This window comes from Leptonotus elevatus, chromosome 7 (genome assembly GCF_054856555.1).
Source record: "Leptonotus elevatus isolate MCC_2025b chromosome 7, RoL_Lele_1.0, whole genome shotgun sequence".
Taxonomy (NCBI): Eukaryota; Metazoa; Chordata; class Actinopteri; order Syngnathiformes; family Syngnathidae; genus Leptonotus; species Leptonotus elevatus.
In genome coordinates, this window is record NC_141245.1 from 11,243,330 (window position 1) to 11,387,508 (window position 144,179).

At 39.2% G+C, this 144,179-nt stretch overlaps 6 protein-coding genes across 10 annotated transcripts; 4 read left to right on the top strand and 2 right to left on the bottom strand.

The window, feature by feature from the left end:
- The first annotated feature begins 725 nt into the window (after positions 1-725).
- On the top strand, positions 726-28,188 carry vps53 (VPS53 subunit of GARP complex). Of its 2 annotated transcripts, none has more exons than XM_086081442.1 (22): positions 726-857; positions 1,204-1,284; positions 3,369-3,418; positions 3,850-3,916; positions 10,030-10,116; positions 10,432-10,547; positions 10,901-11,020; positions 12,438-12,516; positions 12,612-12,755; positions 12,862-13,004; positions 15,104-15,245; positions 16,455-16,553; positions 17,109-17,203; positions 17,806-18,048; positions 19,983-20,130; positions 21,270-21,352; positions 21,452-21,530; positions 21,635-21,783; positions 21,870-21,939; positions 22,060-22,197; positions 25,655-25,759; positions 27,219-28,188. In XM_086081442.1, exons 1-22 carry the CDS (start codon positions 771-773, stop codon positions 27,387-27,389), a joined length of 2,496 nt encoding a protein of 831 aa, XP_085937568.1. In that variant the 5' UTR covers positions 726-770; the 3' UTR covers positions 27,390-28,188. The 2 variants fall into 2 exon arrangements, with proteins under 2 accessions (XP_085937568.1, XP_085937569.1); XM_086081443.1 differs by having other exon boundaries at positions 16,458-16,553.
- A 581-nt stretch (positions 28,189-28,769) lies between these two features.
- rflnb (refilin B) lies at positions 28,770-33,893 on the top strand. Of its 2 annotated transcripts, none has more exons than XM_086080796.1 (4): positions 28,770-28,860; positions 28,968-29,301; positions 31,692-31,777; positions 32,618-33,893. In XM_086080796.1, exons 2-4 carry the CDS (start codon positions 29,110-29,112, stop codon positions 32,964-32,966), a joined length of 627 nt encoding a protein of 208 aa, XP_085936922.1. In that variant the 5' UTR covers positions 28,770-28,860; positions 28,968-29,109; the 3' UTR covers positions 32,967-33,893. The 2 variants fall into 2 exon arrangements, with proteins under 2 accessions (XP_085936922.1, XP_085936923.1); XM_086080797.1 differs by having other exon boundaries at positions 28,776-29,301; positions 32,618-32,925; positions 33,234-33,893.
- Positions 33,894-35,214: 1,321 nt separating this feature from the next.
- dus4l (dihydrouridine synthase 4-like (S. cerevisiae)) lies at positions 35,215-38,318 on the top strand. The gene is made up of 6 exons (XM_086081408.1): positions 35,215-35,526; positions 35,640-35,761; positions 35,866-35,983; positions 36,615-36,734; positions 36,801-37,027; positions 37,112-38,318. The coding sequence occupies exons 1-6, from the start codon at positions 35,438-35,440 to the stop codon at positions 37,375-37,377; spliced, it is 942 nt and encodes a 313-aa protein (XP_085937534.1). The 5' UTR covers positions 35,215-35,437; the 3' UTR covers positions 37,378-38,318.
- An 845-nt stretch (positions 38,319-39,163) lies between these two features.
- bcap29 (B cell receptor associated protein 29) lies at positions 39,164-43,784 on the top strand. The gene is made up of 8 exons (XM_086081409.1): positions 39,164-39,308; positions 39,677-39,787; positions 40,698-40,798; positions 41,208-41,355; positions 41,430-41,565; positions 41,789-41,891; positions 42,943-43,043; positions 43,140-43,784. The coding sequence occupies exons 2-8, from the start codon at positions 39,696-39,698 to the stop codon at positions 43,173-43,175; spliced, it is 717 nt and encodes a 238-aa protein (XP_085937535.1). The 5' UTR covers positions 39,164-39,308; positions 39,677-39,695; the 3' UTR covers positions 43,176-43,784.
- Positions 43,785-45,325: 1,541 nt separating this feature from the next.
- slco1c1 (solute carrier organic anion transporter family, member 1C1) lies at positions 45,326-74,293 on the bottom strand. The gene is made up of 15 exons (XM_086081171.1): positions 74,071-74,293; positions 66,484-66,656; positions 61,898-62,039; positions 58,413-58,545; positions 58,194-58,315; positions 57,978-58,124; positions 56,504-56,602; positions 55,636-55,878; positions 54,934-55,098; positions 54,528-54,723; positions 54,137-54,302; positions 52,340-52,512; positions 48,402-48,466; positions 48,192-48,309; positions 45,326-48,092 (listed from the first exon to the last, which is right to left on the bottom strand). Exons 2-15 carry the CDS (start codon positions 66,577-66,579, stop codon positions 47,855-47,857), a joined length of 2,103 nt encoding a protein of 700 aa, XP_085937297.1. The 5' UTR covers positions 66,580-66,656; positions 74,071-74,293; the 3' UTR covers positions 45,326-47,854.
- An 11,885-nt stretch (positions 74,294-86,178) lies between these two features.
- On the bottom strand, positions 86,179-132,986 carry pde3a (phosphodiesterase 3A, cGMP-inhibited). Of its 3 annotated transcripts, none has more exons than XM_086080451.1 (15): positions 132,197-132,986; positions 106,546-106,791; positions 104,102-104,247; positions 103,909-104,024; positions 103,584-103,827; positions 101,912-101,988; positions 101,535-101,731; positions 100,036-100,173; positions 97,863-97,974; positions 97,089-97,196; positions 96,806-97,005; positions 96,525-96,728; positions 95,469-95,630; positions 90,366-90,606; positions 86,179-89,263 (listed from the first exon to the last, which is right to left on the bottom strand). In XM_086080451.1, the coding sequence occupies exons 1-15, from the start codon at positions 132,668-132,670 to the stop codon at positions 88,944-88,946; spliced, it is 2,985 nt and encodes a 994-aa protein (XP_085936577.1). In that variant the 5' UTR covers positions 132,671-132,986; the 3' UTR covers positions 86,179-88,943. The 3 variants fall into 3 exon arrangements, with proteins under 3 accessions (XP_085936577.1, XP_085936578.1, XP_085936579.1); XM_086080452.1 differs by having other exon boundaries at positions 101,604-101,731; positions 132,197-132,985; XM_086080453.1 differs by lacking the exon at positions 132,197-132,986 and adding an exon at positions 113,925-114,156.
- Between the last annotated feature and the right edge of the window lie 11,193 nt (positions 132,987-144,179).

Sequence of the window (144,179 nt, forward strand, 5' to 3'; positions counted from 1 at the left end):
TTGTGACATCACCAGACATAAAATATCAGACTCACAGCTGTCATATTGCAGTGGTGCTCTCATGTGGATGCCCAGAGGGTTGTATGAAACAGATTTGAACTTCAATGTTTTTCTTCATGAAGAGGATTTGCAGCTCAGACTAGATATAGATGCATCAGATTAATTGCCTATGAATCAGCTCCTGAACATGATATGGTTCTGCTTTTCACAAAGACAGGTTTATTAACTGAAATAAATCAATGAATGTGGCAGAGGAGGGGACTTTGGCCTTCTTGAATGTTATGGATTCAAATCCCACTCGTGGAAAAAAATAATATCAATCAATCAATCAATCTATCTATCTATCTATCTATCTATCTATCTATCTATCTATCTATCTATCTATCTATCTATCTATCTATCTATCTATCTATCTATCTATCCATCCATCTATCCATCTATTTTTTTTTTCAAATTCAACAAGCTTCTCAAAAAGCAATTAATTTGAGCAATTACATTTACAAACTCATGTTAATTAAGCAATTTCTTATAATTGTAATAGTCCTCCAACTGTAATAGTTCTGTGGACTAACAAACGGACTAATAAAATAACTTTCACACAAATAGGTGCAATACTGTATACTGTACTTACTGCAATCATGAACCGGCGATTGATTAATCTTTCTCCTTTCCCTGAGAGCTTTGAACGCACCACGAGCTGCGTCATAGATTATCCCAGAAGCCGTTTCACCAGGAAGTGGGAGGCTCTCGAGCTGTCTAATGTTTTGACAATGATGGAGGACGAAGAATTTGAATTTGCCGATGATTTGGAGGCAATTTTGCATCTCACACCAGAAGTACAACTGGCAATTGAACAGGTAGCTTTTGGGGTTTGGAAAAAAGTGCAGCTTGAGGCGCATTGTTAACGAATTTTCCTAGCAAACGACGAGGATGCATTTTACTGTTAATGTACCTGCTCGTTGTTGCACTAGTCCTCTGTTGTATATTTAACGTTTCCTTACACCAGCTGAAAAGTTCACCTTCCATATGTGTTAGCTCTACTTATACCCGTATTCAAACACAAAATGTAAACGTGCTAATTTAACAAGATGAAGACCGTTTAAATTGCTAACGTTACAAACTACAGTCGCTCTGTTTTATGAGTTGCATTATCTATGAATATTAAGTATGTCGCGTTGACTAAGTTTGTCTTGTGTTCTCAAGGTCTTTCCAAGTCAAGATCCGCTTGATAAAGCAGAGTTCAATGCGGTGGAATACATCAACACATTGTTTCCGACCGAGCAGGTAAAAGGGCAGAAAAGCAGTTTATGTATGTTTATCCATCTTAATTGAACGTCTAAATTACAAAACAGACCCTTATTAACACATACAGTACATAAGAAGAAAGAGGAGCCAGGGAGATTTCAAATACAAATGTTATAAAAACAGCATAAAGTAATCGCTTTAACCACTTTCTTGATTTTGTAATTGAATATGATATTTATTTACTGTATGGTTTTGATTAATACAAATAAGAAAATAGGTTTTAAATGACTACATTTGGATTAGTGTACTGTATATCGATTTTCACAAGAGTAAGTGTTAAATTTATAACAAAGACGTGTTTACGTTTTTATTTTACTGCCGTTATTGTATAAACCAAAAAATAAATTTTGCCCTTGAAGAGTGCAGTCAGAGTCTATATGATCAATAACAAATCTATTATATAAGTGAAATAAGTGAACCAATGTTTCAGGGGACATGTCACAAAATAAACATTTAAAAACAGTAAAGTAACTTTTCTCCTCTATATAGACCTTTTTACCTTAGTATCACGCATACTTGCGGTTGGCAAAAGCTCAAGCATTCCACGAGTAAACAAACCCTTGTATGTTAATTAATGAGTGACGTATAAATATTTATTGCTGAACAAAAGTGTGGCTTTGCTTTCTTCAAATCAATGACCATTCACTCTCTTTCAATAAGATTATACTCGTAGTGTGCAAACTAATACAATTAAACATCTCCGGATGTTATAAATGGTGTAGAAGTCAAGGAGTTCCCTGTCTTTCACGCGCTAGCGCCGGTGTTTTTTTAGCTAGCTCAACATCCCCATGAAGTCACAATCGGGTAAGACTAACAATGAGCCCGCTAACAAGTTAAAGTACAGTCGACTGTAAATCTTGCACTCCAATAGAGTATTATTTTTCTACACTTTCATGGTATGAATAACAAATGACAGTTAATGTAACTTTATCGATTAGGTATATTGTCTTCCGCAAATAAGCATTCACCGCAGTGCTTGAGCATGGATGTAAATAACATGACCTATTACACTACATTACAATGTTCACAAAAACATTGTATATTCCTTGAAAATTTGTTTTTTTAATCAGATATATTAATGGTATTTTTCTTCTGGATGGTTGCTTTATTAAAGTTAACCTTTAACTCATTTAATATGAGATGAGACTCGCTGTCACACTATTACTTGAACAGGAAATATGTAAAGCAATTTTGACTGAAACCGTGGACGTTATTTCATTCAAAAAGGATATCAATATGAAGCACAGACCAGAGGACTAAAATTGAAAATAATTGTAATTATTCATTTAGGCTTGAGAAAGCAGGGCTGACTGATGATCTTAGCCTTATTCTTTAATGCCCTAATTTGAATGTGTGATGTGTCAGTTGAAAACTGGATGCTATGTGAGATGAAGTGTTATGAATGGGGACCTAATACCAACATGTTTTTTAGATTATATTTAGATTTCATTAGGTAGATTGATTCAAAAATAGATGTGATTGAAATTCAGACATAGCATTATCATTGGAAGACTTGACCTTTCTGTCGCTTGGTTTGATGTGCTCTTTCGACATGTCTGTCCCTTTTGATGTGGCTACTCCGTGAGCAGGCATGCATGTAGTTTTACGATCTTCTCTATACAATTATTCATTCATTCACTTTGATTATTGTTGTTTTTTTCTGAAGGTAATAGAAAAAAAACATAACCTTTTGGAAAATATCTGGCAGTACAACTCCAAACACAGAAAATTATTGTAATATTAAATTCAGGTCAACGGTAGTCACTTGCGTCCTGCCACCCAAAAACTATCCTTGTGCCTATTGTTTGCAAACATTATGGAAATGTCTATAGAAAATGTTGTACCACTAACCAGTCTTCTGGTGTAGGTATCCTACATTTCCATGAGGGGGCTCTGTAAGCCATTACAGTAGAACAGTCTAGAGCGCAGCAAGATAAATCAAAAAGTCATTGAGGATTTCGGTCACATCAATATAGCATGAATCAGATGACATTTTTGAAGGCTAATATTGTAGTATTGCTTCAATAACGTCTTGTTTCCTTGACTTGTTTTCTTCCCCCCAGTCCCTTGCTAATATTGACGATGTGGTAAACAAGATTCGTCTGAAAATAAGGTTAGTAGGGCTCAGTGTTTTTGTGTTAATTTGCTAACTCTGTGATATATGCATATACATCCATGGAAAAAATAATAGACCACCATGTTTTTTTCAATTTCTTGTTCATTTAATGTCTGGTGCCACTTAAAGTGTATCAAGTGACTAACACAGAAGAAAGCGTGTAGCCGTTTTTGGCAGTACAATGAACTTAAAGTGATTTTGGTCATTATGAAGAATACCTTTGGGGAAAAAGGTCTCCAATCTCCATAGTCTCTTAAATTCAACTCTCATGAGCTGTTTTTGTTTTCATTAAAATATTGGTCCAAACAAATGTCCCTTTAGTTGCACTAGGGATTTAAAATAAACAATACATTGAAGAAACAAGAGTGGTCTCTCATTTCCCCCCCCCCCCACAGCTATACAGTATGATCATGTGTTACATTCTGCAGGCGCCTTGATGACAACATCAGGACAGTGGTGAGGGGTCAAACCAATGTGGGGCAAGATGGCAGGCAGGTGAGTTGACTCGTTAAATTTTGCACTGGTTCTTTTCAATCTAAAATAGGACTTATTCCTGACTATTAACGAGCTGTTGTATTGCTTGACACTTAAAAGCATATTTAGTGTTTTACACACTGCTGCCTCACTCAAAGTTAGGGGGAAAAGGTTGCAGCGCATCTGTGGCCCTAATTCGATAAGCAGCATTGCTAAAAATTTGTCGCATAATATACAGACATTTACAGATTCCTATGGGTTGTGAAAAAGGTGTACTATACTTTCATTCCAATATGATATATCCTGTCTAATGTTACAAGTTTGTATTATATAAATGTTATTTTTTACTGCTCACCAAGAATATTGACGTTTTGCAAGTCAACGAGTCTGGGCGAGTAACAAGGAAACAGCCATAAATATAAAAACAAACATGTCTTAACCGATGTTGTGTTTGGTACAAAAGTGGATTCACCAGACAGCAACAATTAATTAAGTATTTTTTTTGCCACAAGCACCGTTTCACATGTAATCTTCGGAGATGATTTGCGCAAATCCTGGACTTTTTCTTTCTTTCTTTTTTCCATTTTTTGTGACATTGCGTGAGAGCTTGGCCTCACCAAGGAGAAGCGACAGCTCCGAGATTCCGAACGTGGTGTTGACAACACATGGGAATTTGCGTTTGGAAATATGTTTAACATTTATTTTTATTTTCCAAGAAGATTGAAGAGTAGTAATGACTCAACAGACCCCACACCACATATTTCAGTATAGCCTTTCATAGACATCTGAGAATTGAGCGTTTGCTCAAATACTCAAATTTTGGACCGAATGCTGGTGTTTATACCCGTCTTAAGAAGTAAGACATAATAACAAAATGCCTCTGAAATGTAAAATATTTTACCGGATAATATACATAACTGATTCCAATGCAATAATTGGGCCGAGAAACATCCAGTTCAGTGTTAACACACACTAGTGACTTCATCGACAAAGTGTCCACAACATTATCCCCCTCCTGAAGTTAGAATGCAGCAAGTAGATGCTGTCATCTTTGGAAAAACAAGGTTCCTTCTTGCTTTCCCTTTCATTTGTCCCCACTGCAATCCATGGAAAAGGACATGACTCAGATTCATCCCCATTGCGCAAACTGTACCTTTTTACAAAAAAAAAAACGTCTGGGAAATATATCCTCTTGTGTATACTTCTTTTAGTAAAACCCAAAAAAACAGGCTTTATTGTAAGAGCATGATGGAAAAGAGAGCAGCCTGTGCATATTTAATTCAAGCCTTTTCCCAGTCAAGGGTTTGTGGTTTAAAGGAAACATGACACCTGAAGGTTGAGCCATGAAAGTTCCGAAAAGTAGACTTCATTTGGTGTGTGTTGTCTTCTGGGTGTCTGCTGTGGTGGCCATGTCTTTTCCAGTGTGCTACTGTTTGGAAGCGGAAACAACCCCAGACGAATAACATTATCAGGTTGCGCGCACACAATAACTTGAGGTTGTTTTTCCAAGGCCATGAAGCAATTCCAACATTACCAGGGGGAAAATGTCTTCTACAGATGGAAAGGAGGAGAGGTGCTCTTTTTCAGGATGAAGATTGAGACATAATAGACTCAGTAGAATAAAACCAACAGGATCCGCAATGTTGTCTGCCACACAGCGAAACGTGACCGTTGGTTGACACTGAAGAAGGTAACTCTTACGAATCACATGGTGTTCGCTGTGCTGTGCTGCAGGATTAATGAGAGTTGAGTGTCGTCGTGGAAGTCTGAGTAGTACCCTTTTAACCTGGGTTCAAACCTGGTCTATTAAGTTCAAATAAAACAAAACTGTAGGCTGCTGACCATAACAGACCGTGATGGATGGATGTAGTGCAAGGAACATTAAAATAGGGCATCCATTGTGGAATGGGGAAGTAATGTGATGGAGATTGCCATCACTAATTCACCTCATACACTACCGGTGTGCAAACAATGTTGCTGGGTTGAGGTCGGTGCACCTCGACAGTAGCCAGGGAGCAGATGAGTATCTCTACAAAAGTAGATGCCATTTTTTTACAAAGGTTTACAAGCAGGACTCAAACTGGGCAACTTTGGCTCTAAAGCCCAACTTGTTACAGATGCAATATAATATTTCCTCCCGCAATATATTTATTGAATTTTCCACACATTTTATTCAAATAGAAACATGCCGTGTCATCATACATTCCGCCAATTCATTATATACAAAGCATACTAATTGTCACATACAATTAAAACAAAAATACAGCTCAGTCAGATGAATAAAACCAATTGATAGAGTATCCAGGCCCATGCAATATCATAATTAAAATGCTATTCTTAGTTCAAGTGCAAATTCTGGCATATTGTCCTCAAACTGCTTACTCCTTGCATGTATTGGATTAATGTCCTATTGTCCTTTCTTTCTCAGTTTTCCTCTTCTATTGTCCTTTTTGTGTGTGTCAGACGTGGTTAAAACACACTGCATCTAAAATGTTGAGGGGCCTTTTTGTCAAAAAAGCTTCACGTTAATATTTAATGTAAAAGTTTAATATTTCATATTGTCAGAAAAGGCAGTTCAGAGGCTGTTTTTGTTTCCACACGTATCATCCCCTCGCTCTGTCTTTGACAGATACATTTATGTCTTCATTCTGACACTGAATCAGTTCTTTTAAACTTTTCTAACAATGCTGCTATCTGCACTTGTCATTTAAAGTAACATCTGGGACACAAGCAGCATAATGTTTTTCAGTTCAGAATCCTATTAACTGCAGCTGTGCTTAGATCACTTTTGCAGACACAGTATGGGGGGGCAGGGAGGTGTTTTTTTCAGTAATCCTTTTTTAGTGTAAAGTGTAGCACTTAATAATGTTTGTATGAAATGCTGTGCAATTGATAGGGAAATGTTTCTACTCTCAAAATAATTCCACGAGGTTGATTGATTTTATTGTGTTTAACTCAATTTCGAGACAAATCCTATACTCCTACTACTTTAAATTCATGTCAAGGAGAGTTGATGACTTCTTTTTTCTTGTTTAAGCATTTTGAAGGTCTTCTCTCTCCTTCAGAATACCTCAATACTGACTGTTTGAATGGGAGGTACTGCTTATTCCATGTTAAAGGCATACACTGTTGTGTTTGTGTGGAAAGGCAGATAACATCTCGGGCATGAAGGCGCCTGCTGGGCAGTGGTCTCCCTCTGCTTTCCTCTGGGCTAAATACAGGAAATGAGCACTAGGCAGCAAGCCAGATTGATTTGGCTGTGTCTGCATGAGTGACAATTGCAGCCTTGAAGGATTTTGGCTCTTCAGGATGTACAGATTTTCTTTAAGATCACTTACAGGGAAGTTCTTTAAAATTATGGGGAACTCCCATTCATCAAACTTCCAGATCAAATAGCAGACATGCAGTTTACAATATAATAAAGTTTACAAGAGTAAATCCTATTGCAAAGCTATACATTTGTCAGGTAATATCTTCAAATATTTCGACAAAACCTTTTCTGATTAGGTGATTGAACACGTACAACAAAATAAGTGATTGAAGTCTGTATAGTTCTTACTCAGGCACAACTGTTTGCACAATGAACTGGTCAGACTGATAATGTCGATTTGCCTGAACATTGCTTGTGAAACTTAAACTAAAGTGCCAATTGACAAGTTTTTCAACAGTCTTCATCAATGCGTATTTTCATGTTCATAGTAGTTTTTTTTTTCTTCCATTTAATAGAAATTTTCATTAAAAAAATTATTTTTATGTTAAGAGAATTATTTTCATATGATAACTATAGCTAGCTGTTTAATTTCTTACTCCATGTACATCATTTTATCTGCAGTGAAAGTTGTTTTTAAAGTGCTCTGGAAATAAAGTTGAGTTGAGTTGTAGTATATTACAGTATTTTGTTTCAATGTGGCCCTTTTAGTAAATGTAATGTAAATTCCTGGTCTTCCCAAAAGATTGCACCTTGCCTAATTCCAGCTCCCAACAGGTTTCTTGGAAAAATAGTCACAGAAAGATGTCATAGTACTTTGTGGGACAAAGAACATCTCTCCTTTTTCCGTGGTGATCTTGGATAGACTTTCTAAAAAATGATTCAAATATAGGTTTGAATTTGCCTTTACCAATGATACATAGGGGAAAAAATGAATAGAACAAAATAGAACAAGCTGTATTTACTGCATAGATGCAAATTTTTTCTTTTTGTGTGAAAATCTGCTGCCAGATGTTACTCACATGTATGTTGTTGGTACCTCTCTGTTTATGTTTATAAAAGAAAAATGCACATTAGTCTCAGAAATAACTTGAATCTGCCCAAAATAATAAATGGCAATTTAATGAAACTTAAACAATGAAAATCCGGCATTGCTTTTTTAAATTGTGGTTCAACCGAATTATTTAAATACAACAACAGTCATGAAACAAGCCTGGACAAAAATATGATATTGTACCCTTGACTTAATATTTTGTTGCACAACCTTTTGATTTTTTTTTTTAACTATCAATGAGACTTCTGCATCTCTCTAACTCATAAACCTCCACATTAGAGGGCAATATTTATTATGCTAAAATATTAGAACAACACCCCAACTTTTTTACTACTCTAACTTTATATCATTAAATTGGGTCTGTCGTTTATAGGCTATCAGAGCTGCGAATTATCTCTTTAACCTTGATAGTGACTGTCCTCATGTTGAGCTAATTCTCCTGGCCCTTTGCCTCGTTTGAGTTGCTGCCCATTTGGCCAATTAGACTGAGCCTGACATTACACACAGGATTAGCGGGATCATTTTTCACTTGGAGCCACAGCTTGTTGTGAGAGTGAATAAAAGCGATCCCTACAAATCAGTCCCAGGCTTTGATAGCATGACTATAGTTCAACCATCGCACAACCACCCACTCAATTTATGATCACAGAAAAATACCACATTTCAAGTGGTGTTTCATTTAAAACATAGATTTCGCTAGTCAAATCACTGCCAATTAGGCTCACAGTATCATGTACTTTAGGCCAATTATGTCTTAAAGTGATCCCTACAAATCAGACCCAGATTTTGATAGCAGGACCATAGTTCAACCAACCATTGCACAACCATCCATTTTTTTCTGCGTTTACATACAAGTGGAAAAAATGTTAAACTAATAGAAATATGGCTTCATCTTTTGGTCATCGATACAGTAATATCATAATAATTCATTAAATTTAGTTAAAATTAAAAAGATGTACTGTTCTGTAAAAAATGAGTGTGATATTGATTGGTGTTGAGGTCATTTTTCTGCCACTAGATGGCATAATTGCATTTGTAAGACATTGGCAACAGTTCAGTGCATTTTTCTTTTCATATTAAAAGCTGTCTAATCTTTAACACAAAGAAACTTGTGAAATTCTGCACATTTTTAAAATTGTAAAATACAACTTGACCCCAGTCTCCACAAATATATGCATTATTGTTAAATGTATTACTGCTAAACGTTAACGTGGACGTGTCTGCTGAGTTGCTACTCGAAATCCCCCAGTACAGGCTTTCCAAGTAAGGGGCAGTCATTAATCGCGTGTCCTTAAAGAAACTTATATTAACTCAAAATTAGCACACTAGTTTTTATATTATTATTAATTTGTGAAATGTGAATTGATTGACTTCCCAGTTCCTTTCTGTACTCATGCTCTCCTGATATTTTAACAGATCTGAGTGTTAGTTTTCAAAACCCCTGAATAACTTATCTTCTATTTTTAATAGTGTTGTTCCGATACCGTTTTTTGGCCCCCTATGCCGATTCCGATACCCAGCTTTGCAGTAACGGCCGATGCCAATACCATACTGATACCTAAGGTTTTTTTTTTCTCAACCTAAAAAAGCTGTCCTGCCATTGGTTCAGAGCATTCAAGGGCCAATAGGATATCTTTGCTCGGCATGCAGTGAACATGTCACACGTCAGTGAATGTTGTGCACGAGCAAGACACAAGATGCTGCATCCAAAGTCCTATATTAGCATCGGAATAATTGGTATCGGCATGTTACTTGTTAATACTCACTGATACCGATACCACCGTTTTAATGCAGTATCAAGGCCTCTGCTGATACCAGTATTGGTATCGAAACAACACACGTTTTTAATATTGACATATATGATTTATGCAGGCGTTGGAAGAGGCCCAGGTAGCAATCCAGCAGCTTTTTGGAAAAATCAAAGACATCAAGGACAAGGCAGAAAAGTCTGAACAAATGGTATGTTGGCACACACATCCAGACAACAATCTGCACCTTCCATCAATTATGATAAATAACAGTGGGCAGCCTTTGTGCAAGCGAGTTTATGTGTCAGGGGAAGTTTTAGAATGCAGAGAATAAAGAAAGGATTGGAAGTGGAGGGTAGACCCTCCCTCAAGATTTCTAAGCAATTAGTTCTCAGACCAGCATGTCTGTTGCTCTTTATCTTAGCTGTGTATCTCCATTTGAAAACACACCTGCCATGTTACTCATTACTGTTTCTCTTTGCTCTCCTTTTCCTGTCTTTGATTTGCACAACCTCTGTTTGCTTAGGTCAAGGAGATTACCAGAGACATAAAGCAGTTGGACCATGCCAAGCGCCACCTTACTACATCTATCACCACACTGAACCACCTCCATATGTTAGCAGGAGGTGTGGACTCTTTAGAGTGAGTACAGCTATAATGCACATAAAAACACATTTGATTTATTAGCAAATATGTCTACGGGGTTGGGGAATCCAGGTCCAAAAAATAAAAACCTTGAAACTATTTAGCTTTAGCTACAGCTGCTTCTACTCAACAGGTGGATACAAGCTCGTTTACCTAGAGTAAAAGCACCTGTGGCTAAAGCCATTCTGTGGCAGGGTTTTTACTTTCTGGTCCTGGATTGTGTCCATAAAAAAATTATGTGAGCAGATGTGATGCTTGATATTTTTCTTTTCCTTTCTTTTAAATACGGAAATGAAGACGTTGACAGTGACACACAAAAATAAACTCAGGCATGTATGCGTTTTTTTCAGGGCCATGACAAGAAAAAGGCAGTACGGTGAGGTGGCAAACCTCCTGCAAGGAGTTGTAAACGTACTTGAGCACTTCCACAAGTATATGGGCATACCACAGATAAGGCAGCTCTCTGAGAGGTAACTCATACGTAAGACATGCATGCACAGTTGCTCACATCAGTGCAAAATCCTTCTAGGTTATGCATCTTGTATGGCAAATTATGGCCTCATTTTACAGCAACTCTAGAATCAGATGGGACAAGGCTGAACTCCAGGTTCTGAGTAGTTTTCATCCGCCTAATCAGGAAATATGACCATCTGTTCAGTTTTGACTAAGGTGTGGCAGACAGTATTGAATACCAGACAACAGCTGCGTGGAAGAAGTTACTCTTCAGGAGAAACAGATGGGAATGTAAAGAAATATGAGAGGGGCGAGTAATGAATGCAGAGAAACTAAACAGAACAGGTTAACAGCATGAAGCACAAAGAAGACTGGACGAATGAAGCTTCTAAAATGTTTCAGTACAGACTCGGAGGCTGGACAAGCAACATTTTATAATTGTGCACTCCCGTCCAAACATGGAACAATGTGGCCAATTTTAAAAGAGCAAATACAAGTTTGAGTCTCGACAGAAATGTATTTTTTGCAATGCTGATTAATGTGCATTTTACCTAAAAAATATATATATATATATTTTTTTAAGATGTGGTATGGGTACGAGTTAGCCCCAAGGACAACATAAGTAGCCCACAGGTCCGATCTCAAAACAGCTCACCAGTGATGGGACATTGTGACTTACTAAGAAGAATTATAACAGGAAGTTTTTAAAATATTTTATTTACACTTAACATGGAATATGGCAGCATAAACATATATTGAACTCTGAGGTTGTTTTGTAAATTTGCATTGCAAGTGATTGTATGCTCAACATTATGCAGAAATTTTGTTGATCTTTTTGCTTCATTCTATTTATATTTGCATCAGCCTGACAACATGAATTTGTGTTTGAAATTGCTATTTAATTGCATTACTTCTATTGCAAGTTCCAATTCTCCCTCTGTGACACCCTTTTCCTTGGCCGGTGACCAGTTACAGTTATAACAAAGAAGCAAAAGATGTTTCTGGAGCCAAAATTTCACAAGACTTGCTGACGTCTCACATCATGTCAAGCATGATGATGGTTTTACGTTCAAATACTCAAGGGGCTCTTGAGACATTTTCCAGAAAATATTCAACTTTGGAGGTTGCACTGTTTAAACAGTTGAAGTGACACAACTAGGACTGCCTGCCTGACTTAAAAGCTATCTCGACATATTTTGGAAAATAACATCATTCAGTACACTATATTTCAGACTCTCAATGACCTCTACTTACCAGTCTGAGATATGACACCCACAAATTAACACAAGTTAGTTTCAGTCTTTCATTTGAGTTTAGAAATCTTGCATACAGCTTCATTCACACCAAATGGCAAGTTAATGGGAGCATAGAAAAATATTGTATACACATCTATACTGACATTTCCACTGTGGATTTGCTCTTTGACTTTTGTAGAGTAAAAGCGGCTCAAAGTGAGTTGGGCACTCAGATCCTGGCAGATTTTGAAGAAGCATTCCCATCCCAGGGCTCCAAGGTACATCACATGCCACATGTCATCCTTTCAAATGTGTTTTCAGACTCTCCTTTATAAAAATAAAAGCAAAAGTGTTCTTGATCTTTTCGCCGTAGAGGCCCGGTGGGCCAAGTAACGTGTTGAGGGATGCCTGTCTGGTTGCAAATGTTCTTGACCCACGCATCAAACACGAGATAATGAAAAAGTTCATCCGTCAGCATCTCTCAGAGTACCTTGTACTCTTTCAGGAAAACCAAGATGTGAGTAAGCACTCATTAACAAAGATTTATAGATTTCAATAAAGGTTTAATAATTCATGTGGTTTTGGATGATGGTGTGTATCAAGCACTTTACCATATGTTTTAGGTCGCATGGCTAGATAAGATTGATCGGCGCTATGCCTGGATTAAGCGGCAACTCGTCGACTATGAAGAAAAATATGGACGCATGTTTCCAGAGGAGTGGTGTATGACAGAACGTATTGCAGTGGAATTCTGCCACATCACCAGGTAGAATTATAAAAGCTTCTCATTGACCTTTGACTACAGAAAATCTATCTTCAACAACAGACTGATTAGATGAGTATGTATTTAAATACTCTCAATCACTGGCAGGAAGTGAAAAATGAATATGGGAAAGTGAAGCATAATGGTGTGGCAATTTTCAGTTCAGTTGTTGCAGGTGGCCAACTTAAGTGGTGGCCGAGCAGTGAATATAGTTCAAACTGTCTTTTCAGTTTAGAGAGACTGCTTCATTTCTACTATAAATTACGCTGAAGTATAAGTCTAGTAAAAAAAAATTGCATCATGGACTTGAACACAACACAAAAACCAAGAACAGTAAAGCTCAAATTCTCCCGTTTCCTAATCGTGTTGATGGCAGCAAATGAGTTCCTTGTGGATTTAAAACTACAGAAAAGTTTATTTTTTAGTTTAAAATGGATTACCTTAACTAGAATCCTGTGTCACTTCGTGGCCTTTTGATCCTGTAAATTGTAATAGTTCGGCGCAGGGTTTATCACAGTCTTAATTTACCCTAGACTTTTTAGAACTTGTTCTGACGTCTGAAGTTGACAACGATGAACACTGGTGGCAGCAACCAGGAGAGACTCGTTAAAATTTTTACCACAAGCTTCACTATTCTATCCATTGTTACATATGAAATTGTCAATATGGTTAATTATTGTTGTAAAACACAATATAACGGTACGCGTGCTGTAATTTTATGACTTGGCGGCAGGCGGCTCTGTCCCGTTTGTTTAACCATAAAATGGGTTTGAATTGAGAATGAGGCGGAACATACTTGCCGCATCTTTCGGCCAATCAGATAACAGTGATGTCGCGGCCCTGCTCAGCCTGCGCATTAGAACCACCTTTCTTCTGAAAAGCGGTTCCATAGTAACTGCATGGCTCTGCAAAAATGTAATGAAAAAATGACCACGCAAGACCATTCAATGTCAAACCAGTACAATAGAAAAGTGGCTCATGATCACACTTCTCCCCTACAACACCTACCTTGCTCCTTCTTGCAGAGCCAAAAGTACTCCAAAATGTCACTTTGCCAGGTGTAGTAAAATGGAATCCACTTAGCCAATAGCTGTGCTTTAGTATCAGCCGAGAGTTCTGTTTTTTCTTCTCCCCTGCGTGCCATTTGAAAGTAGCTGTGTTTTTTTTTTGTTTTTAAGCTGCGTCTGTATCAAACAAAACTTCACACATCACCACAGTTGGAAGAGTACGCTCCCTCCCAATTGAGTGCGGGCTTTTGCGCTCCACTGTTCTCAAAAAAATAAAACTCCACATGCTCTGTCATCAATTTTTCAAACTTTAACCAGTTTCGTTTGTGAACCACTTGAAGTGGACAGACTTAAATAGTTATCCATTATGCTGTAACTCAAAAGTAAGAGCTGAGTGCCGAGTGCATCGCCAGTCAAGCATCCAAGTGATGTCTGACAGATTTATGTGATATGTCATATCAGAGAATATTTTTGACCAATTGTGATTTAGACTTATGGCTCTGATAACATTGTATTTTAGCTGTGGTTACCATATGTAGTTCAGAGTAATGTAATTTATTTATTTTTGCTAAATAGTTGGGGAATAGTGGCAATAACTGATTAAGTTCTATGAATTCTTCCGATCGATTGCGAAAGCTGAGCATAGCCCCGGCAGGGCCCTGCGATCTGTTCACGGTCGATGATCAACGTTTCCTCCAATTCTCATTAGTTCTCGTCAGTGTATTTCTTAGGACATTGTCACATGGTTATGCAGCCAATCAGGTCTGTGTATACTTTAAGAACGAAGTGGAAATAGCGAGGTAGCAGCCATGCTAAATGACATTCTGACCCAAAAACGAAATTTTAAGTGTTTAGTGGCTCATTATTTTATACAGAGATAAGATCATAATGATGTCGAGGCACTTTCACTACCATATCATGACATTGTGACATGGGTTAGTTTGAAGTTTCACTACTCACGGCAGGGCTCTGTGCCAATCACCCCCAATTACAGGGAACCACTGTGCCTCAATAATAGTGCAAATTATTCATCCGCTTGAGTTTTTATGTGTCGAATTGTATATGCATCTTTTTTCTTCTTTTTTTCCCCAAAAGATCAGAGCTTTCCAAAGTAATGAGAACACGTGCCAAGGAGATTGAAGTGAAGCTGCTTCTGTTTGCCATTCAGAGGACTACAAACTTCGAAGGTCTGCTGGCAAAACGTTTCACGGGATGCACATTGACAGATGCCCCTGTGGTAAGAACAAGCACAGGCAGGCTTCTGTTGCACATTATGTCAGACAGCTTTTTCTATCTCCATTTAGGGCAGGGCGGTTTGGCATTGGAATAAAATCCACAATTCTTTCACGAATTCCCAATTTCTCCCCTTTCGCTTATAGAAAGAGCACATGACAATGATATTGACATGTCATGCTTTTTTTTTTTCCCACTTTCTGAGATTTATTTATTTTTCCTAATACAATTTTCCAGTTAGTTTTCCCAGCAATTAGTTGCATCAACAATCACAAGAATAATATAAGTCAATAATATGTAAATCTAAGTGGTTCCTCTTGACAAAAGGTCCCTTTTTCAAAACACAGTCCTTAGCAATGGCTCAGCTGTTCTATATGTCATATGGACAGTGTCAGTTGCACCACCTCAAGCTCTCTTGCAGCCTTTTCTCCTGTAAAGTTGCACAGGTGATGCAAGGTGACCTTGGCAATTTATTTGAGGCTGGAAAGCACATACGTCAGTTTAGATGTTTTCAACATGTCAATAAATCACTGCTTTTGCACCATATAAATGGGCACGGTCGCTTTGCTTTCCACCGGGCTTCTTTCTCGTCAGATGGAAAACAGTGTGGAAATGATTCCACTCATGTTGTCTGTTTCTAAGGAATTAAGGTTTGCGGGAAAAGTCGCTAGAGGGTTGGGAACAGGCAACCCTGTTGATAGCAGAAGCAGTGCACGTCAGCGGTGACAGACTTTGAACTATGGTAGTGACTAAAACAAACAATATAAGGAGTTTAATCGTCCTGACAAATAAATTAGTATTAATCGCTGAAATCAATTAGCCACCCATCCGTAACTGCATTATTAAAATGCTAATTTTGGTGCCTCATGGTCCTGGTTTTGATGCCTAAAATCTGGTATCCTCCGCAACCTGTGTTCTCTGTATATCTGTCATGGAACCTTTCGGTCATTTGGCATGTAGAGGTTATAAAATAAATGATGAGTATCACTGAAAATACAGTCCTGCATTTTGCCTCAGCAAAGATGCTTTTTCTCAGTTCATACCACTTTGGTTCTGTACACTTTACAGGATAGGATTTTATATTAAAAATGGGCTATGTTGAAGCATTGTCCTTTGGATGATTTCTATAAATTGAGCTAAGCAATTTCTTCAGTCACTAGAATTTCAACATAGATTGAGCTATGTAACCAGAATATTTATTTTTCTTGAACAGCAGAAGAGGCCAGAGAGCCCTTTAGACCCCTCTAATCCTTTCTTGGAAGATGATCAAGGTGAAGATGAGCGTAACGAAAAAGATGGGGATCTGGCAAAGGTGAGATATAAGCTTCGATAAAACCTTGTACTAGTATATACTTTCCTAATCAATAGCTTTTTTTAAAGTGGGTTACTGTTGTCTTATTTATGGTGCAAAAATGTTGTGTGCTATATAAATTCTGTTTTCAATAAGTGTGTGTTCTTGATGCTGTTTGTCGTTTATTAGCAGAGAGTTTAATCATGTGTGAATTTGGCATTGACTGGTGAATTTCTGATCTCAGCTGGCAGCTTATTTAATTTAATTTTTGTTTTGTTTTTTGTTTTGTTTGGGGTTTTTTTTTTGTGGGGGGGGGCACATTAATCAACAGCAAAATGCATCCGTAAGTATGCTGAAGTTAGCACAGTTGCCCTCTGGCATCTCCCCGAGTCCTTCCTCTCCACGTAACTGCTCACCCCTCCCCTCTCTGCTCAGCCGAGAAGGAGTTAAAAACAAAAAGTGGCTGGCCTCTTCTTGTCATTAACTTAACCTTGACTTTTTAAAACCACGGTCATCGAACCATGTCTGTCATTTCTGCTGTATACTGTAATGCCTATGTTTGTTTCATTCTTGCAGCCTCGAAAACCCAAGACTCCTGAGAATCCTTTCCATGGTATTGTCTCCAAGTGCTTTGAGCCTCATCTATATGTCTACATAGAATCCCAAGACAAGTGAGCAAGAAAAATGTTCATTCACATACAATTATATACGTATGCACAAGTCACATAATCAGAGGTAGATTGTGTTTAAAGTTTTCTTGTTATTCACTAACACGCACACACACACCCCTCTTGCTCTCCACCTCACTGGCTTGTCTGTCTTTCCATCTCTTGTTCCTGGACATGCCACTGACTTGGTTGTGGCAGAAATGTTTCCCATTAGCTACACGACCACAGACGCTGAGAGAGCGAGAGAGCTTGAAGAAATTGCTGCCTCAGCAACCACTTTTTTTTTTAATCCCCACCTCTTCATTTTTTTTATGCCCCCCTTTTTAGTCTGCTCTTGCCTTGTTTGTTGGCTTTCTTCATTTCTCTCCCTTTTCCTATATTTTTCCCTCTGTTACTGCCACCAGCCTCCACTTTTCCCCTAATAGGCCATCCTTTCCGCAGGCCGTAGTGGTTGCTCCAAAAATGAGTGCAGTTTCAGAAGAGCTGTGATTGCATGGTTGTTGTGCGCAATTTTAAATGGTGTCAATTAAATCCAGAAGGTCTGACTATAAAATTTTTACATGCTTGCCTGTTAACCCATCTGGTGTTCTGTGTGCTTGTTGCAGAAACCTAGGCGAACTGATAGACAGGTTTGTGGCTGACTTCCGAGCACAGGGCCCACCCAAGCTTGCCACAGACGAGGGTGGTGCTGTGCTGCCAAGCTGTGCTGACCTCTTTGTCTATTACAAGAAGTGCATGGTCCAGTGCTCCCAGCTGAGCACTGGGGAGCCCATGATTGCCCTCACAACCATCTTTCAGAAATTCCTGCGGGAGTATGCCTGGAAGATCCTCTCAGGCAATCTGCCTAAGTAAGATCACATTAGTTCTGTTCAACTAAAACATAATTTAATCCACATTTGTCACACCCATATGTGGTCTTTCTTCTTGCGTGGTGATATAACCACTAGAGACTAGAAAATTCATTTTGAAATAGAATAGCTTCAATACTTGCCGTGTTTTAATGGGTAGCGGTAACATGGCAATTGGAGTGGGTTATGCAATGGCAATAGTGCGCAGATTGTAATAAAATTATTTGGATCACTAAGCACACTAGACATAATCACTTACAGGACTACGTACACAATTATGCTCTTTGTGTTGCACATATGCAAACATGCTATTACACATGTGCGCTCGCTGACTAATGTATGCCATATTGTCGACCATATGTGATCACTTAAACATACTCTCAGTCCCACTTGTCTAATGCCATGAGTTATGACCTATTTTTTAAAATGTTGTCATGGTTGCTTCTTGAGAGCAGCTTGAAATAAATGGTCATTGATCACATCACTTTCTTCTGGCTGTTGACGATACGCTTGTTGCTGTCGTGTCTACATTTGTCTGCACACTATTCATCGTTCCACCATAGTCCAAACTTTTAAACTCACAAGACTCAAATGGCTAAGACTTAAAGTGGAAGTCAACCTTAAACATTTCTTGACAATAATATTTTATGTGTGACCTCACTGGTCTAAACATGACATTCTGATTTATATTACATTTGTGAAATAAGAGTTATGCAGCAAAATCCAGCCATTTTTATCCTTCTCTGGAGGGCGGCCATTTTGCCACTTGCTATTGGCTGAAGATGACATGTTGCTCAGGTCTCAGGTAACAACCAATCACAGCTCAGCTTCAGAAAACAGGTGAGCTGTAATTGATCGTTGCCTGAGCCCTGAGCAACATTGATGTCATCTTTAATCGACAGCAAGTGGCAAAATGGCTGCCCCCAGAGATGGATGAAAAATGCTGGATTTTGCTGCTTAACTCATATTCCACTAACGCAATATTAACCAGAATACCATATTTAGACTTATGGGGCTGCACACCATCCATCAATTTTCTTAACCACTTATTCCTCAAAAGGGTCATGGGGATGCTGGAGCCTATCCCAGCCGACTTTGTGCAGTAGGCGGGGTACACCCTGAACTAGTTGCCAGCCAATCGCAGGGCACACAGAGACGAACTGCATAGAACATATTATTGTCAACAACAAAAAAAGGGGGGGAGGGGTTGACTTCCCCTTTAAAGACTTAAAAATATCTAAATCTGGGATTCTTAACCTTGTTGGAGATACTGAACCCCACCAGTTTTCCTATGCACTGAACCCTTTTTATTAAAAAAAATATTACTTTCTTTTTCTTTTTGTTTGAGACCAAAATGAACAGGAAGACTGGCCTTTTCATCGAATCTGACTCTCTTCACCTTGAATTAAGAAAGCTTATGTTCTTGTATTCCCTATCTCCATGCAGCTTAAAGTGTTCCTTTAGTTTTGCTAGATAGCTAGCACTTAAAAACAACCACCACTTGTTTTCTTAAGATGGAACCTAGGGGCAGCAGGAACAATGAAAACAGCAGAGGCTGCAGAATTGAACCCTGTGGAACACCATATGTTCCGTTATACATGTGAATTCTTATTGCACATATTTGGCAATATTTTTTTACTCCACATAGTTAGTATGAAGGGAATAACGAAACCACAACACGTACCATCACAAGAGCCACAAGTCGATTACTGAGCGCACCAAATTCCCTGCAGCACAGATAGGCCAAGCAATGTAGCGTGATCACCTGCAGCCATTGATGGCCAAGCGGGGTGTATCATCACGAATCATTTGAGTCGGGTGTGTGTCGTGACCTCCACCGAACCCCTGGGGTCCGATCGAACCCAGGTTAAGAACCACTGATCGAAGTCATCTCTTCACTGATTTGTCACTCGGTCACTTTATGTCATCCACAGGTCGAGCAGTAACAGTGGGGTTCTGACCATCAGCAGTCTGCTGAAAGAAAAAGAAGGCCCAGAAACGGCCAAGTTCACTGTTGACGAGCTGTGCCTCATCTGTAGCATCCTTAGCACTGCCGAGTACTGCCTTGCTACCACGCAACAGGTATGTACATTTCAAATGTGGAAATGTATTTCTTTAAATGCTGTCTATTTCGCAAGCTGTAAGGAGGATTGCAAAGGATGTGGTGGATTTACGTAAAATGTTCAATTAAGCTGAAAGATTTTGTGAATATTCTGTGGACAGCTTCGACAGTTATTGTGGGAATTAATTTATTAATTGGAAATTTGGGCTGTTTACACTAAGATAATAATGAACATATATTGTTTTAATTATTTCCCTTAGCAGTAACGTAGGTTCAATAGATTTTAAAAATGATCTGTTAATCTCATGATTTTTCCAATTTACTCAGGTATAACTTTAGTGTCCACTGAGATGTTAGATTGTGTTTAGTTACACTTTGCCTTGTTTTACTATGTTTGCAGCTAGGTCATCTTTGCGAAAGATAATCTGTTCTCAATTCCCTCAATCTGGATAAATAACATACAAAATAGTGTCAGTACTAGGGGCAGATTTTATATATGTTCTAAATGTACAATATTTAAAAAAATATAAGTTGTGTTAGCATAAAAGTACAAAAAATAAATAAACTAATAGGAATATGGCTGCATCTTTTAGTCATTGATACAGTAATTTCTTAATAATTCATCAAATTAAGTTAAAATTAAAAAGATGTACTGTAAAAAGTGAGAGTGATATTGATTTATGTTGAGGTAATTATTCTGCCACGAGATGGCATAATTGCATTTGTAAGACATTGGTGACAGCTCAGTGCATTTTTATTTTCCTATTAAGAGCTATCTAACCTTTAACATGAAGTAACTTGTGAAGTTCTGCACAAAATTAAATAGTAAAATACCACTTGACCCCAATCTCCACCAGTATATGCATTATTATTACAATTATTACTGTTAAATGTTTGACGTGGACATGTCTGATGCGTTGCAACTGGAATTCCCTCAGTACAGGCTTTCCAAGTGAGGTGCGGTCATTAATCGTGCGTTAAAAAAAATTAGTGGCGTTAAAGGATCTTTAAATTAACTCAAAATGAATGCACAAATTTTGACACTCCTAGTCAGTACTGATCGCAACATTCCCAAGTATTTTTGTAGACAAGTTGGTCATATGAATGTCTCTGTTACATATTCCTGTAGTACTGTACTAAATCTTGTGCTGTTTTCCAGCTTGAAGAGAAGCTCAAAGAGAAAGTCGATAAAATCCTGGTGGAAAGAATTAATTTGACTGGGGAGATGGATACATTCAGCACGTATGTATCAAATAAAACTCCTCTATTCTTAAATAGCAGCCTGCCTTTGATTTGATAACTTGCCACATTTGCGTTTTCTCATTTTCACTATTTTACCAGCGTGATCTTGAATAGTATCCAGTTACTGGTTCAAGATCTTGATGCTGCCTGTGACCCTGCTCTCACTGCAATGAGCAAGGTCAGACGCACGAAAATACATTTTGAACACGATTTAATAAAACATGAAGTGCATATTATGAGGCGGCTTTGTGACTGCATGTGTGAATTCCGTTTTCCTCTCAGATGCCGTGGCAGAGTGTGGAGCATGTCGGTGACCAGAGTCCCTATGTGACTTCAATCATCATGCACATAAAGCAGAATGTGCCAATCATCAGAGACAATTTGGCCTCCACGCGCAAATACTTCACGCAATTTTGCATCAAATTCACAAAGTAATAGCCGTGAGACATCCTTAGTTTCTCGGTACATGAGTCTGAAGCGACGATGCATCAATTGAATGTTGTCATCTCTTTTCTAGCTCGTTCATCCCCAAATTTATCAATCACTTGTTCAGATGTAAGCCTATCAGCATGGTGGGAGCGGAACAAGTACGTGTGTGCTAATGACCAATATCACCTTCATTTTAGTAACCATCTGAAGTGCTTTGCTCGCTCTGCTCAGCCTTCATTTTTGACTAGCTTTTCATTTTGTGTATTCCCTCCAACCAGCTCCTCCTGGACACACACTCTTTAAAGACCGTCCTGCTAGATCTGCCCTCCATAGGTTCTCAGGTACTTCGCAAGGCACCTGCAAGCTACACCAAGATTGTGGTGAAGGGCATGACCCGTGCAGAGATGATACTTAAGGTGAGCAACTGCGGTAAGGCCTACTTAAGTGCAGTGGCGTTGGACTGACATCGTTCTATACGGAGTAACTTCAGATTTTAAACATGCCATGCCGAGCCTAACCTTTCTTGGATGAATTTGGAAAAGAAGCCATTGGTAGGTTTAAACAGTTTATGTATCCCACATAAACTCCGAATGACTATGTTCACATCTTAAGTGGAGCATAATAAAACATCAGTGCCACTCAGTCGTAACAGGACACTTCAAATGTTATGACAGTTCTAACCAGTGTCGATAAATGTGTGCCTGTCTTGTCGACAAAAAAATCACTTTCTGACCTTTAAAGGCATGGAATCTTTAGAGACTTTAGGATCCTTTAGTATATTTTTGTGTTACCACTTGAATGAGGTCTTCATAGTGATACATTCTTAAATTAAGAATAGTGCCACTTGTGTCTGCAGCCTTTTGAACTGAATCAGGTCCTAAAATATGAGAGAAGAATCTTTGTTGACCCCTTGAGAGAAAGAATTTACTTGCAAATTCAACATTTTATCCCCAGAAAATTAATCCATGACAAGACTTTTAGTGACGGCTAAAAATGCCGTCTTTGCTGTTATACTGTATTCATAATAATGATACACCGGGGTGGTGCAGCTTGCATGTTGCTTTCAGCTTCCCACATTCCCAAACCATGTATTAGGTTTAATGGCCATTTATAAATTGCCCTTATGTGAGAATGTGACTGAGATGGTTGTTTGTATTTTGTTTGATTCTCACCGAATGTCGTCTGGCAACGACAGAATAAGTAGTAGAAAATCATGGCCGAATGAATTATAACTTGTTTTTTGCTGCTTGTTTGTGACAAAACGCATGGTGCTTCAGACTTCTGGAAAAGGCGCGTGGCATCCATTTCATCTTAAAAAGATGCTACATATGGTACACGTGATTTATATCACACATACTCCCCACCCCCACCCCCACCCCACCCCACCCACACAGCTGCCATTACCAAAACAGCCAAACAACCCAGACAGTGTACAAGTGTAAAACAATTGTTGTTATTATGCTTTTATTGTTGTTTGCTTTACCACACAACAACAATATCAAGTAGTTAAAGTTTGTAAACTAATCAGAATAGATTAGTAGACTGATTTCAATGAATAAATAAAGATGAAATATAATGACAGCAAAATGAGCAAAAGAAAATCGACAATTACCTACATCTACAAATCAGAAGCAAAAATGCACTCAATTTAGTCTACTTTATTTTCAGTGGTTTGTGCAAACTAAAAAAAAGTTGCCCTCTAGCCTTCACTCTTGCAATATTATTATGCATGGCAACATATGGAATTTGCATAATGAGGACAAGCGGTTTGGCAAATGAATGAATGAACAATGATGAGGTTAAGTCTTGTCCATTAGGGAGTGCCATTTATTTGTCTTTATTTAACTTGACGCCTCTTAATGAATGGGCGCTCCGGCGCTCACATTGGAAAATAATGAGTGAAAAGTGTTTCTGAATGACGCCCTGTGCGGCAGCAAATTTCGCCCTACAGAACACAGTGTGCACATTGGATGTAGTTTTTCCATTATAAAGAGTAATTATGAAAGCCAGGACAGTTGGCCTTGTCTCAAACCAACCATGTGACATCTAAAGGGACTTTGGTATGTATTGCCCCACCCCTATTAACTGGCCCTGGGGTGAAGAAAAATGCCCACGCACATTAAGTGAATGTCTGTCTGTCTTTTGCATTTGGTGGGACTCTCAAGAGCCTTTCCTTCCTTCCCAAGGTTGACCTTGGTTGTGCTCTATTGTCTTGATGGCAATCAGCAGACTTGCTCGAGTTGAGACAATTCCTACCCACGGCTTGACAATGAGTGAGATAGATTTGATTTATGTCCTTAAACATAAGTTGTATATATTATCTCTTCATGTTTACAGCGTAGCAAAACGTACACTTAAAAAAAAATAATTCAAAGCTAGTTTTAGCACACTAGGGGCCTGATTTAGAAGATCCCAAATCGTGGGCACTAAATGCACTCCCAACAGGTTGCGTGCTATTTTGGTGGGTGTGTTTCGTGTGATATATTGCAATCTTTTACTCCGATCCTGAATAGCATGTGCTAAATTGCATGTGCATTCATTTAGTCTTACAGGTTGGCGGCACTGTTGGCAAAAAGTGGCGGGCATCGTAACAAGAGTTGTTTTTTTTCGCGATTTAGGTAGCTTTGATGGTTTTCACTCGAGCTGGGCATTGTTCAGAACCTCACGGATCGATTCGATTTCAATTCTTTAGATTGCTATTCAATAGGATTTTGATTCTTCAGGTTGCCATTTAATTGAAATGATTCGTTATGAACTAAGAAGTAAAAATACACAAATAGGAGTACATTTTGACCTTCTTTTTTCTTTTTTTTTACCCTGCCATGTAAACATGTGGCATCACATTTTTAACAATAAAACATCTGAAAAATAAAAATCTCAATTTATTTATTTATTTATTTACTTACTTACTTATTCTCTAACTTGCAATTTCTCAAGGTTTAAGGCTGCCTCCCAAGATTTATTTCTTGCTTGGCTGCTTCATATGAGAACTTTTAATAAGGTGCTAGAACTTAATTGTTTGATGCTAGTTTGTGTGCTCTTGTTTGTGGAGCTGCTGCTGCTGGCTGCGGAATAAATTTTCCTCACTTTTTTTCCAACCCAGCTCAAGATTGCTACAATGTTCACTTGGGAAGGTCTCCTCTGGGGACTATTTAAAAAGCAAGCCCCATCCCCACCCTTGTTTAACCCTCACTTTATCACTCGGACTTTTTTTTGGGGGGGGGGGGGGGTATTGCATTCTTATACTTGCTTATATTCTCACAATACCCACAGGCCTTTTCCTTGGCCTGACTCCAGCACAGTTGCTATATAAATCACTTGGTCAGCAGGGAGAGTATGAAAGCTTAGAATTCCACAGTCCTTCATGCCTGCTCACTTCTCAAATTCTTCTAATTCCTCCACAGTGACCTTCCATGGACACCTTTTTGTACATGTCGGTGGTGGGTTAAAATGTCTTACATGAGGCAACAAAAATAATTTTTTAGTGCTGGTATCTTTTTTCGTGTTTGTACGCACACAAGAGGAGAAAGAGTCCGAGACTAACCTGAGATTTCCACTTAATGTTTACTTGTTGAGGGAATCTATTCCATAAGACGCATTCAACATTTTTGTAAAATCTCTCATTATACCCACTTCAACCAAATTTGCTTACTACTTGTAGTAGAAATGTGCAGTGCAGAATAGTTAAATATCAAGACTCGACTTCATTTGTAGCCACTGTCAGATTGGCACCCCCCACTCCATTTGCCTGATTTAGGTCATCGTTGCACCATATGGGATCATTTAAAGATTTTTGGGGTCTTACCATGATGGCTCACAGGAAAAAGAGGGGTTGTCAAAACAAACTTATAGACAGTTTCTTGTTTTTTGTAGGTGGTGATGGCCCCGCATGAACCGCCTGTGGTGTTTGTGGATAACTACATCAAGCTCTTGGCTGATGGCAATCCTGAGACTTTCCAGAAAATACTTGACATGAAGGTTTGTTGGTTTGCCCAGTTGTTTCAAATCTTTTAAAAGGCATGATGCAGATAAATGGAAATTCAAAAAAACATAGAAAGCTGAGAACAGGCATCCTATGAAAGTATGTTTTTTTAACCAAATGCTTTTTGCAACACCTGTTCCCTGAGAATAAGAGGCTATTACAGTTAACCCATTAAGGTCTAAAGCGTCTGCCAAAACATGCCTCTAAAACCTGAAGTTTTCCTGGAAATTCAACAATATTGGCAATGCCGATTTAATTGATATCTCAACCCCTGAAGCAAATGGAAACATAATTCCAAAACATTTGAGAACTTACACCTGTGGCTTTCACACAAAGGGTTTATTATTAACTCATTCACTGCCATTGACGGCTGTAGACGTCAAAAATTCATTTAAACTATTTCTATTAGTTTTAAAAATGTTCCCACTTTTGTGAGATAACCTAGAAAAAAATGTTTTACTGTACATTTAAAACGGGTATAAAATTGGTGAATAATCGTGAGTAGTGGTCATGCGATTAATTATTATTTAAAATTAATCGCCTGATGCCCTTAATTTTAATTTTTTTAAAGAAAAGAAAAGTTTATTAAAAAAATTATAATAATAAAATTACTTTTTTTAATTAATAAAAAATAGAAGAAAATATTAAAAATTAGGGGCGTCAGATGATTAAATTTGTTCGGAATTAATCGCATGACTTTACTAGTTAACTCACGATTAATCACAAATTTTATATCTCTTCTAAATGTACAATTTTTTTTAGGTTTTCATACTCTTGTTAACAAAAGTGGAAACAATTTTAAACTAATATAAATAGTTCAAATTAATTGTTTACGTCTATAGCCGTCAATGGCAGTAAATGAGTTAAAAACCTTCAATATATATATATTTTTTTAAATCAGCAAGCAACTGTGTCACATCTCCGGGTCTAATTTACATTCAACACTGGAGCGCATTTATAAAGTAGGATCAGATCAAATTTGGATTTATTACATTTAGTAAATAAAATCCAAAACTGCAATTACAGTCATTTCTGGCCGATAAGGCACACCTGACTGACTATAAACTGGGCTAGCTAAATTTGGGGAATACTCAAGTTTGTTACACATATAAGCCGCACCGGAATGTAAGCCGCAGGTGTTTTAATGTTACCACACCGGGTTCCCGCTACTCTCTTTTCCATAATGGGGGTTCAAATTGTCTCGCTCTCGTTCTGTCTCTTTTACTGTATTTGGTCTCCCTTGGTTTGTTTTGCTCTGCCTGACGCTCTTGCGCTTCCTTTATAGTGCAATCTTGTGATCTAATGGATAAGCCATACCTTTGTATTAGCCGCAGGGTCGAATGCAAGTGAAAAAAGTAGCTGCTTTTAGTCCAGAAATTACTGTATACTTACTTTGATTGTCTTTTTGGGATATTACAATTCGTGCAATGATTTCAATCATTCTTTGGTGTGTAGGGTTTGAAGCGTGGTGAGCAGAGCAGCATGCTGGAGCTCTTCCGACAGAGGTTACCCACACCACCCTCCGGGGCCGATGGCGGCACCTCTTTGTCTTTCAGCGCCCCAACCCCTGAGCAGGAGTCATCCCGCATACGCAAACTAGAGAAACTCATCAAGAAGAGACTGTGAAGGAATAATATTTCAACATATTGTGTGCTGCTTGGCTGGCCTTTACCTCTCAACTATTAATCTCACAAAATGCCATTATGCTCCATTGAGTTATAGTTAAAAATAAAAAAATAAAAGTAAACACAAGTTGGTGGTAAGGTGTGAAGAAACTTCCTCACTTGTGACTTGCTTTTGGTACATAAACTCCTTTATGTGCAATTTCCTTACCTTTGTGTTAATGCAATGGCCATGAATTGCTCAGTACATTGCACATTGAGTTGCACTCAAAAGAATGGATGTTGTTCTTGTTATCTGTCTAGTACAGGCAACTTTATCCAAGTTGAATGATGTTTTCTTATAATGATAAATGACTGTATCTGAAGGGCCATGGCATTGTATGGCAAATCGGAGTATATTGATTTGAAATATGTGCGCTTGTCTTTCATACATTTATGAATGAGAAAATAAAAGGCTCTTACTTTTATTAGCTATGTGGGGGGATGTTCAGTCGACTCTGTTAGACAATTTATACACACAAGCCAGAAATTCACATGCACACTTGGGATTCAACTGACATACACTCCGGCAATTTAAAGCATTAGCTCCCTGAATGCTCATTCCAAAAATGCTGCAGTAGAAAAAATTGACTGTGGAAATAATATTTATACATTACATTTAGCTGCAATTGATATCTGCTGCTTATAGTAACACATTCCTTCCTTTGGGTAAAACTATCTTTATTGTCATGTTCTATTATACAATTGCAAGTTGTGAACAGATGAGTCTTTGTGCATCATTAAATGGTTTTATGCTGCATTTATTTCTACGTTTTGCGTCATATCAATAAGGAAAGCTGGTTTCAATGTTTATGATCCATGTTGGATGATGCACGTATCACACAGCGTCCCAGCAATTGACACACTATCAGCTGTGAACCTGTTTTTACTATATGTTGTACAAAAGTGTTAGGACAGTTTCTACAGTTTTGTTTTTACAATACACACCACCACTATTTGGTTTTAGAATGCACATTACAGTAAGTGTATTAGTTATTTTTTTCAGATTCCATGCCTAAATTATTAACAGTTATTCATATACACTTCAGCATTCATGTGTTTCTATTAGTATGTGACACTGTACACAAATTTAAAGTTCTCAAACATTTAATAAACATCAATTTGGCTTCATTAAATTAAGCCATTGTGGTTTTGGAGTTTCCCAAGACATTGTAGCCCATATACATGTCTGAAAGAACGTGGTTTTCCTCAATGGTCTCTTGGTGCCTTTTTGGAGTTTAAAATGAATACTGTATTCCTAGTAGTTTCCCCTTTTGTCTTTCATCCAATCAACACCGAGGAAAAGCCTCCATGGGGCGGGTCTTTCCCTTTTTAATGCCTGATGGGACTTTCGAGGGAAAAGTTTGAAGCTCAGCCGTGGGGCTGCTCAATTCATGTTCAACTTTGACCTGTTCGGTGATAAAATACAGAAGAATGTATGGTTATATTCATTTTAACGTACAGATTACTGTGCCAGAAGGACTTAAAAAAGGTTAGTGGGAGTCGTGACGGTTTTTCCTTTTTTTTTTTTGTCCTACCCAAGGCACCCGTGCAAGCAGTGAGACGTGACCACGTAGAACGTTAACAAAAAGCGAGGACTAACTGGGGAAACTACATTTTGGAAATCCTTCGCAAGAAGCGTCACCAGCTTCTGGAGTTTCACAACTTCTCCCTTTGAAAAGGAAATGGTCGGACGGTTGAACTTTCCAAATGTTTGCGAAGAGGACCCGCTGGGCATGAGCTGCCGGGCGGACCGAGGGCTAGACAGCCCGGACTCCGGGTTACCGCCGAGCCCGAGTCCCAGCGTTTGGCTGCTGCCTCAAGACAAAGCCCGTGGTGTGAGTCCGGTACCGGAGGACGAACGAAGCCGATCGCAGGTGTGTATCATACAATGTCAATGTAGTATTTATTGAGTTCAGACCGATCCCAATTTGACCACAAATGCAAAGCTGTAAACGGCCGCTATCCCACCTGCACCGAGCTTGCTCCACCTGTTGACAATATGGTGAATCCTCGCTCAGGGAACAAGACCTGACCCAAACTGGTAAAAAAAAAATTTAAAATAAATAAAAATCCCAGTAGTAGACACTAGAGTGGCACCGATTTCTGTCCGATCCCTGATTTCTACAGCCTAACCAATCGATCCCAACTTCTTTAGTTTTTTTATAACCAACAAGCATACACCTTCAATGTTCCATTCTTGTTTGATGGTAAAAATAAATGAACCGTACCTATGAAACAATATAAACGTGTTAATTTAATTGAAGTAGTTCACTCAAATAAAAAAGCCTGTGGGCTAGACTGGCCATCTGCCATATAGGGCAATGCCCGGTGGGCTCTAGTATTTTGAGACCGATAGAGTGCTATTTAATTATTTTCCTCCATTTACCCCAAGAGACCAACGGCCCATTAATCAATTCAGAATGCAGACAGCAAATTGAACCAATTATCAACTTTAGTGGCAGAGCTACGTGGTAGTCAGGAGTCGCATCGGCGGGCCTGAATCAAAATGCCGTTTTGTTTGTTTGTTTTTGTTTTTTCTGTGCTAGCCCAGCCCTGGCCATCTTGCAGCAGAAGAGGAGAGTGGCTTTTTCTTTTTCAGACCTCTGCAGAGGTGGATGAGATCGATGGACAAGATGAGTTTTATTTTAAGACGTCGGACGATCCCCCAAAATTAAGGAATTGGCCCCAATCCTGACCGATCGATCAGTGTGTCTGCCTATTGATACAGTAGTTTTAACCCTAAATGCACCCAAATATGTTTTCCAGATTAATACATCACCTTGTAGATTTGATTTAGAAAAATTGCTCCAGGATTTTGAGGCACCGGCGTGTATGCAAATATTATTTTTAATGCTTTTTTTTGTCTCTATGATAGATGGGTAGTACGGGGGGGTTGTACTGTAATTGCACACGGTGCAGTAAATCCCCCGCAGACAGAGCCTGTCGCAAATACAGGAAAGCTAAGTAATTTACACCGCTCCTAAATGTTTGTAACTGCTTATATTTTAAACTGTAAATATGCTACAAATTACGATCCCCAGACATGTTAATATCATTTCAGACACATCTCACAAAATTGCCTTTTAGAGTAATTGGCTTACAGCTGACAAAAAGATCCGGGAATGCTCGGTGAGCCTGCATATGCAACAGTTATTCCGCAAGTTCCACTAACACCACAGTCTAAACTTGGCTCATCAACAACATACAACGATGTTGGTCACCTGTCGACACACGTTTCTGCTTTCCTATTAGTCAGAGGCTTGACACTCTCTCAGGGCATTGCTGAAAGTTTGCACAAAAAAAAGTGAATAGGTGAGGTTTTCAGCGAACGGCTAAGGATTGTTTTTTTACATAATATTAAAAAAACATAAATAGGTAGGAGTTGAGACTGTACTATTGCAAATGGCTCTTTAGTTGGGTACATGGTGCACCTTAAGTTGGGCAGCTAGCTGATCAACTGTTAAAGTCCAACTCTGTGGAGAAGTTTACCACCCACGTTTCTCCATCATCAACCCCACAAGGACCTCTACTGTTCATTGCCGGGGCTGCCTGTGAGCTGGTGACAAAATGCTAGCTGCTCCTTTGCTAACAAGGCACTTTAGCAGAAAGCAGGGTATTTTCGCGGCATCTTTGGGTGTGACAGAAAGAGCACAAAAATATATGGTGTGTGGTTTTTTTAAACAAATAGTATGTTCAACAGGGGGAAAAAAGTATCATATTTCCTCACATAGTGGCTCTGCGTGCAGAAAGTAACGGGCTCCCATTTGAGAGGAGGTGTTATTTAAACAGATAGCCTACATGTCGTTAGCCTAATAGCATAATTAGCCAAGATGTTTTTGGAAAACAAAACACAAGAAATTCAACAGACGAGAAGAGTCCAAATGTCTCTTGGTCTACAGTTAGAAATATCGGAAATGAATGATGTGATGCTGTACATTAGAAATTAGTTTTTCAATTGTTTGTGTTGCGGCATCTGTCACGGTTCAAATACACATGAAGTGAAATGAATTAACACATTGGCTCACTTTCCATCAGTCTCAAACTCTGGTCCTCGAGGGCCACAGTCCTGCACGTTGTAGAGGTGTCCCCTCCTCCAACACACCTGGTTCAAATGATCAGGCTCGTTATCTAATCTCCTGCAGAGCTTGCTGATCATTTGAATCAGGTGTGTTGGTGGAGGGAAACCTTTAAAACGGCGCGTAAGACCACGCAAACATTCATCCTAGCGTTCTTGTTTAATGGTATTTATTTATTTATTTTTCAGGCTTCGGCTTTGCCCGCTGGTCCCTTCCAGCCTTTGTCCTATGGGGAGGGTATCGCAATTGACCCTTTACCTCCAAAAGAAGTAAGGTGGGTTGTGTTGAAAAGTCCTCCAATCCATCCCTACGTTTTCTGTTCTGTCGCTGTGTTCATGTCTGCGGCCTTGTTCTCCCGGCCTTTGTGTTGGTTTTCTCTGGTTACTTAGAGTTCCTCCCAAAACATGCGTGTTACGTACATGGAAGGCCTTAAATTGTATGCATGGATTTTTGTGAGGAATGCGTTAAAGCTACTTGCCAAGTATAATTTTATCCAAAAAGTTACTTAGATAATTGTATCCATTTGTGTGCTACGAAAAACCCAAACAAACACAGAGAACAGCCACTAAGAACAATAATGTTTTTGCCATCTTTTTGTTTTTTTCTTTTCTCCTTGAGAGCTCAGTATTGTTCATTCTGTAATTTTACCGATTCGACATGTCATCATCATTGCTTTTTTTTATTTTGTATGTGCGTGCGTGTGAGTGTGTACTCATTAGTTCACCTAAAACCTATTAAAAATCCCATGCCGTTCACCTAAACCGAATACTTCAGAATCCAGCTAGTCGTGAGGTTGTCAGGAGACCAGAGGAAGGATCAAAGAAAAGAAAGGAAAGTGAAATCCAGCACCGACCAGACATTACCTACTACCCACCGGGTTACCAACTAGAGTCTTTCACCAACCCCAGAAACATCTAAATTCCAACAAATTAGGGAGACCACAGGAGAGACTGAGGAAGGAAGGATAGATGAAGCAGAGTGAGATCCACAGACATCAGCTTCCACCGATTCAACGACCAGAGGAAGAAGCAGATTGTGTTTGAATTTCGATATGTTTTTGCCATCTTAACCCAATGGAAAACTAAGCCGGTCAATCGCCTTCTACCATCCACAGATACACCTCCTCACTGCACTATGACTCGGACCGCCACTTCATTCAGAATGTGGCCCTGCAGCCGCGGGGTCGGGGCCTGGAGCACTGCGTGCAGACCATCACTGCCTTGTCACACAGCACCTGGCGTCATTACAAGACACAGCTGGATTTCCAGCCCCGCCATCGGCCGCAGATCTTTACGAGCACCACCATCATCTACCCCAAGAAAACGAGCTCCGTGTACGCCACAGAGCTGAGCTACGAGCGCCACCGGCGAGCCAGACGTTTCCTCTCCAGCGTGGAGTTGGAGGCAGCGGGAAGCTACCTCAGTAAGACGGAAGAGGTCATTTCGAACGACCCTGTTCTGTAACGTTGCCCTTGGCTGGTTGTCGCTGACCCTGCTGTGTTGTCTTTTAGTTTTGAGTCATTAGTTAATTTTTTATTTTTAATGCCAGTGAGCGCGTGCACTGTTACATACGGCAGAGATGTAAAGACAGTCTAAAGTGGAGGTAATATCCATTCATTCCATGTCTTCATTATTCTGCTATCGGATGAGCCATCCATTAGAAATGACCTTTTTTATATGAATTTCCAGAAATACAATGCTGTATCTATCTCAGTCTTTGTGTTTTTGCAGATCTTGCCCAGCCAAGGCTAATGACTTGACCGCCATTGAAGCCTCCCATCAAATCGGTCACTGCCTGATGCTTAACATTTTACATTTTAATGAGAAGCAAAGACTGATGACATTTGTATTAGTGAAGGAAAATAAGAGAAATTCACTGTCGTGTAGGGGGTTTGGCGGTGCATGCTAAGAAATCACTCACGGAAGATTACCGCACTGCACAAAGGGTATATACTTAGCTATGAGGGTTTTTCTTTTTTCATTTCTGCACTTAAATTATCACAAAATAAACTTTTTCCAGCCCGTTTTTAAATGCAATGCATTATACTAATTTTGGTGGATTAAAGTAACCATTCAATATGAGTAAGCTTTTGTAGAAATGACTTGGGCATGTGACGTAGATGGAACAGGAGTCTTATGTGACAAATACACTCACTGGCCTACAGGTGAAAAGTAACACACTTCATTCCACTACACTTTTTTTATGACATTTGAGTGGAATTTGTATTTATTCTTTCTAAGGTTTAAACAGCTGAGATTTTATCATTTGATACGTTTATATTGTCCATAGATGTACAAGATTTGCGGTGTGTTGTGCTCTGTGTCTCACAGATGTTTTTGCTGTTGCTGACTTATTTGGTGCCAATTTGAAATAAAATGATTCAAGCTTAACATTTTTTTCTTATTTGATAGAGGATAAGTGAACATGGATGGATGGATGGATGTGGTTACTAAGTGACTACCTCTTCGGCAGTTTTTTTATTTTATTTTGAAATGGCTTGGTCAGAACCATCAAAAAGCCCAAAACGGGTCACAATACCGCCCAGGGGTCTACCACGCATGTCCGCCTCAGTGCAGGTCGTTATATTGAATCCGGGCTCGGCTGTCCTGTGTGGAGTTCGCATTTTGTTCTCCTCTGCCTGCGTAGGTTTTCTCTGGGTACTCCGGTTGCCTACCTACTACATTCCAAAAACATGCATGGTAGTTTGAAAAAAAAAATGTCCGTCGGTGTGAATGGTTCGTCTGCGTGTGCCCTGCCATTGGCTGGCGACCAGTTCAGGGCGTACCTCGCTTACCGCCCAAAGACAGCTGTGATAAGATCGAAAACTCTTGCGACCCTTGTGAGGATAAGCGGTTCGAAAAATTGATGGATGAATGGAAGAACCGTAAAGATTATTTGGGTAGTGCTTGAGCGCCTTGCAGTGGCCAAAGATTACAATGATTTCAGTTTAGAGGAAGAGCAACGTAATTATATAATATATTAATATATGTATGAATAAAATTAAAATAACGCAACATTTTCTTTAATTAAAGAAAATATGTTCCTGCCCGGTTTCTTATCAGGTACCTTTCACGTGATGCGTAATCATGATAACCATTACACTGTGGAACCATATTCGGTAATAGATTTCATATGAAATATAACAAAAAATCCGTAGAAATGTTTGTATTTTAACTGGTAGGCAATAATTATTACCTCTTTTTTGTTGACATCATGCCTTTAATGGACAGTACAGTTAGAAGCGGGAATGACACGCAGGAAAGGCAGACGGCACGGGAATCGAACCGGCGACGCTTGCTCTGAGTGCAGAGTGTTTTTTTAAATTAATTGCTTTATTTAACAAATTGAAATCAAACGCCAAACATGGCAAACATTAAGGAAACAATCATCATTACAGTACACAACAATCTCACAATAACAGTAAAGGAAAAGGAGGAAAAATGAAGAAAAATATGCCAAGGGTCTTAAACTAAGAAATATTAAATACACCAAAATGAGAACACAAAATTAAGGTCTTGATAGCAGTATTATTTTTGGAATTAGAGATGGACTGTAAATACAAAACAGAAAAAAATAGGTTTCGACTTTACACATTTACATTTATGAATATACAACTTAGCAAGATAAATTAAAAGATTAATCAAATAATATTATTTTTCAAATGAATCGTCATAGTTCAAAAAAATAAAAACGTTTTTTTCAAAGGCCACGCCCACATTTTTTTTGCATGGTGGACGGGAGAGTGAGTACATGTGTCGGAAGCTGAAACTTGGACTGCATATGTAGCTTTACAAACGCAAGGACATGTTAGCAAAATTGTGCTTGTGTTTGATTTGAAGCGGTGAAAGAGTGCTTCGCCGGGGACTGCCCACGAGTGGATACTGAGTCAGGCGTTAGCTGGTCATGCTAAGTGGTAACGCTAAGCTTGGAAAGGATGAAGACCACTAACCACAACAGTGTTACGGGCATGTTTGAAGAAGGAAATGTGGTAAAGATGTGTGCGCCGATGGTTCGCTATTCAAAGTAAGTTTGATTCTTTGTAGCTCTTGTTTTGAAACCCACACGTAATGTAGTGTGGCTCGGCTGGCTCCTTAGCGAATCGAAAAACGTACTTCCCCCGTACTATTTCTCCACAGACTGGCTTTCAGGTCATTGGTTAGGAAGTACAACTGTGACATTTGCTTCACTCCAATGATTGTTGCGTCTGACTTTGTGCGATCCATCAAAGCCAGAGACAGTGAATTCACCACGAATGAGTGTGAGTAGGAGCAATTCGTGCAATGTTGAGTGCTACTAAGTGTTTATCTGTTGGTATATGTTTTTTTTTTATGTTGTACTGCTTTTGTCTATTGTCTGCGATAGATGACAGACCCCTGATTGTGCAGTTTGCTGCCCACGATGCTCAGACTCTGGTTGACGCAACGTGTGCAGTTGCACCTTTCTCAGATGGGGTTGACTTGAACTGTGGATGCCCCCAGAGGTGCATGTCTACCTGCTTTAAGTTCCATTCTTATTTTGGATTTACACAGCACGTCCAACTGTTCAAAATCAAACAGATTAGATGTGTCAGAAGTAATACACAACTTATTATCACATTTAACAACAACCATTTTGATAATCAGGTAATGTTTAAACGCCCTAGAACAGATTAACCAACTATAATGGGCAATCACCAAAATTACACAAATACCTCCACAAGCATCAACAGCCAATGCAGTTTAGTTGGCTTGTGCTGATTCTATCTCCACATTGATTTAAATGAGGGTAACTGATGGGCTACAAAGGCCGAAATAATCAATCATGCGTTTTGCGCTTCATCAAAACACAATGACTAGCAAAACTGAAAAAAACACAGATCTTTACAAAAGACGGAGAAATCACGTTAATTGCATAGCTAACAATTGATAGTAATCATTTAACAGCGTAAGAGTTGCCATGATGCATGTCTCAAATGTCCCACCTAAGAGCAAAAAAAAAATTGGACCTTGCAATGTGAATCCAGCCTTAGAATTGTTTTGTTTTTACTGTTTCGGTCGCGGTGTTCAGAATATATTAAGACCGCTTTACTATGATAGCTTTAGCATCTTTCAATTCTATTTTTATATTTTCAGATGGGCCATGTCTGCAGGATATGGCGCGTGCCTTATCAAGAAGCCTGAACTGGTTAAAGACATGGTCAGACATGTCAGGAACCAAGTGGACAATCACTATGCAACATCCATTAAAATAAGGTAAAATACAAAGTGATTAAAAAAAAAAGATGATCACAAAAATAATGAAATTGACTTAATCTGTAGAATACAAAACGACCTAAGGAAGACAGTTGATCTGTGCCAGAAGGCTGAGTCAGCAGGAGTATCGTGGATAACAGTGCACGGTCGTACGTCGGAAGAGCGCCACCAGCCAGTCCACTACGACGCCATAAAGACAATCAAAGACAGCGTGTCCATTCCGGTCATTGCCAATGGGGACATCAAGTACCCACGTGATGTGGAGTCGATTCACCAGCTCACTGGTGTAGACGGTGATGTTTGTTTTTTGTTTTTTCAAAATCCAAATTGCTTTATTGAAAATCAATTGAAAATCATTTCCTGTTGATTTGCTGTAGGTGTGATGGTAGCGCGAGGCTTGCTCGCTAACCCGGCCATGTTCGCGGGGCACGAAGAAACCCCTTTGGAGTGTATATGGGACTGGGTGGACATCTCGATACAGCAGGGCACGCCATTTACGTGCTTCCACAATCATCTCATCTACATGCTTGAGAGGGTTAGCTCACAGCCTGAGAGAAAAGTATTCAATTCTTTATGTAGTACATCAGCTGTAATAGACTACCTGCAGAGCACGTATGGTTCAGTGCGTGATTTGGGAACATGAACATCCACATTTTGTCTCATTAGCGTCGCGGGTGAGCTGGAGCTTATGACTTTGGGGCAGGGTAAACCCTGGGCTGGTAGTCAGACAGCCCTTCACAGTCAAGTATCAAATCAAACTTTATTTGTATGACACGTTTCAAAAGAAAATGCAACACAAAGTGCCCCACAATAAAGTAAAAACAAATCCAAAATGTGACATTGATTTTCATCGATATGAACGCTTCTGTGCATTTCATGGTCGTTGAAATGTTGCCACATCATGCAACGACTCTTTAGATTTTGAATCCCCACAAAAAACGGCTGAAATTCGCCACTCATGAAATATTACCCAGCATTTTATGTCCATCCTGCTAATTTGCTAAATTTGTGGTCAGTAATAATGTAATTAATAAAACTAGTTTGACCCCTCTGTGTTGATATCAATTGTCATGTAACAGAACTAGTTTTGTTCTTTCTACCAGAAACCGTGTCAAGCCATCATATATAACAAAATACATGTGAGTACTGCGTTGTGAGGTTGAAATGGACTTGTTTACACATTCTCAGGCTTTATTTAAGTATTCAGAAATGTAGAACATCAGTAAGCAAATCACTTAGTATTGACTGGACCAGGCCAGATGGAAGTCAAAATTTCCTTTAAAATATTGAGACTAATTTAGGAGGAGTAAATGCGCGGTTAGTGGACAATAAAGTCCCATAGTTAATAGCAAATAGCTCGTGATGGCCAAATGAATCTTTTGTGGAAAAAAAAGCCACTTTCGAATTACTTCGAAAATGGGTTCAGCCCTTCAAGCATCAGTTATAGTGCCCTCTCCTGGCGAAAAGCAAGACTGCAGTGGATTTAGAACATCTTTGCTTTTAAATATTTATGTACACAAAAACTGAACAAGAAATGCAAGCAAAACTTATTATTTATCAAATAAAGGTTGATTAATGTGTTTATTTTCCTAGTGATTAGACACTTCTTGGTTTGGGTGTGCCTGTGTAACTATGACCAGAGAAGGTTATAGTCTAGTGTAGTGGTTCTCAAATTAGGGTCTGTAGGCACTCCTGGGTGATACATGAGATTTTTTAATATATTTAAAAGTATAAGTAAATATTTCTGGAAAAAAGTTAATACAATGAATTTTATATTCAGAAGGCAATTGAATTTCAGTGTCCTAAAAACAAGCATTTCCCCAATACCAGAATGGTTTGACCCACTTGACTTGAAAACTTTATTTAAAATTCTGTTAATTACATTTCTTTCTTTCTTTTAGAAGAGAGCTTTACGATGATCCCAAAAGATGACACTTTATGTTGATAATAATCTGTGTGCACAAATCTTCATTAATAATTAAATTATTATTATTATTTTTTTATATCTTATTATTTCCAAATAGTTCAAGAGACCACATAGATACAAATTCCAGTTCCAAAGTTTAATAATAAATCAGACAATGATGGCACGGCATTCGTTTTTATTATTATTATTATTGGTTAGGGGGTACTTGGCTGAATTTTTTTTTTCACAGGGGGTACATCACTGAAAAAATGTTGAGAACCACTGGTCTTGTGTGTGGCGCTCGTGAATAATCAAGGAACAGATTATGTTAGAGTGCATGAACATGTTTGGGATTTGAAATATATGAGGAGTGAGAGATACGCGTTTCAGACAACGGATATAGATGGATTAGGGTTATCCTAACCCTATATAAATACATATAAATAGTAAGAAGAAGAAAAACACCGCCACCGTAGGGGAATCAGGCCAAATACCTTTTAATTTGAAAGGAAGCAGCGGAAGACATGCTTTTCTCAGCGGAAGTTTTGGAGTTTGCATAAAGCAGGAAGTGTGGCAAGCAGACCGACAGATGCAACTTTTCATGCTGTCAAAATTGTTTTAACAAAAAGTCGAAAATTCCCTTTGGTCGTCGATTGTGTGCTTTCCTGGTAAGTCAGCAAGCCATATTATTCAAGTGAGGCGTGTGTGAAGCGTTTATGTTTTTAAATAAAACAGTTGGAAGTTTGGGTTGCAATCATGGGAAACTGTAAATAAGTGTGATTAATTTTCACATGTCGCCTCTTGTGAGTATTTTCACGTCACATTATTGCTTGTGACGACGTTGCGCCGTTTAATGTAATGTAATGTAAACCTTTGAGTCATTTGTTAGCGCACATTGTGTTGAACCATGAAGTGTTGACAAACAGGTTGATAACTGTCAGCCAAGATGGACCGCGCCTTCCACTTAACCTGTCGGTACACGACGGAGGTTGTTTAACCAGAGTTCGCTAATCTTGCCCTGTTGCACTTTTTCAAGTTGACCTCACCACATCAAGATGACCCTACAGTGGATCGCTGTGGCCGTCTTCCTCTATATGGAGATGGGGATTCTTGTCATCCTCTGCCTGCCATTCATCTCAGCTAAGGGGTGATGCACAATGTTTTATAAGCAACTATATAGTTTTAAAAAAAAAGCCCACTATTAACTAAAGTCAGCATGTCTAAAATACTACCCTGGGTGATTGTCCTGCGGTGTGAGTTTTGTTTAGAGTGATTTTTCGAGAAAAAATTAATAAATAAACGTCCAAGGCAGACTATTGTAAATGTTAAAAAGTAGAGCCACATACTTTCACTTTCACTCTCACGAAACGCAACGACAGCCAACTAGGAAGCAACCTGACCAAAAGCTAAGCTAGTAAACGTTGTGTTGAGTATTTGAAAAGTGTCAATGCGTCAAGAGAAGACTTTGCCAACACAGTAGTTAAGTTACCAAATAAGCTAACAGTTAGCCTAGCCTAGCTTCTACTAGTTCATCTATGATTAGTCTTTCTTCTTGGAAGAACAGAAGAACTCACCTATTTGCACTTTTTCTAAGGTACCACGTTAGCGTAATGGTAGCTAGCGTTTTATTTTATTTTTTACAACAGAGCCAGCTAAAAGGCTGCAGAACACTGACTCTTCCCGAATTCGACAAGGACAAGATCATCGCAAAAAATGATGGATGGGCTCTCATCTCCGCGCATTGGGCGTTTAGCATAACGGGTCTTTGCGATGTCAGTCACTGATGTTAATTATGTCTGGTGAAGTGAGATCTTTTTTGCAAATCTGAGCTCAACCCATAAGAATTTGTGATTGTAAATCATGAACAGGTTTATCATTTGAAATTACTCATAAAACATCCCACACCAAAAGAAAATCACTCAGGATGTTTTTTTGTCGACTTTGATCGGAAGGAGCAATAAGGATAAACTTTGGCCTGATGTTCAGAATGTTTGTAACCTGCTATAGGGATCAATGTCTAACTGTCTGTGTCTGTTTATGTCTGTGGTGTATTTTAGATGGCAGCGTGTTTTCAATTTGAGGATCTGGAGCCCGGTTGCCCGCTTTTGGAACAAAGGCTTTCTTACAATGATAATCATACTTATTGTCCTTTTCCTCGGTAAGTGCAAAAATAGGAGTCTCGGATTTTTGTCAGTACTAGAAAGTAGTGATGGGAAAATGAAGCTTCATGAAGCACTTGTGATATTTTTTGACTCCTCTAGATGCCACTCTTGGTTGAAAGATGCAGTGGAAATGTAATCAATTTCCTTTGCACTAGCCTTTATATTTAAACCAAGAGCACCATCGAGGGGAGTCAAAAAATATTACAAGTGCTTCATGAAGCTTCATTTTCCCATCACTACTAGAAAGTACCCTTCTTTGGGGGGCATCACAAGGGAAAGACAAAAACGATAAAAAACACTTTGCTGGAGTTAAATCACTAATCAGGATTCCCCAAAGTCGTGTTTTGATAAGCTTCTAAACAAATGCTGATGACGTTACAACATGGTGTGCTCCTTCATTTATAGATGCCGTCCGCGAGGTGAGGAAGTACTCTATTGACAAGCTCGGCACAGACGCCAAACTGATGCCCAACATGCACGACCACATGCACATGAAGCTTTTCCGCGCCCAGCGGAACCTCTACATCTCCGGCTTCGCTGTCTTCCTCTGGCTGTGAGGCTTTGCTTCACTCTTAAAGATTCAACTTAAGTGGAATTGTCAGTTTGTTATTTATTTTTTGTAAAAAGGGTTATGAAGCGAGTGGTCACCTTGATTAACCAACTGGCTTCAGTATCTGAGACTACTGCTGCACTGCAGGCACAGGCTGACAATGCAAATAAAGCTGCCAAAAAGTACACTGAGGACAACGAGCTGCTGAAGCAGGTACTGATAGTTGGACAGACCGATAACAAAAACTGAATCAGAAAATCACATTTACAGTACTGACAGGTTAAAGTGAACAAGAACCATAATGCCCTCTAGAACTGATCTGTTCCAAATCCACTTGTACTCAACCACACTACTTTAAATGACATTGTATGCACATGTGATGACTAGTTCAACGCCACCAAGCTTTTGTAACCATGTGCTTGACGTGTCTTTGCAGACTCTGAAGGAGGGTTCAGGAGATAAAGCAACTGCAGAGGGCATGGAGCTCTTGAGGAAAGAGTTGGAGAAACTGAAAGAAGAATTTAAGGCTTCCGAAGACGGTCAGTGACAAAGAATATCACAAGTGGTTCATGGAGCTTCCATCAACCCCCCCCCCCCCCTCCCCTCTTATTTATTTTTAAACAAATATATAATGTTTCATAGTGATGAAATGTGTATGAAGTTAAGGTCGCAGGGTCCCACCATTGGTGAGCTATTTTTGGATCAGAGATGTGGGCTACTCATGTTGTCCTTGGGGCTAACTAGTACCCGCTGTTTTTTTTGTTAGTTTTTTTTCTGAACAGAGCAAAAGGCATCTCTGTGTGCGGCATCTCTTGTCTTTTTCCCTCCCTCCCTGCTCCATTACGCACCAGGAAGGAGAAAAAGTTATTTGAAATCAATTAACATGGGGAAAAAAACTTATGTTCACTCAAAATGAACAAAATGGTTACTTTTCAACTACCATACTTTTTATGCTAATGTTCTGTATTACACTGTACAGACACAGAATAGACATGGATGTGCATGTTTAATCTTGCCCACATATCCGTGTGACAGCATGTTATCACCATGACAGACATGTTTCTTCTGTGTTTGTGTGTAAATTGGCTTCACAATTAAGTAGGGATAGACCGGTCATCGGCCCGGCCGATATTCAGCATTTTATGAATATCTGCCTCTTTTTTTTTTTGATGGCCAATAAATTAAAAACTGTTATTTTTGCTCCGATGGGTGCTTTTCTTCTTCGTCTTGTCTGTGGCTGTTGACTCCCTGCAGCATTGGCCCGCCCACAGCACCGTCTGATTGATTGCTAACAGCTAATAAGCAGCAAAAGCCCCCGAGCTAACGTTAGCTCGCAAATTAGCGGCTACTTGGGAGTTAGCTTGTGGGCTAATGATTAGCCCGCGAGCTAACCGCTGGCTCGCGCATTACCAGCTATTTAGGAGTTAGCGTGCAGGATAAGATAGCCCGCGAGCTAACCGCTAGCTCACGAATTAGCGACTATTTAGGGGTGATGTGCTGGCTAACTTGTTAGTGCAAACCTGGCGCAGCTGTTGTCTCAGCCGTTAGGTTTTCGATCTCTTGACGCGTGTTGATGTGTGTCAAATGCAGCGCTGAAGAAGTCTGAGTCTGATGCGGATGGATTGAAGAAGCAGACGGACGGCCTTGCCAGGGAGTACGACAGACTACTTAAAGAACATCAGGAACTTCAGGTGATGCTTTTTTCCTCAACGCAACTTTACATTTGGCTCAAATGTTCCCCTGACCAGCCCACAGTCATTGTTCCCGCTCTATGATTTGTCTTCTAGAATGTACAAAGTCCTGTAACCAAAAAAGAAGACTAACCTTTGGAAGGAGTTCTCCATGCAACCCCTTGTGACAAAGCGCAAATGACGCCTGAAGTACATGCAAGCTTCTAAATGGAATACTTTTTTTCCAATTATTATCATCTTTTTCGGTCTCCTGGCGCCTGACTGACTTTTAAAGGACAGTTTCACGCCCTCTTTCCTGTTTCTGCCTGGCACTGCGACTAAGAGGATTGTTGCTCGAGTCAATGCTCTCTTATTTTTAGTTTGGGACTTCTCTGTAATAATCAATTTTTCTTTTGTGTCTTTTGAAATCTCCTAATGGATCATTCCTTTACTCTCCACCTCCATCACGAGTGGAAAGTTGCTGCTCTCACAAGTTTACATTTACTTAATGAAGCACACATGCGCTGTCAGATCACTATGTCTTAGTTAACTTTAATTTGAGTGGTGAAGTACTGCTTTGTCTTAAATTGAGTGTGTCTATTGAAAAATGGAAGAGGTAAGTAACACTTGTCACAAGGTGTTTTCTTTTTTGGTGTTATGGTGACTGTGTGAGTTTTACAGCATGGGATTTAAACTGTTCGAAAAGTTTGTTTAAAAAATGTACCCATTTTACTTAATCTATGGAAGATGTAAATCAAGGAAGCTGCAGAATGTTTTTTTTTTTTCCATAGTCGTCTTTTACAAAGCACCTCAACACATTTTTGGGGGGGTATTGGGTATTAAAAGTTTTATTACTTACAAGGTATTATTTGACATTTTTACAAAAATAATCCTCAAATGACATTATGGTTAACTTCCTTCTGGTAAATACTTGAGGCTGACACAGCTGATTTCAAAAGACAGTAGTCACAATACAATTGAACCTCCCATTAGGTTATTTAGCATATATCCTCCATTTTATAGTCTACATTTATGAGGACATTGTATGACTACATGTACAAAGTATATAAGGAGGATGTCCCCCCCCCCCCCCCCCCCCCAAGAAAGAAATGTAGTAAACACCTGAGGAAATCATGTCTGTTGGGTTTTGGCATCCGTTTCCTCACAAACCCTCACCCAAAAATGTCACAAAACAAAGTCACTAGTGTAAAGTCTAACAATGTCGAGGTAGAGCTAAATACATATCAGCAATATAAATAAACAATTTGTGTTACAGTTGAGCCATTGGTCGAAAGCCAAGGGCAACAGTTGGCACAGCTCATCGCATGGATTTCCCCAATACGACACAAGGCAAGCATGGCGGTAAGAGATCGCCATGGGGACTACAAATATGCCGATTTGAGGATATTAATGTAATTAGGCGCCTGCTTGCAACGCAAAGCACTGGCGAGAACTGTTGCTAAGCAGTTAAGGCATTTAGTATATCAGCATTCTGTTCAGTATTTCAGTGTGGCTATAGCAGTGCGGTGAGTCACAAGGTCTCGAATTAACGTTACGGATCCACTTAGTAGAGCACGGTGTTCTAAGCGCTTAGTACGTTTGCCTTATGATTCTGAGGTTAAAGGTTCAAATATCACCTTTGTCCTTCCTGTGTGGAGTCTTTACATTCTCGATTTGCTTGTGTGGGCTTCCTCCCACACACACACACACACACACACATATATATATATATATATATATATATATATATATACACATATATATATATATATATATATATATATATATATATATATATACATATATATATACATATATATATATATATATATATATATACATATATATATATATATATATATATATATATATATATATATATATATATATATATATATATATATATATATATATATACATATATATATATATATATACATATATATATATATATATACATATATATATATATATATATATATATATATATATATATATATATATATATACATATATATATATATACATATATATATATATATATATATATATATATATATATATATATATATATATATATATATATATATATATATATATATATATATATATATATATATATATATATATATATATATATATATATATATATATATATATATATATATATATATATATATATATATATATATATATATATATATATATATATATATATATATATATATATATATATATATATATATATATATATATATATATATATATATTAAAAAAAAAAAAAAAAGACTCAAAATGGACGAATGACTATAAATGGGACCGACTGTATGTACAAGTGGGACAAAATGAGGCTGGCGAAATCCGCCGGGACTTGAGACATAAAGCTCTCAACCCGGGACTGTTCCAGGTGAACAGGGCGTCTGGTCAGTGGTACTCAAAATGGATAAATGAATACATCCATGATGGTTGTTAGCATTTTTTGTAAATATCCATTTTGATGGGGTCAAAGTGAAAATACAGGAAAGGCCGACAGTCCAATAAATCTTCTGGAGGGTGCTCTGACCCAGATGGCAGTTTTCCCCACAGGAGACTGGCCTTTGATCATATACGATAATGCATGTAAACCCTGCAAGGCACTTTGTGGCACAAAACATTCAGGCTTTTCTGGGTGGTTGGTTCCGTAGCAGTCGAGGCACTGTGAAGTGATGTCCACTGTACTCCTGCTGCACTCTTCTACCCTGCCTATCCCGCAGTTATATTGCACTCATGGTACTGGGCAGAGGTGGCAAATCCAGGTCCAGAAAGTATAAACCCTGCCACAGTTTGGCTTTAGCCCCAGATAGCTAGCTCCCAAGGTGCTTGTTTACCCTTTAGCTAGCTCCCATGGTGCTTGTTTACCCTTTAGCTAGCTCCCATGGTGCTTGTTTACCTGCTGGCTAGCTGGCATCAGGGGCTAAAGCCAAACTGTGGCAGGGTTTTTACTTTCTGTACCTGGATTTGCCACCTCTGGTATTGTGTCCAGGGCTGGTTATTAGTGGTGACTTGTGGTCCTTGTGTTCCCCAGTTGGCACTCATGACCATCTCGTCTGTTGGATTCAGTCGCTTGCTGTTGCGTCGCTCTAATTTCTACATATCACAGCGTCTGGGATCCCCTTTGTCCTCTTGGACTGTCCTCTCACGCTCCAATTCTTTAAACGGGTGCTTTACTGCTTCTGTCAGGTCCTGTCACTGACTTCCCAATCCACAAATATACATTGCAACTGCTGCCACAGACTGGATCCTTGGAAATAGTATTTCAATTTATGGCATCGAGTGCTGATTTATTTTGCTGTTGCCCCAAATCCCAGGCAGAAAGCCCTGTTCTACCCAATGTTGTTGCTCTATTTTCTTCTCATTGTACTGTCCAGCAGCATCTCCCCAAAACATACATGTCCATGCCACGTAAACTGTAATGGAGGGAGGATATCTCTACTGTTGCACAACAAAACAGTTCCAGTACTGTAAGACATTCAGGTCCCCATACCGCATGACTTGATGCAAAGTGTACGGGTAAACAAACAAACAAAAAAACTACAGTGAAAATATTCTGTTTGTAATTTCGTGTGTAAACTAAGTGTAATTATTTACTCTAACATGAGGATAATTAAAAGTTAAAAAAAGAAATTTAGGAGAATGACAGGCAAAAAAGTTGTAATTTTGTGAGGATAAAGTCAAAATATGAGAATTCAGTAGGCTGGGCGATATGGCCAAAAAATAAAATCTCGATTTTTGCAGTCATTCAGGACGAATACGATTTTAATATAATAAAATCAACAAACGTTTCATTTATTCAAAAATGATTCCTGTGCAAAATGTTCAGACAACAATAATAAGTTTACTGATTCTAAATCAGTTTTGACATCAACTTAACATTCATAGTTTGTGCTTAAATGCCACAATTAAGTAGTTGGTAGCTCTTGTAAACCAACCATCCAGCATTCTGCCACTTGTGCAAAATTACAAATCACAATAACATTTGGGTGTAACCGAACATAAGAACAACAGCTTTTAATAAGCCAGAAGATGAAACTCAATTTCACGATTTAGCAAATTTTCAACAAATTGATTTTTAAAATGACGATGTATCGAATTCATTTGATTTATTGCCCAGCCCTAGAATTCAGTAATGTAAAAAATAATAATAATTATTGCAATTTTAGGGAAAACCCATTTTTGAGAATAAAACCCATTTCTTACTGAGGGGAGAACATTTGCAAGTGTTGGCTAAGGAAGTGAACGTGCACTCCCGTCAGGGTTCATTCACGGTTTGCTAAACATTTACTAAACGTGTGAACGTTTATGATTTTATTTTGTAAATGCACTTATGTCCTCAATTGTTTGTGGGCTGGCATGATCCCTATTCCCTGCGAATAGCGGGGGTCCACGGTATATGTTGTATGGCTTGATTCTCGTAATACAACTTTTTCTTAACAAATAATACTGACTTTTTCCTCTTAACATTACAACTTTATCCTTCTTATTCCCACTGTTTTTTTCTTTCTTGTTATTAATATTCCTTCATACATTAAAACACTACCTTTTTTTTTTTTTTTGAAAAAACAAGTACAATACATTCAAGAGAAATATTGTAGCTACAGTATATCAAATTTCTCTTAAATCCTCAATGCACATGAAATAGTACATATAGAATTTATACTTTAAATAGATTTAATATGATTCCCTGCAAATATTGTGTATCGGTGCGTATGTAAAGTTAAGTTTGTTCATCTGCATGTGATGAAAAGGAGGTTGGCGGTCCTTGGAGTTTTTTGTTTTTCTGTCTCTCTGGGGGATCACAGTCGTGTCTCACGCTCTGTGCCGTTTTCTGACGTTCTTTGTAATGTCTCAGAATTTGAGATCACACATTCTTCCTTTCTAAGCGCTTCCAGCTCTGTTCCGCCATTGGCTAGAGATTTACGAAGGCTGTCGTTTTCCTCCTTCTTCAGCTGCCTGCTGAGCAGGATGAAGCCGGGAATGCAAATTAGGAACGAGATTGTCCGCAGGCCCAAAGTCAGGCCCAGGTAGGCTATCCTAAAAAGAAAGAATTAGGGGGGGGTTGGGGGTATGGTTGGAGGTATGTTAATACATTCCTTATACAGCACTTATTACTTAACACTGAAAGAATTCTACCTGTACTTTGTAGTGTTGTAGATTCTACAAGCTCCTCTTCCACCACAACGTTTCTGACCCCATTTAAGACATGTGGTGTCAATGATTGCACCAAAATAAATGGGTGCTGGGATTCCGGCTGTATATAGAAAGTGAAACCATTTCAGTCAACGCAGCACATTGTACTAGTACTGTACCGGTGCTATTAACGTTTCGAAGGACCTTACTTACCAAGCGTGTGTGTCGCTAGAGCGTGAAATCCCAAAGCAAATGATTTCAGTTGTGGTTTGATGCACCTATAAGAAAGAGATTTGGTATCATTTAACTCATTCACTGCCATTGACGACTATAAACGTAAAAAATTCATGTGAACTATTTCTATTAGTTTAACATTTTCATTTTATTAAAATTTTTATGAAAACCTAGAAAAAAAATGTATTGTGCATTTATAACAGATATAACATTTGCGATTAATCTTATTAAACTATTGAAGTCATGTGATTAATTACGATTAAAAATTTTAATCGTCTGACGCCAATTATTTAAATTTTATTAGGGGCGTAAGGCAATAATTTTCTTTTAATAATCACATGACTTCACTAGTTAACTAACGATTAATCAAACATTTTATATCTGTTCTAAATTTACAATAAAAAAATTCTAGGTTTTCATACTGTCAGCAAAAGCGGAAAAAAATAGTAAAAATGACTTTTTGACGTCTATAGCCGTCAATGGCATTGAATGAGTTAATGCTGTATATGGGTCATTGATGGACAGGTTAGCCCGATGATGCCCACTTGATGAATTATCATGTGGTGCGACCAAAAGGAAATAACCAATTTGGGATTTTTGTTTTGAAATGCATTTTAAAGACAAGAGTTTGGATCATCCACAAGACAGTCAAGAACCCATGGGAGCAGCTATCAGGTTTGTACTGTCTTACAACTATGTCAAAAAGTTACGCTTTTAGCTACTGGTCTGTAGTGGTCATATTTGGACAAAAAAACAAATACAGTATATTGTTTTCATTATAATTTAATTTGTGTGTCTAGCTAGCTTGGTTTGTTTAGATGGTTAATTGTTAGCCTCATAATGTTGATTTAAGTGTGACCGCCCGTCCTCTGGTTCGACCATTATAGAAAGCTTTTCATGATTGCTTTTAGATGACCTAAATTGTAGGTAATAGTAAAATTGTAGATAATAGTAAATAATAGGGGTGTGAATTACCTAGTAGCTTGCTTTATAGGTCACAATTCAATAACGATGAATCCCGATGCAAATCTATAAGTCAATTGTGTTGTTTTGTTTTTACTCAAATTTAGAAAATACTAATCAATAAACTTGTACATGTACACTAAGATTTGTATGAAAATGTACTTCAAGCTTATAAACTGCTATTTAACAAGAAAATCAAATTTTAAGGCTTAATGTTCCACTAATATAATATCTTCCATGCTTAAAGTGTGAACCCTAACTCTAATTTGTTGAATATTTCCATAAAAAAAATTATCTTTAAAAATCGATACGGCTGCGTATAGAATTGATACGAGAATTGTGCGCTGTAATATCGCGATATATTGCTAAATCGATTTCTTTTTTATAACGCCCCAAGTAAATGATAATCAAGAGTAACTATTTTAAGAAGAGAAATCTTGGTTGGAGAGCCCCTTTTAATTAAATTTCCACTTTCCCTGGTCTCAAACGCATATCTGAGTATGCCCACTTCAAACTCTGAAAATAGAACGATCATCCCAACATTTTGGATTTTAATGGACATTAAGCATTTTCCTCACTGTAGAGAAAAAGCTTAACGTCAGGAAACCGTGATGAATCTTTATCTAAATGTATATCTACCGCCCTTCAACCTCTAAAAATATTACAACGATCACTCCAATATCTTGGATTTTATGGACTATTTTGGGAGGTTGCAATATACTAAAGGCATTTCAATTATTTTCTTTTGGGTTTATGATTTGAGATACGAGTATTTTTTAGTTCTGAGTGTTTGAATTCATCTCATATCTTTAGCCCACAGTCCGCTGGGATAGGCTCCAGCAAACCTGTGACCATAACGGATACAATTGCTCCAGGAAATCAATCGATGGACTTGATTTTGATACCAAGTAATTAAACAAGCACAAAAAGTCAAGTGTGGGGGTTTGCGAAGTCTGTAAATGGCATTCTTAAACATGGTCTTGCATTATTTAGAGACTTAAGGTCACGCCACAATGCTGCGTGAAACATGTTTATTCAACATGACTCTGTCTCCAAATTCAAGCTGTGTTCTGGAACGCTTTCCTAGAAGGAGATAATTTCAGATAATTCCGTTTTATCAAATGATCTCAAGAACACAGCGACCACTGTCATTTTTAATCGAAGTCCGGGACACGCAAGAAATTTCCAAGAGTCTGCCTCGCAACCAAACTAAGCAATCAGGGAAAAGCTTATTAGCCTCTTTCCTGCATCAAAGTCATGACATTTATCCGTCTTTTATACGGATTCTAGTGAAGAAGAAGCATATGACCGCAATCGTGTTAGCGAGATATTAACAGTGTACAGTTGATAACGTAGTAAATCTTGACATATGCCAAACAGGCTTGGGGAGTAACGGAATAGATGTACCGCCGTTACGTAATCAGATTGCAAAAAAAATGTAAGTGAATTCCATTACAGTTACAGGAAAATATTAAAAATGGGAATTACTTCGAGGGATTACAATTTCTAGAGCGTGAGAGCGTGTGCGCGCCCGCGCGAGTGGGACCATTGCTACATGTCGGGGCGGTGGGAACGAACGAACGAACGAACGAACTAGCTAACTAACTAACTAATCGCGTCCTCCACACACGGGCAGTTTGAAAAAGCTTAATGAACGGGAGGAGAAAATGGCGACCGGTATTCACTGGAACTTACTCGGACCGAAAGTTTGAACTGAGAGTCCAGCGGCATGCTACGCGCCGTAGCTAGTGATGGGAAAATGAAGCTTCATGAAGCACTTGTAATATTTTTTGACTCCTCTAGATGCCACTCTTGGTTGAAAGATGCAGTGGAAATGTAATCAATTTCCTTTGCATTAGCCTTTATATTTAAACCAAGAGCACCATCTAGGGGAGTCAAAAAATATCAGTATAAGTGCTTCATGAAGCTTCATTTTCCCATCACTAGCTGTAGCTTCTTGCTAGCTAGCCCGCTAGCCTACAACCATAATGTGAGTTACACCTTCCAAACAAGTCTTCCTCCCACCAATTCACTATTTAAACGTCTGTCTGTCTGTCTGTCTGTGAGGTGTAGTTGCTTTCAGTGACAGTTCGAAAACAGCATATGGCCTTCAATCAATCAATAGCCTACATGCTTTTTAATTACACAAGGATTTTTGCTATTTGTAGGCTGCCCGGGTTACTATCACCCGCAAATAAAAGGGGCACATATATATTGTGGTGATATTTATTTTTTTGGTCTTCATGAGCATACTCAATATTGGAGTAATCCAAAAGTAATCCAGTTACATTACTTTAATATTTTGGTAACTAAATTTTTTAGCAGGTAACTTGCAACTGTAATGGATTACATTTTAAAAGTGACCCTCCCAACCCTGATGCCAACATGCTAATTATCTTGGTCGCTAATGCTAATATTAAATCCATTTGTGTGAGGAAAGTGAAGGTTGGAGCCTACATTTGAACCCACCACCCCTAAACGGATATGCTAACCAGTGGCCCACCAGGCTGCCCAGTGTTAGGAATGGAAATTAAATCGTTTGAACTCCGGCACCAGCGTCACAACAGTCTCGCTGATCTGATTTGTGAGGAGCACAAACGTGTCTTTCAAGATTTAACATCGATCATGTGACTGGAAAGAGTCTTGTTTGAAAAAGTTGGCAGATGGGATTTTAAGATTTCAAGCTACACAGAAACTGCAAATGACACTAAAACTATGAATAACCCGTAAATTGTCTCTAGCAGAAGTCCCCATATTCACATACAAAGTACGACTGAGCATACAGTGCAAAGCATTTAATCATGTGGTGTCAAAATCATGCATTATGTATGGAAAAGTCTCCAAGTAACACAGCGCCAAGTTTGATCTGCTCACTTATCTCTAAACTTTGACGATCAAAGCAAGCGAGGCATGAAATCTTTATTTTTTATTTTTTTATTTTTATATGAGCTGACCTGATGAGAAGCATGTATCCCGGCGTACCACCCAGCGAGATGATGAAGGACGTGATGACGGAGAGGGCCAAGAAGTACGGGAACATCCTGTCACAGTCGTCCTTATCGTGGCACTGACCTGTATTGGCTGTCAAGTTAGCGGCCGCACCGACACAGCTGCAGTTCGAGAAGACCTGGACAAACGTGCGTATACGGGAATAATGACAAAAAAAAACAGACGTCGACTGATGAGAGATTTGTCGAGAACAAAATAACTTAGAGAGACTTTACTTCTAGAGACATGTGGCTCCGTGGTATGTATGAGCTCCACATGCTCGTATACACTCATTAACTATGTCTAGCATGCTGTAGATGACAAGATGGAGAACAGCAGTTCTATTGTTACTGCTTTAAATTGGTCATGTGGATATGCTATCCAACTGCTAGTGTGATTAAGTTGGTGTGACACTGTGATGTGGAGGGGTGCACATACAGTAACCATTTTGAACAGGTTCTTAACTCATTCACTCGCAGCCATTTTCACTGAAGCAATCCTTCGCTCCCGGCTGTTTTACTGGATTTTGACAGATTTTGCAAGGCCCACAGAATATTGTGTTCTATTGCTATAAAAACATGGAACCTACCAAAAGAAAGATTAGAGTCTCGTCTTTCATCAGGAAAAAAAGTATATTTCTATCTGTTTCCGTTTTGCAGCAATTAGCATTAGAATATAGCTAAGTTGAATCATTATTCACAAATCTGCTTAGAATGATGGGGAAATCGGCTTGTTTTCAACATGGCCTTGGTTGATCTCTTCTATTCTGCTGCCACCTGCTGGCCGTTTTTGTAATAACTACCATTGCTTCAAGCATTCTCTTCATTTGAGAGGCTGCATCAAAGCCTTCTGCATGCTCTAGCATTAAAAAACATTGTTTTTTTATTTATTATTATTATATTTTGGGACACTCAAAACATAAAAAAAAAAAAGTTACAGAACATCTGGGCAAAGTTGGTCCCGTGGGCCACATCTGGCCGTTGCTGTAGTCTTAATGAAGTCAAAATAAAATGTAAAGTATGTTTATATGTGAGATATTATCGCTGTACTTTTTTTGTACTTTTCTGATCAAATTTCTGGCAACTATTTTAGCTACAAAAAAAACATTATTTAAAACTGAACACAAAGGCCTTTCTTTGTGATGTAGATGACGGGACGCCGATGTGTCAATTACTGCTGACGAGGACTTACTCAATGTCAGATTTTTTCTGTGTACTATACCCCCCCCCCCCCTTAAGTATTTTTTACAATTAATTAATTATTTTTTAGTAGTTTGTTGTGTTGTCAATATTGAGGCAATATAAGATGTAATTTATCCATCCATCCATTTACTACCGCTTGTCCGGGGTCAGGTCGTGGGGGGCAGCAGCTTGAGAAGGGAATCCCAGTCTTCCCTCTCCCCAGCCACTTCAACCAGCGGGATCCCAAGGCCTTCCCAGGCCAGCTGAGAGACATAGTCTCTCCAGCATGTCCTGCGTCGACTCCGGGTCCTCCCGCCGGTGGGACATGCCCGGAACACCTCTCCAGGGAGGCGTCCGGAAAGCATCCGAACCAGATGCCCGAGCCACCTCAACCGGCTCCTCCAGAGATAATTTATGAAATTTGTAATCTAGTTCTTGATTTGAAAACATTTAGGAGTCCTGGTCGTATACACCAGGAAATTAAACTGCAATTACTATACAGTAGGCTACTCAAATTTCCTTTGTAGTGCAAACATGCTTTTTGAAGTCGTCCCGCATTTGACTTTATACAGCTTTACTTACTGTGTTTTTCCCTGAGCCGGTGGAGACGGTGCAGCCAGCAAGACAGGGAGAAACGTATGTGACGCCATTTCCGCCACAGACTGGGTCCCAGTTATTTGCTGAACAAAAACAGTTGGAGTTGCAGGTGGTGAAAACAGAGTGCTTGTCATAAGATATGCCCTCCACGCTGGAAAAAAGAGAACAAGAGAATATGCTACTAAATACGGTTTGTTATTTCCACAGCCAGAAACCTTCTGAAGTTGTACAATATGAGATTTGATAAAATGCAAACAAATAAAAGACCGTCCCGTATCCTAGAATGGATTGTGCTCAGTGAATAGTGTAGGTAAAGATTTGTGCACATGTTAGATTTTGCATGTGAGAGGACGTTTTGTCTGATTGAACAACCTACCTGGTGTATGGAAGTGTTACTCCGGCTATTTTGACATTCTCACAGCTCATCGCAAAGAAGAACAATGAAAGGACATAACCGAGGAATGACGTAACAAAAGCAAACTTGGCTGCTCCCATTATGTTCAGCTTCATTTTCTTCATCAGGAGGCCTCCAGAAAAAATCCCAAGTGCAACCGCGGGGATATTAATCACACCTGAGATTTGGGAGCAAAACAGAATTATAAACTCAAACGGCATCACGGTCACATGAAGGCTAATTGAACGAGAGCTATTTAATACCTGTATTCATATTGAACCTGTGCCTATTGGTTGGCAAAAAGGCCAGACAGTACTGAAAAAAGAGCCCGCCTCGACTATGCTTCGATGATCTTTCAGGCTGTTATACACAAATCATTCATACATACCCATTAGAAAGTTGGCCTTTGAGGCGGATTGCCGAAAGTGCTGCTCGATGTATTTGGGTTTGTAGGTGACCATGCCAATAAGAGAGTTGAGCTGGATGATTGTCACACACAAGTAGATCAAATAAACAGGGTGGTCCAACAGGGTCCGTAAGGTTGGGATAAAATCTGTGAAAAGATATGAATATGAACAAAGTATAGTAAAGGGTAAGTCGACCCCACTGCTAAATAATTGCATTTATGGAATATGAATCGAGTAGCAAAATCCACTCATTTGTATCCATCTCAAGGGTGTGGCTATTTTGTCACTTGCTGACAATGACATCACAGTTGCTCAGGGCTCAGGTAACGACCAATCATGGCTCCGCTTCAGAAAACAGATGAACTGCGATTGATCATTGCCTGAGGCCTGAGCAATTGTTATGTCATTTTCAGTCAACAACAAATGACAAAATGGCCGCCCCCTGAGATGGATAAAAACGGGTGTATTTTGCTGCTTAACTCATATTCTACAAATGCAATATTAATCAGAATGCCATGTTTATAAAAGTGGAGGCACATTCATTGATGGCTCCTATGAAGACAAGAATGCATAAACGATAGATTTAAAAAGCTTAAACTTAATTGGACTTCACAATATAACTTTTTTTTTTTTTTTTTTTAAAGAAAACCAAAGATATACAGCATACTCTTAGCCATGCTCACCTTTGGCCATCTCTATGAAACTGGTGTGCTCCTCCACTGGATACTTGTGTTTGATGGGGGCGGAGTTTTTAATAAAACTTGTCTGCTCTGGCTTTTCCGGGGTGTGTGAGCCTGGAACGGGCAACGAGCGTGGTAGAAACCAGAAAGGAATGGCAGAAAGTAGGGTGATGACGCCAGCTATGAGGTAGCCTAACCACCAGGCTCCAACCCAGCGGGAATCTGCTGGGGTGATTGTGATGGTTTCTGTGTTGTGGCAAATAGAGCAAAAATGTATTTATAATCACCATGGACATTTCTAGGATGTCCACCACTAGGATTTGGTTACTTCTTTCTACTTTATTTCTCATAAAATTAGAATTTGATTCTCGCAAAAATTCCAACTTTATTTTTGTTTTTTTCTTGATGACCACAACAACAAATACTGGGGGAAAGTTGTCTTTTCGAACTTCTGTGACATGAAAGATTCTGAATGGAATACCCAATTAGTAATTCATATAAAGACCAACATTCTTATTAGTATAGACTATAGTCTATAATCTTGTTTTTGATGTAAAATAGCCTGTATTCTCACGTCCACTCCCTCTGCAGCACTCTATTTGATTGAAAGCTGCTCTGGTTCATTAACTAACTGATGCTAATCCTGAACATCTGTCCTGACTCCCACTCACCTACATCTGCTGCACTTGCTGTGTATTGATAACATCGTGCCTCAGTTTCAGGAAGGAGCTCTTTAGTTACAATCTTTGAAAGCCTGACAGAAACCCACTTTTCATTCATCAAATTGAGTTTGAACCTGCTGTGAAAGTTTTCATAAAACCTAACTGGATAGTCCTCTCTAACTTAGAAATGTGAAACTATGCTAACTTACCCAGTTTTACAAATCCAATATCCACATAAATCTTTGCACATAAGGAGCCCAACAGGTAGCCGAAGACGGGCCCCACCACAGAGATGGTCTGTACACAGCCTAGAACACCAAAAACACACTCAAATTAAAAGACAGATATTGTTAAAGAAGATGAACATATGCAAAAACCATCCACATCATCCATCATTTACCGTATACGGGGGCAATTTAATGGTGAAATATTGTGTTGCTAATGGGGGACTAAGTTATGGTGCAACTGTTAAGTCATACTGTTTTGGTTTAACACGGGTAATTCATAGATATCTAACTTGGGTCCCTTGAGAAGCCTTATATTGACAATTCCAAAAATCCAGCCATTTCTCATATTTCCGCAATGCAAATGCTTCCTTTACACGTTGTAAACAAATGGCATATTGTATTGCTTTTGCCTGTGGCTAGCATACAAACCAGGCAGATTGTTATAGTAGTCAATGGCATTTAATCACATTTTGAAATCAAAATCATCATCAGAAATCAATTTACAACAATCCAAAGTCCAATACTTTTCAATGAGCGGAGAGCTTCCTTTCACCAAGTTGACCGCTATTTTGACATTTGACATAAACTCGTAATTGTCAATAAGTTATTATTATTATTATTATTATTATTACTACTACTACTAAAAATATTTTGTGTGGATTATTCTGATAGTACAGTATGGTATATAACATAATTATCTCCAGGGCGCTAATGGATAACTGGATACAGCAACAGATTAGCATTTAGCTGTTATTAGCTAGCTTTCAACAGACCGTGTGTATTATTTAGTGCCATCTAGTGGTGAACTAATACTAGAACGCAACAATTTTGAAGCACGTGTAACACTTCACAAGCCTACCACCAATTACTACCGGTACCAATTATCATTTGGGGTAAGCAAGCGAGCATGCAGCAGAAGCAGCGAGCAAAGAGTACCGGTAGCCAGCAAAACCTCGCTGGTGCGGCTAACGAGAGCAGCTAGGGTGAGAAACTAGCAAAAGCTTGCGAAAGCAAAGCAGAGGGTGACACAGCCTGACTCACGGGATAACCCACTCCAGACCCCTGGTGTGTAAGGTAAGCGGGTGATTGACCCATTAAGTCCCACACTAGCTGCAAACACCACCAGAGGCTAACTACGTTTACAAAGTTCTCCTTGGGGTATCCGTAGCAGAAAGATGGCGGCAAAACATGTCAGCCTGCTTTAGGCACGGCGCGACCTATGTAATATAATTAGTGATTACTAGACCTACAATTGTATTAAAAAAATGTACGTGGGTGTGATAGAACATCTATATTTATTTTACATATTATTGAAATGAGTGGGTTTTATAACGGAATGATTAGTTGACTACAAGACGGAGCTGAATAATACACACAAATTTATTGACCGGCCGACTGACCGATAGATACGTAGATAGATAGATAGATAGATAGATATTGAAAATGTTTTTCTTACCCACATATAAAGCAGCATTCTCCTCACTAGCAAAGTCATCTATGTAGGAGATTCCAAGGGGTTGAACAGGGGTCTCGCCAATCCCTCGTAGGACATTTCCCAGGAGCACATATATCCACATGGACAGGTTGGAATCTCCTTCACAATCTGGAGAAGATTATTACATTGCGGTACCAGTGTGTGCATCTGAGTGTGTTTATCTGAGTAGAAGCCTACCTGTCACTGGCGCTTCGGGTAATTTACTATCTTGGCTGAGGTCAGCTGCGGAGCCCAGTGAACACGGGGACGGGGTCAGGCTTGAATTCACAACCCACTGCGCTGATGATTCATATTCATAACTGTACACAAAGGTTAGATTGAAATTTGAGGAAAAACCAAGTGATAGATTTCCATTAGTCTGTTTATTAAAAGTCAAAGTTTAGTTTTTTTACTAACCGCCCGATGATGAAGTGGGGCAGAGCAATGATGAAGGTACCAATTGACATCAATACACAGCCCATTGCAATGATCTTTGGCCGATGGAGCTTGGCACCAAAGTAACTGACAAAGGCTATGACTAACAGGTTACCTGTCAGAAGAGATGAAACATGAGAGACTTTATGGGATACACTAATTGTTGTTTTCAAATAAAGCAAAATCAATCTGCATTAAAATAATGACATGCATCTTCTATTTACATATATAATACCCAATAAGGATGAGTGTCATGTTTTGGGTTCTGTTTTCCTTGTGTGTCTCCCTTGGTCTTGTTTAAGTGTGATCCTGCCCTTCCTCGTGTGATCCAATCAGTGCCCTCAGCCACTTGTGTCTTGCCCCAGGTGGTGTCTTGTTGTGTCGTTAGTCTGTGTATTTAGTCTGCTGTCTCCCCTCTGTCTGTGTCGGTTCATTGTTGTTTTTCCCCCTGTGACGCTGCCCGTTTTTGCCTTGGATTTTCCCCCCATGTCATGCTGCCCGTTTTGCCTTGTTGTTTTCTCCATGTTATGTTTTTCCTTGCATTTTAGATCTCGCCTTTTGTTTTGTAGAAATTAAAATCCCTTTTTTGATTGAACCTCTGCCTCCTTGCCCTGTCTTCCCGCATTTGGGTCCTCAAGCTCCCCCTTCTTGACAATGAGGAGCAATAAAGCTTGGCCACAATGGAGATAAATGTTAACTTTTTGATGAATGCAAATAAGACAACTTCTGGTGTGTGTGCATATGTTGTGTTTTTATAGGGCAGCTTTGCATAATGTCAGCAAATTGTACAAAAAGCTGCACGTCTAGCCTTTTTAACTCCGTAGTCAACAACCATGCTGAAGGATTTACTGTATGGTTCCTTTTGAAGGGGATTGCAGGGTTTCAAACAAATTACAGCAGGTCTTTAAGATTCTTAGCATGATTTCATGTGGCATATATTAATTATACAGCATCAGGGCCAGCTAGATCAAGTGCTGTTATTAACAATATCATAATCCCATTCTGGTCAGTCCAGTCTGTAGTTCACCTTTTGCTCAAAGTCAGCTGGAGAAGGCTCCAGCTCTCCGCACCCCTGAACAGCATATGCGGTACAGTCCGGGACAAAATAGCAAATATTTGTGATTAACTCATGCTCCCCTAAAACTGATTACAATTATGGCCAACAGTTACTGTTCATTGTCTCCATCAAAGAGACACTACAATGGAATGAGTAAAATGGGTAGATCCAAAAAATAATCTATGAACAGATGAATTTGTGAATGTCAAACCGTAGATACTGTATGTGGGGGTCCACTGTACGTATATAAAAATGGATGGTTGGATAAGCCCACTCTTTCATCTTCTATAATGCTTTCCCGCTGTGCTCTGTTCTTAACAGTTGTACCTTCCTTTCCTCTTGGTATTCATGTTGCCCTTCCTGTCCCTGTGTTTCCCTGGCAACAATCCTATAGATGTAGCTGGTTGCCTTGACCACGTGTGAATATCTTTCACAGGAGAAAAGGAACTACATTTATGTAATTCAGCTTCAGGATGCTGCCGGTGACCTTCTCAAGTTTTCAATGTTTTTGTTTTGTTTTTGTTCAGTACCCGAAAATCTGCCATTTTAAACCTCTCCTCATTAATACATTTGAGAGAATAGTTGGAGCTGAAGAGAAGGGTTTTAACTAACGTTTATAAGGTAAATGACTAGCATTTGCATTTTGTTTTCTATTTGGTGCATGTTTTGGTCTTGAACCAACCGAGTATTGACTTTTTTCAGTTGGCGATTTCTCAGTCTATACCAAAATCCAAATTTCCAGTGGTTCAGTCTTCTGGACACTTACAGTATCTAAGGATGCTCATCTTCTATGTTTTATCCTCTCAGTCAAACACATTTCTTATTTAAGACTGACCAAATCAGACTGTTCTGTTTCACGAGTGCCTAGGTCCTAGTGTGCTTTTCATGTATTTATTTGTAATAGATAAGAAATTAGATTTTAGGTTTTAGATGATTCCGTCCTCCAACACCTGATTCTAAAGATCAGGATCGTTATCAGACATTTGCATAGCTTGCTGGTGAGCTTATGCTGCATTCGAGGATGGTCGGAAGTCGGATATATCTGAGTTGTTTTTTTTACCAGTTTCGACCTGAAAGCATTCGAGGCAAACCAAAAAATGTTAAATTTTGGTCCTCAAAACTAATTTTGACCTCCAGCAAACTTGCCTTCTCGCAATTTTGCTTCATTTATTGTTTTGATCTGATTTCATAAGCATTTCATAAAGTTCCGTAGTTCACCGTATAATTTCATGCAGGGAGATAGCGGCATACTGTGACGTACGTTGTGTTACGTAAAGTTATGTTGAGTATTTATGAATGAAGAAAGCTACCTAGTTTTATACTCAAGTAAATTGTACCATTCACGGTCTGTGCTTCCAAAGGGGTCGCCATTGTAGTGACGTCACATTGTAGTCCGTTGGAGAAGTCGGGGTACTTTTTTTTTCCCCGACCTCACAAGTGGAATTTCAGAGTTCAAGCGCACACTTCCTGGTTTGAAGTCGGAAAAGTCTGACTTCCGACTATCCTCGAATGCAGCCCTGTGTTGGATGACGAAAACATCTAAAACCTACAAGACTCTGAACCTCGAGGACCAAGATTGGTGAAACCTGAATTCAATACTTCATGAGCAAACCTTTCATGCACCATGCAGTCATTGTTTTTGAGAATCTAAGAGAGATTCAGATATAGGATGGAGGTCTGAAGAGCTTGCAGATAAGGAAATACGGAAGAAGTACAGAGGCCTAAACCCACTTCTGCACAAAGTCTCTGACTGTGTGCATGCCATCCATACCTATGGATTGAAGCAGTAGTAGCCTGAGTATTTATATTGTTTATTTTACTCTTTGCCTCCTGCCAAAAATCGTAACTCCGTGTGAGAAATGCCTGAAAGTAAATCATTTCTAAGATACCATGCAAGTAGATCCCCATGGATCTGTAAACTTGATAGTAATGACTAGTGATGGGAAAACAAAGCTTCATGAAGCACTTGTGATATTTTTTGACTCCCCTAGATGGTGCTCTTGGTTTAAATATAAAGGCTAGTGCAAAGGAAATTGATTACATTTCCACTGCATCTTTCAACCAAGAGTGCCATCTAGAGGAGTCAAAAAATATCACAAGTGCTTCATGAAGCTTCATTTTCCCATCACGAGTAATGACATCTGATGCAGACTTTATAATAATCCGACAATGTTGTACACGCATACAACAAGCTTGACAGGACAACAAATGACAACATTTCTAGTTCACCACAGATACACAGAGCAGTGTTTGTCCTTGTTCAACATTATGACTCTCATTTCTTAAGCCTGAAAATCCTTTCTCAGTACCTTAAATAACTTTGTGACCCATTGATTATTCCAAAGACGAAAAGTGTGGGGAGGGTGTAAACAACATCGACATAAAAGTGATGAAATGCAGACCTACTCACCTATCTCAAAGCTTCCGTCAATGATGCCTATTAGGTAACTGGGAATGTCAAAGCGTCTCTCCAGCTGAGTTATCGTGCTCTTCATGTAGCTCCCCGACAGAGCCTTTGCGAAATAGGCGAAGGACAGAGCCACCAGAAACATCTGTGAGGAGAATGGAAATTGCTAACGTCAAATTAGATTCAAGCAAAAGGACCTTGCATACAGCTGAACTCTTGTTTACATTAAGTGGATCCAAATAACAACTGTGCTCAAATGAGTGGGAAAAAAAATTGTTAAGCGGTCCAATTATTGGAAAAACTTACAAATCTGTAATTCTCCATTTGGCTATTTCAATTGATGAGGTGCAAAATTTAAATTTTGACTTGTAAACTGACATATGAAACTGCTTATTTTGAGCCTTGCATAAATCAGGAGAAGTGTACAAAAGAATTTCCAATGAATTAAATACACCATATAACATAGTGAAGTACGAAAAATGGATAAAAAAAAAATAGACAAGACCAAAACTCAGGGAGGCTGCCAAAATGCAGACAGCAACATTGAATCTTCTGTCTTCTTCATACTGTATGTCTGGGCCTTATCTTACAAAGGAAAACAAACTGTGAAGTGCTCCACTGAGACCAAGGTTTAATTTTTTGGCCATACAGTAATTCCAAAGATATCTTCGACACAAATACACCACCATCACAAAAAAAAAAAAAACATGCAGTAAAGCATGATGAACCGGCATCATGTTTTCAGGCCAGCTGTAACTAGTGATGGGAAAATGAAGCTTCATGAAGCACTTGTGATATTTTTTGACTCCCCTAGATGGTGCTCTTGGTTTAAATATAAAGGCTAGTGCAAAGGAAATTGATTACATTTCCACTGCATCTTTCAACCAAGAGTGGCATCTAGAGGAGTCAAAAAATATTACAAGTGCTTCATGAAGCTTCATTTTCCCATCACTAGCTGTAACTAAGGGAATTATGCACAGTTCCAAATACTCGTCAGTGTTAGCGCAACACCAAATGTGAGGGAAAGGGCACCCAAACATCTTGGTAACAACATTTTGGGGAGTGAATCAGAGGCACTTTAAATGGTGTCAGGTTGGTGCTGACTCCCATTTAAATATGACTTTCATGACTCATTAAGGTGTGGACTGTTGCTATCTTTAGACACACCACAAATATGTAGTGGTTATCTGACTTTGTTGTATTATACTCTTTGCTGTTGCTCTTTGATAACTTGTTATACAGTAGTTATATTCTCAGGTAGTTTGAGATTTACTTGTTAATGTCACTCGTATAATGTTTAACTTTTTTTTTTTTTTTACTGTATAATACATGCAGATATAACACTTGTGTGTTGTTTGCTTCCATTACAGAGCCACACGTGTCTTTGGTGTTATTGTTGTGTGTGCTGTATATGGTGGAGAGGGAAGTTTAAAAAAATAATAATTTAGATGAAGTAACAGAAATTTTCACACTAAAAAAATTATCCTCCAACCTGGTAAGTTTAATTAATTTATATGAATTTTGTGAAGTCAAAACGTCAAGAACTTCTGGTTATGTTGTTATCATACACCTAGTTAGGCATTCGGTTAAAGTGACAGACTAATGCTAGCTAGCTGTGCTCATTAGCCAACACGCATTTCTTTAATGACACCATTGACGTTAACTAAATAAAATTAAAATTAAATAAATAAAACATAATCAAAACATTAACGGCTAACTATATAAAAGTACTTTTTACATTTAGCCTCTACTGTAGTATTTTTCCTCGGTTATTGCTTGCAGGTAATTTATATCAGACTGCTACGCTAGCTATACATCTTGTGGTTGAAGTAAACTGACAAAATATTAAACAAACTTGTCAAAATTGGTGAATACATTTGTGTCATTTGTCCGCTAATACTGGTTTGGACCTTGATCACAGTTGTTTTCCCATAACAAATGAGGCAGTGAGATGTGAGAAAAAGATGTGTCCCATTTCACAAACGGTGACCTCTACAAACAGATGTCTTTCAAGGTCTATGTTAAAGATGGCGTGGTAATTAAAATGAGAAATTGATTATACTACCGGTTGTTGTAATCCTTGTGGGAAGGGTGTGTATTTTCGTTGCACACCACATGCATGCATGCAAGGAGAAATGTCAAGTTAAAGTTGATGGCAATTTTGACAGTTTTGTTCCATTGGAAAATACAGTATCAGTGTTATAGTAAAATAATTATTATCATGTTCAATAAAAACATTTATGTTCGGGGAAAAAACTACGTTTATTTTTCAGTTAAACTCATTTTGAGATGCACTGTAGATGTAGTTCTATATTACAGAATCCCCGTGTTGTGATATTATAAACAAAATCATATTGTGAGTTGCTCTGCGAGTACTGTAACTCCAATATTAAGACATGTACTAGAAATGTAATCAAACTAAATTGCTAATTGGCGTGTGACATTCTCGGCTCCTTAGCACATTTTGTGATTTGAGACAAATGAAGCTGTTGAACCGCATTTAATCATATAATCACCACTAGATTGTAACAACGTTAATTAGGAGAATTATGTACAAACTGGCTCTTAAATGATTGTTCGCACAAACACAAAGGGTGATAGCAATCCCCTTAACTTGCATGCAGGGTAAACAAGCTGTAACATTTACAGCAGCTTTCCTCCAGTCAGAGAATTCAGTCATGTTATGTATGGCCCACAATGAGATTGTTTGTTCCAGAATGAATGACGCCCTCCAACAGCATGTCTACAGCTTATTCAGATAAAATGCTGATATTCTACACTTGTTTGATAAATTCCATTCCAATCTTTAAAAGTCATATTTCACGTGTATGCAGTGTATGCAGAGTAAAATGAGCCCCATTCTCAAGAAAGTGTGACTTTTGTTTAGGTATGATGTCAGCCAATCTTCGGTCATATTGGTACAATAAACTAAAAGTGGGTAACAAAAGGGTAGGATTAGATTTGCAGGAGATTGTGCCACGTCCCACCCAAAACTAAACAATTCCGAGAAGAAATCAAGTCTATGCAGAGACTCAGCCTGTATTATGATAAGCTGCTTGAACACCATTGTCTCACGTCACTTTCATCTGGGGGAGAAGCAACAAGAGGGTTTGATCTTATTTAAAGTTGTGCTAACTTTGAAAGAAGACTTTCAGCTTATTTTTTAAACTTTGTTTGGCGTAGAAGGAAAGGCAAGAGTGAGATGGAAAAGCCTGGGGTGGTCTGATCAAAACAACATCACATTCATGCTGTGCTCTGCCTTATTGTCTGCGCTTTCTTCTGAGGACTGTGGAGCAAAATTTGTGAGGCAGATGGATGGTCAACAATAGAATAATGTAACCACGGAAAGCCAAGAAAAAAAAAAGATGATTAAATGTTGGTACCTAAACAAAATGTCTTAATTTAAAACAGTGGTGTCAAAACTATGGCTCGAGGACCATTTGTGGCCCATCATCTATTTTTTAGCGGCCCACAGTAGACATTAATAATAACTTTTCACATGGCCCACAATTACATTTTTAAAAAAGGGGTAGTACATGAGTAATGGAAATTGCCACTACTAATAATAATAAACTTCCCTATTTATACAAAAAGACAAATACATTTACAGCTAAAATAGCAATAGAAATCCTCTTCATAGCACTGTTGAAAATCAAGATAATTCATTTTCAGAAACAAAAATGTTTTGCTTAGTGTCAATGTCCGATTTGTGAACATGATCACATTTATGTATTCAAGTACGGTCAGCTTACTTCAGATTGCTCTTGTTTTGGTTCTGAATGTGAAGATAGAATTCAGCTGCTGCTCAGTGGAGGGGCAGATTTGCACTAGTGGGATACAGAGCCACAGGCCACAAAAAAAAAAGAAGACTATTTGCCTTATCACTTTTAACAGAAAGCCTTGAAGAAGCAGATTTTCAAAATAACTACATTATATAAACAATATATATTTGCTTGATTGATCACCGACGGATAGTGATGGGAAAACGAAGCTTCATGAAGCACTTGTGATATTTTTTGACTCCCCTAGATGGTGCTCTTGGTTTAAATATAAAGGCTAGTGCAAAGGAAATTGATTACATTTCCACTGCAACTTTCAACCAAGAGTGCCATCTAGAGGAGTCAAAAAATATTACAAGTGCTTCATGAAGCTTCATTTTCCCATCACTACCGACGGAAGTAGGTTTCCGTCCGTCGATCCGGGTCAGTACAGACGGTCCTTCTCAGTCGCATCATAAAGCACTCGCCGAAAACGCGGTAGCACTCGTTGAAAAGTGGGCATCCATCAATGATGGGGGGTTCATAAATGAAAGTTTAAAAAAAATAATTTCAAAGTGCCTCTTGCATCTTGATATTTTTCTGTATGCGGTCCTCGGAGATAAAAGTTTGGCCACCCCTGATTCAGTGTGCTTTACAATAGCTGCTCAAAAGAAAACAAGGTCAAGCCCACATTGCTGTTAAAAAAAAGTGAGTTTTACCAAAGGTATCATCGGGTATCATCAAGTCAAACACAAAAACAAAATGAAAGAGCACTAAATTGAAATCCCCAAATATCATCTTCAATTGAAATCTATATGATACTTGCCTTACCTTAAGACTGGAGCAGGATGAGGGGCGTGTTTTTCTGGATGCGTCGTCACTGCGTCGAGTCTTCGTCATGCCGCCGCGCTCTGTTCCAACCTCCATCCTCCTAAAAGGTCACTGTGTCTGCTTTGCTGTAGTCTACCACCAAGTGCAAATTCTTGGCACTGATGCATGCAAGCCTGTAAATGGATAATTCAAGCATGTGACCCACTTCTTATTCTCAGCACAAACAGAAACATCTTACAGCAGGCAAAAAGGGGAGTAGACATGAGTAAGTAGTGCAGTTAAAGGAGTAAAGCGACCACACAATTGTCAGATCATGTCACAATATGTATTGTTTAGAAAAAGGGCTATCTTTTTTTTTTAAATGCTATGAATGCTGAAATGCAATAACATGACTGTTGAAGAAAGTTTTAACCACAGCACATAAAACTGTATTTAAAGATTTAATTTAAAATATACAAGATTGTAAAGAACAGACGACCAAGCCATGTTAAGCCATGTCTTAAATGTTCAGACTCTCTTATTTTATTAGCCTTGCCCTGCTTCTTCATCCCCCAATCTGCATATTTTATCCTAGAGAGGAGTCATGTGAAGCCGTGAACGTGATGCCTCAGGGGTCAGAATTAGTGATGCCACCACAGCATTGAACAGAATACACCAACCGCTTTACTGTCAACAAGACTGCATGGAAAAGTCTGCATTTCTGCAGGACGGATTGCTCCGGTTTTAAGGTTTTGGAGTGTTTGCGAATCGAGGGAGTTTAATCAACATTTACAACATTTGATTAGCAGCAGGTGGGCAAAAACAGGATAGAGTGGGAACTCACAAGTCATAATGGCAATAGTTTGATAGTTTGTTGCTATAAGGACTTAGACCAAATTAGAGTCCTGCTGTGGACAAATATATATATATATATATATATATATATATATATATATATATATATATATATATATATATATATATATATATATATATATATACATAAATCGCAACTGTGAGAGAGATGCTCATCTGCTCTGTGCCTACTGTCGAGGTGCTCTTGAGCAAGGCATCACCACCACTCACCCAGCTCACAAGGTGCAGCACTTTTTGTGCTCCTCTTTCATTCTAACATCCCCACTGTACGATTATAATGAGTAAGACCTTTGTTTTTTTTTTAAATTGGGAGGTGACGTCCATTATTGTCACTAAACATGAACTGTTGTGACTATCTGACTGGAATTGTCTTCTCACATCCCAGGAAGATGGTCCTTTGACGTTGCCATTCGTGAAATATCCACCCAACCGCAAACCTATTGTACTCAACAAGCAAGTTAGCAAATATGCTATTTTTCCAGAATTTAAACCCAACTATGGGTCAAAAAATGGACCGATCCTCTATGTGGGTCTATTTGACCCAACTTTGAGTCAAGAAACTCATAACTATTGGTCAGATCCTTTACTTGAGTCAAAAAATGGGGTCATTTTTAGGTCTGGGTATTGATTCAGATTTCCAAAATCAATTCGATTCGATTCACATTGATTTCATGCAGTACTAATTTTACTTTGATTTGGAAGACATTCGCAGAAGTACCAATGCTGCAAATAGTAGACACTTTTTTTTCTCTTACTTGGAGCATTAGTAAAAATATGAATATTTACATTTACAATTGAATCCAATGCAGTTACATTTTATTTTATTGAACATGACCTGATCAAAACAATAAATAATAATTGAAATCAATTACAACTACAGCGCTATGTAAATAAAATGGGTAAAACACTCTGACAAATCACGACATTCGCATTCCTGTGACGGTTTTTATGCTAGGGTTCTAGTGGTTAATAAGTAAATAAAAACAAATTGACATAAGAGACACAGTCATAGTGCATAATCACAGTGTTCAGTCTTTTTCTTTTTCTTTCATTGAATGTACAGTTTAATTACAGCCACATGCATGCACTCCGTTGAATAATGTGGCGCTAATGCACCAAAAGCACCTGCCAACCGCGATAAGAAAGAAGAAGAAGTCATGCATTGCCGCCAGTGGCCTTCTTCTTAGCCATAGGTATCTATGCTAAAGAAGGGGGCGCTAATGAACCAAAAGTATTTGACCACCATCAAATGGAAGTAGAAGAAGTAGTCCGTAGTCTTGTGTGAGTTATTGTGTGTACGTTTGGCTCCAATGTGACGCAGAATTTCAGTTAAGGTAAGCCATTTAAAACTAGTGCAAAAAGAAAAGCTTTTCTATAGTGCATCTGTCTAAACAGTGTTTGTTAGCATGTGTGTATTTTTCAAGAGCGAGACCCGCGATGCGATCCGCTTGCATTACAACGCAGCCCATTTTTAAAATTTTATAGCAATCAGCAGCTCGGAGCAGCTCATGCTTGAGCTGTTTCCTTTCTTTGTAAGCACTTGGTTCCTTTTGGGGTACTCTGAATAACAGAAGGGCACACGCGAGGTTATAAACAAGTACGTGCTCGCCTCGGACACATTAATTTATGGTTTTATATTAGGCTATGAAAAGCTATATCGTTATATCGATATTTAAAACACATCAACATTTTTCCATCACATTAAGATAATATCAAACAAACAATTACTTCTCACTCTAATTGGATGATTCCAAACACTCAATTTAAAATCAACACAACAAAACAGATTCAGTCTAAACTCAACCGTGCTAATCTTGCATTCGTACCGCGATCAGTTGAAAAAAAATTAATTACCATAGGACAATATCAGCAACGCTGAGAGACTGGTGGAAAATGCATTACTCATGTCCACTCTCATCAGCTCTCTGCTTGCTAGGAGACCTGACCAGGTCAGTAATCCACTGCTGTAAAATACAGAAACATCCTACTCATTTCTTTAACAATCACCACGGAGGTCATCCTTCCAAACGGAAATTTGCAAATATCTTGCAGCATCGCGCACTGGAACAATTTACTCACAGTGTAATGTGTAGGCCTATAGCAAGAAAAATAATTACAGCATGACGGCGGAGTAGTGATGGGAAAATGAAGCTTCATGAAGCACTTGTAATATTTTTTGACTCCTCTAGATGGCACTCTTGGTTGAAAGATGCAGTGGAAATGTAATAAATTTCCTTTGCACTGGCCTTTATATTTAAACCAAGAGCACCATCTAGGGGAGTCAAAAAATATCACAAGTGCTTCATGAAGCTTCATTTTCCCATCACTACGGAGGAGCACTACATTAGCCTTTCATGAATCCTGTAAGTTATTTATGATCTCTATGTATCTCTAAAGACCAAAATCAAAGCCAGGCACATGACAGCATATGTTAAAGGTTTTTTTTCTCTCCAGAAAACACAAAAATAACTTAGCCAAATACTAATTATATCTATTAATAATTGCATTTCAAGGGTAGAATTGAATCTGAGCCAATTTTAGCAGAGGTGGCCAGCATACTCAGGGGAGGGGGGGAAACTGTCAAATATGACTCGGGTCATTATATTAAGAGGATGGCAATATCTTGCATGACACTTTTCTTGATTAGATAGGTTTCAGGTGAAAATAGCCAAATATGAACTTTACTTGTGGTTCAGGGAGGGCAGAAATTGGTTGCTACTGACGCTTGCACAGAAATTGCCAATAAAAAAAATGCTTGTCCTGTTTCTTATTATTCTTTGTTTGTTTGTTTGTTTTTGTTTCACCAGAAACCATTGGCAAAGAAAGCAACATTTCTACCCCTTAATTGGAAAAAGCCTAACATGACATCAAGCTAATAAAAGCTAAAAGCTAGAGTTACCTCTTTTACTGCCACACGTTATCCCAAAAAATACAACAGTGACAAACGATTTTGAGTATTTTAACTCATCTTTCAAGAAAAACAGAATACTGTGTACTTTAATTACACAAACATGCTGCATACCAAATGAAAGATTGCGTTCCATTCTTTCATTAAAAAAGTATGTTTCTACCTTATCCGTTCTTTAGTAATCAACATTTGATAATAGGTCATTTGAGTGACATTGAGCGAAAATTGAAAAGAAAAGGAGAAAACGAGCTTTTGGTGAAAAGATACATTTTCTGCACAACAATGAGGCGCTGTGAATTATATTTAATGTGACCAAGGCTTTGATCATTCACGTCATCCTTGAAAACGTTCTACTTCCTAAGATCCGCCATGTTTCATTGCAATTGAACATTGCAAAGAGAAACAATGCTGCCATCTGTTGGCCATAGTTAGTGGGTGTTTGTGATTTCTCAAGTCCATTGAGTAGACAGCGTTTCACTGCCCATTGTGAAAAAAAAAAAACGTAGTAAACGTCAATTAACGTTTTTGGCAGATATTCATTTAGATTTTAATAAACGTCATTAAACGTTTTTGGCGGTAAAAGAGAGAATTGATTATGGACCAATAAAGGGCTAAGGGAGATTTGTTTGAAAACCTCTTTAAATATTAATTTCCGAGGTCAGATGGTATCAACACGCGCATTCTCAGATAAGTAGTCGCGTTTCACTTTGCACAGCACTGTGTGTAGTTGACCAACCCATTCATTGTCTATGTAAGACTGGCAAGGCTCTCCATGGTGCGCATGATGCGCCTGCCTGGACTGCAAAATGCTTTGCATCACGGTTTGTTTTGGTTGGGTCACCACGTGCACACCGGAATTTGTCACCATGCCAGCTATAAACAGACAACTGATAATGGCTGACTGAGTTCACTGCTGCAAGTGCAATTTTTAAATGTCACTGACACTTTGCCTCTAGAAGCCAAATTGCACAAAAATGTTGTTCCAAGTTTGCTGCTAAAAGAAAAGAGGACCATGAAATTGGCAGTTCAAAAAAAAAAATGGAGTGAAAATTTTGCATTCGTTCTCCCTCCAACCAGCACAACAACGATGTGCTTTAATATACAAGGAAATCGCAGCTGTGATGAATATTTCCAAATTGAATTGGCATTATCAAACGAAGCATCGGAATTTTTTACGAGCCATTTCCTCAAGAAGAACAAAATGAAATATGGCATATCAATCTGAAAACAGGATTCTTGTTACGTTTATGATGCAACAAGGAAATACAACAGTGCTCACTTGGAGTGGCGTGGATTTTCGGTAAGCACAGGAAGCCATACTCAGATGCAGAAATATTAAAACAATGCATGCCTGAAATGAGGGGCGCAGTGTTTGAAGCAAACAAAAAACGGAAATGACAACTAATTAGGCCTCGACAGATTCCACAGCAACCAGATGCACATAAATACTGGCCGGTGATCTATTTAGGCAGCTGTGTGATGGAATACATGGAAATGGAAATTGGACATTTGATTTTTTTGTTGTTACGTTAAATGGCATTATACCAATATTGCATGTGACTGACCTCAATAGATCAACCGTTGATTAATTGAATAATCGTTTATGGCCCATAAAACATTTGTCCTGGTCAAAGACAGTCACAAGCTCCATGCTAAATGTATAATGTATAAAATGGGACACTTTACTTTTAAATGTGAACATGTTACAGATCAAATGTTTTTTTCTGTAACCATTAAAGATGAATTTAAACAATCAAGTAAACTATTTGTGAGCTGCCTTTTTCTGAAAATGTGTCATTAGTTGAACTTCAATCTTCGGAAGCCTTAAAAGTCGTGCTCACCGATGGGTTAGCTTTTAGGCTAACCCAGGCTTTTAGTGGAATTTGATTTGGTGATGAAGTCCTGCCTCCACGAGTGATATTATACAATTGATGTCTTCTTTATGAGGGCTAGCATAATCAAAAATTACTCTTGTATCTTTTATAGTACAGAATGACTTATAGTTTTTCAGTATTTCAGTTACTCAATAGTGAACCATGGGAAAGCCACACTTGCGCTAAGTAATTTATAAAGGAGCCACTCCCAGGTATCTAGTTCCAACCTGACAGAACCTGGAAAGGTGTAAAAATTGACATGCATTTGTAAGGAAAAGGGAAGATTCCCTTGAGACCCCCCCCCCACCACCACCACCTAAATGTCAAACCTCAATAGCGCCATGCTGTGCTGACTCCTATGCTGTTTTCGTTTGTCTGTGTCTCTGTCTTCCTTGCAAAGAAATTAAACTGCTTAAGTTATTTTGTCTTCAAATATTTATTTTAGGTATTCTCTTTATCAGAATGAGTACCCTCCCCCCTCCTCACTCCAACTTTACGTATAAAAGCTCACAACGAGCACCCCTCAAAAAATTATCTCATTTCAACAAGGCAACACAATTTGGGTGTGTCGATTGTGATGTAATTTTCTCAAGCCTTGGGCTGTTTTGATGAAAACATGCCACAGACATGTTATTAAATGTAGCATATGAACTGCTTTACATTGTGGGGGTTGGGGGGGGGTGCATGATTAATCACCTTTAAATGAAAGAAAATTTTCTACTAAGAATGTCCAATATGAACAATGCACAATTCCTTAACATTGTTTTGAATGATGATTTTGAACGCTGCAAGCGCCCTTTAACGCGGCAGACATCAATTTATCAACAGCAAAGCAGCATCTCAGAAGCTTTGACATACTTAACCGTTTATGGACTGCTCTTACGGGAAAACGCGTGCGCATGCTGTGCAGTATCAGTACGTATACGGAGGACTCACATGAACAGATCTCCAATTGTTCATTCATTTTAAAAATGAGGATTGTTTTATATTACATCCCATGACTTGCTTCTCTGTTGCCTCCATGTAAACTTTTGTAATGAAACATTTTGTTCAAGATGGAATGTCTGTGAATAAAGCACCTATAATTAACACCAAAAATAACCTCTTTCTTTTGCTACAAATTCATATAAATTAGGACCTTTCCAAACACACACTTACGTGTTTATACATCGTGTTTATACATCGTGTTTATACGTTTTTCCTTTGTAATTTTAACTGTGTTGTGTACTGTAATATTAATGATTCCCAACCAGGGTGTCTTGGCACACTAGTGCGCCGTGAGAAATCACCAGGAAGAATAAAAAAATAATAAAAAAAAATTAATAAAAAAAAATAAGTAAATAAAAAAAAAAATATATATATATATATATATATATATATATATATATCCAATTTCATTTTGTTTGTCCCAAAATTATTACAATGCCCTCAGTCTGTTTGTTGCTGCTCCTTTTAGATGGCAGAAACTGTTGCCATTCATAAAGTAGAGTGTGAGTGTGAGGATATCAGTTTTGTGTTCAATTAAACAGGGCCAGATTTCACTTTATCAAGTCAATTTGAGAATAAATTGAGACATTATTTCAGTATTTATACTTTTTGTGACATTTTTGTTTGGTGGTGTGCCATACTTTTTTTTTCTAATGTAAAATAGAAAATGCCTTGGCTCAAACTGGTTAGTTAACACGAAGATAGTACGACTTTACAATATTTGTGCTACTGATATCATATGAGGCATAATTGAGTCAACTGATCAGAGCTCAATCAAAAATTCACGCGTTCGCCAATGTAACCATGGCAGAGGTGACGCGTGTCTTTGTCGGAAGCCTGCTCCAGTTCAATTACGTTTGCAAATCAAATCAGACTCACTCGAGAGGCTAATTATAACATCTGGTGCTAAATCGTTTCCATGACACATTGAGATGAACTGAAGTTTGAGTGCGAATCGCTTACCTCCGTGACAAAGAGCGGTGTTTTAGTGGAGGAGGAGATTCCGAGATGGGGAGCAAACACAGGTTGGCTCCGGTCTGCCAGCTTCGCTTAAACTTCAAATGAGGATGGCAGAGAATGGGAGGAGGCGCCGGCTCTTAACTGCGGTCGGGCCAGCCTCCACTTGAAAAGACCAAGTCAAACCAGCCTCCATTTAGAGTGCGGCGCGGTAAAGCGCTGCAAAGTGCAACGCACCGCGGATAATTTTCCAAATAAAAGCCATATCCCAGAAATTGAATGATAGCGTGATGACAGAGATTATACCTCCGAATTCAGAGTAATAACAGTCTTGTATATAAAAAATTAAAATGCTGTTGAATTGCAACATCAGATCTTACTAAAGTTTTCAGTATGTATTATTTTTTCAAACATCAAAATGTAGTAGTAGTCGTAGTATATTAAGAAGTTTCTGTTTTCTACCGGAAGTGGAATGAGCCAACAAAAATTTCACAAGGCTTATCCCAGAAGTGAAATGGCTGCTTGACTCCAGGGGGACGTTCTTTTCTTTTCTTACTGTAAGACAAAGGAATTGCCTGTTTATTATGTGTGCTTTTATTTTGAAATTGCATTACCGTAATGCAGAGTATTAAACAGATGTGTCAATCTAATAAATGGAGGCTGCATGAGCGCAATGTGGATGAATTTCGGCATTAATCTACTAGTACTGGCAGCCGTCGGCAATCATTTTGCTTACTCAATAGTAATCACAATCATTTTAAAAACATATTTGATCAATGCTTTCGCTACAACAGGTGTATTTTGATTTAGTATCGCCCTAGGTCTTGTTCTAAAAATAACTCACAAGTGATGTGATTTTCCAGGAATTATCGTGAAGTGATTATGTACTGCGCTTACAAGTTACACCATATGGTGCCCAAAGCGTTTTACAATTTCTCACATTCTCATGCCTAGTGGTCAATTGCTGCCATGCCCACTATGGGAAAATCTGGTTTCAGTGTCTTGCGCAAGGATACTTCGACATGATCACCTGGGGTGCGGTTCGAACCCACAATCTCATAGATGGGAGAGGTTATTACTAATTTCTCCATGGGGCACTAAGGATGTTTTATCAAATGTTGTTGCACTTTGTGGAACTAGGTAAAGGTTTGTGTTCTTAATTTGTCATTATTTTGGTGAAACATTTATTCTTGAAAAATCAAAACACAGTTTGACTTGTTGCACTGCTATGTGAGCCTTCCTTTCTTTTCTTTCTTTCTTTCTTTCTTTCTTTTTTTTATATTAAATGGATCCACATCTCTGACATTTAAACCAATACTATTGTAGCTGTAATTCATTTCTCATGCGCTCATTGGTTTGCACCAGGATAGCTCCGTGCTGTTGTAATGTTTACCTGATTTTACATTGCCAAAACCCCGCGAGGGTTAGGGTTATTGCACTCTTGAGAGATGATGAATGTTCAAACACAGCGGTTGACCTCCTTTGTTCACAGCTAGCACAGTATGAACAGATAATAGACAAAATCTTGTGCGCTTTTCTGTTGCTGTGGTTACATGTATTCCATTCAACATGGACTGGTGACGCGAGTCCCGAGTCCCGCATGACTATTATTAGCGGCAAAGATGCAGAGATTTTAACCTATGTTGAAGAATGGAGAATTAGGCTACAACATGAAGCGTTTTGCAGTGTTGCATAACTCCAAGAAACTGAACACATTTGCGTTGTTCCCTCATTAAAGCAAACTAAGAAAGCTGTATTCCCACCAGGGCAACACATATATACTGTAATCCTGTCACCTCCTACTTCTGCGTTCAAATCACTGCATTGGTAGCTATTTATTGTTGGTAATATCAAGGAACAGCACCAATGGTGGCGTATGTTAGTAGAGCGTGTGAAATTAGCGAGGGGATTTCAACACCTCAACACTGTAACAACTCCGCTGTGGAATTCTGTTGCGTGACCATGGCTTTGTCCTACAAAAAGTACGTTTCATGTGATTAGATATGGCTTACAGCTCATTTGTAATATCATATGACAAAACGAATGCTGCTTTCCATTATCCTGCACTACAAACACAGAGACTCCACTGTTAACCACATCGACAATCTACAGTATATATAAGCTTGAAGAAAAAAAAAAGTTTTGTTGTGGTGTAGCATATTAGTTCTCTTACCTGGTTGGCTATTTTCATTCATGGGTGTCTTACACCTAATTTGTTTGAATTACAGTTTTAACCGTCTGACATTTCTGCAGATATTTAATGATACCTTTTCATGGGACAGCATTGAAGAAATGACACGTTGACACAATGAAATATAGTCAGTGTACAGCTTATTTAAAGAACAGTGTCCAAAATAATTGTTCCCTCAAAATAACTCAATAATACAGCCATTAATAGCTGGCAACAAAAGTGAGTACACCCCTAAGTGAAATATCCAAATTGGGCACAGTTAGTACTTTTTCCTCCCTAGTGTCATGTGATTGATAGGGAGCAGGCAAAGAACATCTGAAGGCAAGACTGAAAAAAGAACTGTTGCTCTATATAAAGATTACCTATAGGCTATAAGGGAGATTGCCAATGCACAGCGGCCAAAACCATCCAGCGGTTCAATAGGAGTTGTTCCACTCTAAACAGGCCTCCCTTGGTTCCACTGTGACTTACACTGTAACAAATTTCTATTAAATCTACAGTTAAAACTGTATATAGCAAAGCCTTATGGGTAAACCAAAGTTTATTTTGGGTAAAAACAAAGTACAGTAATTTGCTGTATAATTAGAGGTAAAATACTGTAAATTTTACAGCAACTATGTTTTGGCATTTATATATGTGGATTACAGGTAAATACTGTAGTGATGGGAAAATGAAGCTTCATGAAGCACTTGTAATATTTTTTGACTCCTCTAGATGCCACTCTTGCTTGAAAGATGCAGTGGAAATGTAATCAATTTCCTTTGCACTAGCCTTTATATTTAAACCAAGAGCACCATCTAGGGGAGTCAAAAAATATCACAAGTGCTTCATGAAGCTTTATTTTCCCATCACTAAAATACTGTAAAGCATGTTGGATTTTGGCGGGTATCTCTATAGGGGAAGAAGCAAATAACGGACCCTGTGTTGTCATCGGAGCAAGGAAAATAATTCAGTGAATTGGTGAGTAATATTTTAGTCTGCAGCGTCTTCACATCGCATTTCTCCGATAAACAAGCAACATTACCAACAAGTCCTCCAAGAATAAGGAAAATATTGGTCGTTTTACCAATCACCAAAATACGACCAAGTGTTACGTATTGGATAAAGGCCATGGCCTGGCCAAGCATGTCTTCAGACTTAAACCAAATTGAACAACTCTGGGGGATCCTCAAACACAAGTTGGAGGAACGCAAGGTCTCGAATATCCGTCAGTAGTGATGGGAAAATGAAGCTTCATGAAGCACTCGTAATATTTTTAATATTATTAATTGAATAACCCGATTGAATTGAGTAAAAAAATTAACCGACCAAACTTTTTGAGTTATTTAACCCAAAATGTTGGATCAAATTAAATTAAAAGGCCACAAAGCAACCCAATTTTGGGGTTGTTTTGTTGGTTATTTTTTAATAACCCAATTGAATTGGATCAAATATGAACTGGCCCAACGTTTTGAGTTATTTAACCCAAAAACGTTTGGTCCCTTTTTTTTCTTTTTCTTTTTACCCAATTTGGGTTATGTTTGACCCAACAGCATTTAGAGTGTACACTAACTCTCTCGGGCATGGAGTTCACCAAGCTTCATGGGTTGCCAATGGCTTCGTCTTCCTCTCCTCCATGACAACATCACGGAGCTGACGGATAGTGATGGGAAAATGAAGCTTCATGAAGCACTTGTGATATTTTTTGACTCCCCTAGATGGTGCTCTTGGTTTAAATATAAAGGCTAGTGCAAAGGAAATTGATTACATTTCCACTGCATCTTTCAACCGAGAGTGGCATCCATGGCCCGGGTCTCGGTGCTATGGGGGCCGGCGGGGGTGGCTGGGGTTTGGTGTCGTGCCCGCCCCGCTCCGGTGGGCGTCCTGACACCTCGGGCGGGACCCAGTATCCGGGGGGCGAGCCCTATCGCCCCGCCGGACGGGTCCCATATGCCCGCCGGGGTCCTGGTGGGGTGGGTGGGGGCTTGGTGGGCCGGTGCGCCTCCTGCCCCCGCCCGGTTGGGGGGGGCCCCGCTGGTCACACCTCTTAACTCACTACACTAGGTTTGCACAATACACTTTTATAGACATATAGGGCACATAACACACTTTGGGGGGTGGGGTAGGGTGGAAACACCGTCTTCACCCTACAACTCCCCTCCAATTTTAATACACCACACAACTTGTGGGTGGGGGGGGGGGGCTTGGGGGCCTGTGGGGGTGCCATCGGTTGGGGGCCGCAGTATAGAGCAGTGCTGCGGTCCCCTGTCCGTGTCGCCGCCGCCCCCCCCCCCCCCCCCCCCGCCCTATCTATTTTTTTTAATGCACCACATACACTCAGCAACATGCTTGGGTGGCGGGTGGATCGGAGCGTGGGAATATCATTTCCATCGGCTCCGGTTCACCTGCTCCTAATTTTAATGCACCACACACACACACTTGTATATACACTGGGTGGGGTCACATTCACGGTTTAGGGGTAGAGTTCGCCAGTCCGCGAGCTGGCGGACTCAGTAACAGGGGTTAATTTTCACAAAGAACGCTGGGGTGACGACCGGGGCCTTCCCCCGTTGGGCCTGGGGTTCGGGGGTGTCGGCCGCCCTCCGGTGCCCCCATCTCCCCCTTCTGCCCCCGGTGTTCCGTCCTTCCACACGGCGGGGGGTGGGGTGGGCGCGGCTGCCCTCTCCGCTCCGCTGTCCGGCCCCTCTTCGGCGCCGGTGCCTGGGTGCGGGTGGTCCCCGGGGGCTGGGGGTCGGGGGTTGGGGGGCTGCCGGTTGGTCGGGGTGGGGTCGGGGGGGGGGCGGCTTTGTTGGGGGGGGGGGGCGGTGGTGGGGGTTGCGGGGTGGGGGGGTGCTGGGGGTGGGGGGTGTCTGGGGGATTGGGGGCATGGGGGCGGCTGGGGCTGGGTTGGGGTGGGTGGCGGGGGGTGGATGGGGGGCGGGGGGTGGTGGGGGGGCGGGGGTTGGGGGCCGGTGGGGTGCCTGGTGGGCCTGCAGTGCCCCGTCCTGCTGCGTTGGGCCGGGGGCGCGGGCCGTGTTGGGGCGGGGGGCGCTCCTGCTCCTGGGTTTGCTCTCCGGCCGGTGGCCCTGGTGGGGCCCGGGGGTCGTCCTTTGGCGCTGCCGCGGCCTGGGGGGCCCTGAGGTGTTGCGCTTGCTCTGTTCCGGCGGGGGTCGACGGCTCCCCTCTTTGGTGGAGATTTTCATGCATGCCAGATCCACCACACCAGCATCTACCGAAACTCAGACACAATCTGTTTCCTCCTCAGGTTATTGAATCGGTGGAGGCTGGTGTCTCGGATCTCACGCGGCTTCGTCTGTCCTTCCTTCCTTTTCTCGGTCTCTCCGTTGGTCTCTTGAGGCCTCCCTGACTTTATGTTTTTTGGATTTGTTGGGGTCTGGATGTTTCTTGGGCTGGGGAGGAGTTCTGGTGGGGGGTGTCTGGTCGGTGCTGGATTTCACCTTCCTTGGTTTTCTTCGGTCCCCTCGGGTCTCCTGGTGTTCGATTTAGGTGAACGGTATAAGATTTTTTTTTCTAATAGGTTTTCTGGTGAGCTAACAAACACACGCACGCACGCACGCACACACACATACTCACCCACACACACACAAAAAAAAAAAAAAAAAGTATGTATGTATGTATGTATATATGTATGTATGTATGTATATATGTGTATATATATATATATATATATATTTAAAAAAAAAAAAAAAAAAAAAAAAAAAAAAAAAAAAAAAAAAAAAAAAAAAAAAAAGAGCAATGATGATGACATTTCCGAATGAACAATACTGAGCTCTTATAGAAAAAAAAAAAAAAAAAAAAAAAAAAAAAAAAAAAAAAAAGAGAGGAGTCAAAAAATATTACAAGTGCTTCATGAAGCTTCATTTTCCCATCACTAAATATAACCACACGTAAGCCTCTTCAATCCCTGTACTCTTCATACAGTATTGTCATGATCAAATATCAGTCATTACAATGGACTACTTGGATGTTGAAAATACAGTTAGTCAATTGTGTGTTGCTATGGAAACAGGACAAAGACACTTGCAGTATTTATAAATCATGTAATTCAACAATAGTCACATTACAACATCAACACTGCTTTGCTAGTGACATGTTCTAATCATCCTTATATATTGTATAGTTACTTTGTAATACATTTTGAAGAGGCACTTCCAGTAAATCTGGCAATAGAGGAGCTACAGTATTGTGTCTAAATTACAAAACAGTAAAAATAAATATTTTTCTAAAAGTTTTTTTTTTTTGATATAATATACTTTTCCAATATGTACAGTATATATTTTGAATACAAAGTCAAATGAGATCAAGGAATACAATTTATATTCCACCGAAACAAATACGGGTAGATCACACAACTTCCCCATCCTGTAAGTATTGCTACATGTGTTGTGTGTGTTGTGAGTGCAAGTGCCTGCTATAGTAGATTAGAGGAACAAAGATAACCAGCCATATTGAAAAGTTTGTTTTGGTTTCAACAAACAATGTACCATTCTTACAATGCATATGAAAATGGTATGTCACAACAAACAATTAAAAAAGTGCAAAACAAGAATATTTATAAACGCCAAACAACGGGATTCTGCTCTGAGAATAGAACACGCCCGTCTTCTCACAGTAACTGTTGTGCACGTCCATGTGTCTGGATTACACCGACAGAACAGAAGACGACTGAAATGTGTTCCTTTTTAGCTTTCGTTGTGTGCAAATCACAAAAAAAAAAAAAAAAAAAAAATACAGAGCTCAACAGCCTCTTTGGGGTGCTCGGAAAAGGTATGCAGCAATCTTCTTCTTCTAATCGATTCCGGAGAAGATCACACATTTTTGAAGATTTATAACTCACACTTTCTGGCCTCATACATGTGAACATTTATACAGAAGATTAAAAATAACTGACACATGTTGTCATAATAATCAAAAAGCAGCTGAGGGCATGAACAATTTTTGTATTCTTATCAGTTGGAGCCGCAAACTGTTTAATGTCAAGCAGCAAAAAAGGATTGTGACAAATGGAACACAAAATCACACAAGAATTTAGTATTGTGGCGTCATTTGTGTAACGGACAGAGTCAGAATTCAGACAGTATTTGGTTTTGTCTTTGTTACATTACGTTAGCTCGGGCTTGCTGTCTGTTATATTTGGGGTATTAAATAAAAAATAAATAAAAATAAAAAACTACAACTGGAAGTATGATTATATAATATGTTGAATGTCTCCAAAATGATTCTCCACCTCAGTGCGATTGATTAGCAATGTCTGTCTTAATGTCAACATTTTGGCTACAAAAAAAAAAAGAGGATTACTTCAATTATATATTAAAATATTTATTTAAAAAAACAGCACCTGCTGGTCTTTAAAGCCTGTTTTGAAGAAAATGTGAATTGTTAAAAATCACAACCTTATTTGAACATTATTTTGTAATATTACATATTTTCTCCTGAAATGCTACAATGTTATTATTCTTTTCCCATGCTTTTTTTTCCTCATAACATTCTGACTCCATTATGTTAACCATTGCAACTTTACGCTGACAAAGTTGCCACATTATCCACATAATGTAGCTACTCTCGTAACATTGCAACTTTTTCCTCACACTATTACAATTATATTTCCATAATGCAACTCTGCTCTCATAACATAAAAAACGCAATACTGCAACTTTATGCTCATCATTTGAATTTGGGGATGATACGTTTTTTTCAAATGAAGTAGAAAGGAATTATAAGAAGCCATTTGGAAGCAATGGTTGAAAAATCAGTATGGTGGTCTTGTACAATAATGGCAATATATCAAATAGTGTCTGTAAATGTGATCATTCACACTATGAAGCTTCTTCGGTAAAAAAAAAAAAAAAAAAACCTGAATGAGGCAAAGTTGACGCGTTGGCTCATTTTGCCTTCAAAGCATCACAGCAACATTGTGAGAAACATGCAAGAACATTTTGAACCATTTAGTCAACAACAGCAATGTCTGTCACAGTTTTTTGTTTTTTTTGTTTTTCTTATTTTGAAAAAGTCATTGCTGTGCTGTCTTGCACAGCTTGTGAGGCAGATCAGACCAACTTGAGCCCACAAGAAGCGGGAGCTTTTGGGGAAATACAAGTGGAGCACGAGATGAAAAAGTGCCGTGAAGATAATATGCACATTAGATTGCAACGTGAGGCATTAATATACTGCACAGTGAGAAGGATATATACAGTGCACAGAGCTCGAAGCTCGTATTCATGTATTCAGTCCAAACGGGAGGCAGCACACTTGCACAGCAGTCTGTTGAGTCAGTTTTGAGAAAACAGGAAAAAAAAAAGGTTAACATTTATAAACATGATAGCTTGCATGTTAGTGGAAGATGTCTGGCATATGCATATGCAGCCTGTCGGGTGTCATGCATATGCAACACAATCGGGTGTCATTGTATTACAAGCATATGCAGCCTGTTGCTGCATATGCTTGTAATACAATGACACCCGATTGTGCTGGCACAGGATCTGGACACCTGGAACATATCACTTGGCATTTTTCTCTTGCCAAGTAGCATCCCCCCTCCCAAGGGTCTTCTAAATAAAACACATCCATTTCATTTGAAACATAAGCAGGGACAATAAACTTTGGACAGTCGTTTTTGTTTAAAAACAAACAAAAACAATCATCGTCAAGCCTTGTGAATAGGCGGTCAGGGGCAATGTGTTGCACAGCTAAGCCCTCTTTCCACACAATGGGCATGTTAGGAACTGTGCAATGGATCCAGCTCATGACTTAGAAAGTATTAGCGTTGAAGAAACTCTAATTGAGTTTAGTAATTGGGTCACAGTAGGGCAGTTCAGTATTCTACAAACAGGCCTGTTCAATGGATTGCTCGCCCCATGCAATATCATTGGCTGTGTGATTTTATTTAACTCATTCACTGCCATTGACGGCTATAGACGTCAAAAATAAAATTATTTCTATTAGTTTCACATTTTTTACACTTGTGTTAACAAGAGTATGAAAACCCAGAATTTTTGTTTATTGTACTTTTAGAGCAGATACAAATGTTGTGATTAATCGTGAGTTAACTAGTGAAGTCATGTGATTAATTACAATTAAAAAAAATTAATCGCCTGATATCCCTAATTAAAAAAAAAAGAAAAGAGCATTAAAAAATTAGGGGCATCAGACAATTTTTTTTTTATTGTAATTAATCGCATGACTTCAATAGTTAACTCACGATTAATCACAAATTTTATATCTGTTCTAAATGTCCAATAAAAAAATTCTAGGTTTTCATACTCTTGTTAATAAAAGTGGGAAAAAATGTGAAATGAATAGAAATTGTATTAATATTGAATTTTTGGTGTCGATGGCAGTGAATGAGTTCATTCACTTTTCATCTTAGTGTTTCTCACCTGACAGAACATTTTGCAAACACGTGCTCATTTGTAAGATAAGGAGAAGTCATGTTAAGGTCGGTGGATGCAGTGTGCTGTGGAGGTTACATAATAAACTTTTAGATCCCAGGCTTTTCTGATAGTTGCTATGGTTTGTCATCAAATAATCCCAATCATATTTTAGTGACAAAAAAAGTAAAAATGCAAGAGAATTCGTGTCCCTAGGAAGACTGAGAGCATCTGGGTACATTTTGTTAGCGCCTTTTGTAATCTTAGAGTGATTACAGAGCTGAAGCCTTGTACTAGTTGACCTTTAAGAGGTTACAATTAAGCTGTTTGAACGTGAAGTAATTCCTCCCTTGTTTCCAACGTCGTTTAACAATGACGCTAAAGCTGACAAATGCGACTCATTCAATTCAGGGAATCGGTTGGGATCCTCTTTGTCCCATGTACCTTAAAGAAAATCACTTTTGCTATTTCACATCATCCTTAATAATGTTTGAATGTCATGAAATGATTTTCCATACAAAACAATGGAAATAGAAAATATCTGTTCCATCCTAATAACACTTGTAAAGTAGTTATGCCACACAAGTGTTACGACAAATTTGTAGATCTCCTTCATCATGATTATGAATAATTCTCATAAAAGACACATTTACTTTTTCATATTTTCAGTTAGGGATCATTAGGTCCAGTATACTCATGTTTAATAGTATGGCTTGTTCACCCTGAGTGATGTAAGATGTAAAATTTGAATAATTTAATAAATTGACAACCGCTTTGGAGACGTCAGCTGGGCGTGGCAGTGCTTTTAGTGGCGATAGCTTAGCAAAGGAAATACGGCTAAATAATGGATAGCTACACACCATATACTGCATCGATGCTATTTCACGGCTTTACAAGCTAAAGTGAAGAGCTCCCTAAAAGCGTTGCTCTCACATCTTGAGCTAACAACTCATTTCCCCGATCGATCGCCTTCCAAAAACATGAATGTTGAGACTTGTGTGAAATGTGAATGCTCTCTATGTGCTGGTCCTGTGATTGACAGGTATTCGGTCCAGGGTGTACCCAGCTCCAAGAAAATGTACTGTACGGTAGCTACTTTTGTATTTTTAAAAAAGCACCCTGGCAAACAAAAAGTACCAGGCAGAAGTCTTGGGCCACCACTATCTTTGTTGTTTTAATTAGCTTGTCGCTACTTTATTGTATATACAGTAAACAAAAGGAAAGCATAAAAAAAAAAATATATATATATATATATATATATAAATATATACATTAGTCAGATGTCCCTGAACTCATAAAATGTGGAATGTGACCAAAAATGAATGGGATAGAAATGCATCTAAAATCTCACAAAAGGGGTGCTAGGGTCCACAAAAATATGAAAATTTTAACCAAGCAGATTTGGATTTCAACGAATCTTGGTGTACTTGTTGATAGTGGTGGCTCAACACAAAATCTAAAATTTTAGGTTAATCGGAGCAAGGATTTGGGAGTTACGGCCCACCGAGTTGTAATATTTTTGGCAAAAAGGGGCGTGGCTACCTTCCTTTGAACCCTCATGTCTCACGAACTACTGAGTCAATATTCACAAAACAGGTATTATTGGAAATGGAATTGCCCTGGTAAGATGTGACCAAAATTATTATTTATTATTTACAGAATTTTATTTTATTTTTGTATTAAATGTATTTTTATTGTAGTGAAAAAATACCTCGGTTTCTGTTCAATAATAGCTTTGTTATTATGCTGTTTTTGATATGCTTTTGCCATGTTTCCAAATTTTAAAGGGAGATGCCTATTTCCAGCCGTATTGGTTCGAAATGCCATTATTAGCTGTTTACTGACCACGTAATGTGTTTGTCCTGGCTGCATTTCTTGATTTGAAAATTTGGCCCAACTGAATTAGTAATTGCATGATGATCTGAACATAAGGCTGTCGCACACTTGATGTACACACGGACAAAAGTGTTGTTACCCTTCATTGGTCACTGAAATTCTACTTCTACTTAATAGTAGCTACTGAAAATGACTAAAAAGTCAGGTTTGGCTTTTTTTTACAAAACAAACTAATAACAGTACCCTGGACAAAAATGATGGTAACCTTAACTTTCCTGAGTGAACTCCTTCAGCGCTCTCAGATTTGAAACCGCGTCTTCTCCAGGCTGCATGTTTCAGTCCCTTTCGGAGACATTAAATAGGATTTGAAGTCCTGTTTAAAGTACCTGAAATTGATATTTGAGTAAAAGTACAAGTATCTCAACAGAAAATAATTTCTGCATGAGAAGTCCCCTTGAGAATATTACTTGAGTGAAATTCATACCTGAAATAGTGTTAGTGAAAGGTGAGAGGTATTTATAAATAACAAAATAAAGTACAGACACATTAAAATTTACAAGTACAGTAACAAAATATTTGTAGTCCATTACATAACAAAACTGGATTTCAATTAAGCAGCAAAATTCTGCAGTTTCTATCAATATCAGAAGGCGGCCATTTTGCCACTTGCTGTCGAGCGAAAATGACATCATAGTTGCTCAGGTCTCAGGTAACCACCAATCACAGCTCAGCTTCAGAAAACACGGGAGCTGTGATTGGTCGTTGCCTGAGTAACTGTGATGTCATCTTCAGTCGACAGCAAGTGGCAAAATGGCCGCCCCCCCTAAGATGGATAAAAACGGCTGGATTTTGCTGCATAACTCATATTCCACAAATGTAATATTAATCAGAATAGCATGTTTAGACTAGTGAGGTCACATATAACAGATTATTGTCAAGAAACATTTAAGGTTGACTTCCACCTTAAGCTGTTCTTCAGTCCTTTTAACCGTGCACAGTATTTGAAGTCATTATTCTATTAGCGGAACCATGACCTATGATCGAGTCCAAGCTTTTCGACAGTGATCGGCGCCATTTTGCTACAGAATGCCCTGATAGTATTAAAAAAAATTGTACCCTGCACAGATTCAAGACCTTCGACGTTTTAAAGCGCTGTAGAGTTGTTTTCGTTAATATGACCGCAGGCCAAAAAGCTTCAGTTTAGTCTCACGTGTCCAAAGGAAATTATCCATTTCGTTGACCATTGTGGGGTTTTCTTTAAAAGGGAAGTTCTTGACAATAATATGTTCTATGCAGCCTCACTAGTCTAAATACGCTATTCTGGTTAATATTGTGTTAGTGGAATATGAGTTAAGCAGCAAAATCCAGTCGTTTTTTTATCAAGGCGGCCATTTTGCTACTTGCCGTGGACTGAGAATTACATCACAGTTGCTCAGGTCTTAGGTAACAACCAATCACAGCTCAGCTTCAGAAAAAGCCTGAGCAACTGTGATGTCATCTTCAGTCTAAAGCAAGTGGCAAGATGGCCGCCCCCTGAGATGGATAAAAAACGGCTGGATTTTGCTTCATAACTCATATTCCACAAATGTAATATTAATCATGTTTAGACTAGCGAGGTCACATCTAACATATTATCAAGAAATGTTGACTTCCCCTTTAAGGGAAGGGTACCAGCAATTTTGTCCACGTGCTGTGCAACATGCTGCACCAAACATGAATGTTTTTAATTAGCATGCTAAAATTTACGCAGAAAAGCCTGGCAATAACATAAAGAGTAGTCAAGTGATAAAATAAATCTGTCTACAGGAACCAGAAGGAAGAAGTCCTTGAGCTTTACAAATCATTACCGTATTTGATGAGTTACCTTGTTTCCGTTGTTGTGAAGTGAACATACATGGTCATAAATGTACAGTATAGCATTTAAAGCGGACAGGAAGCATCGAAAATTAATAAGGTCATCTTTGTTTTGTTTCTCTGCCTTCCTGAGTTGTGTGACCTTTCGATGTGTTAGTGTGCTGCGGGAGGAAACATGCATCTAAACACGTTGTTTGACACAAAGTAAAACATGGGTTTGGATTTTGTTTTTCTTTGATGGGAGATAAAGCTTTTAGAGGGGCTCTTTGTAGAACATCTTATTTTGTCCACTGTATAAAACATGTTTGTCCTGTATGCACTTCTAACATTTCTGTCTTTGTATGCATGTGTGATGTGCATTCCCTTTTTTTCCCCAATACACTTACACATTGCCAAGCTTCAGTGGAAACAGCTTTTTCCCGGGCTTTCATCTCATTGTCTACAAGAGGAAGTCTCCTCAGCATCGGATGCAGTGGGTGTGGCCCAGGGCATCCACCTGAGGGGGGTGGGAGGGCATACACTCACCCACTCCGTTGTTGATGAAAAATTGAAAAAAACGACTTTGGTCGGGCAACCGGTGTGCTTTGCGAGGCATGTGACTGTGTGTGAGAGGTGTGTCAGAAAATGTCAAGGACTAGCGTCACAAAATATAAACGACAAGTTTTCCCCTTTTAAGTAGTGATGGGAAAATGAAGCTTCATGAAGCACTTGTAATATTTTTCACTCCTCGAGATGCCACTCTTGGTTGAAAGATGCTGTGGAAATGTAATCAATTTCCTTTGCACTAGCCTTTATATTTAAACCAAGAGCACCATCTAGGGGAGTCAAAAAATATCACAAGTGCTTCATGAAGCTTCATTTTCCCATCACTACTTTTAAGACTTGCTCTGGAGTCGGACGCACTTTGCCAGCCTTCCGTGCAAGGATTCTTCCAAGATCATCACAGCCACCTTGATACTGCCCACATCTTCAAAACTATTCCCCTTGACGACCCCTTCGACCTTTTTTTTTTAAAAGAGGAAAACAAATCACATGGATCCAGGTGTGCTGAGTAATAATAATAAATAATAATAATGCATTGGATTTATATAGCGCTTTTCTATTTAATCAGTAGTAAGGAGGTTGCTACAGCACAGTGATGCTTTTCTCAGTTAGGAACTGTCAGATGCTCAATCTCGCCTCTTCTCGCGCACTGAACAAAGCAAAAGCCGCAGGATCTCTCTGTTGACGTGCTGGGTAACCGTCTGGTCAACATTGAGGAGGAAACTTAAAAAAAAAAAAAAAACACAAGTCCTGTTACTTTTCTGACACACCTTGTACTGACTGATGGAGGAAATTAGTGAATCTGTGTCATTGTGCATATATAGAAGAAAGGGGAGGCTACATAAGGACTTGATACCATGGATAAAATAAATGAAGCTTTTTTTTTTTCCTCCACTGAGTTCCCTTCTTTTGCTCCTTCAAAATTTTCTGGTCATAAACCCTGTTTTTGTTAGGCACAAATTACCCAAAACATCTTCTACAGTGTTGTGTCAAAGTGATGTGCTGGCTATCAATATTAAGAGTTAGGAGAGCAAACAAACAACGGTAAAATAAGTTCCTGGTTTGGAAGGAGGCCATTGTTCGTATTATCACTCCGATTCCTCCTCTTTCCCACCTGACGTCTCTGATTGTGAGAGGCCGTCCTCGTCTTCTATCGCTGGCACCTCTTCACTTTTATCAAAGCATTCAGTTAAATCTTCCTCCTCTTTGCTTGTTTGCTCCTCCTCTTCCTCATTAATGGCTGTGATGGGGTCAGTGGAGGCGCTAAGACAGTTTGGGTCCTCTTTCAAGGTGTCCTCCTGGACTTCTGCAGCAATGACTCTCTTCCACATTTCATGGTTCTCCAGGAGGTGCTGTGTGATCTGGCAGAACACTTTCCTACTGCTCTCCTTCTTTGTCTTTTGCTTTTCTGTAAGACACAATAGACATGATGCAAGATTCTAAAACTGCAATTCCAATGACTTTTTTTCCACCTCAATTGTTTCTATGAACATTTCTATGAACTATGAAAATACACTTGTCACAGTGGAATCAAATCCTCTCGATGTCAACAGTAACAGCTGAGAAAGGAAAGAAAGGATTTTCCTTTCTTTTCTTTGGTCCTTCCTCGGGTCTCCTGACGGCCACACGACTGGATTCTGAAGTGTTCGGTTTAGGTGAACGGTATGGGATTTTTTTATAGGTTTTAGGTGAACTAATGAATACACACTCACACGCACGCACACACGCACACACGCACATACAAAATAAAAATTTATAAAAAATAAAATAAAAAAAATAAAAACAATAACAGCTGAACGACTTTCGGTTGACCCTAACGTGACTAAAAGTTAAGTCAAAGTTGATCTAAAAAAATGACATTATTGATATTTTTTTCAGCACAGCGATCCCCAGCCTTTGCACCATGGGCCGGTTTACAAGGTTTCATGTAAAGACATATTTTGGACCCACATCGAATTTTAATTAGGATGGATGGTGGGAATCCTGCACAATGCACATGTTGTTCTCTATAACGAGCTGGCTCGTTTTATCTCATAGCGTGTTGTAAGACTTTAGACTTTATCTGTACATACATTGCTGTTGATTGAAACAGAATGTTCACATTTATATTCGTCATCATTTGAATTAAAGTATGCATTTGGATTGAGTGGTTAGCAATTCTGCCTCGAGGTTTGGGTTGGAATGTCGGCTCTGACCTTCTTATGTGTGGAGGTGGTATGTTTTCACTGTTATGTTTTCACCCTAATAATGATAAACTGAATAGAAAATGGATGTTCCTGAGTTTATAATGAATTTACGAGCGCAATTGTGACCTGGTTCATTAATTTCCCTATACAATCAGATAGCTCACGAAAATTCAACGCAATCACACAATCCAGCTGCCAATAATTTACCGTCAAGGCAGTAATTGAAAACTTTCTTGCAACAGAAAGAATAATTGGAACTAACATGTAGATTAGCATGGAACAGGAATAAATGAGAGGTTTGCATACAGGAAAAATGTTCCTCACCCAAATCTCCCTCCTCCTCCTCCTCCTCCTCCATATCTCGTCCGTCCTTTGCCTCTTCTTGCTCCACCTCCTCCTCCGGCAGGTCGACCCAGTCACCCGGCATCAGAGCGGCAGAATCGTACGAGGAGCAGAGGGGTCCCACTATATGAGTGATGAACGACTCTTGCAGCTTCGCAAGCTGCGGTGCTGAGCGGTCCATGAACGGGCTGATGGGAAGGCCCAGGCTTGCTTCTTCATCTCCCTAGAAAAGTGCAAACTAGGATTACTGTCGGTTCACTCAATTGTGGACAGACATAGTATATAATGTACAGACTCCTGATTTTATTTGTGTTTGAAAATTGCTCATATTTCTGAACTTATAATAAAGTTTTGACAAAACAAACTTGCAGCATTCAAACTTGCAGCATTCTAAAGCACATGTGTCAAACTCTTTTGACCCTTTATGTGGTCCGTGAACAGTAGTGATGGGAAAATGAAGCTTCATGAAGCACTTGTAATATTTTTTGACTCCTCTAGATGCCACTCTTGGTTGAAAGACGCAGTGGAAATGTAATCAATTTCCTTTGCACTAGCCTTTATATTTAAACCAAGAGCACCATCTAGGGGAGTCAAAAAAATTCACAAGTGCTTCATGAAGCTTCATTTTCCCATCACTAGTGAACAGAGGCAAATCGTGCAACACGGAACACAACAACACGCTAACGTGCGTAGCTTAGCAAAAAAAAAGAAAAAAAAAGAAGTCTGTGTTGTATTCAAGGCCCGTTCAGACCATGGGAAACTACATAACCCGCGACGCACTCACAGGGGTTGCTAAAATATTGACCCTTATTTACAAAAAGTGCTTTTTACGTTGCTACCATCAGTAATTTTTTTAATTTTGTGTTTACGTGGTGCTCTATTAACATGACTTTATACCGGCCAAGTTGGGTGTACTTTAAGACATTTGCCATTTGCTATTTTGATTACACTACTTGAAAACTGAACTGTGACTTTTGTTATTGTTTTGCTGTTTTATAAGTTCTATTTATTATATACCATGTTCATTTTTACAACCTAATAAGTGTAGCCTACTTTTTCAATACTACTCTTATTTCATGTGTAATTTATTTTGTATTTCATATTCATTTTTAAAAAATCATGGTAAAATTGAAATTTATAATTTAAAAAATTGTGATATTCTATTTTTGCAAGATCGCCCACCCCTACTGTCAACTGAAAATGACATCACAGTGCCTACAGGCTCAGGTAATGACCAATCACAGCTCACGTGTTTTCTGGGTTTGGTCATGTGACGTGTGTAAGCTGTACCAAAAATTATACAACAAAAACTTTAAACATCCAGCGGGGATAATTGCAATATTTAAAAATAATTGTCTTTTTATGGGTTGTTGTATTTTTCGATGATGTCTTATGTTGTCTTCTTCTATGAGCACCTGTTGCAATATTAATTTCCCTTTTGGGACAATCAAGAGATTCTGATTCTGGGTTTTAATTCAAAGCAAACCCAAATGCAAATATGGTATATGGAAAATGCTTACTTTTTCAGAAACAAAAATGTTGCCATTATTTCAAAGTGGGTTTGGGGATTTTGTTGTCATATTAATAATTAATAAATTGGGCTTTTTTTTTCTTGAGTAACTCCCCAAAACACAAACAATATTTTACAATTTAAAACAGTGTGTAAATCCTAGTAATTGCCATGAAACAATCGTATTTTGCCTTTTGTACACAGTTAGTTGTTTTAATGTAAAGCAGTGTAATAATACATATGAATGAATATTCATAATTTAACCTACAACTGATTGGGTAGCTCGTCAATGAGTCTCGTCTTTGTTAAAGTGAAAATAATCTCGACTCTACGTCACTAAATAACCAGAACCCCATATTGTCATTTTTTTCTATACTCGTTACATGAAATCATGTAACATCATGAAACATCCTGCTCCTCCTCCTTGTCCTTGAGATGTTTGTTGTTCATGCCTTTCCTGTTTTTGTACTGCGTCAACAAAGACATATCTGCACAATGGATGAATTGAACGGCGAAATGCAGAGTGAAAAATGTATATTTAGTGTTGGATATTAATGTGCACTGCAAAGCCACATTTCAATAGGACACTGTGATTAGACATTTGTTGTGTGACTGAGAACATCTTTACATGTATAAATAAAGATGACTTGACTTGATATGAAGCACTGTCAGTGGCAACATATTTGCGTCACCTGGCTCCCATCATCTGAAAAAGTGTACAGTATATTGCACTGTATGCATTTCCACTAGTGATGGGAAAATGAAGCTTCATGAAGCACTTGTAATATTTTTTGACTCCTCTAGATGCCACTCTCGGTTGAAAGATGCAGTGGAAATGTAATCAATTTCCTTTGCACTAGCCTTTATATTTAAACCAAGAGCACCATCTAGGGGAATCAAAAAATATCACAAGTGCTTCATGAAGCTTCATTTTACCATCACTAATTTCCACGTAATTATAAATAAATACAGTAAATTACTGCTACTAGTCCAAGCAACAGGCTTGTATTAGTTTGTCACTATGTTGATGCCACAGATAGATGGCCAAAGATATAATTGTAATTAACAAAAAAATCCCCACGCCGCACTTGTTGGGAATCACGGATTAGAGGGTGAAGATTTCCCGTGGTGAATATCAACAAACTGATTAACGATTTATTAGTTTGTAATGTTGCAACATAATGTTTTGAATGACACTGATCTAACCATAATGTTCGTTACGTAAGCTGAATACATTCCGATGCTTACCAGTGTTTAGCTGATTGTCTAAAACTAGGCCTTCACCGTGTGACTTTTGACGAAATGCTGTAGAATTAAGTTTTAAGAGCACATCTGTATATAAACCGAATCCACAAAAAATAAAAAAGTGTAATCAAAGTACCCTTTGAATAAAACACCTCCAATCCATATATCCTTTCTGGCCACTAGATGGAGCCAATTTTAATCTTAAAGTACTATTTAGTAAAGTTTTTTACAATATGGCAATTTGGCAACCATGTCAGCGGCCACATGCATCACTTATTCACACAAACTGTTTTTCTTTGTAAACCATTACCAAAAGGGTTTTGTGTAACAACTTGTCATCCGTAAATAAATACCAAATCACCAATATGTTTTTAACTCATTCACTGCCATGGACGGCTTTAGACGTCAAAAATTAATTTGAACTATTTCTGTTAGTTTAAAAATTTTTCCACTTTTAACAAGAGTATGAAAACCGAGAAAAAAGTTGTTATTGTACGTTTAGAACAGATATAAAATTTGTGATTAATCGTGAGTTAACTATTGAAGTAATGTGATTAATTAAATAAAAAAAAATAATCGCCTGATGACCTAATTTATAATAATCTTTTCTTTTCTTTTTTTAAATAATCTTTTTTCAAAAAACAAATTTTTAACAATCTTTTCTTTTCGTTTTTAAAATAATAATTTTTTTAATTTCTTTCAATTCAATTATTGAAATTGGGCGTCAGGCAATTAAATTTTTTAAGTGTAATTAATTGCATGACGTCAATAGTTAACTCAAGATTAATCACAAATTTTATATCTGGTCTAAATGTACAATATGTTTTTTCATACTCTTGTTAACAAAAGTGGAAAAAAATGTAAACTAATAAAAATAGTTAAAATGAATTTTTGACGTCTATAGCCGTCAATGGCAGTGAATTAATATCGATCAATATAACTTTATTACAAATCCAATTCAATCCACTTTATTCCTATAGCAAATTTCATAAACACGCGTTCCCAAAGTGCTGTACATTGAGATCCGCACACTATCATACATAAAAAATCTAGTATAACCAACTATTAAAAAAGTCAATAAAATAGTAAAATACAATAAGTAAAATAAATCAATAAATAATATAATAAATAATAAAACAGGTGCATTTTCTGTCTTTTGATTCAAGGGTAGTACTTAAGCACTTTTACACACTTACACTACACGAACGGGTATTAATAATGCATGTGCACTCACCATTCACTGCATTAGGTATGCTTGCAGTCTACTCTAATGTATGTAATATGAGATCTGTATCAGAAATTCTGCTTTCACATTTCAACTGCATTTTGATTAACGCAGAAGTGTTCATTTAAGGCTACTGAACGTCGAACATTCCATTTCGAATCGCTACTGCCACCTGCTGACGAAAAATGAAACTGCACATACCGTTCTTCACATACACACCACGCACACCCATTACATCACATCCGCAGGCACGGCGCGGGAAATTCTAACCTGAATCCAGTCTGAAAACTACTGTCCAGAGGCTTGCAGTAATACCCATTGTGAACAGCTAAGGTGTTGATCTACTAATTAGAGGGCATTTCAGTCATAAATGCTCAAATAAAAAGCTTATTGTAAAGTTATTTTATTTTTGTGTACTAGAATATAATGGACAACATTATATTGATCCTCTACTTGGGTCAATTTGACCCAATTGTGAGATTTAGTGTAAAACAACTCGTAAATATTGGTCAGATCCTTTACTTGGGTCAGAAAATGGGGTCATTTTGTATTAAACAACCCAGAAAGTTGGGTCAAATTGACCCATAAGGTGGATCGGTCCATTTTTGATCCATAATTGGGTTAATTTTGACCCAACTGTTTTTAGAGTGTGTATTTGCACCTGTTCAAACTGTGGAAAATAGGGGTGTGAATTGCCTAGTACCTGGCGATTCGATTCGTATCACGATTCATAGGTCACGATTCGATTCGATACCAATAACCTAACCCTAACCCTTTTGTTGAATATTCCCATAAAAAATTGATGTTTAAAAATCAATTCGGCCGCATATTGAATCGATTCGAGAATTGCGCGCTGTAATATCGCGATATATTGCCGAATCGATTTTTTCTAACACCCCTATTGAAAAACATTTCCCTTACCTTTTAAAAAAAAAATCATATTTCATTCATCTTATTTTGTTGTTCTATTTTAATTGTCCCAAGTTTTGGGAATTACTGCCCAATCTGAGATCTCAGGTATTGAATTTAATATACCCGATCTCTAGCTAAAAAATGTAACAGTACAGTAAACGAGGCCAAGCATTGCAGAGGTTTAGAACCATACTTGTTCGTAGAACTCATTGACGATGCCCTCAGTCCATTGCAAGTGCAGCTCCTTACACTTCAGAGGTCCATTGACATCAGCCAGCTTGATGCACATCTGGCAAACCAGCAATCGGTCATTTTCGTTTGTCCAGTCGATACCAGACATTCCTTCGTCACCCACCTGGGTACATGAAAAAAAAAAACAGCATCAGCGTCTTTCTGATCATTTATTTATTTAGTAGGGACTATCTATCATTACGATCAAAGTATAGGGGTAGGGGGTAGGGGTAGTAGAGGGGCAGCAATGTGAACCACTACATTACATCACGCTACTACATTGCAATGATCCAATTTTATTGAGACGTCTTTTTTAAATTGTATTTATTTATGTATTTATTATATTATTTATTTATTTATTTTACTTAATGTATTTTAGTATTTTATTGACTTTTTTAATAGTTGGTTATACTCGATTTTTTATGTATGATAGTGTGCCGATGTCAATGTACAGCACTTTGGAAACGCGTGTTTATGAAATTTGCTATAGGAATAAAGTGGATTGGATTGGATTTGTAATAAAGTTATATTGATCGATATTAATTCACTGCCATTGACGGCTATAGACGTAAAAAATTAATTTGAACAATTTTTATTAGTTTACATTTTTTTCCACTTTTGTTAACAAGAGTATGAAAAAAAATATTGTACATTTAGACCAGATATAAAATTTGTGATTAATCATGAGTTAACTATTGAAGTCATGCAATTAATTACACTTAAAAAATGTAATCGCCTGACGCCCTAATTTTAATAATCTTTTCTTTTTTGAAAAAAGATTATTTTAAAAACGAAAAGAAAATATTATTATAAATTAGGTCGTCAGGCGATAAAAAGAGAAGGAACTATGGGGCTGAAGTCAGGTTTGTGTCACGGCAAACATGCCAAAGCAAGTCTTTACGAACCGTTTCTTGCACACTGGGCCACATTCAACCCCCCCCCCCCCCCCCCCAAAAAAAGGACCCTTCTCAAATTGTTCCCACAAAGATGTAAAATTGCCCAACATGTCTTGTTTTACCTTGGCATTAAACTCTGCGAGGAAGTCAAAGTGCTTTTTTAGGTCGGTTGCCAAGATGGCTTCGATGACAAGGAATCGGAAGCGTTTGAACTCAACATGTTCAAGGTTAACCAGGAAGTTGTACTCCGGACGAGACATAAAGAGGTTCCACGCTGCAGCGGCGTGGTGGTTTTCCAAGACAGAACGGTCATTATATAGAAGAGCCTAGAGTGGAAAAAATAATAATAATAATTTTTGCTTTTGACCCGTCGTTTGAAATGATAAGTCCCCTAATCATTTACCTGCGGTGCACTGGTTGCTACTAGAAAGGCGTTGGTTCTCCCGGGATGGTCATAATCGTGCATGGCGGCAGCGACATACAAGGCCATCAGCTCCAGCCCCGGAATTAGGCCAGACAGGGAGCCGTAGCCTTCCTCCAGCAAAGAGTGCATCTTGGATGACAGAAAGGCCGTAGCACCGGGGGTTATGCCATTTGCTGGGTCTACAGAAAAAAAGAAAAAAAAAAGGAAATACATGTCTTAATCTCTTTGATTAGACGCTACCAAGAGATTTTTTTTTCCTCACCGTTGTGTATGCCGTTCTCGGTCAGGAGTGTGGGCAGACTGGGCACGGGTTGAGTGGTGAGGTACCAAACAGCGTGCAGCACGTCAGTGGCATGGATCCTGTTGTGATCTATCACGAGCAGCAGAGGGCAGTCAAAGCATGAGCTACAATCTCGTACAAACTGCAGGCCGCTTTACTATTGTGAGAATTCACTTTTGTTTACATATTTGACCCCCCCCCCCCACCAAATGTCAACATGGACAGAAAAATACAACTTTAAAGTTGTTCATTTGTGCACAGAGCTTTTAGAAATCCCCCCTAACTTAAACGTCAACATCTGTAATGATACAAAGTCACACAGTTTTGTTATATTTTAAATATATATTATTTAATAATAATAATACAAAGATTTTAATATGTCAAGCGCTGCTGAATACAAACCAGATAAACTGAAAAAACCTTAATAATGAAAGTTTTTTTTTTTTATCTCCTGTAAGGGTCCACCATCCTCAAAACTTTCCGATTCTGAACCAATAATGTTGATGATGATATATAAGGGATAAGATATAAAAATATTTTACCGTCAAACTAAATTGTTTATGAGTAAGTGTTCTCACATTGGAGGAATTGAATCCAATAGATCTCATTCATGTTAATAAAGACGGTGACGCAAATCATTATTCGATATGAAATGCGATGTTGACAAGGTCCCCTTCTGCTCTTTAAGTGGTTTTATTTGACAGAGACCGCAATTAAAACAATATTGACAACAATGCAAGAGGAATGTATTCTCACACGGGATGTCTCTGTATCCGTTCTCCAAAGCGTGAAAGTAGTTCATGAACTCTGCTACAGGAATCTTGAAGGTCTCAAACAGGCCCGCGTCTTCGAAGAGCCTGTAGGACACCTGGGACATTGAATGAAAAAAAATTAAAAATTAAAGCTTCACTAAAGCAAGATATCTTTACAGAGGATTTGTTGTTAAGTCTCATGCCTGAAAAACTTGCCCAAGCTAGTGACATCAAATGAAATACATAAATACTATATTGTAGTAGGGCTGGGTATCGATTCAAATTCAAACAATCGATTTACAAGAGTTCAGTTTGATTTGATTTCGATTTTTTTATCCAATTCAATTAGATTCACTAATCCGATATTGATTTATTTATGGCACATCAATTCTTCCTAAATATCAAGGACATGATAAAAAAAAAAAACCTCTACAAACATTCAATTCTAAATAAAAATTTGCAGAGGCAGTAACTGGCTAAAAGACTTATTCATTCATGAAAATAACACGTGTTATAATCACTTAAGTGTTACACAAACATTGACATCAGCGTGGATAAGATGAAAACGCTTTCATAATTCCAATTCAATAATTGTAAATATAAATTAAAAAGATATCGCGGCCAAAAAGAAAAATCGATTCAATATCGATTATTCTATTTTTTTAAAACCAGCCTTATATATAGAGGTGGCTAAGTGGTTACTTACGTCAGCCACGTGTCTGAGAGGCAGGTGGATCGGAGTGAGGGGGATATCATTTCCCTCTGCTCCATCTCACCTGCTCTCAATTTTAATGCACACACACACACTTGTATATACACTGGGTGGGGTCACATTCACGGTGTAGGGGTAGAGTTCGCCAGTCGGCAAGCTGGCGAACTCAGTAACAGTTAGCTTTCACTAAGAACGCTTGCGTGACGACCGGGGCCTTTCTCCGCTGGGCCTGGGGTTCGGGGGTGCAACCCGTCCCCCGGTGCCCCCATCTCCCCTTCTGGCCCCGGTGTTCTGTCCCTCCACTTGGCTGGAGGTGGGGTGGGCGCGGGTGCCCTCACTGCTCCGCTGTCCGGCCCGTCTCCGCCACCGATGCCTGGGTACGGGGGGTCCCCGGGGTTTGGGGGTCGGGGTCTGGTGGGGTGGGGCTGGGGGGGGCTTGGTTGGAGGGGGCCTGTGCGCCGGTGGGGTGCCTGGCGGGCCTGCCGTGCCCCGTCCTGCTTCGTTGGGTTGGGGGCGCGGGCCGTGTTGGGGTGGGGGGGGGGCGCTCCAGGCTCCTGGGTTTGCTCTCCGGCTAGTGTCCCCCGCGGGGCCCGGGGTTTGTGCCCTGGCGCTGCCGCGACCTAGGGGGCCCTGGTGGGTTGTGCTTGCTCTGTCCTGGCCGGGGTCGACGGCTCCCCTCTCTGGTGGAGGTTTACCAGCATCTACCGAAATTCAAACACAATCTGCTTCTTCCTCTGGTCGTTGAATTGGTGGAGGCTGATGTCTGTGGATCTCACTCTGCTTCATCTATCCTTCCTTCCTTTCCTCAATCTCTCCTTTGGTCTCTTGAGGTCTCCCTAATTTGATGGAATTTAGATGTTTCTGGGGTTGGTGAAAGACTCTGACACTGGTTGGTAACCCGGTGGGTAGTAGGTAATGTCTGGTCGGTGCTGGATTTCACTTTTCTTTCTTTCTTGTGATCCTTCCTCGGGTCTCCTGACAACCTCACACCTCTAGCTGGATTCTGAAGTATTCGGTTTAGGTGAATGTGATTTTTAATAGGTTTTAGGTGAACTAATGAGTACACACTCACACGCACGCATGCACACATGCACACACACAACATGGCCCTATACTCTGCTGCCACCTGATTGCTGTTTTTGTAATAAATACCATTGCTTCAAGCATTCTCTTCATTTAAAAAAAAGTATAAATAGGTCTTTGGGAGCATGGTAATATTTAAAATAGAACGTATTTATACGTTTTGGGGAGCAAATGAGTTAAGGAGCCCCCTGCTCAGATGTGTGCTTGATATGTCCACTACTGTGATTGGTCAAATTTCATGTATGTGTACATACATGACAACTAAAGATCTTTCTTCGTTTTCCTCCAATGCACACAATACTATACTTATTTCTGTCCATCAGCGTTGATGTATTGTCATAAGTTGAATGCCACAAAGATTACGGCGCTAAAGAGTCCTCACCTGGCTGAGAATGCAACCTGTTTTTCCGTGAGTCCTCTCCACAAGACTGAAAATGGGAAAATTCCATTTGTTGAGTTGACTCATAAGAGGTTCCAACCCAGGCATCACCAGTGGCGCCGAGGCCAGGAGTAGCTTGCTCTGTGCGTTGCGGGAAAAACAATAAAAAAGGGAGTGGCCAATTACAGTTAGTATATTGTTCAATATTGGTCACAAAGGTCACAATTGACAACGCTACTGTACAATGATAATTCTCTATGTGAAGTGTTCCTCTTTGCCCAAAAGATTACCAGCAGGATCAAATGTGACTACCGCTATATACGACGATGACATTACTACTTTCCATCCACCATGAATCTAAACCTATAAATTGCAAAGTAAATTCACTGTCCCCGAGTGTAAACTATCAACAGCAGCAGTGGGAGCGAAGCACTTGAAGACTCCAGACTGAATCTCGGGATAAATATTTGCCTGAGCTGACACTTCCGCTTGTCCTAAATCAATGAGCCTTGTCGCTATTCCACAAAACAGTTGCCCAGTGTTTGTTGCTGATGCTGAACAGCCAGGAAATATTCAAAATTTTCCCGTCGCAAAAATGTCTCAGGGTTATGACGCCACAAAATAAAGCTTTGCATGTCGTGATTGCAGCAGTAATGTCTTTTGGTGTGAATTTGAATAAAAGTAACAAAATGTATGAAATCCATCAATCCTGCTTGTCTTCATTTGGAGGAAAGGGTGACCTGGAGTTTTATAGCCTAACCCTGACTTTTGGTGAGAGTACACCCTGGACTGCTCACCAGCCAAAAGCAGGCCACATGTAAACAACCATGTTCACTCATATTCACACCTATGGGTAATTTAGAGTCTTTAACTCATTCACTGCCATTGACGGTTATAGACGTCAAATATTCATTTGAACTATTTCTATTAGTTTAACATTTTCTTACCCCTTTGTAAACAAGAGTATGAAAACTTTCAATTTTTTAATTGTACTTTTAGAACAGATATAACATTTGTGATTAATCCTGCGTTAACTCATGAAGTCATGCAATTAATTACGATTAAAAAAATTATCGCCTGATGCTCCTAATTTGTAAAAAAAAAAATCCGCATCAGGCGATTATTTTTTTTAATTGTAATTAATCACATGACCTCAATAGTTAACTCCCGATTAATCATACATTTTATATCTGTTCTAGAAGTACAATTTATTTTCCTTTCTAGTTGTTAACAAAAGTGGAAAAAATGTTAAACTAATAGAAATAGTTCAAATGAATTTTTGACGACAATAGCCGTCAATGGCAGTGAGTGAGTTAATTAACCTAACTTGCATGTTTGTGCAATGTGGGAGGAAGCCGGAGTTACGGCAGACATCCCATGCAACCACAGGGAAAACCCAAAGGGCCGGAGCCGAGATTTGAACCCTGAACCTCAGAACTGTGCGGCAAACGTGCAAATAACCAATCAAAGAATCGATTAAAAATTAACCATATTTCGCCAACCTCAGGGGAAGGCAGGAGGGGACGCAGAACGATGCTCTCCGACGGATACTGCCGGCAGCCTTCTCTCACCTCAGACGGCTTCTTGCCTGCTTCGGCTTCTTCCTCATTCTGTGCAAAGTCGCTGCTGTCACTGTGGTTGGTCTCATAAGTGCTGTCGTAGGTGCTGTCATAGTCCGACGAGGCAACCGCACGCTCATCTGACAGAAATATGGAACATGCAGTCAGTCAGTAGAAATAAAAGAAAAGAATAATAGCAAAAACGCGTCCAACTTTTCTGTTCGAGGCAGAATAAAGGAGATTATTTTCATTGTCCGTGTGAGCCTTACAGAAAAGCCAAAAGTGTCTAAAATGTATGCAAGCAAAATTCTGCTGTTTACCTGGACGGGGTATTCGGTCGACCTTGACGATAGATTCTACCCCGTGGTTCAGTCGATGGTTGAACGGCCTGCCGCAGCTGAAAAAAAAAAAGAGAGCAGAGGATGCACATTATTTCATCCTGATCATTCTCTGATTACTGACTCATTTCCTGTCCTCTTCATGCTGATGAATCAAGTGACTCATTTCCTCACAGACTGTTATAGTATTCTCATTTAGATCAACTATCTGTGCATCTTTTGTTGCAGCATTTTCAGAATTAATGTCAAGATTAAAATGTAACAATATGTATAAAATGTAATAAACCCCACATGTACATATCTCATATTAAAGTCATATGAAGTAATCACACGTTTTTATTTCAACACGTTAGCATGTCTTTTACTTGTCAACTGTATATTAGCGAGAGAGAGAGAGAGAGAGAGAGAGAGAGAGAGAGAGAGAGAGAGAGAGAGAGAGAGAGAGAGAGAGAGAGAGAGAGAGAGAGAGAGAGAGAGAGAGGTTTACTTAATTTTCTAACTTTCTCCTTAAAAATTACTGTTACAAATGCACTCCCCAAAAAGTATTAGCAAAACCAATTGTCATTTTTATATTACATGTACAAAGTAACCAATAAAGTAATTTGTAATCTTAGTTACTTTTAAATCAAGTAATCAGCAAAGTTCAAGTTCTTTTTCAGGGTAACTGTGGATAACACTGTATACATCTTTTCAGTCTCATCTTTAATTCTGGAGATTGAGATTAAAATTTCCACTTCTTTCCCCTGATGAACTCCTTTTTTTTTTTTGGGGTAGTGTGTTCTGGGTTTATTATCTTGCTGCCTTATGAAGGAGCTCCCAGACAGTTGGGTTATAAACAAAATGTTTCTGTAGACTCATGAGTACAATTTGCCATCAAGTTGATCATCAATGGCTGTTGTGATGGTACATTGTGTGATTTCTTTATTATAATCTCTTGATACTAACTCTATCGAGCAAAAAAATCAAGTGGTCGGAAAAGAATATGTGCAATATAAATTCACATGTACATAAATGGAACGTATGGCATCGCACAGGGTTCAATTCTGGGGCCGCCGCTGTTTTCATTGTATCTGCTGCCCCTGGGTTCCATCTGCGCATAGGAAACTGTTGTGGTTCAGCACCTCCAACAAGATGAAGAACCACTGACCTAATCTGTGGATATTATTCAGCACAACAAAAGAGACATTTTCTAATATTTTTGCTCACATGAAAATGAGTGAGTTCAAACAAAAGGTGTTGCATTCTAAATTGTGTATCCGATGCAACAGATATAAAAACTGAAATTTGTATCTCTTGTCGCATCTACATGCTTTTTAATTACACTAGGATTTTTGCTATTTGTAGGCTGCCCGGGTCCCTATCACCTGCAAATGGCAGGGGCACATTGTATAGAATATATATTGTGGTGATATTTACTTTTATTTTGTCTTCATGAGCATACTCAATATTGGAGTAATCCAAACGTAATCTAGTTACATTACTTTAATATTATGGTACTTGGATTACGTTACTAACTAAAAAAAAATGTTTTTGCAGGTAACTTGTAACTGTAATGGATTACATTTGAAAAGTAACCCTCCTGCTGTTCCACTACTTTTGGAAGACAATGCAGGTAACACATTGTGATAATACTGTTGTGTGAATCTGAATTGACCTGCTACAGAGTGATGGGGGTCTCCAGTGAGGGGTGGTGGAGCTTGGAGCGCTCTGGCTGTGTGTTAAGGCTCGGTGGTGACTCTTGGAGACCACACAGCCAGGGGCCTGATCTGCCAGCGGCCCGGCAATCTCAGGAAGCTGAACTAAACATGTCTTGATGGTTGGGCTGGAGACAGGAGAACCCTGGACAGGGGGTGACGGACATGGAGAGCCCAGAGGTGATATGTTGGAGGGGGTGAAACCTGAAGGAGAGGTTGACACACTTAAGACATTTGGGATGACAATGTCGGTCCCGGTCCATATATCTTGATGTTTTCACCCACCTGGTCTTCCAAGCGGTTTGCTGTAGAAGTGGTTCAATGTGATGGACGCAGCACAGGAGGCGGACATGGAGCGGCTTTTTGAGATGGTTGTCATAACGGAGTTTCTCCATGATTCGCTGCATTAATGAGGGGAAAAAAGAAAGAAGATACATCAATAAGCCCATCCCAAAATGACACGTAATGTTAGCAATACCTTTCTGTGGTGTATTTGATGCTCGCTGAGCGGTTCCTTCGTACAGGCCCAGGCTCTATGGCAGGCAGCCCAGTGGCCGACGTGGTGGTGGTCCACGTTGATGAGATTCTTCGCAACAACCCGGGGGGAAGGCTTCGCCTTAGACGCTGCCAATGCAGAAAACACAAGTACAGCAAAACATCAAAGGTTGAACACTCAAATGCTGGTACGTCCGAGAGTTCAACTAAAATGTTCTGCAAAATACGACTCTAAAACTACTCATAGGATTACCTAAAAATGTATTACATTTACAAATGTAAACGAAGGTTGTGTTTTATGTGTTAAATGAATATGGAACACTGGTCTGTAACACATTTCATAGAGTTATTATTGTAAAAGCCCAGAACAGCCATCCAATCATCCATTTTCTATCCTGCCTTCGCTACCATTTCCCAGCATAAAGGTCACGGGTGAGCAGTAGCCTATGTTTGCTGACTGAGTCGGTGTTCATCGTAGAGTGGTTGCCAGCCAATCGCAGAAGCCCAAAAAAGCATTATCCTATTGCAAAAAGCCAAGGTAGCTAAATCAAGCTAAGCAAGCTTTCTCCTCAGAACACTGTTTCATTCAACAAAACAGCAGTAGCGACCTTAATTATCAATTTTCACGTTGCTAAATGAGAACCCACATATATTCTCAGTAAGCCAAAACCAAGCAGCCTTTCATTGAGCTTCATGTTTGTGTGCGCTCATGCAGTGTTAAAGCTACTTTCCTGGTAGGCCGTTCTTTCCTTGCATCATACGCTTTATTTAGTTTCCTTGCCACCTAAAGTGCCTGCATACATTTGGAAGCGCTGGCCTTGTAAAACATTAAAAAGCCCTTCAGAGGCATGTGCATCATTGTTTAGTTGCATTACAGCTCAATGCCACGTCAGCGAAGAGGGGCTGTCATATGCTTTGTGATGTATATAGCAACAAACAACAAGGGTTTGTTTTCATTCAGGGGGAAGAGTGGGTGTGTGGAGTTTTCGTGTTCTCAGTATGTTTGTGTTCTCTGTGGATACTTGGCTTCCTCCTACAATCCCAAAACATGCACAGTATGTACAGTACAGGCCAAACGTTTGGACACACCTTCTCATGTCATGCATTTTCATTATTTTCATGACTATTTACATAGATTCTCACTGACGGCATCAAAACTATGAATGGGCACGTGGAGTTATGTACTTAAAAAAAAAGATGAAATAATTGAAAACATAGTCACTCTTTGCCCTGGTGATTTTTTTGCACACTCTTGGCATTTCCTCGTTGAGCTTCAAAAGTAGTCACCTGAAATGGTTTTCCAACAGTATTGAAAGAGTTTCCAGAAGTGAGAATGCCAAGAGTGTGCAAAGCAATAATCAGATGGCTGGTGGCTATTTTGAAGAAACTAGAATCTAAAACAGTTTCAGTTATTTCACCTTTTTTTGTAGTACATTACTCCACATGTGTTCTTTCTTAGTTTTGATGCCTTCAGTGAGAATTTAAAATGTAAATATTAATGCGAATAACACAAACACATTGAATGAGGTGTGTGTGTGTGTGTGTGTGTGTGTGTGTGTGTGTGTGTGTGTGTGTGTGTGTGTGTGTGTGTGTGTGTGTGTGTGTGTGTGTGTGTGTGTGTGTCCAAACTTTACTACTTTGTACTGTACGTAAATTATTATTTTAAGTAGGTGTTATTATCGGTTACGTCCATGCTGTTGTTGACATTTGTGTAGGTGCCTATGTGCATTTTGGGTGTGTGTTCGTGAAAATTATAACTGATTTGTCTGACTGTTTCTTGAAAAAAATTGCACACAGACTCCACAACTTTCATACTGTAACGATCGTAGGAAACTCAACTAAGATATGTGGTAAAGAAAATAAATTCATGGTTTGCTCGCACAAGGTTGCATTGTGTTACTACTGGCATAGCCTGGGACAGATTTTTGGTGTAAAAGTGTCACCATTGACTTCTGTGCCATGTCTAGTTTATTATGTTTGGGAATTTTGCAGACTGTGTTGCCCCTTTCTGGGCGTCCCGGCGTTTTCTTTAACACGCCCCTAACGCACCTGACAATTGTGTAACAGAAAGTAAACTACTAGACATTAGACCAGATAAAAGCAGGTCTAAGTTGTGGCGTAGGCGATCTAACGAGATTTTGGTGGATTTGACCGAAGCGCAGGCAGACAGATTCAAACGCCCCTTTTTAGCTGCACCTGTCCAAAATACCAAAAGAAAGAAAACTCCACCCTTGTACACAGCTAGACTGCAATTTCGCTAGAATTGTGCTGGGCACAAAAATAGGGCTGATTCAGAGTAATAATAGTCTCTATACAAATTCTGATGAAATATAGTAACTGCTAAATTAGTGTTTTGTTTGCACTTTCATAGTTTGGGCAGCAGGGGGGACACAAACATGGAGAGGAAAGAGGGGAAAAAACACTCACCTTTGGAATGGCCAGTCTTTCTACTTTGTCAGGCCCGTCCTCTGAGTCGGAGCAGGCGTGTGTGACTGGTGGCACGTGGGGCCGATGGAGTGGCTGGAGGATAATCTGGGTGCTGAGGAGGCTGCTGACAGCCTTCAGAGAGCTGCAGGTGTTAGGGGGCAGCGAGGGGTCTGCCAGCAAGTCTGATATCAATCCATGGGCCTCACCCATCACTGCGATGTCCACCACCACACTCGTACCCGACGACTTGTGAAGAGAAGACAAAAGAAGGAAAGTCGGTCGGCCGTGCTTGCGTATTCGTGTGCAATACAGAAGTGTCACACCACAGTGACGCACGCTCTAGCTTTGGGAGAATGATGACGTTTGTGGAATACGCTTGTGTATTCTGTGCATATGGATTGTAGATCTAAACTACAGTAAAGCCTGAAGCAGACATCACTCATTGAAAAATCTGTCTTAAGTATACAGCGATACTTTGAATGATTTAATTTAAATGCCATTCATCTGTTCCAGCTCACCAAAATACACCACACTTTGTTGTTATCCATCCATCTATTTTCTTAACGGCTTGTCCTCACAAGGGTCGCGGGGGGGGGGGGGTGCTGGAGCCTATCCCAGCTGGCTTCGGGCAGGAGGCGGGGTACACCCTGAACTGGTTGCCAGCCAATCGTAGGGCACTTTATTATGTTTTTTTTATAATTCTCACCAGGAACTATTTGTAACAAATCTAATTGCTAGTCAATGTGGTAAACGGTGGTTGTGTTACTACTTAAGCTAATGCTAAATGCTATCTTGGTTGATAGTTCAACAGTGCTAAACAACACAACACACTCACCATTTTTTAACCTTTTTTGCTCGGCCCCGGCATTTTTTCATTGGAAATATGCCGCCAGAAAAGCTCAGCTTGCGTTGGGTCTGACCGGAGCATTATAGTAGGACTACATTTCCCATGATTCTTAGACACACGGGCAGGAAGTAATTCTCGTTCTGGTATGACCAAAACACGCCTACTAGCGATTGCATGCAGATGAGAATGAGCACGCTAACATGAATGTGAAAGTAAATAAGAAGGAATTAAGTTTAATTTTGCTGGGTGGGACATGAATAAAAGCTCAAAACCAGCACTGTCCCATGCCGGAACATGTGGTCACCCTAATTAAATTGATTCACACTTGTCATGTAAATATTTTTAAATGCTAACAAACAACGGAAGAACTTTGACAATCAAAACAAAACAGCACTGAAAGCTGAAGAACGGTCTCCATTGCTATGCTACTTTCTCTCATCTAAATTTAGCAGTCACTCATTGGTTGATAAGACCAAATGCTTGTCTATGTCAAAGGTCAACCTTGTATGGTTTTGTAATGGAGTTCTTCTTTAATGTCAACAAATGCTAATCAGCTCTTCTTAATCAATATTCCCAACACATGTAGGAACATACACATACATACATACATCTCTATCCATATTCAATACCGCTTATTCTCATTGACTTTACCTTAAGATTGCCGCAATTTACAAGTTTTTTGAGTCGAGAGCTTTTGAGTTCTAGGCGAGCTTCAGATACGTTTCTGCTCAAGTGAAGGGGGGGGGTGGGGGGGCGAAGCACAGCCACAGTTGCAGCTGCAGTTTCAACTATTTATTGAACAGCATAAACAGTCAAACACAGAGATTTAAAAAAAAATGAACACACTTGCAAGGATCATGGAGCAGAGGCTAACACTGAACTAGCAGCACCACCAGTCTGACGGACTGCAGTCCCCAACGTCACTCAATAGGCCACCCCCATTAAGGGCACACATCGACACATGAATGTACTATACTGTGTGTGACTTGGCTAAATTACGCTGTATTCTTTTAACATGTTTTTATATTAATATTTTATCATTTTTAGCATATTTAATGGGAGGACTGGGTCATATGTGCATCTAATCAGGCTTTCTGTTTCCATTGTGTTTATCATGTTAATTGTAATTTTCAGTAATATTGAATGGTTACCAAAGGATGCTAAATGAAGATCTTCCAAGCAGACCAGATGTTTTCTGTTCTCTCTTTCCTTTTCTCCACCAATGAGGCAACACATGAAGCGAAAGAGCCCACGTGACGCATTTATCAGCCTTGGCTCACCCATCTGCCTCACCCCGAGGCAACTTTGCTTGGCGACTGCCAGCAACCTCTTCCTTTGATACTCTGCTTGTATCTGTGACCAAGTTTAAATGTACAGCCCTGCAGTGTACAGTACAGGGTGCAAGAAGGAAGGACTGACAGCTCCCGACTAGTCCTTCTAACATCTGGTGAATTTCTGGCATATCAGAAATCTAGATGACTGGATTTTCCAATCTCCTAGGCATTGTCCCCTCGCTGGCCCTGTGCAAGTAGGTGAACATTTTGAACTCATATTACAGAGGGAGTTGTGCACATACAAGGTTTTTCCTGGCTCAAAATGAGTCAGTGGTGGTATCATCCTGACTATGATGGGTGATTACCTTTTTTTTTCTTTTTTCTTTTATAGAAAGCACAGTATTGTTCATTCGATAATCTTATCGATTCAACATGTCATCATACTAAACCGAAGACTTCAGAATCCCGCTAGAGTTGTGAAGTTGTCAGGAGACCCGAGGAAGGATCAAAGAAAAGAAAGAAAAGTGAAATCCAGCACCTACCAAACAACTACCCACAGGGTTACAAACCAGAATTTTTCACTAGACCTCAAGAGACCAAAGGAAAAACTGAAGAAAGGAAGGAAGGATAGATGAAGCAGAGTGAGATCCACAGACATCAGCCTCCACCGATTCAGCGACCAAAGGAAGAAACAAATTGTGTTTGAATTTAGGTAGATGCTGGTGTGGTGGATCTGGCATGCATGAAAACCTCCACCAAAGAAGGGAGCAGTCGACCCTGGCCAGGACAGGGCAAGCACAACCCCCCAGGGACCCCCAGGCCGCGGCAGCGCCAGGGCACAACCCCCGGGCCGGAGAGCAAACCCAGGAGCCCGGAGCGCCCCCCACCTCAACGCGGCCCGCGCCCCAAGCCCAACGCAGCAGAACACCCACCAGGCACCCAACTGGCCCACAAACCCCCCGCCCCCCAACCGCACCCGCCACCCATCACAACCCAGCACCCCCCCCCCCCCTCTCAGCACCAACCACCCGTACCAAAACTAGTGGAGTGAGTTAAGAGGAGCGACCAGGTGAGCATCTCTGAACCCGGCGGGGGCAGGAGGCGCACCCGCCCACCGAACTCCAAAAATGCACCTTTAAGTGTATTGACCATTCCGAGCTTACATCAAAATTGCGTCACAAGTCAAAATGGTGTTCTAATGCTGTATTCGAGGACAAGATGAAGGCGGAAAGTTGGATTTTTCAAACCAGGAAGTGTGCAAAGGAACGCCCATTTGAACTGAAGAAAAAAAAGGACTCCGACATCTCCAACCCGCTGACGCCACTCGACAATAGAGACACAGACTGTGAATGGCAAAATAATAATTTATACAATTGTAAACATATTTATCTTTGTATTTATTATGGCACTGATTTAGTTATTCCAAGTAAGCAACCTCAGGTACCCCAATGTGATTTGGACTGTGCGGTAACCAGAACAACAAACAAATGTATCGCAATTAGCCATTTTGTTGTTTATATTTGTCTGGAATGCGTTGAGGTCAGAAGCGGGACATTCCAAGTGCGATCAATCCGACTTCTCACTTTCCTCAAATGCAGCGTTAACTCGAACTTAACTTGAAAAAGCATTGAACTTTGAATCGTCATTTAATTTGTGAGGATTATTTTTATTTCAAAATATGATGAAATGTCATATAACAATCTGCCTGGTTTGTATGCTAGCCACAGGTTTTCACCGAAATATCAGAATGGATGTTCGAAACTGCCAATTAAAAACTTTTTACAACTTTGCACTAACATATTTACCTGGGTCTGACCTTAACCCTGAAGAATTGTGAGGCATGAAAGATAACACCAGCAACAATGACCACTCTGTTGTCAAACAAAAGTGACAGATGATTCTCGTAATATGCTTCCTAACACAAATTGCGTTAACTCTTCAAACATGTTTGCTGAGGAGTAAACGCCCCCATCAAGCATGTTGGGAGATTGTTTCCTGGAAGAGCGCGTGACGGCACAAGTGCGTGTGGGAGTGTGCACGTGTCACCTCAACCTGAACAAAACCCATTAGACCACTCCAGAGCTTTATGACATCCTGCTATTGTGACATTTACCCATTACCTGGCAGTAATGGACTCTCTCTGTGGTGACAGGGTAAGGTTGCGCGCGCGCGTGTGTGTGTGCGTGTGTGTTTTTGAAGACTCTTTTTTTTGTAACGAGACAATATTTTGACTGATTGAAGTTCTTTACAGGAAATAAAATAACACATAAAAACAATAATCAATTAACTGAATTAAAAGCAATACAAAATACTTATACAGCATATTTCAGGTTTTGTCACATGATTTATAGTACAACTTATTGCATGTAAAACATTTGCAGGTGATTTCAGTGTGGCATAAATAAATGTGCCGGTAACATCATAGTGATACAGCAAGGCAAAGGAAAGGTAATTGATTCGTTCCAGCATAAAAGCCGGCAGGGAAAGTGTCAGTCAATGCGTTAGACACGCTGCACAGCAACAACGTGGCTGAAAGTTACTGACAATCGTAAGCAAATTACAGTCTGTGACTCACACCTGCACACCTGGCAATTGACCCTCGAACATATACCAACTTGTTACAACGGTGTTCTTATGGGGAAACAGCTATTTGAGGTGCCACATATATTGTATTGTATTACTGTTTTATTGAACCACAAACACATAGCAAGGAAGAAGCGGATTGGCCTGGCCAAGCCACTGTAGCTAATACAAAAAAGAGGAAACGGGGCAGGAATAAAGGAGATAATGTGGATGTTTGAGAAACTGTTGACCATCACACTCACTGACAAGACCCTTTGAAACAATACATGAATGGTGAAAACTTAAAATTTAAGAACACCCACATACAAAATAATACAATAAAAATAAAAAATAAAAATAAAAATAAAAATAAAATAAAAAAGAGAGCAATGATGATGACATATCAAATCGGTAAAATTACCGAATGAACAATACTGAGCTCTTGAAAAAGATAATTCTTTTAAATCCTTTTTTTTTTTTAAGTGCATACAACCAATCCCAAAATACAGACAACAATGGCCTACATAGGCGCCAACAACGCATATTAATAGAAAAAATTTCTATACATGGGATGAAGTCGCGGGACATAATAAAGGGGAAGTCAATCCCCAAAACTATGTTTGACAATAATATGTTCTATGCAGTCCTACTAGTCTAAATATGGTATTCTGGTTATTATTGCGTTTGTGGAATATGAGTTAATCAGCAAAATCCAGCCTTTTTTATCCATCTCAGGGGGCGGCCATTTTGCCACTTGCTGTCGACTGAAGATGACATCACAGTTGCTCAGATCTCAGGTAACAACCAATCACAGTGCAGCTTCAGAAAACAGGTGAGCTGTGATTGGTCGTTGCCTGAGCCTTTCACAACACTGATGTCATCTTCAGTTGACGGTAAGTGGCAAAATGGCCGCCCCCTAAAATGGATAAAAAAAGGCTGGATTTTGCTTCATAACTCATATTCCACAAATGTAATGTTAATCAGAATATAATGTTTAGACTAGTGAGGTCACAAACATTATTGTCAAGAAATGTTTAAGGTTGATTACCATTAACTAAATCCCTTCCCAGAGGAAATTGTTGGAAATTGAACTGTCTACAAACACATAGAGCAGTAAGAAACCCAAACTATTTACCGTAGTCCAGTCTCAATACTGCATTATGATATTTAGATTAGTTTCTCATAAGATATTTCATGCCATTTTGTGTACAGGTGGCAGCACATACAACCTTGTGTCATGCATTCCATCCATAACTATTTTTATCTATCCATTTATTATTTAGTTCGTCCACATTATGACCAGTCAATTAAACAACCATTTAAACTCACAAGCTCACCTATGGATAATTCAGTCTCCAATTCACCTGCATGCTTTTGGAATGCGGGAGGAAGCACATGGGAGAACATTCAAGCCAAGCAAATGAAAGCCGGCATTTAAACCCAAATATCCCCACATATACTTCATCACATCAAACGAAATATGCCTGCTCACTCTGCGTCCAGAAGCATGACAATGTTGAATCCCTCTTGGTTCTGACTCCTCCCCCTTCTGCTCCCCATATCTGCTATTTCAGTTTTCCCGCTTTAAACCCCATCCCCCAGTCTTCTCCTGAGACAGGAAGAAGATATGTAGGCAGATCAGGCATAAGGGCAGATGGTGAGAGAAGAGAGATAAAGCAAAGAGAAAGAGAGAATGATAGAAAGGGAGAGGAGCTGAGTCCAAAGGCAGCCTGTGGTCACTCAAGTGAAAACGGGAGCAGCTCATTTGAGCAGGGCAGCTGAGCTTTACCACAATGTGAGCTACATGAACTATACATTCTGTTTTAGTAGGTTTCATTAGTGCATTAGAAAGAGCTTCACGACTTAAGGTGCACCTGTATGATGTCATCAAAGGCAGTATAAATGTTGCATTAATCATTCTGTTGGTAATAACAATGCTCAATTGAATTTTTGATTGGAATCATTTCTAATAATTTTATACATCTTCTGTTATAAAAAGATGCAGGTGTAGCCAATGAAATAATTGTTAACTGCATAATGCCATCATCCTCCTGTTTTTAAAAATGAATGCCTCAGGAGCGAAAGTCAACAACACACGCCGCCAAAGGCCACGTTCCTGTTCTGGATGCTTGAGAAAGACTGCAGAGTTACACACTATTGCAAGACTGTAAAGATCGAGCGAGTGTAAATATTGATTTGTTGATGCTGACGAAACATGTGTCTGTTTTCGAATGAAATCAAACTTGGTGTGTGTTGAGTTTCCTGGGTCATTTTGACATTCTTTTGATGTTTTAAGAATACAGCAAACGGCTAAGACAATCCTTTTCTGATCACCTGAGGGGAAATTGAAGCTAGGATTCAAGATTGTTACTACAACTCAGTCATGCAGTGCAATTGTGTTCCCTGAGGACAGGATAGCATAAAAACTAACACAGCCAATTTTATTAAAGGAACATGGTGGTCGTGAAATAATAATAGTGCCACTAAATCTCTCAACAGTCGTTTCACTCTCTTGCCTACGAACGGCAAAAGCTGCACACGTAATTGACCTAAAAACGAGGCTGTATCGATCTTAATTTAGACATCGCTTCAAGTTGTCCCATCTCTCCATTACTGATTCAATGGCTTTCTCATTTTCAACACATGCATGCACAAACTATCCAGAAAGTCTTCACGTCAACAAACGAACACTCTACCTGCTTGGCAGGATGTGAATTGTCCAGGTGGCATCCCATGATACCCGATGAGTGCCTCCTCTGCATCGTTTGTGTTGGCTCGGAGCGCAAACCAAGCGGTCTTGTGATACAAAATGCTGAAGCAGCCTCGGCCGTGATCTCTGTCCTTAACTGCAGTTCAGATAGCACACGAACCTCAATATGGAGCAAGTGACATTTCAGTAGTGCAGCCCGCCAACATTTCCTTGCCCTCTCTGCTCATCTGCTTCTCTGCTCTCCTTTGCTGCTTCATGAGCCTCCCTCTGCCCTGTCACCCGCCCACCCTCCACTCCGCATCTGCCAATTGCAAGTGTTCACTGCATGTTCGGCGGTGGCACGACCTGCAATACACAAAAATTCCCAGGTATTGGAAGTACCTGGTTGCCAAGATACATTGGGACAAAGATCAAAGTGACTCGTCAGTGGACCATAAACTAGTTGTTTGGTGCTCAGTTGGTCACAATAATACTACGCCCACACATGCAGCGCTTGTTGAGGGTTTCCTGTGATAGTAGATGGTGCACGGCAACCAAGCTGCGTGTACTGATCGATCACTGAAGGTGTGTTCAAATAGAGGGATTGTTGTTTGTTGGGGCTGCTTTCATGGGTTTCCAAATCAAATCAACCAGCTAAAAGTCCTTAAAGTGGAAATCAACTTTCAACATTTTTTTCACAATAATATGTTATATGTGATCTCACTAATCTAAACATGACATTCTTATTAATATTACATTTGTGGAATATGAGTTATGAAGCAAAATCCAGCCATTTTTATAAAATCTCAGGGGACGGCCATTTTGCCACTTTCTGTCGACTGAAGATGACATCAATGTTGCTCAGGTCTCACTAATCACAGCTCAGCTTCAGAAAACGGGTGAGCTGTGATTGGTCGTTGCCTGAGCCTTTCACAACATTGATGTCATCTTCAGTCGACAGCAAGTAGCAAAATGGCCGCCCCCTGAGATGGATAAAAACGGCTGAATTTTGCTTCATAACTCATATTCCATACATGTAATATCAATCAGAATGTTATGTTTAGACTAGTGAGGTCACATAGAACATATTATTGTCAAGAAATGTTTAAGGTTGACTTCTTCTTTAAAGTAAAAAATATTATTTACAATAATATGTTTTATGTGCCTCCACTAGTCTAAACACGGCATTCTGATTAATATTGTGTTTGTGGAACATGAACTAAGCAGCAAAAACTACCTGTTTTTGTCCTCATCTCAGTTGGCGGCCTTTTGCCACATCCTGTCAACTAAAAATGACATCACAGTTGCTCAAGGCTCAGGTAACTACCAATCATGGCTCAGATTGCAAACGTCACATGACCACACTCAGAAAACAGGTTCGCTATGATTGATCATTACATGAGCCCTGAGCAACTGTGATGTCATTTTCAGTCGACAGTAAGTGGAAAAATGGCCGCCCCCTGAGATGGATAAAAAATTTATTGATTTTGATGCTGAATTGAAACTCTGCAAACAAACCCAATAATAAACTGAAAACCGTGTTCAGGCTAGTGGGGATGCGTCAAACATATTATTATAATGATTTTTTTTTTTTTTAACCACAACAACCCCAAAAATGTTACAAAAAGCTAGAGTACAAGTGAAAGGGTGTTACCAAACGGACAAAGTAGTGATGGCATAGCATGCATTTGGAGGAGTAATATTGTTCACAGGGTTTTTCATCCCTGCCAAATGGATATGTATCAAATGTAAACGCATAGGGCATGGAACCATATTTGGTCACCAAAAGTTAAATCCCCAAGCAGAAACTTTTCACTATACATTCAGTGACAGGAGGACACACACACACACGCACACACACACACATGCACACACACTTTCCTGCTGTGGCTACTTAAGTAGTTTACCGCCACCACAGTGTGAATGTGTGAGCGCACGAATAATGCAAACACTGTGAAGCGTCTTTGAGTGCCCCAAAAAACGCTATATAAATCTAATGCATTATTATTATTACGATTGTTATTATTATTATTACTATTATTATGCTACAGTATACATCCGATGCAAACTACAGTGGAAGAGCTGTGCAACTACTGCCAGTGCATTGCAAAATGAGGGGAAAAAAAGAAGTAGCACACTCTTCATTTGCTGTCTCTTCTTTACTTGCCCTCGTGCCTCCATCTAAAAATAAAAAAGGAGCAGGAGCTACTGATGAAGAAAACGACTCATCACTTTCTGTCACTACCGAGAGTTGATGTGCATACAACACACCATCCACCAAAACCCCACTCATCCTCTAACTGAAATCATTTTACAATTTGCTTGCCATAGCAGTCAAATGATGAGATAGGACGTGGCTTTCAGAGTAAAAAAAAACTCTGACAGAGTTAGTGACCTTTCTTCCCTGCACTGCAGGTTAGGACTAAATACGAAAGAAAGCTGCAGTAGGTACAGAGTATATACCAGCAAATGTTCTGATACAGCCAGCATCACATTTGCAGGCCACATGGTACTTAGCATTGACAATTAGCATTTAGTGCAGGGGGTATCCAAACTTTTTCCTCTGAGGGCCACATATAAAAAAAATCAAAGGATGCAAGGGCCACTTTCAAATTTTTCCACTTTAATTTATCTTGCAGACCAAAATCAGTCAATCAAGCAATTGCATATTGTTTATTTCAGTTTTTTTCTCTTTAACAACTGCTACGTGAACAACTTTCTACAAAGTTGATAAGTTAACAATTTTGACCTTGAGATATAGCAGATTTTTGCTTGTAAAAATCGATTACTTTTATTCACCACAGTCTTATGAAGAGAAATGTTGTTACTTGTTTAACTGTAAACAGCTCATTTGCATATATAGAAAAGCTCTACAGTAGATAAAACACATTTATTAATAGCAATTTTAGGATATGTCGTGGGCCGCTAAAATAGGGATGGTGGGCCACAATGCCCCCCGGGCTGTAGCTTGGACACCCTGATTCCGCGCTAGCGTTAAGATGACAAGTTAATTGCTAATATAATCATTATTAACTACAGTAGCATGAAACAAAAATTTGAACAAGCATAAGAATTTAACATGCTAGCATTAGCATGATGGCTAAGCTGAGCTAATACCACTGATCTGAATATTTGACTGGATAGTCGATAGGCCAAGATTTGAAGTCGCGAGGCCGCCATATTGCTCCTCCCAAGAAACGTTTCTCGGCATACGATCCTATGCATTTACTGTATCGTAATTGGAGAACATTTGAGACAGTACTTAGTAGAAACAGCATGATTTATGATGTTTTAAATTTATTGAACATAAACAAGAGGTAAAATTGTCGCAGGAGCCCTGTGAGAATGTGTACCCCGCTCTGACTCTCTCTCTGTCTCGCTCTCTGTCTCGCTCTCTTTCTCTCTCTCCCACCCTCTCCCTCTCTCTTTCCTGTCTCTCTCTATCTATCTCTATCTCTCTCCTTCCTCTCTCTCTCTCTCTCTCTCTCTCTCTCTCTCTCTCTCTCTCTCTCTCTCTCTCTCTCTCTCTCTCTCTCTCTCTCTCTCTCTCTCTCTCAGAACCAACACATACGATTCTGACACTGATGCTGATGAACCCAGCAAGCTTGTCCTCCACTGGCCGCAAACTGCCAGCTGAGGCAGAACATGAAATGCAACACAAAAAATCTGACAGCTGTGAACATTGTGAGAAATTAATACAATCAATCTTGTGTTTTCTATGCATTAAATTATATCCACACAAATGCAGCCTATCACTGCCTTTCTATGTGACTTCATGTGAACGTGTGTGTGAATGAGAGTGGATGTGACGATGACGACTCCACCTTCCTCCTCCCACATCATCATCATTGCACAAAACCACATTAGCGCTGCTCAATGATGCTAATTGTTCCCAATACACATCTCAGGAGGCCCCGTGAAACCAGACCGCACTGGCTGGTGCTTACTGATCTAATTACATGCTCACCTAATGTGCATGAGTGTGTGTGCGTGAGAAGAGAAAAACTGTGACGTCAAAACAGGTGTCTTCTGAGCATTATAGTGAAACTAAAAAGTCTAACAAAAACACACTTTAAAAAAAAAAATCACAAATCACTGTTAGTATGTCCTCATTATGACTTTAAATGAGTAAAATTTGGAGCAGTACTCAAAATGATATACCAATTCATATTATTAGTAAGGAATAACATCCTTTTTATCTCATTTTTCATCTCCATCCTTTTGTGCCCCTTGTGAATGGATTGTGCTGATGGCAGCCATGGACACCACCTCAGGCAAGTTTGTGTGAGTGTGTGTGTGTGTGTGTGTGTGTGTGTGTGTGTGTGTGTGTGTGTGTGTGTGTGTGTGTGTGTGTGTGTGTGTGTGTGTGTGTGTGTGTGTGTGTGTGTGTGTGTGTGTCACAGAGGGGTTGCATGACTAAGCCTTTGCATGTAATGTCAAGTAAATGCATGCATGCATCTGTCAGCAAATTCACATTTGCTCACGTCCTTTTTGTATTCTCCCTATCATGTGTGTGATGCACAACTACAGACTTGGGTGTGTGTGCATAATGCGTATTATTGACCTATACAGTATTTCGAGTGAGGAAATGATCGTGTTCATAACATTTATATTTGCTAGGGTTGAGGTGAGGGCTCTGTGTGGTCCCAAATACTGTACACTAACTCTAAAATGTGAGTTCAAACAAACAAATGCAAACCTCACCTTGTATAGCTAATAGCAGGGTACCAAACAAATAGAAAAAAGTTAGGCTAATAACAGTGCACATTCCATCCCCTGCGACGTCTACGTGTCATCTTTACTTCACTAACTAAAATGCATCACATGCTAACAAGTCCCGCATGCACGAAGCTCATTTAAAATTCACACACATCATTTTCTCGGAGCATCTCCCATCCTCCCTCCACCCTTCAAGGCTGCACGGGGCTAAGTGGAGTGCTTTTACCGCGTTGTTGTAGCCATGTAAGGCTACTGACGCCAGCTTGTCATCCAACTCCTATTACTGCAAGAGCAGAGTGCGTCACAGCGCCCATAACCCACTTCTCTCGCTCAGCTTTCTGCTTTCATTGATTGACACTGACGGTGTCGGGCATTTTAGGTCCACACCCATGAAACTATTTTCCTCCATTAGGAACTCAAAACAGCACAAATAATGTACAAAGCATACAATAACCAACTTTGTCACAGTATCCAGAAGCTGTTTGAGATCAAAGAGGGTTATTGTTATAAATGAAGGGGCACAAATCATAAAAAATAAAAATAAAATCCAAGATAAGAACAAACAAAGCAAATGTGTGTTTTTAGGTATCAATTTATGGCATAATTTTGCAATAGAATTGAAAAAGTGTGAATCACTCACAGTGTTTAAAAAGAGGTTTATAACTACAGTATAGTACAGAAAAATACACAAATCTGATACAAACATGAGCATAAACCTTTTATTTTTGACTTGTTTTGTTATTGAAAATGAATCACCTACAAGTTGTATCGATATGAGTAATATGGTGGTGACAAAACAAAGGATCAAAGGTGGGAGATGGAGTTGTGCTAGCAGGCCCATTGAAGTTATTGTGTTAAAAAGAGCAAAGAAAATAATATATTTTTTTTAAAGGATGAATAGTGAAAGAAAATGATGATTTTTTTTTTAAAGGATGAATAGTGTGGAGTGGAGCTGCGAGCGAAAGACGGGCGACGAGGAGTTGTCACTAAGTCGCTAAGCGCTAAATGCTATCTTGGTTTACAGTTCAAAAGCGCTAGACAAGTCCATGCACTCACCATTATCCAACCTTTTTTGCTCTGTCCCGACAGCTGCTGGTAAGATAGATGGCTGTGCCGTTTACCTTGCATCACGCACACATTGTAACACTGGAAATATACCACTTGAAAGCTCAGCTCGCGTTGTCTGACCGGCGAGTAGCGACTGCAGTGGCTAGTAGGACTACATTTCCCTTCTTAGATGCGAAAACAGGAAGTACTTCTAGTTTTGGTCAATGCGTATTTCATGCTATCGATAAGAAGCGGAAGCAAATGACAATGTAAACATGAATTTATAAGTAAATGGGAAGGAATTTAACTATTCCCTTTTGATGGGTTTATCGTATGAATCGCTATGACAACTGTGTGATTGACATATACGAAATGACAAAACTGGACGCTAAGACGGGACCTGTGTATTATCGGAACAAAACAATGAGGTTGGTCAAATCTGCCGGGATATGAAATATTCATAGTTATTATGGTGCGAAGCAGCGTGTGCAGTAGTGCTAATTGCTAGCAAAAATGTTTGTTTGTAGGCAGTGTTAATTTTGGCAAGAAATTTTAATTTGGTTTTAGTTATTGTCTTTTGACTAAAATTAATTTAAGTTTTTAGTCATAATTTGGTTATCTGATGGTATTTTAGTTTTAATCCAATTTTTGTCAACAAAAAAAGGAGCAATTTTAGTCGACTAAATTGACGTTTTAGTCGATACTTTCCTTCAGCATACATTTAAACTTTTAAACAGAAAATTATAACACACCTATTTGTAACTGTAGTTTAACATGCAAGACACATTTAATACAACGGTGTCTTTATTAATTGTTAATGGAACATGTTGAACTGACAATAATATTTAGTTTTAAATAAAGTTCGTTTTCACCTAAATAAAAAAAGGGCATAATTGCTTGAGATTGAACTTGAACATTACTAAATAAAATGCAGTGAACAGTTTCTGAGTGATTCTTTCTCCCACCCGCGTTCCATTTCTTCTGATTGGATTGTGTGAATTTTCATTATTGTGTAGTTGTTTTCATTTTTGTTTTAGTCATTGACGAAATTGTCAATTTTAGTTATCGTCTCAATGAATGGCTTCTATTTTAGTTTTCGTTTAATGTTAATTAAAAAACAAAAATATGTCTGAAAAATATGATGAACGTGTTCTACAAAATTATCAGTTTTTTAGGGGCTCCTGCTTGTTGCTTTTTGCTCTTGCTCTTTTTGTACTCTTTCCTTACTTGTTGTTGTACGGTTGAGCGAACATTTGCTACACCCTCCAGGAGGGGCGCAAACGATCAGGATCGAAGACGGACTTCAAGTGCCCACTTCACAGCAGTGATCTGTAATCGCTTTACATAATCCGCAAGTGGAGATCTTCTTGCAGCTCCTTATAAACATACAATGAGCACGTCAGTCTCCAGCATGGGCACCAGTGAGCTTCTACCACGACGACCATGTGCCTCTCTTGCGCTGAATTTAAAGGAAATGAGAGGAGCTGCTTCTCTTAGCCGGGAAGCAAGTTGGCTGTGTTCACGCCCACAACGGCACAAACATTTCCAACTGCACGCATCTGCAAAAATACACAAAGTAACAAAACTCCATGCAGATAGTTAGACCAGGCTTTGTGCTAGACTTGCCATGGTCATGAAAATAGGGCCCTTTATATGACCTTAAAAATAATATGTGTAATGTGTGGTATTCAAATGTGATAGGATAATCTTTCAGAGAGGAAAAGGAAGGTTACTACTACGCAACATATGACATCACAGACCAGCTGACAGTCTTCCTACAAAGGCAACATAACCTCTAGCACTTAGCTACTCTATATACGTCATCAATGTGTGCCTGCAGCAAATGTGAGTGAGACACGCATCTGAGCGTTATAAGCTATTATAAGCCACAGTGGAAGATAGAAATAAAAGCACACCCAGATGCATGGGATTCAATTTTACCCTTGATTATCTAATTGGGTAACCTACAGGCAAATTGGACATACACACTTTCAGGAGACTTGATAGAGCGCAAGCCACAAGGAAGTAAACACACAAACACATGCATTTGCACAAAAGCTGTCCAGTAAGACACTCAGTAGAAACACTTGGTAGCATTTGCAATAAATATTTAACTGACATGTGCTCGTAAGGGTACTTTGAGTATACAGTCATTTGCCGTGCTTGATTGTGTATATTGTACAAGAAGGAAGGACTAAATAATGACCTGATTTGCACTGAACCATAATAAAAAAAAGATTTTTTTTCGATAAGTAATTGCACTGGGCAGAACAGTGGTTAGCAGTGTTGTTGTGAGTTTGTGTGATGGACCGCAGCGCACAGAACAGATGCCAGTCAGGTTTCATAAATATTTTTTATGTCCAAAACAACTTCAGGTACAAGAGTAACAATAGAAAGAAAAAGTTGCCAAGCGATGAGCAGAACAGCGAGAAGGGTAACCAGGAGGATACCAAGAATAAAAAAAGTGAAGGCACAAAGAAGTTAAGTACAAAACTTTGGTCACACTAAGAGACAAATGGACATGGGCTGAATATTCAGAAACAGACAAGAAATCACCTGGCACACTCCTGATCCTAATGCCGACCTTATAACTGTATGAAAGCACGCCTTTCCAAAAAGTGTGCGAGAGGTGCACAATCCTTGACATGGCAGAAGGACAAACTGATTTGCTGGAGTTCACGTAGGAGATCAAAGTGTGGTGTGTTGGTGTTTTTATGGGTTAGTCATGTGACTGACAGGTGACAATTCTTTTAAATATTCAAGTCAGCCCCAACTTCCATGTAACCATCATCATCAACAGACTAAGCTGTATAAGAAAATTGGTACAGTAGATGTATTTTCCTAAATTGCAAAAACAGCTTCGTATTAATGATTTGATCTGGAAAAATAACAGACCTGAGAACAAACCATGCCAGTCCTTTTACGCATTCTTCCTTTTTGTGTCCCTTCTCGGTAACCTTGTTACAAGACACAGTAATGCCTTGGAAAACACAATGAAGAAATAAGTCAACCATTTTATCATCAATCGTTTCTTTGAGAAGATTACATAGGGGTCCGTCTGTGCTTATTAGCTGAATGAAGTCACCCAATATAATAGTGAGTCTACCTTATATATCAATAGTCAGGTTTCTATCCAATTGTTTTGAATTTTTTAAGAAAATGTACTGAAAATGCGCAAAACGGACATGCGACTTATGCCCGTTTCCATCTGTTCTTCTTTTGCCAATATTGAGAGGGGACTCCGACGCTGTAGGTGGCAGTATACACCATAGAGAGGGGATCCACCAGCAATTTAAAAGAAGAAGAAGAAAGTCAGGAAGCAACTATGCCATGCGATGACATCGTATGAGTTTGCGTTTGTAATTCTGGATCAACCGTAGCGTTTCTTTGCTGTTCTCCATCTAAAATTGCATTAATATTCGCTGTTTTAATTCATTCCAAAAAGATTTCTGTTTCTCACTGTAAACCCGAACGTTCAAAATAATCAAATAGATTAAGTACAAATTATTAAAAGTTTTATGAAAACTATTACTAACTTAACTTTTTTCAGTTGGTGTAACTTTGTATGCTTTTATGAGTAATTTGTACTAAAAAGTTTTGATTAAATTGAACTATACTAGTTTTTGGGTAACTTAAAAACATAAATTAGCTGATATTTCAGAGTTTATTTTACTTATTAATTTGTAATTTTATTTTAGCCCTTTAGTTGACATTGTAAATGATCATTTGTTCTCAGTTTCCTATCTGGTTTAAATAAAGTAATAATAATTTATGTTAGATTATAGACATATGCTCATAGCTGGCGGCATGGTGGACAACTGGTTAACATGTCTGCCTCCTAGTCCAGAGGTTGTGAGATCAAATCCGGCCCTCTGGCCTTCCTGGCTGGAGGTTGCATCTTCTCTATGTTCCTGCGTGGGTTTTCTCCGAGTACTCCAGTTTCCTCCCATATTCCGAATAATATGCACGGTATTTTAATTGAACACTGAATTGTCCCTAGATTGTCTGTGTGTGCCCTGCGATTGGCTGGCAACCAGTTCAGGGTGTACCCCGCCTACTTCCCGAAGACAGCTGGGATAGGCTCCAGCATTCCAGGGGATTCTCGTGAGGACACACAGTGTACTTATGGTTTGGACTTCTGTTAACTTAATCCAGTGTTTTTATAACATTTATAAGTTAGTAACTGAGAATAAGCTTCTAAGTAACTATGTATCAAAAAATAATAATTTGGTGTAATCAAACCATTCAAGTTCTGTAAAACTTTAACTTTTGAGTTGATCAACTCAAAAAAGTGAGGCAACAACTCCAAAAAAAGTGAGGCAACTGGCGATTACCTCACTTTTTTTTTTTTTTGCTCTGCTTACTTATTCGGGTTAATAGTGCTGATCATAATGACACCGCCTCGTCTGCTTAGCATCCTCTATGAACCAGCTAACAAGCAAACCTATTTTCTCTCCCCCACTTTTGTTAACAGCTCAGCCTTGGCAGACGTCTGTGCTCAAATGGGTGACATTCTCTTCATACTGTAGGCTATCGTCAAATAAAAGGACAGTGCTACCTGACTGACTAACAGGCGTGAGACTGTTAAGTAGAAAGTGTACAGATGTATGTATGTATGGATTTACAGTCGATTCAACATGTTACGTGCCTCGACCAAGCCCGCCTGCCTCTCACCGAGCATATTTTGGAGCTAAAACACGCCATTGAGTCAGTAACAAGGCAATCCTTGTCCAGGGCCACCAAACCTCATCTGGACAGCCAGCAGGGAAGCCACTATATGTTTGTCAGAGTGTGCATGTGTATACAGGCCGGGTTAAAAGTATTTGCTGCTGCCTTTTAGTAGCAAGCTGTGGCAGCTTCCTTTCACACTTTTTCTTTTTTGCTCTTTTTTCCCCCTGGAACTCGCCTCTCTCCGCATGAAAGCATTATGGCATGGAGCCACATTCGCATCGCCTGGTGACAAACAAACACAAGCCCCGACAAACCGACCCGTATCTGAGTCCACTTGTGTTTAGTTTGAGCGCTACGACTGACTCGTTGTCCTTTTACCATCAACACTTCTGCTGTGCTTGGCAGCCAACCACCTCCCTCCCTCTCTCATTTCCTCCCCCGTCTTTCAACACTTTGCCTTTCCCTTAAACCTCCCTCCTTCCAAGATCTCTGCGCAACTGGGGATTCAGTATCTTGCTCAAGGATACATTGACACGGTCACAATGGCCTGGGATCGAACCGACAACCTCAGGGTTGCGAGACGACCACTCTATCACTGAGCCATGCCGCCCCGATTGCACTTTCTGAATTAAAATGATGCCAAACTGCAGGCATTCCATTCATTTGCTTCACGTTTACTGCGTTGTAAAAGTCGACAGTTAAGTGGTTCGGAGTCGCATATTTGGAGATTTTGTTTCTTCAATATTTTTCAATATTTTTAAAATAATTACATTTTAATATTTTTTTGTTTTGTTTTGTTTTTTGATTCCCGTCTCTCCATTTTTCATAGAAAATGACATTGAATGTTTATCAGCATTATTTGAAAAAATTTTGGGAATACAAAAAAATCTATCGACCTATTTCCCGTGAATATCGCGGAGTCCACTGAATAGTTTTCTTACAGTGTGTCTTGGGCACCTTCATAACTGTACTGACAGTAGTTAATAAAGCAGTTTGAGTCTGTAATGAATGCATTCACATAGATGTTGTGGGAACTTTTCGGGAAATTTGAAATTTGGATGACATCCAAGTTTCACACTGTCCTCTAAACACAAACTTTTGCCTGCACCATTCAACTTGCTAAGACCAGAACCGATTACTGTTATTTTGTTTGGAGAAACCCCAGTGCTGAATGTAAAAATGAAAAATGTTTAGAGCTGATATTGACCATAAATGTTAACTTTTTTAACCAAGTCTAATGCAAGCAGGCATTAATTATGAGGATGTTATTGACAATGTGAATGTAATGCATTAATAATATCGAGAGCTTTGTGGAAGCGTAGTTTTACTTTGCTCTTAATCGAGGTGCATAAACATGTATTTAGTTTTGGGGAAAGCATATTTTTGTCTGCTTAACATGACAGCATTCTCTACAATTTTTTTTCTTTTTCTAATAAGGCACCAGTTGTATTTGCATGTACAATACATGCGTGTACAATGTAATCAGATTTCTTATTTCCATTTATTATGTTTTGATATTTGTAGTTTTCAAGAAATATGCCCACTACGTTTTTCTGGTACACATTAGCATGTAGTAGCATAAGTATGGTGTTGGAAATCCAGATTTATTTACACTATATGTGCATATATATATATATATATATATATATATATATATATATATGAATTTCAGGATCTAACATGTCGTCACTGCTATGTGAAAAACACTTATGTCCATTTTTGTCTTTAAATTTTTTTTAAAAATTATGTATTGGGGATGAAACTGAATGTAGACATCCCAAAAACGTAAAAACGTAAAAATTGGGGGAAAAAAATGGACATAAGTGTTTTTCACATAGCAGTGACGATATGCAACATACAAGCAAGATTGTGAGCTTTCTGTGATACAGTGTAGAAAAATGACAAAATGTGGTTTGAAACACAAATATACTCACACAGTATGTATGTTTTGACTAGTAATATTGCTACACATCCTAATGGTCTCAAAATGGGAGGTTCCTGCTTCTGTTATACTGAAAAAGGCAGAAAATATACAGTATATTTTCTGCAAGCACCTAATCTATTATTTACTTAAAATGAAATAAAAATATCAAGGAAAAGCTTTTGCTTTGATGTTTTTGGGTGCGTCTTTCTTCAGACAGTGCATTTGACGTGTCTAAGTTACTTTGATGCATGCTGCAAGTCGGACAAATCATTATTGGTATCGTTCTGGTACTTATAAGAATTGCATCATGAATATTTCAAAAGCACCTTCCTCTCAAAGAGTTTGAGAAAAGCATGAGAGGAATGACGGCACGTACTTTTAAAGAGTGATTTATGATCCATGAATGTTAAAGTTTTGTATAATTCCAGCCCATTTGCTCTTGACAAGGGAATGTGTCAAATTATTTAAGAGAACATTGTGGATGCCACATTTATTCCATTAATTCAAACGTTGTTGGCTTCCTATCGAGCATTTAAACTCTCAAAATGTTGTGTATTTATTTGAAATGAGGAGCAATTTTCTCAGTGGTCCCTAAGGAAGCACTGATAAGCCTTGATGAACTCAGCGAGCCCTGGAAACGAGAACAGGTTGTGTGTCTCTCAGGAAATTCATTTGCGTCAAACAGAGAATGTGGGCCTCCCCTCAAATAGACTTCTGAGCACATGTCTTTGCTTTAAAATCTTCTGAAAGTCTCCCTCCCTCCAGGCCCCCCTCTGACACAGATACTGCAAATGATGTGATGATGACGATGTTATGCAACAGAGCATTGCCTTATCCGAGATCTGACCTCTATTTGGAAAGGGTCAAATATTTCAGGGGGAAAAAAAACATTTACTCCTGAATAGCGTTGCACTTTTCTTAAGATTGAAGCGCAACCTTGAAGGATTTGATGAACCTGACTGCGAGTTCGTAGTTTTGTTTTTGTCTTTTTTTTTTTATACAGACACTTTTGCAATGTATTCATGTGAAATTCCTTATTAATACAACTTCACCAGCTACCTTCTCTCAAAATAGTCCAGTCTCAAAGGCATACTTTCAACTGTCGCTTATCATTATTAACTGGTGGGAGGAACCATCGTATTGATTGACCTTCAGTTCTCATGCATGAGCAAACATGCTCTCTTCCAACTGGGCCGGGGAAGTAAACCATGATTGAGCTTGAAACTCAGCAGGTGATTGTCTGACTAGTGTGAGTATGCTGTATTCAATACCGACTTGTATTTATTCACTTTTTACCACGCTACCATCCTTCCCCATCCTTTCTCTGCTGTATGGGGCAACCGGGTCCTCAGATTCATGATAGTGCCGTAATCTGGCGATATGTGGCTGTGGTGTCGCAACTAGCTAGTACAGTGTCCATATTATGAGTACCAAAAAAGAGGACACTTGGCACGACCTCAAGATACCTAAATAATAGTCAAAGTTGACTCAACGATGACATACATTAATTAGAACTGTTTGAACATGTGCCTCCTCTGTATGGGTAGAAATAAAAACAAAAACATAACTCTCTTTTGAAATTGTACTTGACAAATGAATACATAAGAGCATAATGTTCATAGCCGAGTCTTTTTAGCCCCAAGATCTACTTTTTTTTTTGTCTCCGGTTTGGAAGCGCAGAACGCTACCAGTGAGCTAAATTTCTGGGCCGCCAACACACGTCAACGTCTTATTTGGATGTGCAGAAAGTGAGATACTTAAATAGCAGATCTATTTTTGTTTCTTTCTTTTTTTTAAATATAACAATAAGTAGGGTACACTAGTGATGGGAAAATGAAGCTTCATGAAGCACTTGTAATATTTTTTGACTCCTCTAGATTCCACTCTTGGTTGAAAGATGCAGTGGAAATGTAATCAATTTCCTTTGCACTAGCCTTTATATTTAAGCTAAGAGCACCATCTAGGGGAGTCAAAAAATATCACAAGTGCTTCATGAAGCTTCATTTTCCCATCACTAGGGTACACACACACGCACAAAACCCGGCTTTTTTTTTCAGCCTACACTCCTCGCAATCGACTTGGAAGCAGTCCGCAGTCTACCAGCCGCGGTAACAACACGGTGGACTCCGCCTCTCATTTGTCGTGCAGTCAGTCATATTCAACACAATAAAAAAGTGAACATGTCCGGGCAAAAGAGGACATTTGGTCACCCTAGGCTAGCTCAATGAATACATATTTTCACAGTTGTGTAATGAACCACATCAAGCATATCTATTTATTGCTTGTGAGCCTTGTGTTCTCCGTTTGTTTGCCTTAAATGTACTGCAGTAATTTCAATCTTGGTATATCACAGTGGTAAGCGGTAACACTATAGTTTTCCTTATACTGACTTTTTACTCGTAAAATGTCACTGGCGAAATGACTGAAGGTTTTCAGAAAGTTTGAGCTCAGAAAATTCTCAGGAAACTACTCTACTGCACGTCAAAACATTTGAATAATTGAACTCAATAGCAGCATGGCATCATACTCATTCATCATTATTACAACATCATGGATGTGTTTGACCAGACACAGCTACAGAAAAAAAACTTCATAACAAAACTAAAATAAATACATGAATAAAGTCAGCGAAGAACTGCAAATATGTTCCTGATTCCAGTCCAGTGAAGTGCCTGTCTTGCCTGTGGGTTGGCAGGCTACACCAGCCGGCTTCATAAATACTGCATCAAAAATGCTTGATGAAAAACCCTGCTTCTCTCAGGTACAACTGCACTCTGGAGAGCGTCATTATCTACAGGCCTCTACCTAGAACCTGATGTGCGCACAAATATTGTTAACATCTGAATCGATTTTTAAAATATGACAAACCATCCATGTGCGAATACTGTATAAACAAAATCACAATGTGTGTTGTTATTGTTCCTGTAGTGTGTGGTGTGTTTTGGAAATGACCAACAAAGTGAACCACACACTTTTCCACACCATTTTTTTCACAGACAAAAAGGTATTCCGCCCAAAACCAGAAGTCTGACGCAGTACCTAAATAGACCTGAGCGAGGCAGCACTGCCAGAAAATCTAAGAGGAGAAAAGGCTATCTTAAGTACAAAGTCGTAGCATCAGTGGTGAAGAATCAGGCTAACTGTTAGCATATCAGGTAACTACATTGCTTGGGCAAATTCTTGCCACTGTCTTTCGAGTTTAACAATTTTAAACTTTTGCCGCCGGGTCCGACAACCAATCAGCGGAGGTTTTGTTGACGAGCCAATGAACGCGGGGCATGCTACACAACAGTGCGCTATCCATCAACATGGAGAAGAAGGAGAAGAAATTATGTATGATACTTCACGCAATGATTTCAGAGATGTGAATAAAAAGGCAGCCACAATGAGCTACATGGGAGCGTGTTGGTTCCAGGGTTCATATATTCGGTAAAATTTCTTTAGCATTTTTGTAACAGTTAAAATAACATTAGCATCCAACTTTTTTTTAGTGTACAGCCCACCGTATATAAACATAAAACGTTAACTTTCATTTTCATTTTTATTTTTGTTTCAGGAAATAACTACTGCAGTTGCTCCTCTAATTCTGAAGAGCCTTAAATTAAATGGAAAGGGTCATGTGTCAGCTCTCTTCTATTCAACGCACGTAGCATTTTCAGAATACAAGACAAAGCCCTGGATATGCTCCAATATAAGAAACAACAGCAAAGACTCACTGGCTCTAGTGAAGCCAAGCATCTCAAACAAAATTATCCTCCTTAAATCAGAACATCAATGCAATTGCCCAGAAAATTGTTGTGGTAATTGCCTGCCCTTTCTTAAATTATTTCTATTGGCGTTTTAAAGACAGATTTATACAACAAACATCTAGCATGCTAGGGTGCATCTAATGTGGTACCTGGCCTGCAATAACTTATATTGGTCCGGCTGCAAAAGCATGACTCACTGCTTATATGGGACCTGAAGGACGTATGAGGACATGCTAAAGGACAACGCAATGGCCTAAACACTGTGTTTGTAGTTAGATGCTAATCACAATGTCTTAAATAAAGTCAAGATGGTCTCACTTTCTATCCTTTTTTTTTGCCAAGTTGACAACTTCTAAAGGGAATTTGTGGCTTCAATTCCTGTTAAGAAGTAATTCCAGCCATAGCATAACAAGCCACTTAACCACTTGCGTTTATCTGGAAGTCAATATGGATGGATGGATGGATAGAGACTGCAGATACATGTAAAGTGCTTGTGGTTTAGTGGTTGGTTCGACTGGCTGAAACTTAAACAGGGTTGTACTATGTTTTTTTTTTTTAATATATAAACCAAAAAAGTAGAACATGTGTTATCTAATGCCGCCGTCGCGCTTCGGGCAAAAACTCGGGAGTCTTACATGTCAACTAGCTGCAAGCGTGGCTCTCCCGGCTCGTCGCCTAGCAGCAACGTCATCTGGTGGCACTTTTTTAATAGCTTCCGCCAGATGACCTCACTTCTCTGCGACACAGTAAAAGAATCCAAAGAAACTCCCGGACGACTGTTTGACCTTCCTTCTTCCAGCCGTAATCAAAAATATAACGTTTTCACACACTATCAATATGTAGTCTTCTCTAATTTTCCACAGTCAAGCTAATGTGCTTGGTATTTGTGTTACATACAATATTTTGTTTTGCTGCTCACATAAACTTGGAAATGAAAAAAAGCATGCAGTGAGACAGTTGAAATTCTGCCACACTGATAGGGACCAACACAAGCTCACATTAGTGCCGTTCTTCTAATCTACAGTAATGTAACTGAGCGGGTAAAATATACGCAACAGCTTGTACGGTCCAGGATAATTATTTATGTTTAGATGTTCATATTCTGTTGATATATTGTATTTCATCATGTCATGTCTTCATAACAACTTCAGTGCATTTTCTTCGTCGACTATTAGGGAAAGCAAGAATAATTTCATTTAAAATTGTATTTTTGAATATTATCTTTAATGTAATAGAGGAATTTATAACTCCATGTTCTGAGGTTGAGCAAAATAATGTTGCATGGATGTAGGCCATAGCTGATGTCATCTAACGCAAACGAGTTGAGAATGACTCAACAGCTCTTCTCTGATGTTCACTGCAAAGTAATGTGCACCATTTTGCTTCACTTGCTTCAAGATATCAACAATAAATACACAATTGGGGATTATTATGCCCATCCTAAGTAATGGAGCAGTTAGAGGTCAATCTGATGCTTCTTCTTTTTTTTTTTTTAATGAGTGCTGTGATAACATTGGCAGTTGCTCAGAAACACTCATAACACAATCAACTGCATCACTTTCAACTCAAAATTAACATTTAAATACATCCATTAACCATTTACATGTGACACTTGATGATAGTTAAGGCAATCAATCTGGAACATGAGCCATAATTGAGTGATGAAATCCAAAACTAGTCCCACACAAAAGGCAGGAATAAAGGTTTATTTAAACACTATTATGATAAAATGTAAGTGTATTAAGTTGGTGAACATGCGCGTGACTTCTGGGCTGACATGATCAGTTGATGCAACTGTGCCCTCTGTGCACGCACAAAACATAATAGTCCACAGTAATTGTACTATCTAACTCCATGAAGCCACAAAATGAGCCCATGAGCGCAGCAGCATGCTGATGACCACATTAACAGCATGACACAGTGGAAAGTAAACATCAGGCGGGTCGTGTGTAGCTGCCAGTGGCACCCCCAAACATGGATGCCCATGATGACTCTTGATGACCAGTGAGGATAATACAAACATCGTTATTGCCCGCTAGATGCGTCCTGCGGGTGCACTTTGCGTAAAGACACTACACGTGTCGCAGTTAAAACAGGCCCACGGCCGCCGGGAGGTCATAAACACACAACGATGACGGTTGAAATGGCCACGCCAACCGTACGTCTTACCTGGTCCCGTGGAATGCAAGGCAGCGAAGTCCTGCGGTTGGACTTGCTGTTGCTCTGACTGTGAGCCATCATCTCCGAGGCTGCTATGGAGCTGGACCTCCGTCTCCGCTTGAAGACAGGGATGTCCTCCTCCTTCGCCCCGGTCACAGAGCCACAGCACCCCGTCCCGCTGGTCCCTGGGGCCGGCAGGAGCCGGTCAGCATACCGCGGAAGCAAAACACCCAGCAGGCAGGCCAGGTAGAGTCTTCCAGCCGACCTGGACTGAGGGACACGGCCTTGGTGAAGCGACACGGACACTCCCTGACCCAGTCGGACGAGCAGCGGGGTCCGGGGTGAGGAGGCGGAGGCGGAGGAGGAGGAAGGGGGGTGGGGGCTGACTGCGCAGCGGCTTGGCTCAAAGTGGCGCACTGCTAGACGAAAAACAGCGGCAGTACTGATGTGATGAGAAACGGCCCGACCCAAAAGAAGGCACATACGACTGTAAACACGGAGGGCGGGGAGGAGTTGGAGACGCACGAACGCGGGCAGGCAGTCAGTTTAAAAGCAGCTCCGGAGCGCATCCGGCCGCCAAATGCAAAAGTATTGCTAGAGCCGCCTCGATTATCTGTGCAACCTGCATCCCGCAAACGGACCGCGCTGCTCCTCTTCAAGACGGTGCCTGAGTGGGGGGGGGGGAGTAATCTTAGCCCGCCACGAGGGGCCTCCCGCGTCCGGCTACGACGGCGTGACACGTGCTTACGTCGCCAGGCGCTCCGACGCCGCCGGGGGGATGTTTGTCATCATGAGTGGCGCTTGATGAGCCTCTGAAGCTGTCCGCCTCCATCAGTCCACAGCGAGAGCAATGCTGCGAAATAATACCTTTGAAAGCCGCTTGAGCATTCTTGATATTCACTTTAACCCGAATGGGTCGTAGTTGATCCCGTCAATTATCATTATTGACAATTGACAGCTATATATTTTTTTAAGTCATTCTTTCGCAGTAGTTACAACTAAAATTCTACTAGTTAACATATTGCACCTGTATCAAACCCAAGGCCCGGGGGCCAGATCCGGTCCGCCACATCTTTCTAAGTGGCCTGTGAAAGCAAATTTTGACTTCATGCTTCTTGCTAATACCAAAATTACAAATTGTCTTCATTTTGCAAATGTTGAGATATAGCAAGCATTGCTTTGTTACCAATCATACTTTTAAAGTTGATTGAATATATATATATATTTAAACAGTTCTCTTACGAGCTCAGGTTTCAAATAGTTATCAGTCAACTTTATTGTATATATAATAAGAGTACTATGTAAATTGTTTCCCATTTGGCATCCATTGCAGCCTGGTCAACCTGGAAGGGGGATTTGTGAGGACACATGGCATACTAGTAGGCTACTATGGACTTTATAATCTCAAGTGCAGTGCACTGAAAATATGTTTAAATGACCTTACCATCCATGCAGTCAAAAGTTGTGATGGCAACATGTACCACATCTTGTCACGAGGCACCAATATCATTGAAATCATCCCAGAAGAGCGTAAATTGCAGAAACTGCAAAAAAAAAGAAAAAAGATTAACATTTAACACGTTTCCTGATGTTTTTGTTCATTTTGTTTTGTTCATGCCATGCGCACAGAATTAAGACACTTAAGAATGGACTGCCTGGTCAGTTGACAATACTGACTTTATAGCTGGGTAACACAGAGAGAGAGCAGCTCACTGGTTTCAAAAAGTAATGTTCTACATCATTAAACAACAATTTCATCGTCATTGTAAAAATGATCTTAAAATGTTGAGCAAACATGTCCTTGCCTTCATAATTTCCAATGTAACATAAGACAATATAATAAACACTTTCAAGCAAACTGAAATTTCAAAACAGTGTGTTCCCAAATTATGGAATGACTCATAATGATAACAAGTTTTAATGCTGTTATTGTTGACTAATTGGCTTTGTCATGGTGAACTATACCTTCAGGCTCTGCACAGCAAGAGAGTGAAATAAAGAGAGGAAGTGAGCGGTAAACATTTTAACAATCTAAAAATAGACTTCACTGCTGAGGACATTAAGGGGAATGTTCAAATGTTGTGATCAGGGATAATGCATGGCCCCCTAGTAGAGTCATCACCTTATCATGGTGGAGGGATTTGTGTGTCCCAATGATCCTGTATAGAAAAGTGGTCGGAGCTTTATGCAGTGAAAACAAGTCTGAGGTGAAGGACCTAATGATGAAAAATATACATTGATCACAGTTTCCCTTGCCTGGACATGGGTCACCATGATGGCCCCTCTGTAGAGCCACGCCTGGAGGAGGGGCTCTATGGCGAGTGCCGTTTCCTGTCATGGCGGCAATCCCTGAACCCATTGGTGGACAGAGAATATATAAAATTACACGGAATGGGAAGGACTGTCTGTTACCTGCTTCAGTCTGTGGTCAGTTTGTGTATTTTTTTTTCTAGATATAAAGACAAATAAGATGAGACTTCTTTTCTCTATGTCACTGGCAAGTGTGCCACAACATAGTAAAGTATACATAGTTATTCTATTTTTACTTAACCATACTGCTTTGTGGCAAAAGCACTTTGCATTTTGTTTACCGTAAGTATCAATGGATAATACAGAGAGCGAATTATACATCAATGTCCTCATTTGTATGCATGTCGTATAAAAAAAAAAAATGTAAGGGAACAGAGAAAAATGTTATCAGGATTGGTACCTGTGCTCCCCTGCTGGTCTCAGTCCAATTTATTTGCAGAAGGTTTCTCCATCTTCTGCTCACTCTTGCACTGCAGGCACCTCTGGTTGACCCTCACTCTCTCTCTTTGTCCAACAAACTACCAAGCCCTGCATCTACTGGGATAACAGGATAGCAAACACAAAAATGGGCTACTTATCCTGAGATGTATCTAAAATCCCAGACAAACAGAACAAATATTAAATGTAGTACAGGTATGACAAAAAACAAACATATGTGCTGTTCATGTAGCGTAAGCCATTGCCAACCATATTTTTTGTCACTTCTAAGCCATAGCGTGGAAGGAATATTTAAAATGGTAGCACTCTGCTCAATCACATCACTGTCAGAAAGCATGGTGACACATTATGTGTACACGTGGCCATGCATAATATTACCAGCAAAAGCACAATGCATGCACATACATACATATTTACAATGGTACATATAATGCATTGTACTGTGTACAAACACACATGCATGATTCATCTGCTTATATTTCTCAACTCGTGAGGGAGTGACTCACGGTGACATCATGTTCCACAAACGTGCAGCGTGTCACAATTAGAAGCAGCCAGCAATCATACGACCACACTTGAATTGAATACAAATAAACACAATGCCCTGCACACACCAATTTAACATTTTATCTGTGGCGAACGTAACATAAATCTTGAATTTATATTCACCAAAAAATGTCCTAAGATCTTATTAGATAGGAAGGAAATATGTGAAGGAGGCAGAGGGGAAAAATACAAAGCTCAAACCTGAGGGGGGGGGGGGGGGGGGGGTGCTCGCACATACAGCACTTTCAGACATTACACCAAATATAAAGACTTGTACGTGTAGGAGACGGGGGTGGGGGGGGGGGCACCTCGGTTGACTAGCAGCCCAGTCTGTGAGCGCTGTATGGAGAAATAATGTGAGATCCAACAGAGGCGGTGGAATGTATCATGTGTCCCAGCTGTTAAGCATAACGTCTCATTGCCGTGGAGACAGCCTTAACTCCATGGACACAGGAAGGAGGGGAGAGGTGAAAGATAAACGTCCGGCGTCCTTTCCAGGAGAAAGTCCAGCCGTTTGTTTTGTGCTTAATGGGAAAAGTTATAAACAAACTCCCTGAACTGGTAAGTCAAAATAATAATACAGTGTGAGTTACTTGGATGTCCGTGTGCAATTAAACCACAGCGTCCTGTAAAAGCATCGGGGACTCTTAAATAAATACATAAATAAATTGATACATGTGTGAAGTCCCCAAGCCTGCCTCCCATCTACTTGCTTCCTGCCTGATTCTCCCAGACTGTCTGCTGCTTATCATCTTGACACCTTCCCATTGGAGACTCACAGACAAATGGCCTCGAGGAGACGGAAGAAAAAAAAATAGACGGAATGGCAGATTTAATGTGCAGCAAATCCCCAAGAGTCTCATTTTGGATTGAATTTTTGGGTAATAATCACAGGGGATTTTGAAAAGAAGTAGCCATGGAAAATCCGCATCATATTTTGAATATGTGCTAGCGCTTCAGTGAGATAATGTTCGACAAAGCATGTTAATGCTGTATACCCAATACATGTGAGGACTTTTCAAAGTTGACACCGTACAATGCAGTCTGCTCAAGCAGCGATGTGGCAGAATTTGTAGGAAAAGAGAACCTCCGATCAGTGCGCCAGATAAGATACAATGCCAAATATTTTCTCACTCCTGCGACAACGGCGGCGTGCTGTGACGTCATGCGCTTCCCACTTTCCCCAGAGTCAATTCTATACTAAGTGCGTATGTGAAGCTCGCCTTTTGTTGTTTCCCGGGTTTCAGAAGGATATTTTTATCTTTCATCTAAAGCTTTGGTTTGACCATGCTCCCTTTTGGGCAATAAATGATAATGCAGTTGAGAAATCATGAATGTTCTGTACGAAAAGTATAGCAATAACTTGTGAAAACTAAAAATGCATTTTTCATGGGCACAGGATTCTATTCAACCAGACATCTTTTGAAGCCTTTAATGATTTGGGCAATTCGTGTCCTGCTTGTACTGGTAAACGTATGTAGCCAAACAACAAATAGAAACAAGTTTTAGGACATTTAAAAAAAAAAAAGTCATAGCAAGAAATGTCCTTGAAGCTCATAGTGCTGTGTTGTAGTGATGGGAAAATGAAGCTTCATGAAGCACTTGTGATATTTTTTGACTCCCCTAGATGGTGCTCTTGGTTTAAATATAAAGGCTAGTGCAAAGGAAATTGATTACATTTCCACTGCATCTTTCAACCAAGAGTGGCATCTAGAGGAGTCAAAAAATATTACAAGTGCTTCATGAAGCTTCATTTTCCCATCACTACTGTGTTGTTCCTATACCATAGCCACCCCTCGTCCATTCACTTTGTATTGGAGGCAAAACACAATACAACAAACTTGAACTATGATTACAATGTCAAATATGTAATTTCTTTGATAGCATTGTTTCTTTAATCTGCAACTCAATGTTTCGGCTGAGCAAAGCTCACATTCTTGTATCCTTATTTTCCTCATCGCTACTGTTTTTATGGCACGGCTTTAGATTTTATGTATACTCACTTGCATCAATATTCATGATATTAATAGTATGTGTGAATATTATTAGTATGTGTGCATCTTCACAGATTCAGCATTACATTGAGTGCAGTCTTGCATATGTTTTTTGGCGCTCTACAGTCATTATGGGGGACTCAACTCAGGCTAGAAAATAGGCACGGACCTCCACAATCATTTCAATGTGAAAAACACAGATCCTGACATGTATACGAAGCTCAACAAAAACAAAACCCTAATTTTCAAAGATGGAAAAGTCATTTTTTTTCTGCTTTCAACAGTAAGTAGTCTTTACATATACTCCAATCATATATATATATTTTTTTATTTTATGATTAATATTATTGATGATCCTCAGAACATTCTAATTTCTTTGTCATGAAATTCATGCAGATTTGAAAAATTGGTTTGCTGTATGACTAACAAATGGCTTCGCAGTGAGAACGTAATATGCATACATGGAAAACAATGATTTTTTTTAAAGCCTTTGTTTTGTTTTGTTTTGTACCACTAATCATTGCTAATCATAGAAAATGGATGGATGGATGAATGGATGTTTTTTTTTGTGTGCATACTATTATGCAGGTAGTAATTTCTTTCAACAAAAGCAAACACTGATGTGAGTGCATTTGCATTACTGCTGAGCAGAGCATCACATTATGCTCTCTCCGTCTGTCCATTCGCTGAAAAGCTCCCTCATGCGGGCAACTCTTATCACATGCCAGCATTGATGTCATAAGTGGCCCAATTTCTCAGCACCCGATTGGCCGATCCGCTGTGACACTGCTCTCCTCTTTGTTGTACAGTTAACAAATTCGCGTCACAGTGCTAAGTGGCCTCTTCTCCCTCTCCCTTCTCTGTCTGGCTGACACTTGCCATGGTCTCCTTTTTTTTTCTCTTCTCTCTCCCTCTTTTCAGTCTTATGTGTATGCTGAGCTCTTCTCCAGCTGCAGTATAAGGAAACATCCAGTGAGGTAGCTGCTGATTGGCTCAGACAAAGCAGCCAGTGATGCATGCAGCTGTCAGAAATGGGAACAGATCTCAATACAAGCAGACCTCAGCATCTGTTTGTCTGTGCATGCTGTGTGTATTGACCCCACTATGATTACTGATAGTTAGACATTTATGTGCCCTTCCCTTAAAAGGTGTCATTATGGGGGCTGTTTTTTATTTTGAAGGATTGACTGTTGTACATCTCCAGCCTTTTAATGTTTTCCCAGATTTGTTATAGAAATCTATCCACACGCATAAGTGAGGCACTATATTGAATAAAAACACAATAGATTAACCAAAATTAGGTTTTGTTGTTTTACAAACACACACACATACGCACACACACCCACACTCTCGACAGCAAGAAGCTAAATTGCCGCCTTCTGATATTGATAAAAACTGCTGGATTTTGCTGCTTAACTCATATTCCACTAAATTAACCAGAATACCATATTTAGACTAGTGGGGCTGCATATAACATATTATTGTTAATAAATAAATACAAATTGGGGGGGGGGGGGGGTTGACTTCCCATTTAAATCAGTGCCTTATATAATGCTACAGGGTTTGCCTAATAATTTTCACTTAAACGGTAGTGAGAGGTAAAAACAATATTTTTTTGCTTCACTGGCTCCATACATGCTTCACGACTAATATTGACCAGGTGTGTGTTGAGGGACCCTGTGCATTTGGGCATGAAAAAAAAATAAAAATACACGAGGTGCATCGCATGGTGGACTGTTTGGCAGTCATGCATGTAAATAGTACATGCTTGTGAGGCACAAAATAACAACACACATGAAAGAGCACAGTCCAAACTAAAGCACATTTCACAAATGATGGAGATGATTATGACTTTCGCTGTCATTACTCATCAAGTAATCAGTAATCACATGCTCCAATTTGAATAGCGGCATGGGAACACGGAGAAGTAAAGTGTGTGTGTGTGGGGGGGGGGGGGGGGGGGGGACGATGCAAGGGGGTAAATTGTAAGAGATGAAAGTGTGCTTCCAATGTCCAAAAAAAAACATGTACAGTAATCTGAATTGTTTCATCAACCCATCGTGCATTTTTTTTTTTAAATACCTTTCTTACAAAATTGCACTTAATCTGGATTTATTGATTATCAGGCGTCATAATACAGAGGGTCTCTTGAGTCATTTGTTTGTCTTTGCTTAATTTCAAGTTCAAGTGGCTGGCTGAGCGTCTGCAGTCGAGCTGGCAGCAGGCTGCCTACTGAAGGAAGAGGGTAATGCTGCCACCTAGTGGAAGACTAAGATATAGCAATATTTGAAATCTAATTTCAACCATGTGGTCAATTCTCATGGTCTACAGTGATCTACCCACTACAGGTAGATATTTGATGGTAACCAAACAATTCATATGTGTCAAATGAAATTAGGCCCATCGTGTTTTGCCAAAAATAATTGTGTCTTTAAGTCTTAACTATTCAATGCATGTTGCATCCGACTGCATCAAACGAGTGAAAATAGTTGCAGGAACACTGTAGACAAAATTGTCAGATTATACCTAATAAAATACAATTACAAATACTATAATACAAAACGAAATGTAAAAGTGTAAAAGTAATTGACCACAAGAGGGAGTTACATGACAAAATAAGTCATTCAAACAGGGGCAAGCTTGTATGAATGTTTAATTTTATTATTTTTTGACAGGAGCAATTCCCACATTAAATTGTATTTTCTAGAGTGTCAACTCACCTCAAATATTATTACAATGTGCTCTGCATACCAAGACCTTGTTCCTCGTGAATTTTATAAGAACCAGAAGAACATGTTCGTGTATGTTTTTACTCACCATTTTCATGATTTTCAACAGTAAATATTCACACCCTAACTGAGAGCTCAATCAATTTGTCTGCCTTGACAGAGGCATTATGATTGATGACACTGATATTGCATCGTCGTACGTGTTAAAATCAACACACACACATGCATAGGTGGGCAATGACATGGTTAACAGTCACATGACATGGCAGGTGGCAGTGGTTCTGAGTCTGTAATTGCTTGTTGGCAGCAGATGGGATTGTCAATTTCCCTTGAGTCCCTCAATGCTTCCTGGTTATGTTATTCACACACTTAAATGCACCTTAATGGAAAAACAAACCAAACCTCATTATTTTTGTTTTATTTTATTATTACCAATTGGCCTTCTTCCCCAGTTTTATGTTTTCCTATTTACAGATAACAACAGGCTTTAATACCAACCATCCATTCTCTTCTATTTTTTGCTGTCTACAAACGTATTTCCACATAATGTTGTTTCCTCGCCATGCCATCTATTTTGTGAAGTGCTCCAGTCCCTCAGCAAAACAACCCCACCCCATTCTTAAAATTTAATAAGTCATACCAGCCATAAAACCGGCCAAGATTTCACACTGGGTATGTTAATTTGTGAGTAAATTGAGACAAAAACCATCATTATTTCTGATTTCAAATTTTCTGTTAAAATTGTATTTGTAACATAAAATAGGTTGCTCAATAAAGGTTGGGAAACACTGGATAAGAGGACAAATATATTTATCACACAAAGATAAGAAACTCAGAACCCATGATAACTCTAAAGAGGATTGAACATAATGTGGGAAAACTGTTTTGGTTCAGTATGTTTTCACTATACTGCTCCAATGAGCGCAGAGATTCCAGTTAATGGATGTCAGTGCAGCCACTCCATTAGCTTCAATGCCCCGTACTAAGCCCATCTATCTGTATAAACACAAGGCCTTATCATGTTGTTTTGAGACCAGCAGGAGAGAGGATGTCTTAGCCATTGCCTGTGGAGAGTGCAGCTCCAAGTGAACTGTTGCTCCTTTCCACCTCATTACCTTGACCTTCGTGCTACTGATTAACCTGAGGCGGGTGCACCTATAGCATCAACTCAAACAAGGCTGGCAGGATATGGCCAAAAGTGTTTCCTTACATTGCGTTTTACGAATGAAAAGACTTTTGTATCAAACAGGAAAGGACACTTTTCTGTGTGGAGCCAGATTGCATCTATTCTTTACACAACAATGGGATTCATCCCCTGTGGCAGTCAAATCTTAAGTCTCCGGACGTGTTCCATTATAACAAACTACGTCGGGCTACCTATATTAAAATGTAATGCCAAATGGAAGGCAAATCAGATGATAACAGTTTTGAAAGACTGACTATTCATTTTGTATTTGTGTCTGGTTTCAAGAGAAACCATGTGATTTGATTCGTGCAGCTCAACCATCAACGGTATACTTTTTTTAAACGTGATATCTTATGTCACATTAAATGTTTTTGCTGTCTTTGGACCATTTCTGTCAGATAAATACTAAAGTAAAATTTTAAAGAGTAATTTAATTTCAACAAGATTATAAATCAATGATAATGTTAGAGCTAGCTGTGTTAGCTGTCATGCTAATGAGCCAAGAACAAGCTTATACTTTCTTTTTCTGATAATATGTGTAACAATGGTTTGAGCAACACAATAATAAAATGATTTACCTTAGTAGTCTAGTCATGGTCAGAGCTAACCTTGATTATGTCATTTACTTTTTTCTTCCGCTATCAGTGTTTCCCCAACAACAACAAAAAAAGTCATAGCACACCACCAAACTAAAATGTCGCAATAAATAAATAAATAAATAGATACAGTGGTACCTTGACCTATAAGTGACGCCACGAAAACAAACTTTTTTTTTTGTTGTCTTGTATTAGCTTTTTTTTTTTTGTTACGGCTCGTAGCTATGGTAGCATCAAATTTCACAATAAGCAGCAGTTTGCGAGGTAGTAGGCATTCTCCCAAAAAGAGGCTTCAAGGTCTTTATTGACACATCCAGTTTACGTTTACTATAATATTATACATAAAACAAAGACAATTGCATGTGTATTTAACCAAACCACATCAATTTTGTCAAGTCTGCTAACACACAATGCAAAATGCCAAAGAGGGGCTAACAAAACTAGCATCAATGTTGTGGTAGGTTAATTTTAAACCTTTAAGCAACTTATATTTGAAACAAAAAACAGAATTATACTCACAGGCATAGTGTACTATATATTCTAATCTAAAATTAGCTTTCATACTTTTGGACCATCCTCCAGAAGATGTATTTTGTCCTAATTCAATGGTTGTTTGAGCCTTTATTTTATTATTGATAACCTTGCCTTGCTTTTCAACAAACAAGATCTGACTGGATTTTTCCAAGGGCTAGTATGTTATCAACTGCAAAATATCATCTCATCTACAGTAATTTGCCTGTTGCTTGTGTAGCTGAAGCGCTTTCCCTATTCTAGGAATCAAATTGGATTATTCTGAGGAACAACAAGACATGCACATTTTGTACACAACCAACAGCATGGCAAGATTGATCTTTATTAAACGTGTCTTTTCTTCTTCATTTAGGTGTTGTTAGTAGGACTCGCCATAGCATTTATATAACTAGAGCAAAATAAACCATCATAACTGTGACACAAAACACAATGTGACTTGAGTTTGTTTACAAAAGAAAGCGTAAACCTTAAATGGCATTGAAACTGGCATGAGGTATGTGTGTGTGCGTGTGTGTGTGTGCGTGTTTTGGAAGTAGCATTTATATTTTTCTGACACAACATATTGACTAAGTCTTCTTTTGCAAATATATATTTTTGTTTTGTTCTATGTCTTCCAAATTTAAGTCAGCTTTCACCTAACATTATTTGGATTGCCAAATAACTGATTATAATAACAAATCTTTCCATATGACAGCAGCTCAAAACTGCAGATTTAGAATGATAGAAGTAGGAAAAATATGTATCTGTGTCCACCTGTACAGGCAGGACTACTTAACGTATAGAGTACAAGTACAAGGATAAAATAGCTACAGTTAATAGTAACTTATCCATACAATAAAATGCTCGTAATGCTAAGGTGATTGTTGTCTTTTTTTTTAATAATCGTTACACAAAATCCACAGAAAGTTAAACAATGGCACAGTTTGTCATCTGATGCTGAACTGAGATCGAGGTGTTCTTCTCTCATAACAATACAGTCTTTGTTTGTGTCTTACAGTATGTTAGCTCATTTTGTGCCATTCTATCTTTGCTCTTCCCGTTAGTGACGCTAACAGATTTTGATGCCTGCTTTGCTAAAGATAAAAGAAGATTGGTGGCCACGGATCTGGAAATATCTTATCGTCCGCTAATCAACTTATGTTGTGTGTTTGTGTGCAAGATTATAGAGCTGGAGACACTATATGTACCTTCTATTTAACTGAGAAAATCATATTACCTTATTTCCCTTCCCCTTTAAGGAATATTATTTTTTATCAGTTACATTTACAGGCTCCATATCAACTAGATAAGAATTTGTACACTTCAATTTTACAAGCTAAAACATTTGCGCCATATTAGCGACATACTGAAGAGAAAGAAAAGCAGTGTATAGCTAGATCTGGGTGGGCACGGCTCCCTCTGCCCCTACTGTTGAGTCACCCTTGAATATGTAACAATAATAGCTGCTATGGAAATGCTAATGTCGAGTTTTGGAAAGCAGCAAATATTTGCACTGTTAGGTTTAAAACAAAGGTCAATCAGGGCTGTGTTGCTTGCGGCATTGTTTATACCTTCTCTAAGAAGGGACACTAGTAAATCATTAGCCACCATGTTTATGTTATTCAGATTTAAAGCGACCCTTACTTCTGAATGCCCAATTGCCCTCGCTTAAAACTGGAATCC

What these genes read in the sequence shown, in the direction of transcription:
- vps53 (XM_086081442.1), top strand. Translation starts at nt 771, where the DNA reads ATGATGGAGGACGAAGAATTTGAATTTGCCGATGATTTGGAGGCAATT. An exon ending in CAGAAAAGTCTGAACAAATG is followed by an intron (nt 10,117 to 10,431) that starts GTATGTTGGCAC and finishes CTGTTTGCTTAG; the next exon opens with GTCAAGGAGATTACCAGAGA. An exon ending in AAGATGGGGATCTGGCAAAG is followed by an intron (nt 16,554 to 17,108) that starts GTGAGATATAAG and finishes TCATTCTTGCAG; the next exon opens with CCTCGAAAACCCAAGACTCC.
- rflnb (XM_086080796.1), top strand. Translation starts at nt 29,110, where the DNA reads ATGGTCGGACGGTTGAACTTTCCAAATGTTTGCGAAGAGGACCCGCTG. An exon ending in ACGAACGAAGCCGATCGCAG is followed by an intron (nt 29,302 to 31,691) that starts GTGTGTATCATA and finishes TTTATTTTTCAG; the next exon opens with GCTTCGGCTTTGCCCGCTGG. An exon ending in TTACCTCCAAAAGAAGTAAG is followed by an intron (nt 31,778 to 32,617) that starts GTGGGTTGTGTT and finishes TACCATCCACAG; the next exon opens with ATACACCTCCTCACTGCACT.
- dus4l (XM_086081408.1), top strand. Translation starts at nt 35,438, where the DNA reads ATGAAGACCACTAACCACAACAGTGTTACGGGCATGTTTGAAGAAGGA. An exon ending in AACTGTGGATGCCCCCAGAG is followed by an intron (nt 35,984 to 36,614) that starts GTGCATGTCTAC and finishes TTATATTTTCAG; the next exon opens with ATGGGCCATGTCTGCAGGAT. An exon ending in CCAGCTCACTGGTGTAGACG is followed by an intron (nt 37,028 to 37,111) that starts GTGATGTTTGTT and finishes GATTTGCTGTAG; the next exon opens with GTGTGATGGTAGCGCGAGGC.
- bcap29 (XM_086081409.1), top strand. Translation starts at nt 39,696, where the DNA reads ATGACCCTACAGTGGATCGCTGTGGCCGTCTTCCTCTATATGGAGATG. An exon ending in ACAACGAGCTGCTGAAGCAG is followed by an intron (nt 41,566 to 41,788) that starts GTACTGATAGTT and finishes GTGTCTTTGCAG; the next exon opens with ACTCTGAAGGAGGGTTCAGG. An exon ending in AAGAACATCAGGAACTTCAG is followed by an intron (nt 43,044 to 43,139) that starts GTGATGCTTTTT and finishes TTTGTCTTCTAG; the next exon opens with AATGTACAAAGTCCTGTAAC.
- slco1c1 (XM_086081171.1), bottom strand. Translation starts at nt 66,579, where the DNA reads ATGGAGGTTGGAACAGAGCGCGGCGGCATGACGAAGACTCGACGCAGT. An exon ending in TGACGGAAGCTTTGAGATAG is followed by an intron (nt 58,546 to 61,897) that starts GTGAGTAGGTCT and finishes CTCTTCTGACAG; the next exon opens with GTAACCTGTTAGTCATAGCC. An exon ending in AAAGGCCAACTTTCTAATGG is followed by an intron (nt 54,724 to 54,933) that starts GTATGTATGAAT and finishes CCCAAATCTCAG; the next exon opens with GTGTGATTAATATCCCCGCG.
- pde3a (XM_086080451.1), bottom strand. Translation starts at nt 132,670, where the DNA reads ATGTGCCTTCTTTTGGGTCGGGCCGTTTCTCATCACATCAGTACTGCC. An exon ending in CCCCCATCACTCTGTAGCAG is followed by an intron (nt 101,989 to 103,583) that starts GTCAATTCAGAT and finishes TTTTTTTTTCAG; the next exon opens with CTGCGGCAGGCCGTTCAACC. An exon ending in CGAGAACGGCATACACAACG is followed by an intron (nt 97,006 to 97,088) that starts GTGAGGAAAAAA and finishes TTTTTTCTGTAG; the next exon opens with ACCCAGCAAATGGCATAACC.